We start from the raw sequence: 144,179 nt of genomic DNA, 5'->3' as shown, positions 1-144,179 counted from the left end.
GAGACTAGACAGCATGAAGCTTCAGCTGGGACATTAGTGAGGTGCAAATTGCATGGTGGTGGCTGCAGGGCAAGAGGAAAATTGCAGGTCGGAGCCTGGAGAGAGAGAGAAATAGCAGGGTGGTATTTTGGGGCCTGGCAACAGCGGCCACTGGGCATGCTCATTGTTGCCTGAAAACACACATACAACGACACCCACTTTTTATTGAAGTACAATATACAAACAGGAAAGTGTCGGATTGGGAAGCTCAGTGAACTTCTATAACCCTGGTAGATAACCTGCCTCCTGGTCAAGAAGGAGAACACCCCCTTCTGTCCCCTTCTAGTCACTCGCTGCCCCAAGGGGAGCTGCTGTTCCCATTCAGCCTTGTCTTTTAAATGGAAGCCAGGGGCAACCGAGGAGGAGACAATGTGGTGGAGCTGGTCCAGATTCTTCCCACAGATCTACTGCTGCAGGCCCAGCCTGGCAGCTTGCTGCAAACTAGCGAGCTCAGCAGCCCCTCTGGATCTTGATGGGGTCAGGCTGGGAGAGGAAGAGTAGGCAGAGCTTCGAGAAGAGGAGGCCTGAAGACCACAGGTGCAGCAAAGGAGGAGACAAGAATGCAGGCTGGTCCCCACCCCTGCCTGCCTGGCTGTGGACCCAGTCTCTGCCTGGCCCACGGCTGAGGAAGGTAAGATGCCAGTCTCCTCACGGCATCCAGGTTCTTAGAGGTACTTGACAGCACCAGCATTCACATAGGGCTTCTTCTGTTTCTTTTTTGTTGTTTTTGTGGGTTTTCTCTCATTGTGGGCTCTCTGAGTTGCCTTACCAGGGTCAGCCATCCCGGGGAGGCTTGACGTCCTTTCGCTCACTGGCTTCCTGTCAGCGAAATCAGGCCCCTATGGTGGGCAGCTTCCACACTGATTCTTGTGGCCTGAAGTCATGGCTGGTTTTGCTGGTTTTTCCACCTGGCAGCAGTGGACTGTAGTTAGACACAGTTTCTGAATAGAACCAAGCATGTTTTAAATAGGTTCTATGTTCTGGCTCTGAGTTTTGGCTCAGCGTCCCTCTGGCATATAGCACTCTTTGTGCTTGAGTAGGAGTTTATACTTCTGAGAGACAAACCCATTTCAATCTGGTCATCCAAAATAACAGCTAGATTCTTTTTTTTATATTTTCAGTGGTGTGGTGAAGACGCCCTTACACTCTCAGGGAGGAGATCTGTTGCAATGCTTACTGCATCCTTGGCTTGGGGAAAGGAGTCTCTTTGTCTCTCTTGGCTCTCCTCCAGAATCTTCTCAGTGCACTGCAGTTCAGCTTCCCTGGCCTCACCATACTTCTCTTCTTGCTCAGGCCACCTGGAACTTCTCAGAAATCAAGTCCAGTGAAGACTTTCCAGTCCTAATCCTAAATTTGCTTGATGTATGGTTGACCTCTTTGACTACCATGACATTCTCTTCTACTTCCATGCCCCCAGGTTTTTCTCCTGCATCTCAAGTTACTCCAGTTCCATCTCTGTGTTAATATCCTCTCCTCCTTCTCTTGTTGCTACTGTGCTTTCCTAAGGTGTTGTCTTCAGTTCTTTCCAACTCTGCATCCTTTTCCTGAGTAATCTTGCATACCCGCCTGACTTCAGCGTTAGATCTAGATCTCCATCCAGATTTGTTTCCTTAAAGCTCCAGGCTGACCATTGGCCTCTCCATGAATCCTCTATAAACATTGATAGCAATTGCTCTCAGCTCTGGCTGCACATTAGAATCATGGTTGCTTTTAAAACAATACCCATATGTGAACTTTACCACTTCAGCTATTGATTTAGTTGATCTGACTGAGACCTACATGTGACAGTTTTAAAATCTCCCCAGGTGGGCACCTGGGTGGCTCAGTGGATTAAAGCCTCTCTGGTTATGATCACAGGGTCCTCCACAGGATGGAGCCCCACATCAGGATCTCTGCTCAGCAGGGAGCCTGCCTCCCACTTTCTCTCTGCCTGCCTCTCTGCCTACTTGTGATCTCTGTCTGTCAAATAAATAAATAAAATCTTTAAAATAAGATAAAATAAAATCTCCCCAGGTAAGTCTGGTGAGACCTCAGAAATTAGGACATGGAGGTATAAGGCACATACATGTAGATAGCTGGAGTGCCATGGACAAGAATGCTTTTGCATCTCCACACTGGGCCTTCCTCCAGGAAAAGAAATCACATCTCTGACCCTTAGACTTTTTCAAACATCTTTATAGGAATTGACAGATGAATCTGTGGTCTCACTGAGAATTATCAGTGATCCCTGGACTCTAGATTTAAAAAAACAAAAAACAAAAAACTGAGACTGAAAGGAATGACTCAGAAGACTAGTTCTCCACCCTTTCACCCCTTTCCCAACTCAAAACTTTCTGTGACCCTGCTTGAATTCTGGGGCAGGTTTTGGTGTTTGTAAGGCCTCAAGTTCAGTTTGCCATTCTGCCCATGCTCTGAGGACTGCAGAATGGCCAGCAAGACATGAGCAGAGGGACTCAGGGGGAGACATGTTCCTAGGAGTAGTACCAGAAACCACTAGAGAAGACAGGATAACCCTGAGCCTCATCCAGTTTCCCTATCGAAATAGGGGTAGCGATTTTCACTGTTGGAGAAAGTGTGAAAGCAAGTAAGAGATAGTGAGGATGCTAAAATACTACCATTTGTATTCTAATGTAATCCAGAATGAAAGTGTATGTGCAGGAAGCAACGTTAGAGACAATTCTGCTGAAACACTGTATTTTACGGGAGAGGAAACTGAGCCAGTGGTTAAGGGATTTTCCCAGGTTAATGCTGCCAGCCAGGTGTTAGGTTTCCTAATACAGTGCTCATTTCCCTCCAGACTTCGCTAGGGGTCCATACTGCACCCATCTGGCTGGGTTTGACTCTTTGCACATCATCTTTCCAAACGGAGCCCAGGGTCATTTGAGGACCTACATTTTCCAAAGAACACCAAAGCTATTCTTGGCCTCTTCTCCCCATCCTACTTCCCTCTCTACTTGACTAGAGAGTCAAGTCCTGAATATAGGTGGCAAATGCCCAATGGCCTTCCTTCCTCTGCCTGCTATGACCTAGGTTATCTCCCCAGTGGGGTAAAATTTTGGGGGTGTGGAGGGGATGTTAAAGTCAGACAGGACTCGGCCTAAAGAGGCTCAATACCTGCTGTCTGGCCGCGGTAGATAGCGTCGGGTGGGGGGGGGGGGGGGGTGAGAGTAACCTGTGTTTGACTCTGGCCTGTCCTTGGACCAGATATATAGATCCCTTTCTAAGCCTCAGCTTTCTTACCTATGATATGGACATCATCATGGTCTCTACCTTGTGGGGTTGTTGTGAGAATTTAATGAGACAGTTTCCCTAAAGCAGCAGTCCTCACATAGAATTGCACACTGGAACTACCCAGGGAGCTTAAAACACACAGATACACATTGACGGCAGGGTCCTACTCCTAGTAATTGTTAATTAATTGCTCCAGGCATCTGGATTTTTAAAATTCCCCAAAGCGATTCCAACTGTGCAGCCAAAAAGATTGCTTGTAAAGCGCTCATTGTAGCACTGAGCAGGTGGTCAGCACTCAGATAACTGGCTCCTCATATGAGTACAAAAATGAATCTCCCTTCCCTATAAGACCTTCTTCCTTTTGCATTTTCCAGGACGGCTCTTCCTCCCTGCCCCTATTCCCACTTCTGTCCAGAAATCCCATCCTGGGTTTTCCTGAAACACTGGGCTCATGACTTCTGGCTCTGCGAGGTCACTAGGGAAGTGAAAGGCGTTCTGATGTCAGATGACAGTCCACAGATGCATTCCAGGCACTCCCTGGCTGCGTCTACCGATTAAAGCTGTTTAACCTCCCAGTGCCTTCTCCTATAAAATCGGGGAAACTGTCATGTATTATGTTCCTAGAGTGGCTGGGCATTCCGCTGAGCGGTTAAAGACAGGGTCTTCTCTAAGTGGGATAACTTCTCTTGAAAAGTATTAGCTGTGAGGAGGAAATGGGACAAAGCCCGTAGACAAAAAGCCTCGAGACAGACAGGAATAGTGGTCTCTCAGACCGTTCTCTCCCTGCCGATCCGCATGCAGGTCGCTTCCCCTAGTACCTTGCAGACATGGGGGAGGCCTGGGAAGGCACAGGCGATTCTCCCGGCTGGCTTTACCGAGTCGCAAACAGTCTCTAAACCGCCCTCTCCTGGCCCATTTCTCGGCCCTCTCTTGGCACCCCAGCGTTCGAGGGCCGCCCTCTGACTTGAGTTCGAATCTGCAGCCGGGACAGCGCGCGCTGCGGAGAAGTTCCCCGGGCTCTGAGGGCTTGCGGCGTCGTGCACCTACCCGGGGTGCGCGCGGCGTGTCAACCAGAGGCTCCCTCCGAAGCTCCCGGGGCCGCGTGGTGTGGCGGGAGCGCGCTCGGGTTCGGGAGGGAGGCGCGGGCTGAGTGCCTCGCGCGCGCAGAGGTGTTGGGGCACCCACCCGTGAGCAAGGCTCAGGGGGCGCCCGGCGTGCGGTCTGCAGGCCCCTGAGCTCTTCCCTGAGTCTAACAGGCCAGGTCCCCTTGCCTCCGCGTCTCGCGCTCAGCACGGTCGCGCCGGGATCCAGGCGGACGGCCCTTTCTCGAGGTTCCTCAGCTGTGCCTCTGAGGAAACAGACTGCCGCCCAGGCCGCGGAGAATCTGGCGGCGCAAGATATAGCTCCTTGCGCGGCGGGCCACACCGCCCAGGGCCCTGGCTCCGGCGCGAAGCCCTGAGGCCACGCTTTCGGTCCTTGGCCCGGCAGGCGCGGCGGCTTCTAGCGCGTTCACTGCGCTTGGCGCTGGGCTGGGGCCCGCCGTCCCGGCTCGCTGGCACTTGGGTTCCAATCTCCGCCTTGCCGTTCGTGGCCACGAGGGCTGGGACAGACTACGTGATCTCTGTGTGTCCCAATTCCTCATCCGTAAAATGGGGCTACCGTTCCCACCCCACGTGGGAGGTTGAGAGGAATAAATGAATGAATGTAAAATACCGCAGTGCCCGGCGCATGATTAACCCTGGATAAGTATTTGATATTCCTAATCAAGTAGGGATTATAATCCACGTCGCTCTATTCAATATATGCAGCGTTGCTGTATTAAGTGAGATGACGTGGGTAAGTTGCCTGTATTAAGTAAGCGGCGGAGGAATGACCTGTATTAGTATTACTGTTACTCCCAGGGAATTGGGTTTTTCTTCTTCTTTTTAAAATTTAAATTTCTTGGACTCCTCACGTGTTCATCTGGGGTTAAGAACTGTGCTACTTGGCGCTACAGGCTCAATATGAAATGGCCCCTGAATTCGTGCCCAGTTGTCATTTCCTTGGGTGTTTTGTGAAAAGGGCTCGTTAACGTTGCCAGGCCAGCGCCGCGCTTTTGTTTGCAAGAGGGCAGTGAGTAAATTATATCCCGAGCTTAGTAAAGCAAGAAATAAACACATTCACAGTAGGACTCTTCGGATGAACTATTTTATTTCTCTTTTGTGTTTGTGCTTGGTCGTTGATGGTCTGCTGCAGACTAATGCGATGCTGATGTGTCTTAATATTAATGGTTTGGAGCTGAAGACAGCCGTTCTCCTCACGCTGTCCGGCCAGCCCCGGTGGGGTTGGGAGCCACCACGAGGCCCAAGCTAGGACAAGGGAAGATTCTTTTTGTCGCTTTCTCCCTCTTGCCCACTACCTCCCGTCTCTGTTCTTGGGGAAACGTGTTCCGGATGGCCAGTGAATTTAAACATCTCTGATTCTGTCATCACAATTTTCTGCCTGACCGAAAAGTGGCCGTGCCCTCCTGCTCTGGGGTGCCCCCTTCTGCGTCGGTTGGGAGTATTTAACCCTTTCTAAAGGAAGGTTGCCTGGGCCAAACACCTGCCTTCCAAGCCACCATTGCACTCCCTCACCCAGGGCACCTGCTGTGAAATGTTAAAGGCTCGCCTTTAACACTTCACAGGTAAAAACCAGCCTTGGAGGGGGGATGAGGTCCAAATCGGGGACTCCACACTTCCTTCCTTCTTGGTGCGATGCTGGTCCGACAGAACACAGGCGGTGAAGTCGGTGACACCGGGGGAAAAAAAAAATCGCCAGCCTCTACCTGTGCAGTTGGATAGGAGGTGTCTGTCCCTAGCATACTTCTATATTCACTGGGGACTTTGTGCCCAGGCCCAGAACCCTCCTCCCCAGGGCTTCAGTGCAGCGCCCCCCACCAGGATATGAATTAGAGAAGGAGCAGCATCAGGACCGGGTCCCTGCACCCTAGGTTGTATAGAGAAGTTCTGGGGATAGAGGGGTGCTGAGGAGAGAGAGACGTGGACAGAGAGAGAGACACTCATGGGTGAGCTCGAGACAGAGCCAAGTTTCTACCTTTTAAAGGAAGACGCAGGAGCCGGCCTCACCGGAAAGACAAACTTAAAGGCAAAATTAAGCGTCATCCGGGCAACTTTCAGGAAGGGGGTCCTCGGGCAAGGAAGCCGGTGCGAGACAGAGAGTGAGTTCCGAGAATCCGGCGCACGCGAGGTTGTTTGGGGGCGCTGGATTGCCCCACGCCCAGACGCGCTGTTGTTTATAAACTCGTTGCGCCAGCGAGGACACGGTCCGTGTTGGACGCCTTTCCCGGAATGGAAGGGCAAACAAACCAATCTTTGGCAACGCTCAGCCTCCCCATGGCATTCCGGTACAAGACGGTTTTCGATGTAAATGAATTTCGTAAATGCCTCAGCAAGGACTCTGTTTATTTGTTTTGTTGTAGGAAGGTTAGCAAAAGCACCAGAGCCGTTCTTCCGGCTTCTCTTTGATTCTGTCTCAGATTTACGGGTTTTTTACTCCGCTTGCTATGGCCGCCCGGGCCACCCGCCCGCCTGCCCTTCCCTCCCTCCCTCCCTCGGACAGGGCAAAGCGAACACCAGGCCCCGGTCACCGTCGAGGCTCAGAGGAAGACGATTGCAGGATTTATCAGCCCCCTCCCCAGGACCTCAGATTTCATCTTTCTTTCCTCCCTGCATGTTCAGTTTGTTTTCTCAAGACCTAAGCAATTTTTAATGTACTCTATACTTCCCGCTTAATCCTCATCGTTTATTGTATAATTATAGTTTCAAAGTGATTATGTAATTAAAATCATGTTTCGTTGCAGCAGGACTTCAAAAGGGCGGCAGACCCCCGCTCTGGCATTATTTTCTGGTGATGTAATAATTTCCCTGTGATATTTAAAATAAACACATTAGTTCAAGAATTCTAAACATGTCTCAAAGTATATAGTAGGCTTGATTGGCACGAGGCTGGGTTGTAAAGAAATGGTAAAACCTATCACTAGTTTAATATATTTCTATGCTCCCATGCAGGGTAAATTATAGGATAATGGGGCGCAGGCGATGGTAAGCTCTGTTTATATAATCCATTTCTTCACACGAGTTCCCATTGCTTTCCCTTCCCTTTGCTGTATGTGGTGGTTCTCTGATCCCCTGACCTCAGCCATGTGTTTTCACTTTTTCTTCTGATCTCAATTCCATGACCAGCGGGGAATAAAATACAAATTGAATAGTAACCATTCACAGGCCGCTCCTTTCAAACTGTTGTTAAAACCTCTTTGTCTTCTCTAGCGGCTGATAGATAAATGTGTTGTATTTCGCCTTTTTTCCCCCTCCTTCCTCTTTTTTCCACCCTTGGTCAAGGAAAAAATAACCCTCCTCAGCCCAATTATGCTCTTTAAAAATTAAAACCCACACCTCCTTTCAGACCCTCTCCCGCGCGTCCTGCTTTCCCCGGTTGGCCCATTGGTTAAGGCGGCGTTGGAGACGCTCAGGATTCACCACGTGGAATAAAGAAGCGGCGGGAGCTGAGCGCGGCTGGGGGAAGGCGCGGTGCCCCCGTGTGAGGTCCAGGCCTTTGTCCCGCCGCCTGAAGGTTCATTTAGCATCGAACCTGTATAGCCTCTGATCTCTTAGCGGAGCTCCCAGAATCGGCTCCAAGGACTGGGGGCCGCCCCTCTAGCAACCGGAGGTGGGTCGGGGTTGAAGGGGCCCGGCAGAGGGCAGTTACAGTGGTCGGGAAAATAAACCTCCTCCTTCGCCCGCCTTTTTCTTTTCAGGTCAAACCTGCTTCGAGGGCGAGGTGGACAAGAGCTGTAGAACAGCTTTTCTCCCACATGGGAAACAATGGCTCCCGATTGCTGGGCCTTGTCTGTCCCGGATCTCTCTCGCTTCTACCTCCTCGGCTTCTTTTCGGGAACGTGAAGGCAAAAGACAAAAATTGCAGAAACGTCTAGCCCGAAGCCTGCCCTGGTCTTCCATCAGAGCTGCTTCAGGGTCAAGCGGCACGGCCGCGTCTTTGTTACTCCGCCGCAAGCGCCTGGGGGCGACGGGGGCAGGATAGAGCCCGACTGTGGGCATGGGACCCATTACTCCCGCATCTCCAAACTGCCAAGTGCTCCTCGCTCAGGGCTGTTCTAAGCGAGCTAACGCGGCCCTTCCCGGGAGGCAAGAGCGCCACCGCAGGGTGGCTCGGCGCGCACCGCGCCTTAGGCGCACGTCTCTGCGGCGGGGCTTGGCTGGCCGAGCGCGGTGGGCCCGGCTGGGCGCCTAGCGGCTGAGGGTAAGCTCGGAGCCGCCCGCGCCGCCAGGCTGCTCGCGGCGCCCGGGTAGAGTTTCCCGGGCGCCGCAAACCGACCCGAAATCCACGAGGCCGCTTGACAGCGCTTTTCGGCGTCGGCCCGCGTACCTGTAAGCTGAGCCCCGCTCACATGCTTCACATTAAACCTCCGTGCCCGGTGCCTTTTCTCTTTTTTTCCTCCGAAAGAGTTCTTATAAACTTCCCTTCGTTTATTTAGCCTGGTTTTCATTGCTCCAGTTTTGCATGGGTTGCCTTTGTTTAGTTTATTAACCCACGGGGTTACTTTAACTAAACATTTGGGCTGAATACTTCGGGGTTGAATTTCAACGTTTTCTAACGAAATTACCGAGTTTTTTGAAGCCGCACAGAGAACGCTGTGTTGAGTTTATTAGTCAATTTAACAGACTATAAGGGAGGAGAAAAAAATGAATTTAGGACAGCCCGGGTTCGTACCCACGGGGCGGAAGCAGCTCGCGAACCCTCGGGGTTGGGGCTTCAATAGCTCTAACAGTGCACGGGGACGGTGGGGGCGCGCTTCCCGCTCCCGTAAAGCGTGCGTCCCGGGGCCCCGAGACCTCCTCGGCCCCGCGGGCCGGGCTCCCCGAGGAGCGCGCCCCAAGGTGGCCGCGCTGCTATCGATTTTCTCTGGCTCCGGGCCTCGCCGGAACCACCCGCACTCGAGGAACTGGGGACAACAGAAGGGACAGTCCCTGACTCAGGGCTGCGCGTCCCCCCAGGAGTCGCTCGGTGGCTTTCTCCAGGTTCTCATCCAACTGTTGAGCTTTCACTAGGAGCGGCGGGTGAGCTCTGCGGCCCCCCTAGTGAGGGTCACGGCGGGGGGTGTTGTGGTGGAATCTGCTAGAAATACTGTAGACGAGTGGGCAACCGTCCCAAGTATGGATGTCAGACCTATCCCCCGGTCAGGGTGCATCCCCTCAGGCCACCTGGGGACTTTGGGAGTTTGGTTCCAAGTTCTGGAAGACCTGGGGGAACCAGGGGAGCTGTACACATGGGGAGCGCCCTATCCTCTGTAAAGCAGCAGTTTGGGGGCGGAACTTTTCCATCCACCATCCCCTTGACCTAAGTGAGCAAAGATGCGAAGAGGGAGGTCCTGACGCTGCTTTCCAGGTCTGTCCAAACTGGGGCGAGGGCAGGGACCTCTCCGTGCCAGCACTTTTTTTTCTTACCCAGTTACCTCCCCCTCTTCTCACTCTCTCATCCTCTGCCACATTTTGGTACAGCGATGCGATGCCCAGCTAAGAAGTGGCCTGGCTGAAACGTCCTTGACCCCTGGCTTCTGAGATGAAATTGAGACCTTTACTTCTTTCGGAAGGTAATGAAGTGGGAGCCCAAATATAGAAACAACAACAACAACAAACTTCATCTAGGACAAAGGAAGGGATGGAACACTGAGATTCCTTAACTGGTACAGCAGGCTAGTGGAAAAACAACAAACAAACAGCCCCGCTCCTCTCAAAAAACCATGAAAGGTAGGGTTTCTTTTACTACAGCATACAGCCATGAGGCCCTGGGTCCCAACATTTTCAAATCGAATTATGGTAGGTGATACTCCAGGAAGTTCAAAATTCAAAAGATACCCGAAGGTATAAGAGGCAAAGTCTCTAAGGGCTCTGGGTCTCCCAGTTGGCCTCCCTGGAGGCAGCCACTTGTTAGCCGGTTCTTGTGAAGTATCCTGGAGAAAACTACAGGCGAGTTGGAAAAGGCCTACCCACTTCTTTTCTGGCTCTGCTTCCCCACTCTGGCACTCCCTGTGCACTTCTGATGCTCAAAGTCTCTAAGAAGGCCACCCACCTGGGAAGGTGTTACTTGCCACTTCCCCTTTCCTGGCCCTGTTGAACACATGTGCCTTGAATTGTACTAGTCTGCCATACTCCTAATTTACTTCTCTCTCCTGCACACAAAGGAGAAGCCCTCGTCATCCTTCCCTGCTATTCTCCAAGTCCTGGCTTTACCTCTTCTGTAGCATGATTTTGGCTTTTTTTTTCCCCCCATTTCTCTTTCACTCTTCCAGGACAGTTCCTTGCTCTAGCTTAGAGCCTGGGGACAGCCTGCCAGCCCGCCTCCTGTTCTTCCACAGCTTTCCTCCAACCCACCCTACACACACCACCACATGTCATCATCTAAGGCTGACCTCCATGTCCTAATGTCTGATGAAATGCCTCCCTGGCTTCCCATTGCCACTACATCACCAGGCTGCAGAACGCTTCGAGAACGGGAACGCATCAGATCCATTGCAGATAATCATGTCCTCAGCTTGGCTGGCTGAGACCCCAGCTCTCCTCACAGCCTTTTCCTGAGAGCATTTGACCTACCGTTTCTCAGCAGCCAGATCTCTCCAGCTCTCCTGTCCCCAGATCTTTTCTCAAACCTAATACTGGGTAGACCCTTGTTCCACCTTCACTGATCAAAATCCTTCAAGGCCTTGTTCAAAAACTGCTCACTCTCCAGCCATTTGCAACCATTCCCTCCCTTGAGCCTCAAAGTAATTTGTTTTGATACAACCTACATAGATGTGTTTCTTTTTTAAAAGATTATTTATTTATTTATTTATTTATGAGAATGAGATCCAGAGTGAGAGCACAGAGAAAAGAGGGAGAGTGATAAACAGGCTCCATGCTGAGCTCAGAGCCTGACTCAATGCTCTATCCCATGACCCTGAAATCCTGACCTGAGCTGGAAGCAAGAGTCAGACGCCTGATGTCAGAGCCACCCTGATGTCTCTCTTTATGTAGATGTGTTTAATAGTCATTTGGATGTTTGTCATATTTCCTCTCCTAGGTTATAGACTGTTAATTCCTAGCACATACAAAGCAATTCTTTTTTTTTTTTTAATTAATGATACCCCCTCACTCTTCCTTCTCTTTCTTCCCCCCTCAGCAAAAAGAAGAAAGGAGGGAAATTGCAATAAACATTAAAAATACTTTTCTCTTTCTTAAACACCAGTTAATATTAACTAGATTATCTTATTAAAGTAAATCTCACTGAGGTATGACTTATTTCCAAAGCTAACCCCTCTAGAATACATATGTATTTTAAGAGAGCATATTCCCTTGTTATTCTGGTGAATCTCCACTTAGGGAGGTCGAGTGGGCCACTCTGGGCCATTGTTTGTCACAGAAGAACAGAGGATGATAACTTCAGGCTCCAATTCTGAAGGGCTGTGGATGGTGAGGATGGTCTCACATAAGAATGTATAAATATTGTAACTGAACTTCTGGGTTAAGATGGCTAGCTAGATTTAATTTCACAAATGTTCCTCCTCATGCTTTCTGCTCTTCAGAGGTAGGAAAGCAGACTCCCGGAAGCAGAAGGGGAATATCTCCCAAGTCTACTGCATCTTTTTGGTCACTTGTCCTCAGATTCCTGTTAGCATCCCTCCTACTGGTCTGAGCCAGTAGGGTGCCAGGGAGAGGGGAAAGAAGCTTTAGTCTCCCTTTCTCCCTTCTCCAAAGGCTCCATCAGGAATCCTGAAATAGAATGTAATAGAAGGAAAAGTGTGTTGGTTATGCCCATGCATCCTTATGCCCCAACCTCCTGCCCCTCGGCCAGATTGCTGTCCTTAAGCTCCTTTCAGAGCTACCACTTGTCTGAGTAGTTTTAATGCCGGACAATCCTGCTTTGTACGGAGATCTATGACATATCCCTTCTTCCACCTCTACCCCCTTCACGGTAGGGGGCATGGCAAAGGGTAATTCATTATTCAAGAGGTATTTGCTGCCCACCCCTTACTCTGCCAACCAAGCAGGTGCTGTGGCTACCATGGTGAACAGGATAGACAAAGACCTGCTCTTGTGGGGCTTACCTTCGTATTGGAGGGACTACAGCAAATGGATTCGGGGCTTAACCCCATGGTATCCAGTCTCAGCTGATGGAGAGAACACTGAGGTGGGAGTCAACCTCAGGTTCCTTGAGTCCATCTGTGCTCTTTAAGTCTCTAGAATGATTAGCTCAACCTCACAGATCAGTTTCTCACTTCTAGACTTGGAAGGCTTTGTGAAATTGACAAAATCAATAGACATTTGAACCCTCTAGATGCAAAGTATTCACATGATCGGATCTGGAAGTTTAATTGTGATTATAAAAAGAAATCTGATCGGTTCTGTGTAATAGCAAAAACAGACACACACTCCTCTCTCCCACTCCCCACCCCCATGAAAAAAAACAAACACCCTGGAAAGAATCTGAAGTTAAAATAAAAAGCAGCTGGCAATAGGCCCATCGTGTGTGATGATAATTAGACAAATGTTTTCCAAGTATGGGATGATCTTGTGAAGACAATGGTGAGGAGGAGGGGAAAATCTCAGGAAAGGGAATTTAATAAAGCAGTGATTTCTGCCTGCCTGCAAAGAGTTTAAGTGGCACAGGGTGTCACACAATCTCTAATTTGGTACCTTTTATTTTGTTTTCATGCATCCTGGGAAACACGTCTTCAGCTGAGAGAGTGAAGAAAAACTTGAGGCTTTGGTTTACAAAAATTAAAGCTATGACTAGGCTTTGGATCAGCGTTGTGTCCCAGGCCTGGAAAGCCTCATCCTTCATTGTCTCAAACCTTTCCTGCCCTGAGGAAAAAGAGCTAAGAGTCTTAAGCTAAAGCAGCTCTTCTGCCATCTGGGGCTCTGACTCTGTTGACCCTCTCCCAAATTATCATAATCCCGAGTCTGGAATGGATATAGATCTGGTGTGGGTGATGGCAGTTGCCTTCTGCTTCTGGGTGGCTTGAGATCTTCTGTGTGGGCCTGGGAGGAGGCCAGGGGCTGCAGCAGAGGGCACACAGGTACCATCAGCAACCTGGCCAGCTCTGTGTGAGGTTTGGGCCTCTCTCTTTCCCTATCCCCATCTCCCAACCAAATCTTACTCTTTAGAAATTATATGAGACATTTATACCTTGGTATGAATAATAAGGTACTATGTGAACTCACCTAGGGTTATTTACATGTCGAGCTTGCGCTTTGATTGTAGAAAAAAATGATTTATGCCCATTAAAAGGATTTCAAGTATGTGAATGTGTGGAGGAGGCTTTTGTTGAGAAAGGAAGAAGAAATAAGAAACTACAAGGCCAGATCATCCAGCTTTGAGGAAAAAACGTGGTGGAATCCCTTCGATCTGAGCAAGAGAGGTAGCAGTGTAGAAAGCACGTGGATTAGAGGCAGAAGAAAGATAAATGTTAGAGAGTTTACTTTCCTTTAATAAATGGACCCATCTGCTCTGTGTTTCAAAGGGAGGAGGAACAGATCGCCTAAAATTTCTATAGCATTTATCCTGAACCCTCAGAGTCTCTGACCTCTCCCCTTTTGTCCGCCCTGATTCTATCATAGGTTTGTCTTGTGCCTTGTGTGAAGGCTGGTGGCTGCTCTGTTTGGAACCAGTCTTGGAAATGCTTGCCAATTCAGGCAATTGCAAAGCATGTTAGATGCGCACAGCATATATTATGTCCCTAGTTGATGGGCTTTGGTATTTATTGGTTTGCTTCCAGGGAAACTAAAAAGCAGGGTTTTTAAAAAATATATATATATATATATTTAATTAATTTTTTTATTAACATATAATATATTATTTGTTTCAGGGGTACAGGTCTGTGAATCACCAGTCTTACACAATTCACAGTGCTCACCATAGCACATACCCTCCCCAATGTCCATCACCCACCACGCTATCCCTCACCCACCCCCTCTAGCAGCCCTCAGTTTGTTTCCTTATGGTTTGTCTCCCTCCCTGGTCCCACCTTGTTTCATTTTTCCCTCCCTTCTCCCCACGAACCCCTTCCCCACCTCTCAAATTCCTCACGTCAGAGAGATCATATGATAATTGTCTTTCTCTGATTGACTTATTTCGCTTACCATAATACCCTCTAGTTCCATCCACGTCACTGAAAATGGCAAGATTTCATTTAAGAATCAGGTTTTAATTTTAAAGGAAGATTTAAAAAAAAATAACCATTTTCTGATACAAAAACATACATATGCTGTGCAAAAAATGCAAACAAATACAGAAAAGTATAAAGAAGTAAAACAAACAAACCAACTCAAAATCTGACCTGAAGGAAGCATTGTTAACAATTAGGAGGACCGTCTCCTAAAGTAACTTTCTGTGCACGTAAAGTAAATACTTATAGCTTGATATCTACAACTTAACCTAAGTCAAATAGGCCACGTGAGCTCCTCCTCCCTGGAACAGGGTCTGCACATCTTTTTGTTTCTATGTCAATACATGTAGATGAGTACCACTTTTCTTTTTCTTTCTTTTTTCTTTTTGATGTTCAACATCAACACAAATAAGTGCACAAATCTTATGTCTATAGCGCACAAATTTCACAAAGTGAGCATGCCTAAGCCTATAGCCAGATCAAGAAACAGAACGTCTTCAAACTCTCTTGCCCCCTCCTAGTCACCACTCTTTTCCAAGAGAACCACTGTCCTGATCGCCTGGGATTAGCTATGCCTCCTTTGAATGTCATATAAACTGTATCGTTCAGTGTGATTCTTTCTTTCAGCTTTAATTCAGCATTATATTTGCGAGATTCATCCATATCATGGTGTTTATTGCTTAACCTATCCTCGAGGTTATATGGTATTCTATTGAATGCCTGTAACCACACTCTGCCTACCCAATCTACTTTTAAAAAGATTTTATTTATTTATTTGAGAGAGAGAGAGAGATAGAAAGAAGGGAGAGGGGCAAAAGGGGAAGGGGGTAGGAAAAGAGACAAGCAGACTCTGCATCAGAGCCTGGAGCCCAGAGCCCTGAGCCCCCGTCTGACATGGGGGGGGCTCAGTCCCATGACTCTGAGATCATGACCCAAGTGGAAACCAAGAGTTGGCTGCTTATCTGACTGAGCCACCCAGGAGCCCCCACCAGTCTACTTTTGATAGACATTTGGGTAGTTTCTGGTCTGGGAAACTATGAGTTATGAATTATATAACTATGAATTACATAATTATGAATGGGGCTGCTGTGAACATTCTTCTGCATGTTCTGGGGTGGATATATATACGCATGCTTGTTGGCTCTGTGCAGAGAAGTGGGATCGCTGGCTTGTGGGTAAACATATGTTCCACTTTAGTAGATATTGCTGGATGTGTTATCATATTTAATGGTGAGGCCACGTAGGATTCCATTGTATTCATGCATCACATTTGCTTGTTCATGTAACCAGACTCATATTGGTGGCCATTTACTCTGTTTACAAGTTTTTCTATTACAAATTATAAAGGGACAGAATCAGTGGGAGGTTGGGAGGTGAACTGCTCTCTCCCTGCTTAAATTAGGGCTCAGACCTATCCAAGTTTGTGTAGCTTAGATGATTTTTCACCTGTCATGACATTGTTCTTGCAAGAAAGAATAATTAGCCTTTGTCATTCTCAGTGCAGTAATTTTCATGATTATGAAGAAGAAAACCAAGTTAGGAGTCAACCTCCAGAATTAGAAACATCACTCTAGTCTCTAATTCTGTTCATCTGTGGAGACATGAGTGTAATCTCATCTCCATCTGTACTCTTTTCTCCAAGGTGCTGACAGTGACCTCCCAGCTTGAATCTTCATTATTACCTGTGCAAAACCTTGGTAAGGTGATCACTGAGCTTCATGATGCAAATTCCTATCAATGACATGCAATTTAAAATTTTTAGATTTTTTTATAAATGCTAATTCATTCACATACTTCAAGAACCAAAACAACACAGAAAAGTATGCATTGCAAAGTCTTGTTCCCATTCTGTGCCTCGCTACCTTGTTCCCCACTTCACCTGCCTCAGTATGTAACCACTTTTATTAGCCTATTCTCTATCTCTCTAGTGTTCATGCAAATCTAAGTATATTCTTCTTTATCTCATCCTTTTTATGCAAAAGGTAGCATGTGATTTGCACTGCTCTGCACCTGCCTTTTTGATTTAACTCTATATTCTGGAGCCTCCTCTATATCAGAGCACAGGGGCAACAAGGATTGGCTGATGTGTTAGGGAAGACATCACACAGCAGCTACAGGGCAGAGAACCTAAAGACATTTGAGCACACACTTGCTACTTTTTAGTTTTTCCCTTCATTAATGTTTTTCAGTTTTCATGTGCACACAGTCTTACTAAAAGCTGGGCCAACCTTCCTCAAAGAAAGGAAAAAGGAACACTTTAGCTGTTTCTTCTTACTTTGATCCAGAAAAATGCTTTTGGGGGCACATTTTCTTACACTGGCTTGAGCTAATCATCCACAGTTGATCATGACAAAGAGGGTTTATGCCTGCTTTTGGCTTCTTGAGTTACACTCCAGACTCACATCTTCATACCACCCCACCTCCCTGAGCTCCTGACCGACATGCTCCAATGTGAGCTGGACATTGCCACCTGACATTTCCACCTGAGCGCCTCGTCTGTGTCTGACACACATCCAGGCTCTGCGACGCAGTGTAGTTGAGGAGATGAGGACATTCCTGATCTCCTGGAACTCACACTGTAGTTGGAGAGACGTAGACCATAAACAAATAAGCAAACAAGAAGACTTCAGGTAACGCTGAGTGCCTTATGAAAACAAAACATGTAGGGGTGCCTGGGTGGCTCAGTGGGTTAAGCCACCGCCTTTGGCTTGGGTCATGATCTCAGGGTCCTGGGATTAAGCCCCACATTGGGCTCTTTGCTCGGTGGGAGCCTGCATCTCTCTCTGGCTGCCTCTCTGCCTACTTGTGATCTTTCTCTGTCAAATAAATAAATAAAGTCTTAAAAAAAAAAAGTGAGGAAGGGACAAGAGACAGGTCATTTCAGGTGTGACATCAGGTCAGGAGGGTCTTTTTGAAGAGGTGACGTCCAAACTAAGCCTGCCATGGGAGGAGAGGAATCAGGGAGAAGAATATTTCAGAAAGAGTCGTCTTCCATTTGAATAGGTGAGATGAGGGTGACGTGGTTTAGAGAAAAACAAAGTGGGTATGGCTGGAGATAATGAGCTTGTAGGGAGTAAAATTTATCATCTTTCCTTCCAACTTAACTCGACCCTGACATTTCTCTGACCCTCTTAATGTTGACACGAGTCTCCCAGAAGTCCTGTCAGGAACCCTTGCAGCCCCACACCCAGTTAATCACAAAGCCTCTACACCAGTCCTTTCCTATTTCCGCTGCCACCACCATATGCCAGCCTCTACTGCCACCTACTCCTGTGAGGTTCCCCTGAATTTTAAAAAGAAATAAACCATCAAAGCTATTGGAGAGAATGACTGTTTGACAGCAATTAGGCCCAAAGGTTTTGTTTTTGTTTTCACTGCTTTTACATGGTTGTGACCTAGGCAAAACAAAACAAAACAGAACAACCTAAATAATCTCAAGTAATCACTTTGGGACTTTGTGTGTTTTGTTTGGTGGCAGATTGTTTTAATGGAGCGAGGACTGAAAGAGAAGGACAGACAGGGAGTAGGAAGCCCCCAGCCCTTCTAAGGTGAAAAGGACACATTTGGCATCAAGTTGGGAACCTAGGCTTGCATCCCCTGTATCTTCCTGGTTGGCTCTTTGTGAGTATTCTGCAGCAAATGAATTGAAGGCAAGAAAATTGAGTGGTTTTTTTTTTTTACATGATTTTTCTCATGCTATTAGCAATTTCTTATACTTGGTGGGCACTTGGTGGAGGTTTGCTGATTAGATTTTGCTTGTTTGTTCAGTAAATATTTTGCTGAGCACCTACTGTATGTGAAGAAGTCTCTGTTCCAAAGGTCGGCAATACACCAGTGCATGAGACAGACAAAAGGTGCTGTTCTCAGAAGCTTCCTTCATAGCGGAGCTTACATTTTTTAGAACTATTAGGAGTAGTTTTAGTTCACTCCTTTCATAAGGGGATGATCCTAGGGAAGTATTTTCTTTACTTCAGTTTTCTTATCTATCGAAAAGTTTGATTAAGGCCTTTGGAGGCCACTGATCTAACTCCAGACTCACACCTTATCAGCCACATGTCCTTGTTACTTTCTTTGAGCATTGTTTTTCTCATCTGAAAAATAGACATAATAATGCCTCATTAAAGGTATTGTGAGTAGTAGATAAATTGCACACATATAGTACTGATATACACTGAGTGCTTAATAAATGGCCACCCTTATTATTATGTGTCCTATGGACACAATAAGTATGTATAAAGTACGGTTTCTGTCCCACTGGGGCTCAATATCTCCTCAGGAGGCCAAACTAAAATGCAAGAAATAATCACTAGCAGTACCCGAGAGGATATAATTAAGTGGTTCAGTAAATTGTAGGGTGTTCACTATAAATGCCATAGGAATTCACAGGAGGAAAAGATGGATTTGGGCTGGTGGAGGGTTGGACTGATCCCTGGCTTTGCAGGAGAGGCATAAGGGAGGACTCACAGGGTCAGGCCCCAGGCCCGAGGACAAGGCAAGAGAGACCAAGAAGCTGGCTAGATGGGAGGGTAGAGTCCAGTCATAAGGGGTGTGGAAAGGCGGGCTATGGAATTTAGACTTGGTATGTAAAGAGAAAAAACGGACCAGCCTTAGAAACCCCACTCAGGTCAGTCTAGGTCAAGAGAGGAGAGGCAAATGAATCCTCCTCTCCATCGGAGTCCTCACCTTGAGGAGGGAAGACTGGTTGGGGGGAGGAATGGGGGTGATGGGAGGCTCTTAATTAGGGCTGGTGTGGAGAGATGTGAGACTCTTGACAACTGCCCACCACACCAGTCGGGGATTAAGTTGTGAAAAGCACTTCAAAATAAGCAGTTTATTGTTGTTGGTGTTTGAAATAGGGTCCACGCCCGGCATGGAGCCCAATGAGGACCTTGAACTCATGACCCTGAGATCGAGACTTAAGTTGAAATCAAGAGTTGGACACTTAACTGAGCTACCCAGGTGCCCCAGCAGTTCAGTTTCTAATGTTAATTTCAGGGTATAATGTAACCTACAAGTTTTAGCCCAGGAGGATGGCATGTACTATTTGGTTTGCCAGCTAGGGACAGGATGTTATGACAGTTTTGGGCAGGGGCATTCAGAGAACAACTGCAGCCTTTTGCGCCTCTTTCCCACCTCTCTGCTACCTTTCTCAGGGAGCTGATGGTGGTGGTGGGGCTTAGGATGGTGACACTGCTTCTGTACTTAAGGGCCAAGTTCATGGTTTGGCCAGAGGATTCTTTGCTCTCTCTGCTTCCTACTCCCTCCTTCACAAGACATATAATCAGGCATGCCCAGCAGTCAAAAGGATCCTTTAAACTTAGCCTTATTTAAGTCAAGAGAGCTCAAAGTATTTCATACACGTAACTCAGTAGCCTTCTTCTAAGCCTAGGAGGGGGTAGGTCACAAAATGAGGCCAGACAATCTGAGAGGGTTGGTTTTATAATAACAGCTGGGAACCTGAGTGGAAAAGCATCGATATATAATAATCCAATTAAGGTATCGGAGTTGGGAAGTCGTGTTCCTGCTTTTCAGATTAAAAAATGAAAGCAGAGAGCAATCAGATAATCTGGATTTGCAATCAGATAATCAGAAAATCCGGCCAAGGGAAAGGCCAGCCCGAGAAGCAGATCGCTGAAATCCTCCAACACATCCTACTACCTGGCTACAGTCTGAGCCAGCTAGGCTGATGAAATAGGTAGGGTGATGAAATCAATCTAATGATTTGGTGGTGGTGGTAAATACATACAATATGAAATTTACCATCCTAACCACTTTCAGTTGTACAGTTTGGCACACTACGTATATTCACTTTGTACAAGCAATCTCCAAAATTCTTTGGATCTGGCAACATGGAAACTCTGTACCCAATTAAACCACAGCTCCCTATTGCCCCCTCCCTGCAGCCCCTGGCAACCAGAATCCCACTTTTTGTTTCTATGAATTTGATCACTCTAGGTATCTCATCCAAGTGTACCCAAACAGTATTAATCTTTTTGTGGCTGGCTTATTTCATTTTGCAGAATGTCCTCAAGTCTCATCCAGAATGTCCTTTGTAAAGGCTGAATAATATTCCTTTGTATGTATTTGCCATATTTGGTTTGCTCATTCAGATATCAATGGACTTCATTTCTTTTTAAGGCAACTATCTTTTTATTCAATGTTTTCTGTAGGCTACGTTTTCACATGGTTAAAGACTCAAACTGTATAAAAGAGTAAATGGTGAGAGTCTCACTCTTGTCCCCAGCCACCTAGCTCCTTTCCTTAAAAGCCACCAGTGCAAATCCTTTCTTCGAGATCTTCCAACATTGTTTATACATATACGTGCTAATGGTAGCACCTAAACACACTGTTCTGCAACTTACTTTTTTGACTTGACAGCATTTCTTGAAGATATTTACATACATGGAAAGAATACAAACACATGCATACAACAGCACACGCACCTGGTATTGGCATAAATGTGGATAGCTGAATGAGAGAAGGGGACTAGGACCCTGACAGTCCCTTATGGTCGTGCACACAGTAGGAGCTTCTTAGGTATTCCTAGGGCATCTGACTCAGTCTTCCTAACCACTCTGCTGGCAATTATGCTGCCTAGTCTGTCTTCAAAATTCAAGAGAGGCAAAGGAACTTTGTCGAGGTGACAGAGCTACTCGAGAGGAGGGGTCTGGTTTTAAAGTTGGTGCCATGCCGCAGCAACTTCTTGCTACATATGTCTCCAAAGGCAAGGGAAACAAAGGCAAAAATGAACTCTTGGGACCTCGTCAAGATAAAAAGCTTTTGCACAGCAAGGAAATAGTCAACAAAACTAAAATATAACTGACAGAATGGATGAAGATATTTGCAAATGACATATCAGATAAAGGGCTAGTATTCAAAATCAATAAAGAATTTAGCAAACTCAACACCCAAAGAACAAATAGTCCAAACAAGAAACGGGCGGAAGACATGAACAGACATTTCTGCAAAGAAGACATCCAAATGGCCAACAGACACATGCAAAAATGCTCCACATCACTTGGCATCAGGGAAATACAAATCAAAACCATAGTGAGATACCACCTCACACCAGTGAGAATGGCTAAAATTAACCAGTCAGGAAATGATAGGTGTTGGCGAGGATGCAGAGAAAGGGGAACCCTCCTAACTGTTGGTGGGAATGCAAGCTGGTGCAGCCACTCTGGAAAACATTATGGAGCTTCCTCAAAAGGCTGGAAATTGGTATGACCCAGCAATTGTGCTACTGGGTATTTAGCCCAAAGATACAAATGTAGTAATCTGAAGGGGCACCTGCACCTGAATGTTCATAGCAGCAATGTCCACAATAGCCAAACTATGGAAGGAGCCCAGATGTCCATCGACAGATGAATGGATAATGAAGATGTGGTACATACACACACACACAATGGAATACCACTCAGCCATCAAAAAATGAGCCTGGTGATGGGTATTAAGGAGGGCACCTATTGCATGGAGCACTGGGTGTGGTACATAAACAATGAATCTTGGAACACTGAAAAAAAATTTTTAAAAAAGCATTCAAGCTCACTATTTTAATCCTGGAGATATATTCAGTTATATAATCTTCACAGTAACCCTGTACAAAAGGTGCTATTTTTATAACCTTTCTGTGAAGAAAAATGGAGGCACAACATGGTTAAGGAAGTTGTTCAGTCACCCAGCGGTAGGGCCCAGATTCAAAACTATGCACTTTGCCTTCAGAGTCTATGCTCTTAACCATTCTGAATGGAATGGAAGCCCTGTAGAGGCCACAGCCCCATGTACTCGCCATCACCCAGGGGCCCCAGCACACTGTCGGAATCTCGCATCACCCCAATACAACAGTAGGACGGCTGCGTCAGAACCACCTTCCAACCAGTTCCAGTTAGAACCCCTTATGGGTTTCATGGTCCAGGCCACTTTGAGGTGCAGACCCTATCTGTCTTCTCCTCACCATCTTCCCCTTTGTGCCACAGGAATTTTCCTTCTGCAGCGAGGGAAGATGAGCCTCGGGCTCTTTCTCTGAGGGACTGTTGGTGCTTCAGCTTGCTCTCCAGGAAAGATGTGCTCGGAGCTGTGCAAATCCACATCATCTGCCTCTGGAAGTGGTCACCACCCGGAGGGTGACCAAGCAGACAGGTTTTCCCAGGGTCCAAGTTATCCTGGGGTGGGTGTGGGGGTGGTGGGCCAGGGAACTATTCCCATAGCCTTGGGCGGGGGTGGGGAAGCAGGAATTTAGCTTCACAAACAGATGGGGATTTACACAGTAAATGACTGCCCTTTCACTCACTTGGGTTTCTGAGGAAGGAGGTTAAGGAAGAGAGAGGCAAACAAGAGATGGACCTCCTGAGGCAACATGAATTAAGCCTTGGGTAAAAGAAGAAGCTTCTGCCCAGCTCCTTCTCCCAAGACATTTGGGCTTTGATTTGTATCAAGTCAGAGACTAGTGCTGGGAGTGTTGTTGTTGTATTAAGATTTTATTTATTTATTTGAGAGAGAGAGAGAGAGAATGAAGGGAGAGAGAGCTCCCTACTGAGCAGAGATCCTGATGTGGGGCTCGATCCCAGGTCTGATCCTGAGACCAGGAGCAGAGCTGAAGGAGGATGCTTAACTGACTGAGCCACGTAGGCAGCTGCTGGGAGTGTTTTAACTCTCACGTGGAAGCAGGTCATGGCATTCTACTGTCATGAAGGCGAAAACCAGCCCTGAACACTGCACCGAGCACACTGAACTTCTCATTTAGCCACTTAATGCTGGGGCTGGCCCAGTCACTCCTGCACACCCCAGTTCTCTCAGAATTGAGTCAGGGCAATTTATGCCATGTTAGAAGTAAAGAGGCTGCTTTTAGTTATCACTCTGTTGGCCTCCTGCGGGGTGGCCAGCTGGTGGAACGCCCGGGTGGGCTGCTCAAGTTTTCGCACTGATTTGCAAAGGCTCCCACTGATCCAAATGTCATAGCTGGTCTGGAATTCGAAGTTGAAATTCCTGGATTCGGGTCAACTCTCTTGTGCAAACCAAACCTGATGACAGTCTCCACAGAATGAGTAAGTATGAGCTCTGATTCTAAAATGACATGACAGGTCTTCAAACAAAGAAATCAGAACTCACATAGCTGCAATGGTCACCTGTGAGGTCGACACTGACATTTTTCTTGCTCAGAACCATTTCGGACTCTTTCTCTGCCAACTCCAGAATGTACAGTACGTTCTTTTTGCAAGCCTGAGAAGTACCAAAGGCTTGTTTTTCTGAAGGTGAGCTTAAATGTTGGAAAATGTCAAAAGTAATCCAGAGCCAAGTTTGGTGAGTCAGGCCAGTAATCAAGGTGGGTAATACTGTTTGATATTTGAAGCCAAAAGGCATAATTATGAAGTCATGTGTCTAATGTCCTTCCTGGACTAACCCTGAAGACCTCTGAAAAGAAGAAGATGAGCTGTTTTCAGCTGTCACAGCTTCCCACGTTACTGATACCAACCTTGGAGGGCCATTGTTTACTTGGCTAACTAGGTTGTGAATTACTTATATTTCTTCTTTTTTTAAATCAATCTTCTTAGTTGAAATCATACGCATTTATATAAAAACTCCTCCTCTTAAATAACCATATGATTTTTTGTTGGCATATAAGCTTATTACCTAGCGCTGTTTTTCCTGTATTTATCATAAGCCATTAATTTATTTCAATAGCCCCTACCATTGCTCCTGAGTTTTTCTTGGCAGCAGTCCAGTTCCTGAATGTACTGCCGAGCAAGGAGCAAGTAGTTTATCATAACAAGGGGCTGGGATTATTGTTGAGAAAAGCAGAGGGAGGTCACATCTGCACCGCTGCTCAGGCCAACTGAGGTGCAGACGAGAAGATGGAATTTGCTTTGGGCTTCTTTTCTGTCTAGTGCAGGCTTTCAGGGCTGTCACCCTGTGCTGCTCCATTCACGGTTGTTTCCTGAGTCCTCGCCTGGGCCTGCTGTTAGGCTGGGCACCTCAGAAGTTTTAACCAGAAGGGGAACTAGGCTGTCACCCTCAAGGGAAGGGGAAGAAAAGGCAAGTGCCATGAAGGAGCTGCGTAAGATGCCACAGCGTTATCTGAAGGGAGAGATCCGACAGGGGAGATGGTTGAAGGGGCCTGAAGGAAGTGACTTGTGAGACCCAGCTGGCAGGGGCGGAATCCCTGCCCCCCCTGCCCTTCCTCTGGGAGGGAGAGCTCAGCACCCCCCACCCTCCCCGCCAAGCCCTGACAGCTGGGCCAGGTCTGCGTCTGGGATTACCGCATTAGGTGAGAAGTTAATCACAAACATGAATCAGCCTTGTTGCTTCCTTCTCCGCTGGGCTCCTGAGCTCTTCAGGGGGCGGGGGGGGGGGGGGTGTTGTGGGCAGGGCTCCTGGCTGTATGTGCAGGAAGTCACACTGGGGGGAAACAGGAAGCCAGCCGGTTCTCACCAGGGCCCAGCCATTACCTGTGTCTGAGATTCCGGGGGGATTGACGACGCTCTGGAGGGCAAGAATCCCCTCGGCATGGCTGCCAGGAAGGACTGATTCATGACCCAGCTGACTTACTCAGTTCCACCCAGACTGTGCTCACCGGGCACTCTTACATTTTGAGCCTCCCACCCCACGCCAGCTCTGCAGTTCTGCCCGGACTGCACTACACCTAGGTCAGAAACCTTTTTAGCTTGGGGTGCTGTTCTTTCTATTTTCTCCCAGGCCCGGTGGTCAGTTTATAGAGAAAACCCACTTCTGGTCCAAACCAGCAGGACCGGGTTAAGCCCAGGGTTTCTGCCAAAAGCACCTCCCTCCCCAACCCACTTTAGGAATGTCCCACACCCTCAGGGACCCGACGTTCCCTCACATTCTTACTGCTTCAGCCCTAGACACCCCTCTTACAGCCCGAGATTGGTAGGGTGGTTGTCACTATGAAGACTGGTGACAGCGTCAGTGTCCTTTGTCTGAAACCCTCTGGCCCTCTGTTTATAGATTTGATAAATGCCGCTGGTGGTTGTCTCCATGCTGACCCCACAGGGCAGTCATTTAGTGAATGCTATGCTTGGCTCAGAGTCATGCCATCACGAAATATTTTCCTTCCTTCTGAATTCTGTTTGCAAAACTCTCTGTGGCCAGCAGGTCTTTACAAAGAAAAGGCTTCCATGTCATCAGAGGGAAGTTCTCCTCACCAGAATCTTAATAAATCTCAGTAGGTAGCTCGGACTGCGAAATATTTCATTTCTTTGTTTCTTTCATTTAAAAGACATTAAAATTACTGCATACACATAATTAATCAGAAATATTTAGCGACTTTGACTTCATAGGTCATTACATGAGCCTACAAGCGTTCAAGAAATTCTGTTTAGCTCTGAGTTTGAGTGTCCCATCTATTTATGTAGCAAAAGGAGTCTGTTTCTTTCTTTCTTCCGCCCCAAGCAAGTTTCATCTGGGAAACTAGGCACTAGGGAGTGCTAGAACCAACAGGGTTTCCCACTATTAAAACCTAAAGCAAATCAGTCTCACCACTGGCATAAAAATGAAAGTGGGTTTTGGCAGTTTGATCCAGAAAGGAGAACTTGCAAAGGGGGTGGGATGGTCCAGAATACAGAGAGATGGACTGATCAAGATGGATTGGGGGAGGACTGAGAAGGAAGGGGAGGAGCATGCGGGAATGCGGGAAAGGCATGAAAAGCATTTGCGGAGCTGCTCTTCCTTCCCATGAGTTGAGTGGCCTCAGGAAAGGGTCAAGATAATGTGTGTGACCAGATACTGGTGTGTCCTTTCAGTCTGGACAAACATACACCAGGGGTTATGCACACACCACACCCTCAAAGTCAAAGTCACTTGTTATCAACAAAGCCCACACTCACATCTTTACAAAGGCAGAAAGATCACACATAGACACCCATGCACACCCTCACCTGAGACATGAATAAACAAGCACGCTGTCCAAAGCTGTCACCTCCATCTATAACAGACCATAGGGGTCTCCCCCTCAGGCTTCTTCCAGTGTCTTTCAGAGCAAATTGTTTTCTCTTCTCTGATCTCTGTTTTGACTTTCAACACTATTGAACACATTAGCAGACCAGCTCAGGCTGGTTTGCCAAGCTGTGGGGTTGTCATCCTTTGATGGAGAAGGGGCTTGGTGGCCAGGAGAGCTAATGGAGTGGGTACGGAGATTGGGTGGGGGATTTGGGGGATCAGCCCATACTTGTGAAAGTCTTGACCTCATGAGCCTAAGGCCAACCTCAGGAACCCAATCCAGGAAGTTCCCCCTGGAAGCTGGCCCCCTTGTGCTGTAGTTGCCTCCATCTCAGCGCTGGGCAAGCTGGCTTGGGCACACTTGGTAATGATGTTGGATGGAGCGGTCATATGGTTATGAGAGTTTCCAGCTTCCAGATGAGACTTGAGAAGAGGCCCCTGGGAAACTGAGGTCATGCTAGATTCTTCAAAAACCCTGTGGCTTGGCCAACTTCTAACCCAAATTCTTCTTATTCCTGCCCACTTGAGAGCCCCCAGAAGGGTCCCCAGAATGAAGCCTGCCTCACGGACAGTGAGTGATTTCATATTTTTCAACAGCTGAGGAATTCCAGCCAAGATGTAACTGTCTTTCCAGGTAAATTAACGAGATTTTTTTTTGGAAATGTATCAGTGTTCCATCATAATGATTCAAGGGAAACAATTAGTCTTTTAATTGTGAAGGATGGTTTTTAAAAATAGTAATGGACATTTCCTTTCAGAAAATAGAAGTAACATTTAGGAATTTTTTAGCCAGTTTTCCAAACACTTCCCACTTATTCACCTGGTCTTTAGATGTAAAGTACACATTTAAGTGCCCTCATTTACAACAAACTAGATACACAGACGCCCCCCTCCTGCCCCCCTCGAAGGATTGGTGGCGTAGTGAGCCAACACATCTTGAAGATTTATATTTAAGGAAATGTCTGAGTGGGGTAAATGGTATGCTGTACACAGCCTGCCACAGCTTTTATCATCATTCTGCCCATCCAGGAACTGGTCAGTAATGGGAGAGGAGCAGCATTCCACATGTGGGGAATCAGAGGCCTTTGCAGAGAAGCCAAAGTGCTTATCCACCAAGGTAGTGATCTGGTGCCAGTAACTGAAAGGAGACCTCAGCCCTGAAAAAATGTTGCAGAATATTTGGTACAAAAGGGAATTGCTAATGGGCCTATCACCCGCAGCAGACCCAGCACTTTTTCAGATGCACGAGATGCAACCTGAATAGCGCAGAGCTCCATCAGCATCCAAAATTTACAACCCAATCAATCCGTTCCATGTGTTTCTGCAATTGGAAGAGATGTTTTGTGTGTTTCAATGTAGAAAAAGAGAGCTCAAAGACACAGGAAAGAGGATGAGCAATGGCGAAAAATTCATGAAGAGGCAGGAAGCTAGAATCAAGAACAAGCACAGGGACTGGTCATAAACAACGGGAAGGCGGCTTGTTTGACTGTCCCACGAGGGGAGCTGGAAAGCAAAGGCCAGCTGCCAGTGAGCTGGTAGATCTGGAAGGAGTAGAGGATTTGGAGGCTGTACGCCATCACATCCACTTCTGTGTGCAGGCAAGAGTTCTAGATTCCCTGAGTGTTTTTGTAAGTGCAGAACTAGGACGTCGCAAGGGGGAAAGGACAATGGTGAGCTGTCCGGGTCCTGAAAGGAGCAGGGTTATAGGACAAATTCCTTATATTTGAATATTGAGGGCTTTGGGGGGTTGTTTTTTTGTTTTTATTTTCTCAACTTTTGACTTTGGAGTGCTTAGAGTTAATCAGAGAAGCTGAAACCCGTTCTGGGTATGTCATCTCATGGATTGCCCGGAGAAGACAGGTTGAGCAGATTCCGGGGAAAGAGCCCCCAGTCCAGGGAAGTCTCTAGGGTCTGTGAGGAGCAATCAGCCTGGGTCTGGGTGTAATGCCTCATGCTCAGTCAGGAAAGATGCCAGGGGGAGCTGCTGCCTAACACATACTGTGTCCTACCGCAAACATCCCTTCAGTGTGAGTATGCAAATGACGCCCTTCCTCTATCAGTTTCAGAATGAAATGGAATATACCCAGTTTGTTTCAAATGAGAGCTCCTTGCACTTGGGGTTTATTTTTACACTGCTTCTCACAGACCTGGCCCTGAGCAGTCACATAATAAAAACTCACCAAATGAATAAATGAATCTGCCTAACTCAGTTAAGTTCTTGTAGAGTAGAAATGGGTAAATAACTTGGAAATGACTGGAAGTTCATTGATTCAGTCCTTTGAGATTAAAGGGTTAATTTCATGTTTAAATTAAGGACTTTAAACCCTTAACTCCATCACACATGACCTGTTAACGTCTTGCTTACATAGCCTTTCAGATAGTTTTTTCTATGCATATATGCTTTTCTTCTTCCCGTTATACAGGAATAGAATCGAACAGCACATTTTATCCTGTGAACTGCTGTTTTTCTCTTAGCAGTACATGGTAGACATTCTTTTCCAACGTCCGTAGTTTTTTTAGTTTTCAGTACTAGGTAGTGATAGTGGATGATGTGGGTAGTGTCAGACCACACTACCCAAGTTGAGTATGTGATACTAAGAGAAGGGGAACTCTGGGAGACGTGCATTTAAAGGGCAGGAAGAAGAAGTAGGACTCATAAGGCACTGGAGAGTGGGCCAACAAAAGGAGGAAAAAGCATGAAGAAATAGATCACAGAAGTAAAGAAGGAGAAAATTTCAAAGAAGAGGGAGAGGCCAGAGGCCCATATGCTGCTGAGAGATTTCAGAAATCAAGGGTTAGCAAAAGGGAAGTTACTCATTTGATCCTTTCCCACTGCCTCAGTTCCCTCATGTTATGAAATGAGGATAGAGATTCTTGCTCTACCAGCTGGACAAGAGCATTCCTTGTGATGGTGTGAAGTTTGTGCTTTGAAAGAGTATTCATTAGAATTGCATTTCACAGCATTTAAGAGAAATCAAAATACAAGGTCTTAACCAAATGGATTTTATTTTATTTAGTTGAGAGTTTATTTTTGAGGCAAGCAGTCAAGAGCTGTTACAAATGTTCAAGGTAGATATATCAAGGACCTGTAGACCTTTGGCTGCTTATCCACCACTCTTGGTTTGAGGGCTTCATCCTCATGGTTGCAAGGTGGCTGCTTTGCCTCCAGCTATCATTCTAAGAAGAGGACATGCAGCTTTCCGATGATATTATCTGTCTGTCTGTGTTAATCAGAAGCCCCATCCTGTTGACTTCACTTACAGGTCATTAGCTACAACAGGGTCACATGGCTGCTCCAGGGTGTGGGGGAGACTGGAAATGTGAGTATTTTCACCTGAGCACATTGCCAACCATTTCTTTGGCAAGAAAAGAAAACATGGGTACTGGGGGAAGCAACAAGCAGTATCTTCTGTGGGGTGATTATGTGAGAAAGGTTAGGCTTGAACATAACAGCATGGAGCCCTCTTAGATTTATTACTTTTCTTTGTGAGAGACAAAAATATTAAAGCAATCCATTTGATTCTAATTCTAACGGGAAGTAAAGAATAAATCATCCTTAGCTCAGGGCTAGTTTTCCCTCATAAAGCAGGGGCCGTTAGAGGGATCCATGTCCCCTAAACCTCTGTGTTCCAGCCCTTTTGGTTTTACTGACAGGCCCCTCATATTTCTTAAAATTAAATTCCACCTTGCAAAAGTAGTTGGAAAAATCTGAACACAGCAAGTGGCTGGGAGACCCGAGGGGCTTTATTGGGCGAGCTGCCTGGGGCCTGCGTGGCTGAATTTTTCTCTCCTGATGACAGACATGCCCAAAACCTGTTTAATCTCCAAAGCTCTGCGGAGGTGGGCAGAGTTTCGGCTCCCGGCGGAGGGAGAGACCCCATCACAGGCCACAGCACGTTCTGCAGGAGGGCAGCTGCCACTTCTCCGAGGTAAAAAGAGAAGCTGAACTGCTGAAGCAGAGAAGTTTTCCGACTTTCCTTTCCTGCTAGAGCAGCTCTGTTCTCTCCGAGAACCCCTCACCAGGGTCAGGCTTTCTCTCCTTCCCCGGGGGGGTGGCTGTTCTCCAACCAGCGAGCTGCTCTGAGAAGGGGCCTGTGAGGCAACGTGTAGGTGCTAGGATGGCTCTGCTCTCCCCGCAAGCCCGGGCCCTGTTTCTGCCCCGTTTCCCCGCCCGCACTCTGCGGGAATAATGCGGCTGCTGGCGGACCGGACCAGCGTCTGCCAGACGCCCACGGCTCGTGGAGAGGAGCAAGTGCTTTCTGGGACTGGGCCCCACGCAAGGGTAGCCGAGCAGGGCTCCGTCAGTGCGCCAGACCCAGGCTGCGGGAAGCAGAACCGGATTATTGGAAGAGGACCGTGTGTGCCCGCCCGTGGTTGGACACCAGCAAGAGACAGAGTCGCTTAGCGGGGATCTTCATTCCCCTGCGGCCTTCCCTGCCCCTGCCTGGCACCCTCCAGCTGGAGATGAAGGATGGCTCTGGGGAAACTCCATTCTGTAATTCATTTAAGCGGGATCAGCAGAACTCCTGCCCTGGAAGATTCGGACCAGAGCACCAGGCGTTGGGAATCTCCATGGGGTCTCGCAGGTCCACGGGAGACAGGAAAGAAAGACCAGGCGTCAGGCAATGTGGGATGCAGCCAGCCGGCTCTAACACCAAAAAGCCACCAGACCTGAGTAAGTGACTTCATCTTGGTCTCTCATCTGGGAAGTGATTTGTGTTTTGTAGGGCCCTGAGGACTGCAAAGGTTTTTAGAGTTTCCAGACATTTGATTTAAATTGCATTAAATTTTCCCCCAGTCATATTCCCTCATATATATATATATATATATATATATATATGAACAGGTATTCATATATACATATATATTTATATATATATATATATATATATATATATACAGAGGCATATGTGACTCTATCCACCTAACTTCATTTTGAATAGGTATTCATATATATATATATATATATATGACACAATCAAATATGACTGCCAAATTTTAACCCACTAAGGATAGCCCATGTGTTCATTATAATGCCTTACAAGCACCTCTTCGTGGGTATACCTTGGAATCTGTCTTGCCCTCTGTGTAATGGAAGAATATCCTGAGGTTGCAAGGAAAGTTATCTTAAACACACACACACACACACACACACACACACAAACAAAAACCACTGGGTGATGGACATTGGGGAGGGTATGTGCTATGGTGAGTGATGTGAATTGTGTTAAGACTGATGATTCACAGACCTGTACCCCTGAAACAAATAATACATTATAGGTTAATAAAAAACAAACAAACAAACAACTGTTACCATGTGTAACTACTTATCTGAATGAAGGTTTTTTTTTTCTTCTCAATATTGTGCCACCAACTAGTCCAGGTGTAGACTGGATACAGAGGCACATGTGACTCTATCCACCTAACTTCATTTTGAGGATTATTATACTTGTTGAATAACCTGTAATTTAACTTCTTTTTAACTTCAAAATGCATTCGTCTGAATAAAATGCTGCTCTTATTTTCTGTGTAGGTATTCTAATATGGTTAGTTTACTAAACAGTTTGAAGATCATTAGAGCAGGGGCTCCTGGGTGACTTAGTCCATTGAGCATCTGCCTTTGGCTCAGGTAATGATCCCAGGGTCCAGGGATCAAGTCCCACATCGGCCTCCCTGCTTTTGGCAGGAGCCTATTTCTCCTTCTCCTCCCTGCTTGTACTTTTTCTCACTGTCTTTGTCACTATTGCTCCCTCTCTGTCAAATAAATAAAAAAATCTTAAAAAAAAATCATTAGAACAGAGATTGCAGAAAGGGCCTATTGCTTTCTGAGTTTTGGTGACTGAGTACCCAGCTGTGAGTAAGGCGGTCACCAGGACAGGGTCCTGCAGGACACAGGCAGCAGTGGGTAGAAGAGGTTGGGGAGCTGCTAGGTAATGAAATCCTGCACATATCAAAAGCTCAATAACTATTTGCTCACTGGCAGAGAGCCAAGCCTTGGAAGGGGAAGTTCTAGATTGCTGGAGATTCAGGAGGCTACAAAGATTCTTTGGGCACAGGCAAAGACGAGACTGTGGCCTAGACAGGCAGTGAGCATTACCCTGGTTGCTGAAAAGGGCTTATGGGGTAGAGGGTGCAAGGTGTTGAAAGAACAGAAACTTTGGGACTTTTCGAAGAGAAACCTCCCAGTGGGTAAAGCTTGGTCCTTAATCCTTGCCGTTGGTCTTAGAAAATCGTCTGTGTAGGACTTCAGGCCGACTTCCTGTCTGTTCGGCTTGGAAAACCCAGCTGCCTACTGCCAGAGTATTTGATTCCCCTGCCCTGGGAACTGCAGAGAGCACAAACAATCCCCTGTCACTGCCCCTTCATTCCCAGAGCAGGCAGTTGTTTTCATACTGTATAGGAATGATCTGGAGAACTTGTCAACCTCCGGATTTCTGCTTCTTCCCTCACTCAGAGATTCTGATTTAAGCCTGAGAATTTTCATTTCTCCCAAGCTTTCAAGGAGGACAAATACTGCTGATCCCTGACCAGCACCAAGTAGCACTGGTCTAAATATTAATGAGACACTCACTACCTCCTCAGCGTCTTCAGGGGGCCACAGAAGACGAAAAAGAAGGCTTCTTTCATCATCATGATCAGCTGGAGGCTTAAAGAGAAATCTTCAGTTGGGATCCACAGAGCTTGGAGGAGAGAAATCACAGGGACATGGAGAAATATGGCAGGGTCCTGGCCTTTGACCTATATTCCATATAGTTGTCTCTTCCAGAGAACAAAATGAAGGTAAAAAGTAAAGTCAGGTCAAGAGCAAACTCTTGCAAAATGAGCATAACAAGTGAGAGAGAAAGCACCAGTGCTTGCAAAGCGTTTTCAAGGCTGGGGCTAACAGGCCATGGTCATCTGAGCAGCGTGATGAGGCACTTTCTTGGAAGTTCTATTGAGAGGAGAAGCATTCAAGAGACGCCAAGGGCGGGGTGATTGGGTGGTTCAGTGGGTTAGGCCATTGCCTTCGTCTCAGGTCATGATCTCAGGGTCCTGGGATGCAGTAGCACATCAGGCTGTCTGCTCAGCAGGGAGTCTGCTTCCCTCTTTCTCTCTCTGCCTGCATCTCTGCCTACTTGTGATCTCTGCCAAATAAATAAATAAAATCTTAAAAAAAAAAAAAAAAAAAGATTCCAAAGTCAAATCTCACCCACTGGTTGCAAAGAGAGCCAGGATTTGTCTAGTCACAGACCGCTGGCTCCCTCCATTTTCTTTATACTTCCCTTATTGTTCCCACAGTGAATACGTTTCTCTGGCCAAAGAGTTTTGCCATGATGTCCCCCCTGTCCCCATCATTGGTTTAAAAAGGTATGTTAAGGGCGTAACGGGATTACAGAAGCAGCTACTATCCCTTTGATAGAGCAGCTGAGGAGGAAAAGGCTCAGAAAAGATCTTTTGCCAACAGGGTGGTGAGTGTAGCTCTGTCATTTTCAAATTTGCTTCTAAAGTCCCATACTCAACTTTTTGAAAGAGACAAACAAATGTCCTACAGTAAAGGGTGCTGTGTGTTGTGGCTACAGTTGGGGAAATCATATGACTCATTTGTATGAACTTATTAAAGTATTTTCTTTCTCTTGTAATGTAGCCGTAAGTGTTAATTAAAGCATCAAAGTCTATGTATTTGGACCTATAAAATTTTCATAACCAGCCAAAGCAAAAGGAAAAACTATTGGGCATTTGGAACTTTAAAAATGCATTTTTGAAGTTGACCCTATTGGAATTGAATATTTTTTTTTCTTTAGCAAAGCTGGACTCCAAAAAGGAAAACAAAGACTTAGACCTAAACCAAATTGCTTTTAAGAATTATCCTGTGGCAGGGTGCTTGGGTGGCTCAGTGAGTTAAAGCCTCTGCCTTCCGCTCAGACCGAGCCCCACATCAGGCTCTCTGCTCCACGGGGAGCCTGCTTCCTCCTCTCTCTCTCTGCCTGCCTCTCTGCCTACTTGTGATCTCTGTCTGTCAAATAAATAAATAATTAAGAAAAAAAAAAGAATAATTATCCTGTGGCAAGGTTATTTATTTTACTTGGAAGAACCAACCTAGAAAGTATTTGCAGAGTGACCCATATTTACATACGGTAGAGATAGTACTCAATTTTAAAAAAAAGATAGCACAAAACTCTTGTAAAATCAATGTTAGGAACTAAGAATACATTTTCTTGTAGAAAAAAAATGGTTATACCTAGTGGAAAAAATGCTAGGATGGGCACACATAAGGCTAGACAGCCCGTGAGGAAGCTGAAAAATGGGCCAAAGGATAATCACTTGGTTTATAGAGACTGACCTTATGAACAGGGACTATGGGGACAAGAGACTAGCAGAGAAAAGTGACACTTCCACCTCTGCTGATGCCTGAGTGTTGGAAATCGGATGTTTTATTTCTTCAAATAAATCTATTTTTCTTGAGTATCCTGTATGCCACACAGCATGCTGGGTGAAGGGATTTAATGAATAAGACTGATAGATCCCTACCCTTGGGAACAAATATTTTCATGGGCAAGATAGATGATATTATAAAGCATTACAGGTGGGAGCTTCTGAAATCATTGGAGCACCTGACTCAGACTTGAGGTATGAAGGAAGGCTTCCCAGAAGAGTGAACTCTAACATGAGACCTCAAGGACGAATAAACGGTCAGCTAAATGAAGGGCTCAGAGGGTCAAGGGGGAAAGGGGGCTCAATAACTAGAGGAATCTGTGTGGACAGAGTCCCCAGGACATGAGACATCAGGCTGGCAGCAGTAGGAGGATAATGTGGTGGGTTCCATTTTGGAAATATTGACTAACAGATCTGTGAGATGTCAGTTGTCCTGTAGACAGCTGGTTAGGAGCATGCAGTTCAGGAGGGTGGCCTGGGCTGAGAGTACAGACATGGGAGTCATCTGCCTCTGGATACTGAGAGGGGAGCCAGTTGTCCAGGAAGAATAGGACCAAAGAAGCCAAGAAAAAGATCCAGGAAAACAGGAAAAGGTTACCAGGGTCAAGGGCTTTAGAAAGGTCACATAAGCCACGAGCAAAAGTTTCCGGTGCATTTCATCATGATATCACCAGTGATTTGGATAAGAGCAGTTTCATCGTGGGGAGGTGCATTGTGGGGAGGTGAGCAGAAGAGCAGTGAAGAGGAGAGGAAAGAGTAGAAGGTAAGGGCATAGAAGGAAGAAGTGCAAACAACTCTTTCCCAAAGTCTGAGATGGGGGCAAAGCTGCAGTGGGTGGTGGGTTTAAGGAGAGTACTTTTTGTTTGTTTAGATGGCGCAACAGATGAAATGAGCCAGTGAAGGAAGAGGTTGAAGATGCTGAGACAGCGGGAAGGAGCTAGAGTGAGGTCTCCTGGGAAGGCAGTGGAGGTGAAATCCAGCAGGCAGAGGACCTAGTCCCAGATGGAAGGATGGCGGAAGAGGTGGGTACTTCAGGGGACTGCGCGGGGCAGGGGGTGAGAATGCGGGAGGAGCTGTGGAACTGCTGAGGGAAAGCAAAATGGAAGGAGGAGGCTGGTTTTGAGGTTTGAGGAAAAGGGGAGTCTCTTCAAATCCCTTTGGTGTCTCTTTCCCCAGCCCCCTGGGGTCAGAGTGCCCACCTGTTGCCTTTATCTACAAGCTTTGTCCTTCCATCCTTACCTGTCCCTTAGCTCCCTTTACGGATCATCATTTCAGCTTCTCAGTCTGGCTTACGAGGTGTCAGAGGGAAGCAATTGGATTTAACAAATTTATGTTCAAGTCGGAATGACAGACGGCTCATAACCCTATTTGAGGCATTTGCAGTTCTGTAGAAAGGATCTTGTTCACCTAAATAAACCTCATATTCAAGGGTTTTTGAATAGAGGAATAAATGCAGTGAATGGTTTTAGGCAGCGGGCCAGGATAACTATCTGGAGTCTGCTTCCAAAGGTACCTTTTATCGGCAAAGCAATCTCAAGGACAAATGCCAAGGAAACAGAAAAGTCTGTGGAGGAGACTTTGTGCAGACATCTTCTGGATGTGGACGGAACAAGATGCCCGGAGCACGTTTTTGCCTGCTCTCCCAGCTCGACCTCTTCCAGGCACTGGAATGTCCCAGAGTCTGGAGATTGTGGCTCCAGAAACAACCAATCCAGTGAAAGCTGGCGAGCATGGTGAGCCTGGCTTCCACACAGCATAGCAGCTCCCACCGCGTTAGGTGGCACACATAAGGTATAAAACAATGTGCTGGTGAGAGTTAGAATTGACCTCCCAGACGGTGCCCAGAGAGGACCATGGTAGCAGTTTGCAATAGGTCAGCGTGAAAGTGCCCTTTATTTCATCCGTCTGTTACTGCAGCCTCTTACATTGGAACTATTCAAATGTGTTAGGCCTGAGAAGTCTTTTTACCTATCTGTGAGCTGTATTCAAAAAGGCTCCCTGTTCGTTGGGCCCCAGGGGTGCATTAACACACATAAAATCTCTACTTTTAAGAACCCTGACGTCTCTTAGCTTATGTGCTCAGATGTGGAGTTAAAGATCTTTGCGGTGTGAATCAGAAACCAGTTTTTAAAAATTGTTTTGTGTGTGTGTGTATGTGTGTATGTGTGTGTGTGTAGGGAAAACATGCTCATTGTAGGGAGCCTGGAAAACACAAAAAATTCCCAAACACAAAATGAAAGTTATCTATGGTTCCGGGTCCCAGGGATCATCACAGGAGCCTCTTTTAATCTGTTTCATTTTAGTCTTTTACATCTTTGTGTCTGTCTTTCTGTGTCTCCGTGTCTCTCTCTGGCACCCTTTCTCCTTCATTAGGGATTGTATCTCTATATAATTGTGTATCCTGCCTTTCACTTAACTAAATCAGGAAATGTAAAAGCAGTAACAGAATGTCTTTATTTCCACATTTTCTCCTTGATTTCTGTCTGCCTCTTTCCCTGCCCCTTTGCCAGTATGTCTTTATTTTGGAGTATTTCCATTTTTATCAAAGTTGAATTCAAAATGTAAAACAGTTTATGCTTTCTGAGTTTTATTTCCTCCCTACACTTGTTAAAATAGACCAGTAAAAAGAACAGTTTTCCAGATTATGATAGATCCCCCTCCAACTATATAACTGGTCCAATTTAGAGTCTTAGGATAATGATCTGCCACCATATGTGGGTTATAACTTGAGGTTTGCGTAAAAATGTGTCTTGGATTAAGTGACTTTGCCGCAATACCGGCTCACTGGCTTGTTTCGAGGAGGTTAAATATGCCTGACTTTTGTCTGATGCAGCCAGTGGCGCTTTCTGATGAAGGCAAATAAAACAACTAGTCAGGGCCACGACTTCAGGTGTGGTCTCCTCCCAGCGGAGGTGTGCTTTGTGCTCAAGAAGATTTTCTACAAGAGAGGCATAATGATTTGGAAAGCAATTATCTTATTTAAGGCTACACTTGTCTGGGGAGCTGAGGTCAGCCACAAAGCCATTGGAAAAAAGGAGTTGTCTGCCGTAGAAAGCAGTTTCTTTGGGGGGAAGGTCAGTTTGAACAACTTTGCTTTTGAATCGAGTGACCTCCCGAGACCACAAGCCCATGTAGATTAAACACAGAGCAAACCTCAGGACAGGACCGCCCCTTTCCCTTCTGATCACTCCCATTTCTAAACAAAAACAAAAACAGGAATACTTTTGGCTGAGCTTTCCAAAGCCAATGCCCTCCCCCCAAAACAGTAACTGTCTATTACTGCTTCTGCTTGGATTATTTTCATTTGGGTTGTGTTTCTCTGACCGAAGGCCAGACCCTTATCTTTGTGTATTTGTTAAAGTGCCATGTCTACTTACCAGTCTTCAGAAATTGCCGACAAAACCAGGAATGCAACAGACACTGAAAATTCAAACCTTGCAATTTTTCTGAACTGATAGTCTGCCCAAGAACCAGAATGGAGTATTTTTATAAGGCTATCTTGAAATATCCTAATTTCAAGAAACTAAGTCTACATCAGCTGAGTACAAAACAGTTGGCAGGTGCTCACATGGTTTGTTGTGATGCCATGTTAAGGAGCTGTTCTTCTTTGGTCAGTAGAGAAAGGAGCATGTACTTTCTGGCAAGTGAGCCTCACAACCATTTCATGACAATGGTGGCTGAGTTTAGACTTCAGGCCTCCCTCTGCCCTTTTTGGTGCCAACCTCCTAGAGATCCAGAAGTTCCTTGGGCATGACGCTTCTCATCTTGTGACATGTATCTGGCTATGCTCAACTTGCAGAATTTAAGAGCCGCAGAAAAGAGAGCCCATCATTAGAGACACACAGAACTGTGAATGTTTGCGCTCAGTGGAGAGGTGCTGTTAAGCCCAGGGAGCACAGTGGAAACAACCTGAAGGCAAAGTGGTCAGAGCAGTCTTCCTCCCTCCTCCCCTTCTCTTCCTTCTTTTCTTTTTTTTTCCCTTCTGTTCTTTCTTTTTTCTTTCCTTCCCTCCCTTCCCCTTTCATTGTTGGGATGGGGTATAAAATATGGGATCTATCAACTCTCTCTTTCTTAGAAATTTATTTTCTCGTTCTTTAAAAATAGTTGTATGAGATAGCCTCTATTATTTAATAATATCCTTGTGAACTAAAAGATGTAAGTGCTGTATAAAGTCAGCCAATTATGCTGAATGAGCGTGGCTATCTGTATTGTGTTTGTCATTAGTCTGAAAAGAAGGGACTTTAAAATTGATATTTTAGGGGCACCTGGGTGGCTCAGTGGGTTAAAGCCTCTGCCTTCGGCTCAGGTCATGATCTCGGGGTCCTGGGATCGAGTCCCGCATCGGGCTCTCTGCTCAGCAGGGAGCCTGCTTCCCCCTCTCTCTCTGCCTGCCTCTCTGCCTACTTGTGATTTCTGTCTGTCAAATAAATAAATTTTTAAAAAATCTTTAAAATTGATATTTTAGAAAGTATTTGAGTGCATTTGTGTGGCGTTGTGTTTATTCAATAACATTTATTTAGTAAAAACAAAAACAAAAACTTTCCTTCCCTTCTTTCTTTTTTGAGTCTCTTTCTCTCTCCTTTCTTCCCACTGGTCTGAACTTTGTAACAAATTGTCTCCTCCTCACTTTGACAATAGACACGGCTTCAAAAAGGCAGCTATAATGTGCAAAGAACTTTTGAGATCTCAATGTCCTGAACTTTTTTCCTCAATCCAGCGTGGGAAGTAATTCATGTACGAAGTCGGGGTTGGGCAGCAGAACAGACCTGGAAGGGATTTGTGCCTAAGCATCCCCTCTTCCAGAGCGCAGTGGTGACCTCAGAGTCTACAGGGAAGCAACAAGCCTTGGAAACCTCCTTGCTAGCTGGCAGCTTTTGGGTGGCTTATGCCATGAGAGTGCTCAGCCAGGCCCGGCTAAGGCACCATGAGGCCAGGAAACTTATAGCTGGAAGAAGTGTATTGACTTTAATGACCCAGGCAGGGGCAGAGGTCACTGCTGCGGAACTCTAAAACGAAATCATGTCACATGGACCATGGCTGTCTTTCTCTTTTAAAAAAGCCCTGGAAAATTATAGGCAGAGCCAGAATATACACTTTAAAACTTTATTCTTCATTTTAGGCGTCAGTAACTGAAATATTTGACAATGTACAAACCCCACACAAATTCAGGTTTGGAAACTTAACAGTTAAGCTTTCCTCACAGATTTTGTTCCAAAAGTGCACTATCGAGGAAAGGCAGTTAAAATATACGTTTTCAAACAATTGTTACTACTATAAGAGGATTTTTTATGAGAACATTGTTTAATATAGTCACATTTCATTTCTAAAAATAGACAAATGACAAAATGATTCACAGATGTTGATTTATGAGGAAAATAGTGAACTGTATAAACTGTGATGTATATGAAGGAAGGGTAGAGGCTCTCATTAAACGCCATTCCATAAAAAGCACCTCCTCCTGTCAGAGATGGCAGGAAATTCCAAGTCCTGGCTGGACCCCCAGCACGTGGGTGTAGCTGGCACATGGCCCTGTGGGCGAGGACCGCAACTGATGACACAGGTGTCCCATGTAATGCTCTCTGACTGGACTGAGTCCAGGTGAGGGCAGATTTTCTTCACTGACAAGTCAGAATCACCTGGAATGCTCTTTAAAAACAGATCCCTGGGCCTTGCCCCGAGAAACTCAGCTTCAGTTTGGAGCCCTCTGACCTGCATCTGTTGCCTATGTTCCAAGTCCTTCTGCTGCAGGAGGAGCACGAACCACAGTTTGAAAACCACTCGCCTGAGAGATCCCAGGAAAGTCATTTCCCCAGTCTCAGAGCTGTGCCTACAATTGACAACTGGGGTTCATCTGGTGCTTCCAGTGGTTTTTATTAATACCTGAGGGAGTCTTTAATACACACACTTTGGGGAGCCACAAAAGGAGTCGTTAGAAATGGCCAAACCCACGTTATGGATTGAGTCTGTAAACTGTTCACTCGACAGTTAACTTAAGTGTAATTAACTAATCAGATGGTTTGGAAATACACCTTCTCTATGCTGTGTTGTATTGTCCTGCTGTCAACAGACTCACTGCCCCTCCTGACTCAGCCCCACCCTAGAGGCTGTACCTGGGAGATGGGACTTCCTGCCCCACTCTGGGCAGCTCTTTGCCCTCGGGGACTTGTTTTGGCCCGTGACTGTGTGGGTGGAAGTCTGGTGCCCTTGGGAGCAGAACCATTAAAAGCCATGGTGTGGTTCAGCCCTCTGTCTTCCCTCTGCCAGGCGAGCAGCCCCTGCCACATAGAACTGTTCCTCTAGTCTGTACCTGAGCGGGGAAAGACAGGGGAGCTACAGCACGACCTGCACAGAATCAGTACGTTCCAGGAGTGAGAAATCCCTCCCTTCCTCACCCCGGGCTGCCTTAAGCCCTAGAGACCTGGGGGTGTTCAGGACTGCAGCCTAACTCAGCAAAACCAGCCACGGATCAGTAATGCGGCTGCTCATTAGTACCGATGAAATACTAAGCTGGCTGCGGCAAAGGGAAAGGCCTTGGTCCTGAGTCCGTCCACAGTTTTCTCTGGTCATCTAAATTCTTTGTGTTCCACACCAGCGTGTGTTTCCTTTGAATGGCATTCTTCGTATTAGCTGTAGGAAATTGTAAGGCGTCTTGTAAATGCTTAAAGTTCAGGGTGGAAATACCAAAACTTCATCAGCTCTATCTCTGTAAGTTAATTCCTAATTGCAAAGAACCCAGGAAATCTGGAAGTTCCCTCCACTTCCAAACTATTTGGCCGAGTGGCCTGCCACTGGTTCTGACAAGCAGGACCACAGTCTGTGCATGGGGCCGCAAAGCTTCCTGTGCTGACTCTCTGCGCCAAACATGCTGGGTCCGTCTTAATGTCTCCAGGGAGCTATGGCAATGAGAGATGGTGTTTACTTGCCTTTACTTTGTGGTGAGAGAAAAAAATTTTCCACTTGAGACCAGGATTTTAGAGCTCCAGTATGGGCTTCACAAGATTTCCTGTATAACATTATCAAATATCTCTGTGGAAATGGGGGTTTTGTTGTGTAACCATTTCATGTCTCCTCTGTGTTGAGCCAGTGTCCTTAGTCGTTGTCAGAACACAGCTCTGAGTTCAGGAGGGTGCTCTGTGGCTAGCTCACCCAACACTTTCCAGATGTCACATCCCATCTTTGCTTCAGGGGTACTGGTAGTGAGGAACCTTCTTTTCTGGTAATCACATGGAGATTTTACCAGATCAACTTCCAAATTTTCTCTGCTGTGTTAGGCTAACACCCTGGGGCTAGTTTAAGCCAACACAAAGGAATTTACTCAAAGATTGTTGGTTGGTAGGTTGACCTTAGAAAGGCCTGGTAGCAGGAATTAGAGAATGGGTGGGGGGGGGGGTCAGCCCAAATTCTCACTCTCCAGATCTCTCTCCAAGGGTCCGTGGTCTCCACCTTTCCCTGCTCCTCAGCCCCGGTGATGGGGCTCGAGCTCCAGAGTCCACATGTTCTAGTTCCAGCCTCCAGCACAGGAGGGACCTTCCCACTTAGTCTCACATCCCACAATTACCTATTCTTTGCTCTTGGTGCTTGGGATATGTGAGGGGGTGAAGAAGATGCCTGTTGGGGTTAGATGGGAGCTGGAATCATGTTACCTGCATTTGGTCGTCAGGGGTCCAGCACTCTCACAGAGGCCTCTGTAAGAAGAGTCATTGTCAGCAGGACAGACACCCCAGAAGGTGACACATGTATAGCTAAAAAGAAAATGCCAAATGGGAAAAATCCTACCTTTTGAGTTCGCACACGTGGGCATGATCTCAGAAGATACTTGTCATTCACGTTCCAGCCATGCACTGCAAGCTTTATGCCTTCGCTTTCTTGTTAGTTCTCTTTACCCAGGGCCAGGCTGATGAGTCATGCTCTGAAGTTCATTTCACAGAAAAACAAAAGCAAAAACAAGCAAACAAAATAATCAGGGGCAATAAAAGAAAGGAGTTCGATGAAGTCAGCGTTGCTTGGGCGCCACTCCTAAGAATTCTTTGGAAACCAATAGTTTCCTGAAACATGGTCAAATGACCACCAGAGTTCACTTCTGGAATGAATTAATTGTTTTCTCACAGCATCTCTCCAAGCCGTCTCAAAGCTACACTCTTTTTGTGACACGTTCTCTTCAGGCTTTGTTTCCAAGGAGAAGTAGAAATAGATGGCACCATGGGCCGCTGTTCAAAATCTTAACTTCTCCTTCTGGCCATGCAGTAGGCCTCCGTTGGAAGTTTATAAAGCTATGGTGCGAAGGGCTGTTTTATAACTGAAAATATGTATTTGGCTTTGACGTTGGTAGAGTGAAAACAATCAGACCCAGGATTGGAGAGGAGCTACTCCAGCCCTACTGTGGAGACAGGGCAGCCAAGAGGCAAAGCAGAACCAGGAGTGAGAATAGAAATGAGGTATTGACCTGACACAGCCTCAGAATTTGCCAAGAAAATCCTGGAGACTCATTTCACTGGAACATATGGTGACTTCATCACATAAAGGGCAGTTCCATTTAGAGAAAGAAGAAAACGGTTGCAAGCGTTAAATTAGTCCAGTGAAGAGTAAGGACTGCGGACCCCCACCCCATCCCCACAGACAAACATTAACCCAGCAATACCCCAATACCCTTTTGAGGCATACGAGCCTCAGAATGTACTTCACAGAGCATAAGATGAATGGTCTCTAGGGAAGGGAGGAAGAAATTCAGGCAAAGAAGATCACCCAAGCAAAGACCGGGAGACAAAAAGTGGCACAGATTGTTTGAGGAGGGCTGTGTGTTGTGTCTGGCTCAGACTGTAAGGTAGGGAGTAGGAGGGACGAGGCTGCAGAGGCAGACAGTGTTGCTTTAAGAAACTTGACTTTATTCCACAGGTCTGGGAAATCAATGAATGGCCTGATTTGGGTTTGGCTGTTGTTGGGAGACAGTCCCCCCCTGAGTTTCTCACTTTGTTTTTTTGCATGTATTGCGAGTTAAGTACTAATTGTCCTTTTGTTCTGGATTATTCTTTGAAGGATGTTTGTTCCAAGGATCCTAGGTTCCAAAGCATCTTTGGAAGATGGAGAGTGACTCTCTTTGGAGAAAAGGGCAGGCAGCTTTGCTTATAGCCGGCTGTAATAGTTAGCTTTCTGAAGTTTGGGGTTTCTCAGGTGAGGCAGAATCCCGCTATGGATGTGGCATCTGCCTGGGTCACTCTTTGTTGCCCCTGTGGTTCTCAGGGAAGCAAGGGGAACTATGGGGTCAAGCTGCTTGCTATGCTGGAGTTATTATGTCCTTTGTCTCTGACCCAGGAATCTTGTGTATTCTGTCAACATCCATGAAATTGCTAGAATCCAAACCAACTTGTTGGCTCTCAAGTAGGATAAATTCTGGAACCTTCATGATTCTTCACAGCTGTATGTTAGTCCAATAGTCCAGAGGCTGTGGCAGTGAACCAGGTGAGAGAGAAATTCCTTAACTAGGGCTGTGAAAGTAAGTATGGAGAGGAGGCCCTATATTCCAGAAGTATTTAGAAAGCAAAACCACTAGGACTTCTGATGGTTTGGATTGGAAGAGTTGATGAAAGAGAATGGCCATGGGTGATGTCAGCCTCTTTTTTTTGTTTTCTTTTTAAGATTTTATTTATTTATTTGACAGAGATCACAAGTAGGCAGAGAGGCAGGTAGAGAGAGGGGGGGAAAGCAGGCTCCCTGCTGAGCAGAGAGCCCGATACGGGACTTGATCTCAGGACCCTGAGATCATGACCTAAGCTGAAGGCAGAGGATTTAACCCACTGAACCATCCAGGCACCCTGATGATGTCAGCTTCTAGCTGGGGTGTTAGAGTCACTGCTGAAGATTCTGACGAAGAGTTAGGGAAAGATTCTGGGTTCTACTCCCAAAGTAGAATGAAGAGTTCGGTTTTATACAGGTTGCCTTTGAAGTGCTCGTGAGACCTTTAAGAGGGGATGGCCAGAAGACACCTTGATGGTGTGTGTCTGAAACTCAGGGGGAAATACCAGGTCTGGACAAGATTTGGGAGGCCTCAGGATGGCAGTGGCATGGTAGCCAGCCTCTGAGTTGGCTCCTAATGATACCTGTCTCCGAGTATTTTCTCCTGTGTAGTTCTTCCTTCATGGTATCAGAAGTAGTCTGTATCATCAGTAGAACACCCCAGAAGTGACAGGGTATGACTGCCAACCTTAGGTCGTAGAAGACACTACGGTTTATGTCCTGGTTACCCTCTTGATCATTTGCAAGAGAGGAAATAGGCTGCCACGTATGAGGACTGCATAGAGAGATCCATGTGAATGAGCTACTGTGGAAGCAGATCCTTCAGCTCCAGGGGAGACTTCAGAAAACAGCAACTCTGTCTCAATTGTAGTCTCCATGAGAGATCTGGAACCTGAACCACACAGTTAAGCCAGTCTCAGATTCCCAACTCTTAGAAAGCAACTATGTGAGATGATAAATGCTTGCTGTTTGAAGCTGTTAAATTTGGGGGCAATTTGTGACACCACGATAGAAGATTAATACAAGTGGTAACTGAAGTTGTGAGCTCATTCAGCACTCTTCACACTCAGCAGGTGAAGAGTGCCTGGCTTCATAGAGCAAATAATGCCAACAGGCTGAAACTCTCTCCATCTCCTCCTCCATCATTCCGACCTCTAAACGTTTTAGCTCTGCACCATGCTTACCTTCCCTCCAGGCTTGAAGAAGATTCACCTTTCTGGCTTGGCAGCAAAATAAAGGCTTTTCCACTCTACTCTGTGTGTTCACTTCCCAAGGCTTCCATCAAAAAGTACCACAGACTGGGGTGGCTTGAAACAACAGACATCTATTTTTTAATAGCTCTGGAGGCTAGAAGTCTACAATCAAGGTGTCAGCAGGGTTATCCTCTCTCTGAAGGATCGAGGGAAGGAAGAAGTCTCAGTCCTTCTTCTTGGCTGCAGTGTTTGCCAGCAATCCGTGATGCACCCGCCCTGTGTCCACTTTGTCTGCACCCCAGGCCCCCGCCTCTTTATACCTGCCTCTTCTCTTCTTAGAAGGACACCAGTATTGGATGAAGGGCTCACCTGACGTCAGGAGGATTTCATCTTAGTTGGTGTTTTGTTAAAGTCGGCCACAACCCTGCTCCCAAATAAGGTCACATTCTGAGCTTCCGGGGGCTGAGACTGGTTCGAGCTCTTGTCACCTGCCATCAGACCAAAGCCATGCTGTCCTCATTGGTCTCCCGCCCTCTCCCTGCCCCCACTCGATCCTCCCCACGCCTGCCAGAATCTTCTTACAACTCATCTGGCCTTGTTGCTTTTGTGCTTCAACCCCTCACTAGCTCATCTTTGCCTTCAGGATACAATCTAAAATGTTTCCATGGCCCTCAAGGGCTGTCGCTAGATTCTGACCCACCTCCATCCTTGGAGGCCTACCTCACACTCACCTACTAATCTCTTGTCCCTCCTACTTTTTAGCCTAATCTCCAGCCACAGGATTATACTGAGTTCTTTCATGCTGGGGGGCGGGGGGGGGGGGGTTCTGCCTCCTTCTCTCCTTCTTTCAAAACTTGCATCTTGAAAATGCGCCTCTCAGATGTCCCACTACAAAATAAAACTGTCTTTGTTTGCAGATAATATAACCTGTCTATGGGGAAAACCCCAAAGAATGGACAGAAACAGAAACAAACAAACCTTTCCAAAGCACAAACACGAGGTGAATATGTGAATCCTGTCTCTGATACTTCCTTGTTCACTCTCGGGCAGTCTTAGTAATGCCTCCTCTGGCCCTTCCATAGACTTGTACAGACCTATGTTCTAGCACTTTCCACACTGTGAGGTCATGACTCACTGACCTGTTAGCAGCCCCCCACCCCCCCACACCCTGGTCTGCCAGGTCCTGCATGCAGGAGCATGTGTGACTCGTACCCCTCTCTGTCCACATACTCAGCACCTTTCCCAGTGTGTACAAACCCTGAATTGTTGGTTCACTGTTGTTGTGCATGAACAGAGGGTGTGTTACTCTTCCCAAAAGCCTCCTGGTGAAAATCTCATTTCACCTGCCATTTGCCAACAAAAGCTCTTTTTGCTAAAGGAAAGGAGAAATGCATATGATAGTCTCAAGAGGGTCATTTCTCATCCAAGAAACATAATTTTACTTCATAATTCAGGAACGTCAAAATCTATGCTCGAACCAACGGTGCTAGAACAATGCTTTTCTATCGGATATGTGTAATGATCTTAGAGACAGCCAGCAAACGATTCGAATTCAGCCCCCAAATGTGTATACGACCAACAGATGACATCACATCACATCTGGATTCTAATATCATCTCAGTCTTAATGTCAAAATGGTTTTTGATAGGATTTCATGCTGAATGGAAAATTGTTGCCAAGTGCCATACCAGAGGAATTGCCAAATGGCCTCAAGAAGAGAAATGTGCCAGAAATCACGAGTCCGTGTTGACGTGGAAGGAGCCTGAGTGGGGAGCCGGGGAGGGGCGCTGCAGTGGAATCCGTGGGAGCAGGTGGCGCAAGAAGGGCAACAGTGTGAGCGCAGTGTACAGCTTCCCCCACTGACCCTGCACTGCCTTCGGCTCCGAAGGGACCGATGTATCTGTTACACTCACAGAGGGCTTACCTTTGCAATCAGGGCCATACTGCTGGAGAGGACGAGCACGCTGGCACAGGGATCACCCTTGTCAGCGTCAGCTACTTTACAACTTCCCCACTCCATCTCCGCGGTAATTCTGGGCAAAAGTAGGACAAGTTTTGGGGCACCTGGGTGGCTCTGTCGTACAGTGTCTGACTCTTGATCTCAGTTCAGGTCTTGATCTCAGGATTGGGAGTTCAAGCCCTGTGTTGGGCTCCACACCCTACTTAAACAAACAAACCAAAAAAAAAGTAGGACAAGTTTGGCTCCTCCTTCCTAAATTACTCACTTTTGTCCTTTTTACCTAGAATTTTTTTTTTTTTTTACTATCTCCATGCAGTACTTAATAGACATAGAGGAAAATGAGCTTATCACTCAGTGAATGGATACTTTTTTAGAGCAATAGACTGAAACATATTTTTGTGAGACATAATCTTTTGCTCCACGTCAGGTCCACTTGAGCTGAACTCAGTGTGCTAGGTAGTGTGTCCTATGGGGCTGACTTAATCTCTCTAGGAACCACATTACCACTGGCACATAGCAACTGTTTACATGAATTTTTAGATGGATAAATTTTATTCACTTTTGCCTTATCTGCAACAAGCTTAAAAATTAAGACTTATTTTTGGGGCACCTGGCTCGCTCAGTCGGCAGAGCACGTGACTCTTGATCTCAGGGTCATGAGTTCAAGCCCCAAATTGGACCTAGAGCTTACTTAAAAAAAAAAAAAAAAAGAAAGAAAGAAAAAAAGAACTCATTTTTCATTTGCCAATTACATTATATCTGAGATATTTCCCCACACCAGTAGTTTATGAACACCCAGAGAATGGGAATTAATTTTATTTCCAAACACAAAGACAATAAGCCTGCTAAGCAAAATATGATTACTCCCTCCTCCCAAATATGAATTTTCATCCCTATTGTCTAACAGCTAAGGGTTTTTCAATTCCCATTGGTTGGATGGTCTATAGGACAATGCGTGCTTCTTGGTCTGTGTCCTTGAGAGTTAACTAAACCCTTTAAGTAGGGTTTAGACCTTGGGAGAAGGTCTAGACCTTGGGAGAAGATTTGACCCAATCTAAAAACTGATTGTAATGAAATAAATGAATTTTTGGACAGCATATTCTCTCTTAAAGCCCTAATCCACCACTTTAAAATTTAAAAGGACCTCACATTAAGAAGTCATGGGAGCTCCTTAGAACCCCATTTAAACTCTGTTAGCATCAATTAGGAGGGGTTATTAATGCGTCTCTACAACACTGATTTATTTAGAGAATATCATATGTTTGAGAGCTGCCTTGGCAAGGAACTCTGCTAAACATAGAGATACAAGCTCCATGCCCACTGGGCTCACATAAAAGTGGAAAAATACGCAATAGGGGTTTACCTCAGTGGGGTGAGGCTTGATATTTTCCAGATGGTGACACCACAAGTGAGTTCAATAGAAATATCTTTAGAAAAAGATGCTCGAATATTAAATAAGCAATGAATATACATCAAGCCCTGATCTGGGTCTCTTGACATCTGGGCTGGGAGTGTCTCTTGTCCCCAGCTGCAGATGGGGTGGTCTCCTCCAGCAGTGGGAGGCCCCACTACATTTCCCATTAGGAAGATTATTCTGGCAGCGTGAATCCTAGAATGGGCACATTGTCCACGAATAGATTCACAACTTTTCTTCGGGTGAGGAAGGGGAAAAGAGAAGAAAGCTGCAAAGGAGAGATTTTTCTCAGTTGCAGGGGTGAAATTGTATGCATCGAGTATGAAAGATTGGGCATTTCCCTCTGAATCTGGAGAAGGGTCAGTAAACCCTTCAGTCCGAAAGCAGAAAATGGAGTTGGTCAAGATGGTCCTGGTGAAATAGCTCAGAAACAAGCGGAACAAGACTCCAGAGAGTCATTGATAAGAGATGATCCAAAGGGACCATGAGTGGGCTCTTTGGGAAACAGGAACAGGCAACACGGCTGTGTTACATGTGGCTCTTTACAGGTCTATGTCCAGGAAAATCGAGGCGATGACCATAGTCTCACTGTGTTACCTACTGTGCCACTCTGTATGTGTGCCTGTGCACTGGCAGATGAGTTCAGGAGGCCCCAGAAGGGGAGGGAGAGGGGTGAGGGAGGAGTCCTTGGCCTCCAGCACTGCTTGCCCTGTGTCTACAGGATCTCCTTTCACTCTTATTAAGAAGGCATGAGGCCTTTCTTTTGGTTTTTGGCTAGAGTATGTAGAGTGTTCAAGATAAATGCGTACTTTCGAAATACTGGGTTTTGAAGTCAGGCACGCCAGTGGACAGTTTTAGAGTTGTGCGCACGTGCAGTGCTCTCAACCACTCCAGCCCAGTTCCCCTCAGGGGCAGTGCTAATGAAGCTTTAAGGCTCACCCATGTGAGAAAGAGCTAGAAATCTTCCAGATTCTTCATACCATCATTGATGGATTGACATTTAAAGACCTATTGAAATGTCCTTGAAACCCTGACCTCTAGCAGTATTTCCCAAGCTGCCTTTAAGATGAGAATTATCTGTGCTGCTCCTTACACCACTGATTGCTAGGCTCCAACCCCAATCTAGTGAAGCAGGATTTTCTGGAAAAGAGACATGGTTATCAACGCGTTTCACAAATGGTCCAGGTGACATTTATCATCTGAGTTCTCAACCCTGAGTGTCTTTTGAAAAGCGCCTGTGCCCAAATCCAGAGCTCCACTGGTGCTGCGGTTCCACTGTGGGCCCCGCAGCAATCCGGGTGGTTTCCTTGGGTGATTCTGGTCAGCAGTCCAGGACTACTTTGGGGCACAGCCTGCACCTTGGCTGCACTTGCAAGCTGAGGAGTCGGTTGCCCGTGTTGGACTCTGGGCCGAGTGGTGACTTGCTACCTGTGCAGCCCCAGGCAATTCATTTCACTTCCCCAGGCTTCTGTCCGTTTCCTCAACTCTACCAGAGGAGCCACAATGTGACTTCTCTCCTATGGTTATTTTGAGGATTAAGAGCTAATTGTGTAAAATATCTGGCACATGGTAAGCACTCCGTAGATTTTTAGCATTAATTATTAAGAACTGGGGACACAGGGGTGTCTGGGTGATGTAGCTGGTTCAGAGACTGACTCTTGGTCTGGCTCACATGGTGATCTCAGGGTTGTGAGATTGAGCCCCGCATCTGGTTCCATGCTCAGTGTGGAGTCTGCTGGAGTTTCTCCCTCCCTCTGCTCCTCCCCCTCCTCTAAAAATAAAAAAGGACATCTATTTTTTTTTAAAGATTTTATTTATTTATTTGAGAGGGGGGAGAGAGAGCGAGCATGAGAGGGGAGGTCAGAGGGAGAAGCAGACTCCCCATGGAGCTGGGAGCCTGATGTGGGACTCAATCCCAGGACTCCAGGATCATGACCTGAGCTGAAGTTAGTTGCTTAACCAACTGAGCCACCCAGGCACCCTAAAAAGAACATCTTAAAAAAAATGGGGACACAAAGATGGATAAGATTTGACCCCTGCACCCTCAGAGAGTTTGCTGTCTCTTGGGAGAAACAGACATATACCACAGGAGCAATATAAACAAAGCATGTTGAGCTCAGAAGGGATGGTGAGTTTCACTAGCTGAAGAAAGTAGTAATGGGAACATGCATGGAAGGTGACACTGGAAGAATGGGAACTATCAGCTTGGCTAAGAGGTTGGCAGATAGGCAATCCCAGTAGAGAGAGCAAGACAGGAGCAGAGGGCGTGCATGGTGTCTCAAGAGATGGTGTCTCAGCGTGGCTAGGCTTAATGTTCAGGAGATGAGCCTACAAGGCAGGTTGGGATTAAATTACGAAGTCTCATAAAGGCTGTATTGAGATTTTGTTCTTTTGTCAATGGGACCACTCACCAGAGGATTTTGGTTCAATGATGCAACAGGATCTCTGTTTTAGAACATAATCCTGACAGAAGAGAGGATGCAGAATGAGGGGATATCGGTGGTAAAATGAAGTCTGAAGTGAAAACTTCATTAATTCATTCAGTGAATATCTTTGAGTGCCTACTGATGCCAAATACTGGATGCTGGTCTACAGCAGCGAACAGAATAGAGTCTTGGCCCCCACAGTTAGAAGGTGGCTACAGTGGTCCAGATGTGTGATGGGGAGTCCTTGGGGGGAAAGTATTCCAGACAAGACTAATACATTGGAAAAGTAGGCCTCTCTGCCTACTTGTGATCTTTCTCTCTGTCAAATAAATAAATAAATAAAATCTTAAAAAATGTTTTTACTTATTTATGTGTTTGACACAGAGAGAGAGAGATCACCAGTTGGCAGAGAGGCAGGCAGGGGTGGGGGAGCAGGTCTCCTGCGGAGCAGAGAGCCCAGTGTGGGACTCGATCCCAGGATCCTGAGATCATGACCTGAGCAAAGGCAGAGGCTTAACCCACTGAACCACCCAGGCACCCTAAGATTGCACTATTTAAGTTTCTCTTAGTGTTTGTCACAAGTGCCCCCTCACACCTACCAGGATTAAATTCCACTCAGGTAAGAGCTTTACTGTTCAGCTCCTGGCTATATCCCTAGCACCTGGCACAGTGCCTAACCAGAGAAGGCTGTCAATAAATATTTCTTGAATAAATGAGCCTCTGTCTCAAGAGTCCCTATAAAGTTCCGCCATCACCTATCAGGAAGAGCAGAGGAGAGAGCCATGTTGGAATGATGCCACTCATGGCTTGGCAGAGACCATGCTGCGGGTGCCGAGCTCTGATCTTGGCAGAACATACTCACTGGCCCACAGAAGTTGCAAGTGAAAAAGACTATGCTATCAGAAATGTCAACCTGAAAGCGGGGCATTTGTAAGCCATAACAGATGGCAAAGCTCCTTATATATCCATTTCCTATACCTTGCCTATCTCCCATAATCATCCCTGTGTTGTCCCATGGACCCTTGAGTAATTTGGTGTGGCGCTGTAGGAGTAGGAACTGTTTAGTAGGCTGGACTTGACATTTGGTATATGGAGTTATCTTCAGCTAGAATCAGTTGGGCTGTAAGTGAGAGAAACCGACCTAAAAAGCTTAATAAACTGAACAAGCAATCTTACAGGAATTCAGTACTAGAAGACCAAGGTCATCTGGCCATAGGAGTCTAAATCAGGAAATGAAGAACTAGGCACCTCCCTCCTTCTGTCATGCCATGGCTCTGCTCTCCCTCTCCTCTGCACAGAGCAGCTTCTGCTGCTTCCTGTGGTTGACTACCTCATGACTTCTGGCATATGAACAAACTCCAGCTCTGACTCCCTATAACCTTTGGGTCATCACCATCCATCAACAGGCTGACTCAGTCTTTGTCACCAAATGCAAATGCTCTTGGGAGGAGGGTTGGCTCAGCTGGTCCATAAACTGACTCTCCATTGGGTCAGGTGTCTGTCATGGGTCCGATCATCTCAGACCAGATCCCTGAGTAAAAGAGGCAGCTGGGACTAGGAGTGCGGGCGGGGTTGCAGCAGTGGAGAGAGGGAAATGGACCAAATAAAACAAAGTTCTCTTGAATGTAACTCTTGTACCACTTCACCTCTAGTTGTACTGTTAAAAAACAGCCTCAGTGATGTGAGAAGAAAGTAAAAATAGCATTACCATCATTTAAGAACAGTTCCCAAATATTGCCCAGATTTAATAAATCCAGTGAGTCTTAGTTTAAAATAGTAACTGAAATTTATGATTCCACCACCCCTAATCCAAGCAAGTCTCATTTTAACCTTCTAAGACTTCTTTAAGACTATTTATCCTAAAATATCTTTAAACTCCCTGAATGACTCAAATGGAAACCTGCCAAGTCACATTTCATTTGCCTTAAATATCACATGAACTCTAAGTGATTTTTATGTTTGAATTTTAAAATGAAATATGTTGTGTTTTTTATGTTTGTTCAAAATGCATATAGATCCTGCAGTTTTGTGAAGTTAACCAAACCCCTAATGATTGAGTCTAGTGATGATTTTTTATAAAACTGTTTCTTAAAAACCACCTTCAAAAAGAAGGAAGTTGTGCATCAAGTTAGACCAGAAAGACACCACAGACACAGTTCAGGGGAGATCCAAAGCTGAAGGGTTTATAGTTTCTGCTTCCTTAATGATACAGCCACAGGAAAAATAAAGTTATTAAGAAGAAGGACTTTGGTGTGGAAGACTACACGATAAAATGTCAGTAAACTTTGCCTGACTTGAAATTAAACCCCCAGAGTATAGAGCAAGGTGGCTGTCTCAGCTCTCACGCACTTCCAGAAGCAGAACTGAGACAGAATGTCCAACAGCAATTGGCAGCTCACTCTCACCACTGATCAACTCCTGGAAACTCACCATCAATCACCATTCCACCACCTTGAAACAGATCTGATGAGTAAACCAATACTCAGGGAAGGAGGCAGTAATCAAAACAGAGAATAGCAAGGCTGGTGGAAACACGTTTTGAAGTTAAAGAGTGGAAATGTAAATCTCAGTGTTGATGCTTGCTGGTTGTATTTTTGGGAAGCACCTTGTACAAAGGAGATAATCAGTTAACTCAGTCATTACTACTATGAAACAGCAAACACAAATACAGGTCCATCGGGGTCCCAGCCTTGTTGATGTTAAAACCACTTGGGTAACAGTTTGTCGGGTTGTGGTGGCTGTCTGCCTGTGCCACACTTCTTTAGTCCCAGTCTGTGTCTTAAAAGCACAGCACCCCTCCTGCCTCTGAGTCTTCTTCACTCCCACCCAGTGAGCCCCTTCCTCCAAATGCCTTCCCACCTCCTTGTCTACCATCTTGTGAGGTTCAGTCCAAGCCACATATAGGCCAAACTTTATTTTATTTTTGCACTGTTCCAAGATTCATTGTTTATGCACCACACCCAGTGCTCCATGCAATACGTGCCCTCCTTAATACCCATCACCAGGCTCACTTAACCCCACACCCCCTCCTCTCCAAAACCCTCAGTTTGTTTCTCAGAGTCCACAGTCTCTTTTGGTTTGTCTCCCCCTCCGAGTTGCCCCAATTCACTTTCCTTTCCTTCTCCTAATGTCCTCCATGTTATTCCTTATGCTCCACAAGTAAGTGAAACCATATGATAATTAACTTTCTCTGCTTGACTTATTTCACTCAGCATAATCTCCTCCAGTCCTGTCCATGTTGATATAAAAGTTGGGTATTCATCCTGTCTGATGGAGGCATAATATTCCATTGTATATACGAACCATATCTTCTTTATCCATTTGTCTGCTGAAGGGCATCTTGGCTCTTTCTACAGTTTGGCGACTGTGGCCATTGCTGCTAAGAACATTGGGGTATCACTGGCTCTTCTTTTCTCTACATCTGTATCTTTGGGGTAAACACCCAGTAGTGCAATTGCAGGGTCATAGGGTAACTTTATTTTTAATTTCTTAAGGAATCTCCACACTGTTTTCCAAAGTGGCACCAACTTGCATTCCCACCAACAGTGTGAGAGGGTTCCCCTTTCTCCACATCTTCTCCAACACTTGTTCTTTACTGTCTTGTTAATTTTGGCCATTCTAACTGGTGTAAGGTGGTTTTGACTTCAATCTCCCTGATGGCTAATGACGATGAACACTTTTTCATGTGTCTGTTAGCCATTTGTATATCTTCTTTGAAGAAGTGTCTGTTCATGTCTTATGCCCATTTTTTGATGTGATTATCTGATTTTTTGGGGTGTTGAGTTTGAAGTGTTCTTTATAGATCTTGGATATCACCTTTTTTGTCTGTAGTGTCATTTGTGAATATCTTCTACCATTCTGCAGGTTGCCTCTTTATTTTGTTGATTGTTTCCTTTGCTGTGCAGAAGCTTTTGATCTTGATGAAGTCCCAAAAGTTCATTTTCACTTTTGTTTCCTTTGCCTATGGAGACATGTCTTGAAAGAAGTTGCTGTGGCCAGTGTCGAAGAAGTTACTGCCTATGTTCTGCTCTAGGATTTTTTTTTTTAAAGACTTTATTTATTTATTTGACAGATAGAGATCACGAGTAGGCAGACAGGCAGGCAGAGAGAGAGGAGGAAGCAGACTCCCCGCTGAGCAGAGAGCCCGATGTGGGGCTCGATCCCAGAACCCTGAGACCATGACCCCAGCCGAAGGCAGAGGCCTAATCCACTGAGCCACCCAGGCACCCCCTGGATTTTGATAGATTCCTGCCTCACGTTGAGATCTTTAGAATCCAGCTCTCCAAAAAGAGCCCAGATTTATAGAGTTTGCTGATTTCTATGGTGTACTCTCATCCAGGCTGATTTTAAGCTACCAAAGATTCAACAACTGACTAACAGAATTCTTGAATATTCTCTTTAAGTGTGGACTGTGCATAATGACCTCCTTTCAATGAGGACAGCATGGAAAGAGGGGAGAAAGAGTAACTTTACAGTGGGGGAATCTGACAAACACTGTCTCGGCAAGGTGCTCAAGATCAACACCAGCAGTGTTGGTGTTAACCAACACTGGTGATAACCAACATTGGTGATAACACATGTTGATTGTACGTACCCTTGACATAAGGTGATGAAAATGGCACGTTAACTCTGTGGTCTTCTTCCACAAAATGCAAAACTCCACTCTAATCATGAAAAAAAAACCTCACATAAATCTCAGTGGAAAAAATACCTGAATCAGTATTCCTCAAAATTGTCAAGGTCATCAAAACCAAGTAAAATTTCAGCAGCTGTTGTCAAGAGGCAGCTCAGTAGAAATGACCACAAAATGTAATGTGGTATCCTGGATGGGATCCTGGATTTGAAAAAAGGACATTAAGTACAAAGTAAAGAAATCTGAATAAGGTATGGACTTTAGTTGGTTATAATGTATCAACATTGATCCATTAATTTTAACAAATATATCATATGAATGTGAGACCTCAGTAACAGAGAAAATGGATGCAGAATATATGAGAACTCTGCATTCTCTTTGCATTTTTAAAATAAATTGACGACTGTTCTAAAATAAAAAGTTGATGAACAAATATTCCTAAATATTTTAACAGTTGGGTCTCAGAGGCTAGTTAGTATACCACTATATCCCCTGAGTTCATCTGAGCCTTGCATCTCACCGGAGAATGAGAGCCTGGGGAGCACAACACAAGCTTTCCTCAGCTGTGTGACCCCAGAGTTCCTTACAGCTGAGAGCACAGAGTATGAGCCTTAAGAGCTACAGCTGTAGTGTAGACTGCAGGACACCTGGGAGTAACTAACCAAGAACATTCAACTTAACTCTCTTCTTTTTTACATCTTCCCATCTGGATTCTGATCAAGTATTGGGTGCTGTGGCACATTGGAGCTAGTGATATACCTTCTAAATAGAATGCCCAGTGAAAGCCCAGCTCTGTTGCTTCCTTGCTGTGTGGTCTTCAGCAAGTAAAGCAATCTCTCTGAGCCTCAGTCTCTCTGTCCAGACAAGGGGAGTGGTACTGATATCTTCATCACAGGTTTTTAGGATGACTAAATAAATGAATCCATGGAAAGTGCTTAGAATTGTATTTGGTGTGTGGTACAGATTCTAGGAAAGTTGGCTCCTGTTTTTCCATTGCTGCCATCCATGCCCTTACTTGAGCTGAAAACGTTTTGCCCAAGCATAACCTGCTTTGAGCTCTTGGCTCAGCTTCAGCTCGGCTTTGCTCAAACCAACTCTTTTGTTGCTAACACTTGATTGACTTGATTGTCCTGACTTGTTCCCTGTTCAATCACTATATAGGCTCTGGGCATTCTCTTTTAGACATCTTTGAACCTGCGAACTGCCAACTTCCCTTCTATTTTGGTTTGAAATCACTATGCAGCGTGAACTGGTGAGAACTGTCACACAAACATGTCTCCGTTTACACATGAACTCAAATATTTAGATTCTGAAGGAAGTGTGACTTTTCCTTGCTGCCTCTCTTTGTAGCCACCTTGGAGGAGTGGGAGGGTGAAGAAACTTACAGAAGAAAGGAATCCCAAAGAAACAACGTTAGGAGCTGAGATGATCCAGAAATTCAATATATTTAGGACTCCCTTGTGAAAACACAAAAACAAAAATAAAAATGCCTCCCACTGCTTCAACATCTCTATTTCTCTGATGCCCCCCACCATTCTCTTTAAAAACAAATGGAAAAAGCCAAGTGTTGATGACAGTCGCTGGGGGGTTAGGGTATGTTCCAGTAAAGAAGAGGCAAGCTCTTTCACAGAAGATGAGCTCTGTCTTGACTGACAGGCCCTTAAAAACAAAAACCACAAGTTAACTCTGGTGTGTGTGTGTGTGTGTGTGTGTGTGTAGACACTCACAGATAGGTGGGAGGAGGGCTCCACAAGAGTCTGGATTTGATTTGCAGGATTATAAATTATCTCAAATGTTTTGAGAAAAGTTTTGAGGATTTGGTGGGTATTTGAGAATGAAAAGTCTTATTTGAGAGACATTTAAGGATTAAGCATTGGTTATTTGGGAAACATTTAGGGCAGACTGTCCCTAGCTACTTTCATGAGTCTTCTTTGTTTCTAGGAAAGTTTGAAGTCCTTTAGAAGAGGAACTTGCTCCTGAGATTCAGGAGTGGTGATGAGTGTGGTCTTAACTGTAAAGAAATGACAAGTGAAAAAAAAAATCTCAAATGCTGCGTGAAATTCTTGAACTAGATGACCATATCATCCACTCTAAAATTTGAATATTCTGTATGTTGTACACATATTTTAAAACAGCATACTACCTTTTGGACTATGTGGGACAATTTTCTTCTTTAAAATTTTTTTTAATTTAATAAATGTGACTGGTATTTCATTTTAGTCTTCTTAGCTTACTAAGGGGCTATACATCTTTTTGTGTGTGTATTTCCTGTCCTGTGAATTGTTTGTTCATGTTGTTTTTTTCACATACATATTTTGGAGTTTCAAGGGTTTCCCCCCCCCCCTTATCAATTCCTAAATCCCCCTTTTCTTATTATGGAATACTTTAGACTTAAGGAAAAGATATACTTAGAACTCCTTTATAAACTTCTCAGATCCCACTTCTCACCCCTTCTTTGATTTGAGAGTTAACCACTTACAGTTGCTATATAGCTTTTGTTTCCACATTTTAATATTCTGAGTCTTTGGTCATCACACACACACATACAGTGTTGCTACTGTAAGTATATATATACACACACACACATATATATATGTATATTAAAGGTTTTATTTATTTATTTGACAGACAAAAATCACAAGTAGGCAGAGAGGCAGGCAGGGAGAGAGGAAGCAGGCTCCCTGCTGAGCAGAGTCTGATGTGGGACTCTAATCCAGGACCCTGAGATCATGACCTGAGCTGAAGGCAGAGGCTTTAACCCACTGAGCTACCCAAGCGCCTCTGTAAGTTTTTATATTTTATTTGAGTGATAATATACTAAACTTAGCATTCTGCAAATGACTCCTTTTAAACTCAGTGTTATATTGCTAGATTTATCCATTTTTTGATGAACTGTGAGATACAGCTCATTCATTTTAGTGGCCAAATTGAATTCTACTATATGAATATACAAATTATGTTTTTCATCTGAGGAACCCTTTATATGATTATATATATTAACCCTATTTCTGGTTGGTGTGTGTGTGCATGCAAACACACGTGCATACACTATCAGTGAATATTTCCATGTCTCCTTATTTTAATTATTTTTATTTATGCTGAAGTGTAAACTTTCTTATAGAGTTAAATCTGTTGATTTTTCTTTCTAATTTCTTCCATTCCTTCAAAGCATGCACTGTGTTTACCCTTTCAAAAACCTAAGACATATTTATCTTTTCTTATACTTTTTCTGTGATTTTTCTTTCTTTTTCATTTAATTTTCTGGTTTCACTTAAAACTAGGGGGTAAAGTTTGGTGGGAACACATACCTAAATTCCCCCAAATATAATAACCTGTTTATTAAATTTTATAGTTCTTTGGTTATTACTTTTTATAACATATTACATTTTTATTTACTATAAGATTTATTTTGGGACATTCTATCTAATTGATATCTGTATTTAGTATTACTTAGTATTTGGATCTTATTTTATTACTGTTTTAAAATATATTTTCAGAGCTGACAGCCCCATTTGTTCCTCTTTCTCAAAATAGTCTTTGATATTCTTATCCATTTATATTTATTATAAATTCTATTAAAATTTCAGTTTGCAAAAAAAATTGTGTTGGTTTTATTTCACTGGGATCAAGTTAAAACTAACCATCAATTTTGGGACAAGTGAAATTTCCTCTGTTTTACTCTTTACTCCAAGGAGGTTTCTAATTAGTTCCTTTGTCTTTTCTTCTTAGATAGTCATCTACCAAAAATGTCATTTGACTGATGAAATATTTATTCATTCAATTTTAATCACTTTTTATAAGCCAGAATTTCCAAAATGGTATTAATGTTACTGAGGACAGCTCTGTTCTGGATGTACCTATGGACATGTCTGATACATCTTTGCATGAGTTTGGATAATGACCTAAGAATGTATCCTTCTCTTCTGTGTCCTTTAATGTTTTTATATGAACTGTTATTAAGTTGATCATATTCTTTATTAGTGACTCTTATTAACATACATTTATGTCACTATATTTAATATAATTCTCTAAACTATAATGTCCTTGAATTTTTAGATAAATATATTTTGGTGTTTTTTTTTTAAGATTTAATTTATTTATTTGACACAGAGAGAGAGAGATCACAAGTAGGCAGAAAGGCAGGCAGACAAAGAGGGGGAAGAAGGCTCCCCATAGAGCAGAGAACCTGATGTGGGGCTCGATCCTAGGACCCTGAGATCATGATCTGGACAGAAGGCAGAGGCTTAACGCACTGAGCCACCCAGGCACACCTATTTTATGTGTTCTTTTTGTAGTCAACATATAATGTTCAATTCTGTTTCCCAAATTCTTCCATTTTCAAAATATATAGATTTTCTGTCTCTTTCTATTTATTGGGTTTGGTACCAGTATTGTGTTTGCTTTATCAAATAATCTGGGTAGCCTTGCATGCATGTGGAAGGACATCCATCAGTGTGACAATGTGGCTTCCTTCTGCCAGAGTGACTTATCTTATTGGTGAATTTGGGGTAGAGCAGGAACCTGCCTCCTGCCCTCCACTTGGGAGCCAGCCTGCCCACAGAGAACATGCTTTCTCATCTACAACTCTTGGCCACAGATTTTATGGGGCAAGTTCCATGTGGGGAGCATATGGTAATCCACTGCTACCTGTGGAAAGGATGTGGGTGAGTCCAAGTCTAGGGTTTATTTCTGAAAGATCTAAGCCACATCCTTGCTAATAAATGCTGTAATTTTTATTTCCATGTGTTTAGTTTCCTTGCCTATCTCTTCATTCTGACTTTTAGTGGGAAAGGAGTGTGTTAGATCCAGCCCATTCAAACCCCAATAGTCCAACATATGTTTAGAAGAAATTCTAAAATGAGAATAAAATGAATGAAGGAAAAATAAGATTCAAAAGATAATGGATGGTGATGGTTGCACAATTCTGTGAATATGCTAAAACCTTTGAAGTGTACACTTTAAATTTGTGAATTTTATGGTATGCAAATTATATTTCAATAAAGGTGGTTTTTAAAAAAATATAACAGCTGAAAATTTTTCACAAGTAATGTAAGTCACTAATTTTTCAGAAGGTACAGTATAAATCAACATGAAGGCATCCCCAAACATGTCATAATGAAAGAGAAATCCTTAAGACTTAGAAAAGATATTGGGCTGCCTGGGTGGCTCAGTTGTTGAGTGTCTGCCTTCGGCTCGGGTCATGATTCCAGGGTCCTGGGATCGAGCCCCGCATCGGGCTTCCTGATCGATTCAGGGCCTGCTTATCCCTCTCTACTCCCCCTGCTTGTATTCTTTCTCTGGCTGTCTCTCTCTGTCAAATAAATAAATAAAATATTTTTTAAAAAAAGAAAAGAAAAGAAATTAAAAGCTACCAGAAAGAAAAAGAGATAATCTAAAAAACGAATGGCAATTAGGTTAGGGACTTCTCAACAGAAGCCAGAAGACAGTAGAATAATACCTGCTAGATGCTGACAAGTAGAATTCTGTACCCAGCTAAACTCTTGGGTCAAAAGTGAAGGGGGAAATAAAGACCTTCTTATCCCCTCTTACCTTTCCATCTCATTCACTGTAGCACTCTGAATTCAGCAAACCCTCTGACCTAACAGGACTTCCATTCTATTCATCTGGGCACCTCTTTCCCAACCTCTCATACCCTGCTTTCTTCTCTCTCCATCTTACCCACCTAAATTCCTCTATGACTTGGCAAAACCATGATCCCAGATCAACTTTTCACCTTCTCTGATCCTACGGAAGGGAGACACAGCAAATCTGACTGGCCATTTTAAATTCAAGACCACAAACCTCAAGTGGATCCTTGATGTTCCCTGGCAGACATACTATATTTTTTATCTCTTATTTTCATATTCGACCATTTTATACCCTTTGTTCTCAAATTCTCAACACCTCTTCCCACCACTCAGTGATGATCTTGCTTTCCACTTCACTGTGAAAACTGAAGCAGTCAGGGGAGAATTTGCAGATTCCTAACACTACCTTTGCCCTCCTCACAGTCTGAGTCCATATTCTCTCTTCTTACCTTTTACTATTCATAACCCAGCCTGGTGTCTATCCAAAGTCAATCTCTCCACCTGAGAAATAGGTATTATTTCTTCTTGCTTACCTAAGGCTAGTAAGGGACATCTCACCAGCAACAACTCTTTCTCTCTCTCACTACCGGATCATTTTCATTAGCATATAAACATGTGGTTTGTACCTTCTATCTTGAAAGAAACTTTCTTTTGACCCTACTTCCCCCATCAGCTCTACCTAGTTTCTCTGCTCATCTTTTGGCAAAATTCCTCAATGGCACTGCCTACGTTCATGTCAGTTCCTTTCCTTCCATGCTCTTTGAATTGCAGACTTTCATCAGTTTTTCATCTGCACCACTCCACTGAAAAGGACCTCTTTGGATCCTCCAAATGACTAATTTCAACATATTTGCATTCCATCTCTCTGCAGCATTTAAACACAGTTGATCACTCCCTCCTGCTTGATACCATTTCTTTACTTCGCTTCTGGGATGCTCCCCTCTCTCATTTACCTCCTACGTCCCTGTTCCTTCCTCAGTCTCCTTAGCTGGTTCTTCCTGTTCTCCTTGACTTCTCAGTATTGGAGCAACACTAGTGCTCAGCTCTTCCTCCCCTTCTCTTCTCTGTCTATACTTATTCCTTCTCTATTCTCACTTAGTTATGTGGCTTTACATGCCATCAATATTCAGCTGTTGATAAATGTCTATTTCCAGACCATATGCCTCCCCTCTGCCCCAGACTCACAGATTCAACTGCCTAATAGACATCTCCACTTGGATATCCAGTGAAAACCTCAAACTTAACATGTCAAAAACTGAAATTCTGACCTCCCCCCACCAACTTATTCCACTCTGGTCTTCCCTATCTCAATTGAAAGCAGTGTCATCATTTGGTAGCTCAACCCTAAAACCCTGTAGTCTGAAATTCTTTTCTCCCTATGTTTCACATCAAAGTCCATCAAGAAATTCCATTGGCTGTACCTCAAAATAGATCTAACATCTGACCTCTTATCATTACTCAGACTGCTACCACCCAGCTCTGAGTTTCTGTGTGTCACTGGAACTCCTGTAATAGCCTCCTGCCTGGTCTTCCTTCATCATCCTTACCCTTCTGCAGTCCAGAAATTCTTTAAAAAGTAGGTCAGGCCATGTGTTTCCTCCATTCAAACCTCCACAGGCCCTCCCCCATACCTCACTTTCCAACATACTATCTCCTTTCCTTCTTTATGTTTTTTTTTTTTTTTCCTTTTTAATTGTCTCTCCACTACAATGTGACCTCCATGAAGGCAGGGATTTTTGCCATTTTTCATCTGTTTTGTTTACTGTTAAGAGTGCCTGAAACATAGAAAGCGCTCAATAGAGATATATTTTTAAAGTTTTATTTTTTGTGAATAACCTCTACACTCAACATGGGGCTGAAACTCACAACCCTGAGATCAAGAATCACATGTTTTACCAATTGAGCCAGCCAGGCGCCCCTACTCAATAAATAATTGTGGATTCGAATGGAATGTGTTTAGTATAACCAGTACCAAAACTAGACAACAGAGTGAAAAGGGGAAGTATGAGTCTCAGCAGAATAAAAAATTTAAATAAAATTTTAACATTGAAGTAGATTAAGATGACAAAAACCATGTGTACCTTAGCTAGACAATATAAGCTAAGAGAAAGAAAGAAAGGAAAGAAAAGAAAAAAAAGGAAAGAAAAGAAAAGAACAAAGCGAGCTACAGATTAGCCAGCTACTAGCCACACAGGGCCAAAGATTCTATGGCAGTGTAATCAAAAAGTCATAACTGAATTTTGCATACTACAGGGCTCATAGCCCATTAACTATGAAAGAAGCAGAAAAACGAATCAAGGGACCAGTTTATTCTCCAGGAAGCCAGCAGACCAAATGGGTGCCAATTTGGCACCAAGTTTTGTTTTAACTTGGGCAGACTCAGGGGCAGGCTTCTACTTGGGGTCTTAGCAAAGCTAGAATGGGAAGGAAAAGTAAACAGGAAGGGGAGGCATGGGTGGGGAGCTATTAACCTAGAGGCCTGATGCAATGCAGAATTCTAGTGAACTTTAGGCAGCAGCTGGTATGCCACGGGGTCCAATCCAGTGTGGGGTGTGGACAGAGTCATGCAGTCAGCTCTTCCAGTGACCAGCTTATTCCCAGCAGGGCCCCAACCACGGCCCAAGGTATAAGAACAGGATCCTGTTCTCAGGGCTCCTGGCAGGAACCAGGCAGGGTGTCAAACCAACCAAATGGGTGGAAGGCAAGACTCCAGTCCAGGGGTTTGGGAGGCGCTGTAGGTGACCGGGATGAAGATGACGATGGCCAAGAAGTCTAGCTGTGGAAAGTGACCAATATAGTGTGGTATATGGAAGATATTGGAGGTGGGAAGGAGAGGACAGGGAACACAGCTTTACATATCCGGCACTTGTTTTTTAATATCTTGTTTTTTTCAAGGGGAGATGTCTCTCTAGCTCCTATAAAACTTTTACAGTCCCTACCTAAGTTTTGCATTCCCCACTGCACCCTAGCTGGGCTCCTCAGAATACCCAATAAGCCTTTGTGATTTATAATTGGGCCCCGTTCTCTGAATAAAGAGACTTTCCACAGTGCAGAGTTTACATCCACACAGTTCTCCCAACACTTGCTTTCTTCCTTTGGGCAGCCCCAGATTGCCCCCAGGGCAGGACCGTGAGATTCACGGGACATCTGAACTCTGCCCAAACACTGTTTAACCCCACGGTTACCCCTCTGACTGCGCTGACCTTTGGGGTGGGGCGGAGGCAAGAAATCCAACCTTCCTTTACTCCTCGTTATCCCACCCTGTCACCTCCGTTTTCTACAAAACACATGTACTTTTGAAAGAAAAAAAAAGAAAGAAAGAAAGAAACGGTCTTTCATCTGGGATATGTTTTCTTTACCAGAGCAAGTGTGGGGGAGGGAGAGGGCGGGGAAAGGGGTACCAACGTGCCCAGCAGCAGGAGCACCTACAAAAACAATCCTCACTTGGTGAGGCACGGAGGGAAAATCTTACTAAGGAAAAGTGTCCTGCAACTCCGGGAAGGCTGGGCGGCTCACCATGGGCAGTCTCGGGCGGCGTAGGAGGGCGGAGGGATGAAGGGAAAAGAGATGGAGAGGGGGAAGGGCAGGAGGAGGGGGCGGGGGCGATCCGGAGCAATTCAATGGCGCTTTGATTTAACAACTCCAAGCCCTTTGAAAACATTTTGCCAAGAAAAGCTTGCCATCAACACGTATAATCTCTTATCAGAGGCCCCTGAAAGCCCGGGCCCTGGGGTTAATTCCCCCATCGCAATGAGTTTGAATCAGCTCTAAACCCGCAGTGACATGAAAGCGCCCGAGCTTCGGGCCGCACAGAACCCACTGCGATCCGCCGACCGGGGAGGATTACGGGGCCCGTTCCGCGGCGAGCTCGCCGGCGGGACGGGCAGGCTCAAAAGAAAAAGAATAATTAGGGATAATTGCTTGTGTCCAAACACAAGCATTAAGGCCCCCTGTTCCCCTTTGGGACTTTGTGAGCCAGAATGAAAGAGACACCCCCTGTTTTGACAGCTGGACCAGCGGCCTGGATCCGTGACCGAGGAGGGAAGCGCTCCCGGCTGCTGGGAACGCGGCCGAGCCGGGCCGCGGGTGGGCAGGCGACCGCCCGGGCGGAGCCCACGCACGGGGCCCCACTGTCGCGCTCAGCCCTCCCGGAGCTCGGGCAGGGAGGGGAGCGGGTTGTCTTCCCCGCAACTGCAACACCCGCGGCCTCGGAAGTGTGGTGCGCCCAGAAGGCCCGCGGCGGGCTTGCGGTGGCCCGAAGCACGCGCGCAGCGCCCCGCCGCGGGTTGGCGGGACCTGGGGCCCGAACGTGGCGCCCGGGCCGCCTGAGGTACCGAGGCAGCCGCACCGCCCGGTCGTTACTCTACTAAGTTTGCACACGGAGCTCCACGTGGTCTCTTGAGACCCACCACCGCTCACAAACGGGACTATGCCATCCCACCTCGCTTGGCATGGGGCGGCAGGAGCCGCATTTGGAGACACCCGAGTCCCCGGGGTGGTCCTTGCCACAACCGGCTGCGCCCTTAAAGCTGGGGCCCGTTTTAGGAGGCCTCTCTTTGTGGCTTGGAAGTAAAGAATGGAACGCAACCAGGGAAATGGGCTCAATGTATGCCCGTTGCATCAGGGCCCACAGTCCTGAGACTACCTTGATGTTGGGGTTTGGGGCCAGGGCTTTCCGGAGAGGAGACTGCATAGACCTCAGCCAACGACTTCCAGGGGCCGAACTTTCTAGAAGCTTGGCCAGTTTCTCCTGCGAAGTCCAGTAAACCGCAGTACCGAGAAGGCTAGGCCAAGCCTGGAGGGATCCTTGAAGGAGTGCGGTGGGTAATGGGGGGGGGGGGGGGGCAAAAGGTGGTTCCTGCCAGCACGATGCCAGCTCCTAAGGCGAGGGGAGGGGAGAGAGGGAGGTGGAGAAAGGAGAGAACCTGACGCAAATATGGTCTGTCTAGACCACCCTGAACACCTGGACCACCCAGGCCGAAGCTTCGAACTGCGTGGCCAACTGGCTAGAAAGTCCGGGAGCCGGCTGTGGATCTTCCAGAAAGCCTGTCTTACAGAGAACCACGAACTGGGGTCTTTCAGGGCAGCTGGCAGCTCTGCAGCCGCCGGAGTCCACACCCACGTCGCCCCCAGTTGCTCCGCCTGTGCTCCTGCTTCCAAATACGATCATATGTGGGACTGGGGGAAGAGTGGGGAAGCTGCGCTGCGGACACGCGGGCATGAGTGATTAATTAAAGGGAAACCACATCCGACAAGAAAAGAGTTTTCTGAAAGAAGCCGAGTCTGAGAGGAGCTCCCGACCCTGCAGCTGTGGCCCAGACAGATCCACCAGCTGCCAGGCCCTCCCCACGCAGCAGAGGACACGCGCTGGGGCCTGCTGCTCTAGATGAGAGGTTCTGGCTTGTGAAAACGGTGTGCCTTAAAACAAAACAAAACAAAACAAAGAACTCAAGGTTAGATGTTTTTCCGGTTAAGGCCTGTAACTGAGTGAAGTGGCTGGGGTGACCTCTGGGCTTCTCACTGGATCACTGTGGCCACCTGGGTTCTCTGCAGGGGCGTTAGACTTAGTACCCACCCCACAGGGATCAGCTAAACTCACTCCTGGTTCTGAGTCTATACAGCAGAAACCCAGTTTAGCAAGCCAAGCACAGCCAGTTTTGACTCTAGACATTACTGCAATGGAGACAAAGATTTTATATCAGTAAGTTTACTAGGCCAGCAAAACGCGGGCTTGCTCACATTTTTCTTTCCTTCCATCCCTACGATTTTGGGAAAATCCTATGAGAGCAACGTTTCTAACAGATAGAGAAAGAATGCTATTTGCTGAATATCTATTTTCATTATTTATTAAAATATCCTCGGCATGTTGAGGATTAAATACAAAATACAGCTTAAAACTGTAGGTACCTTTCTAAATTTTTCTAATTATAGGTTTCTGATAATTTCCTTGGCCAGAGGACAGTTGGGAAGATTCTAAACGAGGAAAAGTGTTGTGTTCCTTTGCCATATAAGGATGACTCCCCCTGCCCCCCCCCCCCCCCCGCCTCCTCCCCAGAAAGTCAGGAAATTTAAAAGCCTTAATTGCAAAGTACTGGGCCCTCTTCCTTGCATTGCAATGGTGAAGTTCTCTGAATCTGCAGACTCCATCACATTTTTTTTTTCCATGCGAGACCTCAGGTTTAGAGGCAATCAGTGCTTTATGTATTTGTTCTAGAAGTCGGTGCGTGTAATATTCTGATGACAGCAAGGGAGACCTTCCTGCTCCTTTCTGGTGATTCCGAAATCCTCCCTCTTCTCTCTCCGGCTGCTTAATCAGGCTGCCCTAAAGAGAAGCCTTTGGTTGAGGGTATTGTTTTGGTTTTGAGATTTAATACTGCTTACACTTTATTACACCACACTGGTTTCAACAACATATAAAAGCTATGATATTTAATATTCAGTTTCAGAACCTTGGCCAAAAGATGAGATTATTTGACGAAGAAACTACAACTGATGCTGAGGAAAATAAGAATTTCCGTCGAATCTACACTTCCTCGAAATTTTAACACTTTTGCTTAAGCGGCGGTGTGGGCGCGTTTCCCCGGTGGGCTCAAAATACGCGAGACAATCCGAGAAAGGAGGTGTGAAAATGACGTAATACGTCTGAGTTTCCGCGCCGCGTGAGTCAGCTCGGCGTTTCGGCGTTACTCGTTGGCTACGCCTTCAGGGCGCGCCCGGAGCGCGGTGCTGGGGGCGGGCGGTTGGGCCTGGCGGGCTGCGGCGAGGCGGGTGGTCGCCTCCGGGAGCGCGGGAGAACTTTAACCCGCCCAGTTCGGAGTTGAGAATTGCTAGCGCCCCTCCCCGGGCTTGAGAAGAGGGAGAGCAGGGAAGGACAGTGAAGGACTCGGTGCCTAACCTTGAGTTTTACGATACATTCATTTAGGGGTTCGAAACATACTAGTTTTGCTCCACAAGTCGCCGCCAGGGCGGCCACCGAACCCCTCCGACCCCCGTGGAGGCCAGCTAGTGCTACGTTGCGCGGAGTCCGCGTGGACGCGCCACTTGAACAGTGGGGACAATCCGCGTCATCACGAATGTCCTCCCGCTTAGGGCTTTTTTGGAAAGTCTCTCTCGAAGGTCTGAGTGGGGAGACCCGGGCGTAAAGGCCTCCAGCCAGGAGCCAGGGGTTCCCCCCACAACCACCCCTTGTGACCCCATGAGAGCGCTACGCTGACCAGTGCCCGGAGGTCTGTGAGCACCGCGTGGGAGGCCGCGTCCAGCAGTCTCGGTCTCCCAGCGCGGGTCAGGACCGGCTGCAGTTGCTCTTGTGCCTTACGAGTCGCGGCGAGAAGGGCGCAATGTCAAGATCGTTCTTCCAGCCGAGCCGGCGAGCCAGGGCCTGCTCCCGACTCCCGCTGGGGAGGCGCCGGGCCCAGCTCGCTTCAGGGCCCCGCTGAGGGCGCGTTTCTCGGGATTCGCGCCGCACGGTCGGCCTGGGGGTTGGGAGAGAGGGCAGCAAACAAGATCTTTCTCTGGATGGGAAGCTCCATTTCGCGGCAAAGCGGGTCGGGTAAACAGGTCGCGCGAACGTTCCATGGAACTGGAAGCCCCAGGGACATTGCTGGCAACCTCCTACGCCGACCAAACGGGGTGAGTTACAGTTTTAGAGCAAATCTCAAGTCTAGCGGTTTAGCTGATGAACTCAGCTTTTACTTTTAAGAAGCAAATAAAAATTCAGATGGAAAAGGCTAAAGGAGTCCCCCTCTTTCTCCAAAGAGCTGCGCACACCCGGTCCTTCACACTGCCTGGCACTACTACAGCGATGAAACGTTTCTTTTGTGGGTTAGGTTAGAATAAATATAAACCAAAGCTATAAAAAAAATTAGAGGTATTTTTGCCACTGCCCTTCTGCACATTTTATGTTTGTGGGTGGTATCTATCAGTCTGTACATAGAGGCATATATATATTTGCTAGAGTGCATACTGTGGGCTCAAATTTGCATTCTAAAACTCAGCAAAAATAGTTGTGGATCCCATCACATGTGCTATGCTTGAGCATGCTGGCCTTCCCAAAGACCAATTAAAACGCTGTTTTCTTTTATTTAGAATCTCCAAAACAGGAACAAACTGTGCTTTTAGATGAAGCTACTCTACATGTGAAAAAATGATGTGCATACTTGTATTCACAATGAGATGTTTAAAATTCATTTATTTCTCTAAGCTGACTCCAGGGTACTGGGGGTAGGGTTAGGTTTGTCTTCTTGCAGGGGCCTTTAGGCCAAGTCAGTTCTTGGCTCCTAGAGTAGTGCCTGATACTGTAAAACACTACATTTAGACAGATTTACACAGAACAGAAGCTTTACTCTCACTCTTCAAATTCCAGCAGAACAGCATAAGGGGTTTTCCTATGTTCCAGACAGCCTGACTGTTTTTCCAGGTTAAATGTTTGAGCCTTAGCCTATGGCAGCTCAACTAGAATCATGACATTATTGAGCACAGAAATGAGATGTTTTATCAGGTATATATGTGTGTGTGTGTGTCCACATTGTGGAACAAAGATATTTTTAAAGATACAGGTACAATAACCTTGATGAAACAGTATATATACATATATATATGTACATATATACATATATATATATACATATGTATATGATAAAACTTGGAAATGAGATATACGTGTAAGAAAGACATGTTTTATGTGTAGTCCTTCACTTGAAACTGTCTTCACACATTTTTTCCCCCTAAACAATATTTTTATGAAGGCAAGCAATGGGGAAAGATAGTATCAAGATTATTTTTCCAGACGCCTTCTGAGTGAAACTGATTTCTTTGCACTGAGGCAGGATTATTTTCCTCTAACTTGAAAGTAAGTGACTACTATTGACATTGGTAGAAAAGCCACTCAGAAAACTGCTTTCCCCCTTCTGCTAATGAAAAGTATATTGTATTTCAACCAAATGAACCCCAGAATTCTTTAACTGGACTGCCAGGTATATCACCATTAATTAATAGAATGTAAGTGCTATTTTGGGAGATGGGAAGCTCCTCTGGTAGGTCCTGGGTGTGCAGAGTTATGCTTATAACAACACAGATACACTTCAGGACACAAACTGTGAGGGAATATTCAAGTCAAATACATATGTACATTTTGCAAAAGCAAAAGATATTTGCATTATCAGAGTTAGAACAGAGACTAGACTAAAAATAATGCTCCCTACTGCTACATCAATTCATAGCTGGTAAGATCATTTAGAACTTTTCTTCCATATACATTTAGTTGCATGTGTATGAGGTTTGGTGCAACTATGACATGTACCTCCAAAGCATCCAAGAAACCTGAAATAGTTAAGTTAGCCCCTAGATCTCTCTTCCCTTACAGGTCTTGCTTATGGAGAATAGTGGAAAGTACAATGTTCTGAGTTAAACAAATATTTAATTTGCTCCATGTCCAAGGCAAATCAAATTTCAGGCCAACATATGGGCTCCAGCTTAGGGCTGGAGACAGTCCCCAGTTGGGCCGGGGGTGAATGATCTATGTGGTCATTGTCGGAGGTTTTTGCTGGGCTAAAAAGATTCTGGGTTATCTACCTTCCCAAGGAATGGGGAGAGACTTGAGTTCTTCATTCTAGGACCCATCTTGGGTTAAAGTTCCCTGAAGCAGGCCCAGAATGGTTGATGCGTATTTATTTATTTTTTAAAAAGATTTTATTTATTTATTTGACAGAGATGACAAGTAAGCAGAGAGGCAGACAGAGAAAGTGGGGGAAGCAGGCTCCCTGCTGAGCAGAGAGCCCAATGAGGGGGTTTGATCCCACAACCCTGGGATCATGACCTGAGCCGAAGGCAGAGGCTTTAACCCACTGAGCCACTCAGGTACCCCCGGTTGATGCATATTTAGAATTTAGCTTCTTATTTGTCTGACTGAGTTCCTTTAGGTCAGGCACAATGATTTTACTGAATTAGGGTTCCCCATACTTAGCACCGTGCCTGGACATGGTAAATACTTGATATGGATCAGGTAAGTCACTTCAATTTTTCAGTTCCTGGGAGAGAAGTTCTCCTTCATCAGGGTCTTTGGGTCTTTAGGGGCTTCCAGAACATCTAGATACATGCTTTGCTATCATAGCTATGAGCCACACGTGACCACGTGTGCTTGGAATGTGGCTCGTCCAATGGAGATATAGTGTAAGTGTAAAATACTTATTAGATTTTGAAGACTTAAGATGAAAAAAAAAAAAGAATACAAGGTATCTCATTAACAATTGTTGTATTGATTCTATAATGCTATAAAACTTTAGGTATATTGTGGTAATTAAAACAGAGTTGTGGTAGACTACTTTTAAGATGATTCCCAATAACCTATACATGTAATTCCCTCCCCAAGAATGTAAACTGGACATAACACGTCAATGCTAACAAATGAAAAATAGCAGGAATGATAGAATATAACTTCTAAGATGAGATTTCAAAATCTACAAAACACAGCTTCTATCTCGGATGCTCTTTCTCCCCTACGTTAGCTTGTTCCCTCTCTTCTGTTTAGAGCCCTCTCACCAATAATGGACATGCTGAAGATGCCAAATGGAGATGAGAGGCCCTGGAGGATGAGAAGTCACATGGAGGAGAACTGAGGCACGTCGGCCAATAGCCAGCACCAAAGGCTGGCCATGTGAGTAACACTTTTTGGAAACAGACCCTCTGGCCCCAGTCAGTGTAGCCCAGCCAATAGCATGACTGCCAACCCAGGAGTAACCCTAAGCCAGAAATGATCCAGCTAAATCACCGATGCACAGCAACTCTAAGATAGTAAATGTCTGTTTCAAGCTAAGTTTGGGAGTAACTTGTTATACAGCAATAAATAACCAATACACAATTGTGAAAATTAATTTCAGTTTTTACTTTTTACAGTGTGGCTCCCTAGGTGGCTTATTCGGTTGAGTGTCTGACTCTTGATTTTGGCTCAGGTCACAATCTCAGGGTTGTGAGATCAAGCCTGTGTGGAGCCTTAACATTCTGTCTCTCAGGGTGCCTGGGTGGCTCAGTGGGTTAAAGCCACTGCCTTCAGCTCAGGTCATGATCCCAGGGTCCTGGGATTGAGCCCCACATTGGGCTTTCTGCTCTGCGGGGAGCCTGCTTCCTCCTCTCTCTCTGTCTGCCTCTCTGCCTACTTGTGATCTCTGTCTGTCAAATAAATAAATTTAAAAAAAAAAAGATTCTGTCTCTCCTTCTCCCTCTGCCCCCCCCCATTAGTGCTCTCGTTTTCTCTCTTTCTCTCCCTCCCACTCTTTAAAAAAGCAATGTGACTACCAGAAAATTTTAAATAGCATGTGTGGCTCACATTGTATTTCTTTTGGACAACACTGGTCTCTGTGGCTCAGATGGGAGACAAGTGCTTTATGTTTAATTTAGGACTCTAGGGAGCTGGACTCTAATTTATGATCTAGAAAACCATGAACTATTTAGGTGTAAATCTTACAAAATATGTTAAAATCTATAACCCCTTAGCTAAACCAATTTGTGATATTTCCTTATTAAACAACTGTGGATTGAGAGTCAAGAGTTACTCTATTTCCAGAGTTTCTCTGTATCCAGAGAAACTACGTTAATGTCCCCTCCAGCTCTAATATTTTGATTCAGCAACTGCTCACTTCAGCATTTTCTTGCTACCAGGGAGCAATGGTGATGCTGGTGATTGCAAGTTCAGCATTTCTTGTGGTATCCAACCAACATCAGCCCTTCTACTCTTCTGAAATAGCAGAGTGTGGCAAGTGGATCAATATAAGTAGACAATTTGAGACAAAGGAGCAGTCTCCAGCACACCCCCTAATTGCTCCCACAGTCCTCTGCGCCCCTCCACAGCCTTTCCTGGAATCCTTACGTCTCTGGTCATCATCACTCCTGACTTCAACAACACAGAAAACTGTGTTTTCATTTAGGAGTTTTGTAGCTAAGCTGGGAGTTGGGAAGAAATGAAGAACTTAGCTTTCTATTTATTTGTATTTGCAGAACCACAGAGAGCCAAGGTGATAATTAGAAAAACATTTTAGAAAACTGTATTTTCTATTGGATTGTATTTTTCTAATACGGTGACAAGTTCTTATAAGTTTTCAATGGCTAAACATATCAATTTCCATCTTTTGACCAGACGGCCACTCATCTGAGTCTCTTTTGCTCTGACTCTACAGATAATTATGGAATAAGAGCACATTACAAAATGAACATCATCTTTTGTGCTTTTCTTCTACAGTTAAGTAAGAAATTCTCTCCTTCTGTCTTAAAGACACTTTATTTTGACAGCATGATTGCAGATATAATTAATACATAGCACTTCGAAGGGGAATGATTTCTGTAGTTACATTTTGACCAAAAGTAGATGGTCTTTTAAAAGGCTATCACTGATGGTTCCAGTCACTTAAAGGAGACCCCTGGTGAATGTTGTTGAAAATATTCCAACTTTGGATTTATTGGGTGATTAAGTAAAGGGCAAGTACTGGCTACACAGGCCATCATTCCATAAACAGTAGTGGATAGTGGCTGCTCTGAAATTTTGTATCAAAAAGCCTAACAGGTTACTAGTGTATAAATCAGCATTACTTTAGCAGCTGACAGGTATTGTTTTATTATATTCATTTCTATGGGGCCTTTAATTTCCAAATTTTTATAACACTATTTTCATGGATTTTAGATTTTCCTTTGGAGATGAATTTTAATCCTATGAGGGAATGGTAAAGTGATGTCACTGATACTGAGACAATTAAAAATCAGAGCTTTATGTTAAGTGATGATTTCAATTCTAGATTTTGGTTTTCAATTTTCTAAATCTACATAATTTTTTCCTAAAAAATTGTTAATGTTCTTCTAAGTACACAAAAGAAAATCAGCCATTTCAGATGATACCAAAGCTTTTCCAAGTTTTCAAAATAACGGGATTAGAATCGTGTGTGTGCTATTCTGTTTTCCATAGGCACCGACCCAGACATTGCTTCACAGAACTAAGCAAGTTGGCTTTCCAAAACATACTGAACAGATGCTTCTGATAACTTTCTGAAACAAGTCATGAACAGCACAGTATGTTAGAGTGGGCTTATTTAAATGAAGGTCTAGGAAGTGATGGTTCTTGTTTTTTCATTTTTATTCTCATTTTAAAGCCAATTTTCTGTTAACATTTAATATTAAGCAATATCCATCCAACTCTTGGAGAGTTTATATTTTTTCACATTTTCAGGCACAACATAAAATTTTTTTTTTTAAGTAAAGAAACCTATTACTTTACCAGAGAAATTCTATTACTTTCTTTAGGAAATGATGATTTACATTATAAGGGTTTAGAACCTGGAATTTTTTATCTTCTACTCTTAGAAATCAATCAAACCATTTTCAGGCCTTTGTCTCCTCTTTAATCCTCCTCCTTCTCAACCCTTCGACCTCCTTATCCACCCACTAAACCATCTCCCATCCTTCCCAAGCCACACACAATCTCGTTATTCTTCATTCTCTCTAACTCTCTCTCTGAGCCAGACCCTCTACCTTTGGTGATTGTGCATCTTGAGCAGACCTGTTCCAGTTCCTGAGCCTTAGCCTAATTCAGCCTCTGGTGAATAATCCTGTTCCTTCCCCCACCACCCCCAACCACATTCAGTGGCCTGATAGGATGCTCTCTTCCTCTCTACCTTGCCAGATGCCAAAGAGGACTCACAAGGAGCTTGCCAGACAGACCCAGCTTTAGCGAAGGAAAGTGCTTGCAAAGCAAGGAAAGGAAGAAGCAGTTCTTCTGAGGACTTAAATTAATGTTAAAAAGAAGGAAAAGAGTTGACAAGCAGTTTTCAGGGTATGCATGATGCTTCCAGTTGTCTTTCTGAAAGCCTTGCCTGCTGGTGCCCCAGTGGCCCCAAGGCACTCCCACATAATTTGCTGTTACTGGCCATGCAAATATTTTTTGAAATTGCAATTCAAACCCAGACTCACAAACAGGTGCCTTTGAGTGCAATCAGGATAAAATACACATGTGGCTATTATTCTCTTGCTTTGAAAAGGTGATGAAGGGCATAAGGGACTATCAGGTGAGGCCATCCCATCCTTGGGTAAATTGCCATGAGCCCCTGTGTGGATCCAGACCCTCCCTTTGTTTGAGATCCAGTATGTGATCCTGCAGATGACTGACAAGGGCAGACTTGTAACAACATTATTTCAGGAGGATAATAACCAGCCATCATAAATTCCTTTTTTAATAGTTTATTGCAGGTTGTAGGCTCTTAACCATGACTTTATTTTACAACACCAAAGAAAGTAGTAGTTCCTTTTTGCTGCTAGTCTCTAAAACCACTGTAAGACATTATAGTACCCTCAGAGAAAACCTGGCCTTTCATGAAATGAATCATAAATAGCTGAGTTAAGAGAACGACTGTTAAAGAGAAAAAGCGAGGAAGGAAAGAGAAATAGAAATATCTGTCTGAGATACAAAAGAAATGATCTGGGAGGTCCTTCCTATACAAATAAAATTGGAACCCAACTTTCATAGCCACACTTACTTAGTCTTACTTCCCTGGGTGATAAAGGAAACTGAACAAAGAAATCTCTAAAGGCTTTAACCATAACTATGTAGGAAAATGAAAATGAGTTAGGGAGTAGCTCATTCTGAGATTTGAACGAGGAGTGCCCGGTTCTGTTTCATTTTGTGTTCTATTGGGGGTACGCCATTTCATGGCTAATTCCTTGCAGTGAAAGAGAGACATTACAGTTTTCATTAAAAATCTCATGTTTTCTCAGGATTTTTACATCTTGACTTCAAGGCATGCTGCAAGAAGTCTTCACCACTGTGAGATCTTATAGTTTCAGACCACACAGCAGTACCTGTGCTATCAGTGGCCATCACGAAATAGAAAATAACTTTAAAGATATTGAATTAGAGGAGATAGTTTATAAGAGCATGTATATCTCTCTTTTTTTTCCTTTAAAAATCTTTTGGCTTTCTTTGGAAAAATATAGAAGAGAAGCCCTGAAGTATCTTTTTGAAAAACAATTCTTATGAAACACACATAGAGTTAAAGCCATGCAAGTCAGGTACATATGTGACTAATCGTATTTTTGATATATCTCTCTGCCTAATCATTAACTTGAAATGCCATATAAGAATTTGTAATCCACAGTAAATTATTTCACAGAAATAATTTAAGAGGGCTGCTAATGTGAAACATTCTAGTTTCCACCAGCAGTTTGCTGCCAAATGTTGTGGGAAAAAAAAGGAATCCCAGATATAAGTTGACATAAATTATAGTGAATATAAATCTCTAATGATCAAGTGGCAGTTAGAGATTATTGCATTTAGAAAATAGGGAAAAAACATATTATACACCATAAAGTCTTTCCAGGGTCCATTTTACATATTAGGAAACTGGATCTTTAAAAATCCTCTCAAAGCCTTTTAATTTCTTTGTTTAATGACCTAGACTCAGTGTTGTACTTTTCAAAATATATTGTAATAGTTGAGTTTTTTGAGCATAGGAAATAGAGGGGGAAATCATATTTTAATTACCAGAGAGACTGCCTAAGCTCTGTTTAAAATGTTAGAAAATTTTAGCTTTCAAACTAAAACCTTTCACTTTTTTCAAATGTTCTTCTCATAGTATCCTTTTTGCAGAAAAAAATCAGAATAACTCCAAATGATAATTATCCAAGTAATAGTTAAGAGAGGTTCCCCCCCCCTTTCAGATTCCTAGGTTTTCTGCAAAGCTGGAAACATTTGAGTGGAAATAATGTTCAGATTATAAAAAACAGCAGCACATGAGTGAAATCAGGCAGAATTGGCCTGACAGGGGGTCAGAAAAAAGAAACAGTGACATGCAGCCACTCAAATGGCAACATTATTCAGGTAGAAATCCATAATTAGCTGAATTTTATTGAGTTTAAAGGATTATATAAAGCACAGAAGGAAAATAGTAAGTCTGGTTGAGAAAATTAATGCCCTTTCCAAATCTTCATCCTTTCCTTCAAGATGTGACTCCAAAGAAAGACAATTACGTCAAAGAAGGTTAGAGGCCTAATTCTGAACATTGCCTTTTAAGCACATTCTAGAGACCTATTAGACATCATGTAAACTGTAGACAGCAGTGTTTCTACCACCCCAATACTAAACATCTGTACGCCAGCTTCTTGAGAGCAGAAATGGAGACATATGCATTTAACATATTCCAAGAGTATAGTCACAAGGGAAAATCTACCTTTCACCATATATGGCCATTGTGCAACTCTATCCAAGAACTCAATGTAGATATTTATGTAATATCTCCACTCCTTCTCCCTGCAGGTTGGCAGAGGTTTAAGGAAATTCTTTGGGGAGGCCCCTGCAAAGTCGGTCTTCTAAAATGTGAATGGTGTTGATGGAAAAATCTGAAGTGCTCTTTTGAGCATGAATTGGACTATAACCACGTGGGTATGTCAGAGAATTTCTTATCAATCTTTCTAAAAATATCAATAAGTATAAAACTTACAGTTGTGATGCTACTAGACATTTCATTTGTGGCAGAGTTTTTTGCTTGCTTTGTTTGCTCTTGGTAAGGTGTGATCTTGGCCCATTTGTTTGGGGAATATCTTACTATGCACTCGGATTCTAGTAATGGAAAAGAAGAGCTATGGGATAAGGTGAACACTGGGTGGCATTTTCTAAGTCAATTTAAGTGACTTTGGGAAATTTTCCCACATGACTAGCTTAACACCTTGCTGATTATTAAGGAGAGGAAATACAAATAAAGGGCAGAGCTTCAATAGTGGTATTCCAAAGGAGACAGAATGTTAGAAAGGACACAAATTTTTTCACAAGTGTAATTTGCTTAATTAAATCAGTATAAAATGAGCATGCTTGAGTACAGGGTATTTAATGAACATAGAGCAGGTGTGATAATGCAGTCATATAACTATGATATTTTACCACAGAACTTTATTATTTATTTTTAAAAGGTTTTATTAATGTATTTATTAAAGATTTTATTTATTTATTTGACAGAGAGAGAGATCACAAGTAGGTAGAGAGGCAGGCAGAGAGAGAGGGGGAAGCAGGCTCCCTGCTGAGCAGAGACCCCCCCCACTCCCCCAAGTGGGGCTCAATCCCAGGACCCTGAGATCATGACCTGAGCCAAAGGCAGATGCTTAACCGACCAGGCCTCCCATGCACCCTTAGTACAGAACTTTAATGGCACATCAGAAAGGCATGTCAGAAAGACTGAATTCTAATTCTACTTTGCTCTTTACTGGCTTTCTGACTGTGGCTAAGTTCCTCATCAGAAAGAAATGGAGATGATCATACTGTACATCCTTACCTCACAGTTCCTATGAACATCAAATAAGAGAACAAATACAAAATTGCTTTGAAAACTGTTAAACACTCAGAAGCACAAGATACTATTATTACCATATTCTCTACCACCCTGCAATAATAGAATGCCATTTTCATGTCACTGCTAATGGAGGACTCCCACTGGGTTTTCTTTTGAAAAATCAAAAGAAGGCCATTGCTGCTCCCTGGAAGGGGCCCTCGGAGTATGGAGGAAGGGCCCTGCTGGCTCAGTGAGCATCACTCACTGCTCTGGATGGACACTCTGTGTCCAGGGTGCTTTCCAGGAGGAGGGGCAGCATTCTTGTGCCCACAGAGAGAGCATGGCTCTGCAAATCGTCTTCTACCTGCCTGTCTCCCACATAGGTTAATATAAAAAATTCTCTCAAACTTCCGGCATCAGAATATATGTTCTGATGATAGAGAAGTTTCAAAATGCCATCGCTGCCTGGCCTAATCTCTCTTTATCCAACAGTAGTACATTTACTGCTTCTCTACTCTGCTCACCCTTCCTGCAAAATATATTATATATTATATATATAAAATGTGTTCAGTAAATTGCTTCCTAGTAGTGGTTTTAACCACAGGGTTCTAGGGGCGGAGTGGGGGAAGGCCTTAAAAATGTTAATTATCTGGAGCATAGAGCTTAACATTCTGGACTCCAAGATGGTATTTAAGCCTATTTAGATTTTCTCCAAATTCTTTAAGGCTAATGCAACTTCTGAATGTATCTAGTAATCTCTAATTATTTGTGGAAATGGTATATGTGAGAAGACCAGATTAAATCCACAGATAATCCCAAAATCTCATTTTAGCCAACAGTGTGGCTCTTTTCCCACCAAGCCCAGCACTCGAAGGACCATTAAGAAGAGCTGAGTGGAGTTTCAAGCTCCCTATTCTCCTGACCACCCTCTGATGGAGAAGTTAAGGAATCAGCCAAACTGCTGGAAAAGAAGCCAGGAGAAAGGAAACTGAAAAATCAGGAGCCTGGGCCATGGCCAAGGTAGAAAAGCAGATGCTGAGGAGCTGAAAGGCCCTGGAGCCTAGCATAAAGGAGCAACCCACAGAGCCACACCCTGGGAGCACTGGGTTTCCAGGAGTAAGGGCCGTGCTGTTTGGTGGTGCTGCCACACTCAGACCATGCTGTCTGCCCAGTGTGACCAGCTGTGTGTTCATCCAGGGTGAACAAGACAAAGCTATAATCAGAAACCTGCTTTCCTGGCTCAAAGTAAGAAGGACCAGGCAGTGGATTGATCCAAGTGCTCTCTCCTCACTTGAACAGAATTTGCTAACAGGATGAGGAAAGGAAGAGGAAACAAAGACTGTTTTTAGGACCATTTTGTAAATCCCACTGGCTTGCATTTTATTGGTTTCTCCTCTTGCTGCTTTCTGGTTTTTCTAATACAGTGGCTTATTAAGGTCATAACATTAATGTCTCACTATCTTTTTGAACCCAGGTGTAGTTTGTTTTTTAAGATTTTATTTATTTATTAGAGAGAGAAAAAGAGAGAGCAGTAGGAGGTGGAGGGGCAGAGGGAGATGGGTAGGGACAAGCTGACTACTCCTGGTGAGTGCAGAGCCTGAGAAGGGGCTCCATCCCAGGACACTGTAATCTTGACCTCAGCCAAGTCAGCCACTTAACTGCTTAACCCGAATGAACCACCCAGCCACCCCCTAGGTGTAATTTTAATGAACATAAAAGTTGTATGGTCTATATAAGGATTATCTGAAATTTCAAAATAAGTATCAGTGAAACAAATCAGTGCAAGTCATTTTAGAATAATGTTTTCTAGCAGATGAAACATTGTATGAAGTAGTTTAATGTCTACTAGGTAAAACACACACACACACACACACACACACACACACGCAGTTTGATTTTTGATAGCCTCATCTCCTTCCCCCTTTTCCTGGGCCATTTCCGTTTATGTTGGGTTCTCTCGCCATAACTTTTGGAGATTTTTGGTTCAGATGTGTCAGGAATTAAATTTGGAAGCAGGAAGAGGAGAAGTGGAGACAATTTGATGAAGGGAAGAGAGCCTGTTTACTGTAAAGTTTTGGGGTGGGATGATGGAAATCTGTGGAAGTCTGTACTATACTAAGAGATAAAAGACCAGCGTGGAGGAGCTACGGTTGGCAAAAACAGAACAAGGAGGGGTGACCAGTCAATTAGATGTGAAAAGCTGGCTCCTGAATTTCAACTCTGAACCACAGAGCTCAGGATTAGCATAACTGAGTCATGTTCAGAATTATGTCCCCTCGGCCCACGCCACCTCCGGGACTCGATATCGTCAACCCGAAAGTAATGCCCAGCGCCAGAGGCTGGGAGGGCGGATGTGGACCTTGGCAAAGAAGGCACGCAAGGACCTTCCCCACGGAGGCTACCGTGATTGCCCCTGGCTCTCGTCGGCTGCTGGGCCCCTCGGCCCGCACAGTTCTCCCGCTCCCGAGCGTCCCTCGCGCTGGCCGGGCAGCGGCCGGAAGGAGGGGTGCATCTAGAGCCGCTGCGGGGTATAGCCGGGTGTGTAGGCGCCTGACGGCGGGGGGTCTGGGGGTCTCGCGCCGAGCTCTCCCCGAGGGGCGGTTTCCGAGCTCCCCGCTCACCAGCGGCCCGGCAGCCGGAGCCCCCGCCTCCCCTCCTCCTCACCCGCGCGCCCCTGGCTCCTCCGCCACTGTTCTTAGTCCTTCTTTCCTGCCCCCCTGCGGCCATCGGGGGGAAAGCAGCGCGACCTCTCGGTCGTGGCTGCCAGGGCCGCCAGCACTGCCACTTCGGCAGTGGGTACCTGGGTCCTGCGTGGATGCGCTGCGCTTGGGTGGGAGGGAAGGGCTGCTCTTCGAGGGGGTACAGGGGTGATGCCGCACATGGGGCATGGGGCGATGTCCCATGCCGCGCCGGTGGGGAGGATGGCAGGGACACACTTTTCACAAGGCCAGGGCTGGCTGCTTCCCTACAATGACTTGATGAGCCTCTGAAGGGTGGGGACAGTTTCCAGTGTGGACGGAGAAGGAGGAGTGTGAGGGTTTCGCAGCCTGGGGTTTAAGGCCACGCGAGTAACTTGTAGCCACCACCTTTGCAGATCAGGGCTTAGGTGTTTACTGCATTTGAAGTCCCCCTTTGGCTGTCTGCTGGCCCAGAGGGAGTCACAAATGAGGTCCACATTCTGGTAATCGGTGGGTGCCCCCGCCTTTCACTTAGCTAATGCAGCCAGTGAGGTGATGGCTGCCAGAAAATGTTTCCTATCCAACATTTCTCTCACAAAGACAAATAATGATAATGATGATGAGTCTAAACATGGTGAACTTCCTGTCGGGGCTTCCCTTACCCACCCTGGTTCCTCACTTAGGAATAAGACTTGAGTAACAAAGATTAGTTGGAGACCTATTGTCCTTTGTAGGTCCCAGGTTTCTGCTCGTTCAGTATCCTGTGTCAGGTGAAATTATTCATGAGGCTCTGAACAGAGTTGATACGTCTTACTCCTTCCTCCTAGAAATTCCAAGTGGATTTAAATCACTCCCTGGTTGCTGCAGAGGGTCTGTGTTTTATGGGAGTTCTCTAGTGAGCTTTGAAGTATTTGCTTACCAAGTCTGTTTCTCAGCTTCCAGCTCCTGAATGAATTACCCAGCCCTTCTCTCTGCTGCCACTCCCCCTGCCCCCTCAAGTGTGAACTGTGGAGATGTTCTCTAGACAATAGCTTGGAATGTGAGCTCAGGGACTGATCAGTCAATTGCCAGTCCTGGGACACCCATTTGCTACATGCTTGACTGAGAGATTTCAAATGTCTTGTGGAACATGCAGGGAATGGGGGCCATTGGACCTTATTCTGTGCACAGATTTATCCCTTTCTCACAGGATCACTTAACTAGTTTCACCATTTAGTATCTCGAGCCTGTCGCCTTGTCAGGAAAATGGCCCTTAGCATACTTTACTCATACTCCTACTTTAGAGAGCGCATTAAAAGCCTCATGTTGAAAACATCTTGGAGCTTCTGTGAGGATTGCCACTTGCCAGAGGTTAGTGTTAATTGATGTCAGGCAGGTCTGTTGCAAAGACTGTAGACTTTTATTTATTTTTTGTTTGTATAAGGGCTAGAGAGGGTAAAGAGAAAATGGGCAGCTAAGGCCCTTAGGGGAGCCAGGCGGCATTTTGCATGACCTGCCAAGCTACTTTAAAAAGCACTGTCATCCAGCCTTTTGGAGGATTAGGATGGGACATGGCTAGGTTGTGTGTTTCAGGGTCTGTGCTTATTGTCCCTATGCTTAATGTGTCACTAAAATCACCATTTCTCTCATTCACACAATGTGTTCAAAAGGTAATTAAAGACTTCCAAGGAGGTTCATGAGCAGAGACGCCCCTGCTGGAGTGGAGATTGGTCACATTCTTATGTTTTACCTCACCAGGGGCCTCAGCTGCATAAGGATTCCTTGATTCTCCTGCTGGGCTTTCCCAGGAAAGGGCAAGGGCTTTGTGACACTCTTCTTATTTAGAGTTTTACCAGAACAACATCATCAACAACAACAAAAAGTAAAACAAACAAGAAATCAAATATACGAAAGCATAGACATCTGGCAAGTTTACAAAGCGCAGATTTCTTACCCTAAAATAATTAAAGCCTGTCAGACTTCGCTGATGCTGCCTCTGGCTGGGCTCATAGCTCCGGATTCCTTGTCACCCACATCACTGCTGATTCATCAGAGGAAGGAGTTCCTGCCACTCTGCTCCCTGGTCTTCTTCAGGGACCTCAGCTTGGCTGGACTCTCACTTTTGAGCATTTCCCAGTTCGGAGTTGAGGTTCCTCTCTGCACCTCTTGGCATTCCCAGGATTTTCCAGAGCGGCATGCAGGGAAGTTTGGGCCCTCACCTGTCACTCTCTACTTTCAGGCCCAGGCAGCAGGCCCCAGACCCACCCATCCAGAAGCCCGCCCACTTTGTATTCACCCCTCCCCTCCCCACCTCTCCCCAGCCAGCCAGCAAACGCTGAAAACCACCTGTTTTGTGTTTTGAAAGCCTGGAAACACCCCATCCTCCACCCTTACAGACCTCCCACTGCGTTCCAGTTTCCTGTCCAAACTCCAGATTTAAGTTCTCAACTCAACTGAAGAACATAAGAGCTTGCTGCATATTGAGGCCTTTCCTTCCTGGAGCAGAAATACAAAAAAAAAAAAAAACAAAAAACAAAAAACAAAAAAAAAACACACACAGGAGGAGTTGCCAAAGTTTCCCCTCTCAGGGGAAGAGTGGCCTTGTAAAGTTCAAGTCCTGACAGCCAGTTACAGGTCCTCAGACTTGTCAAGGTCATCTCTGCAGGCTACCATGTCACTGATTAGTCCCCTCAAATGTGCTAGAAACCATTTTACAAGCAAAAACTCTGCCTGTGCTATGGCATGTACTATGAAATCACAACCATCAATAAACAGATGCACATAGACACCCAGAGGAAATGATGGAAGCTCCTGACTGGCAGTTTTTGAATGTTCTGGTGATACTAATTTGTTCAGTGATGTTTTTAGCTTTCTGCCAGCATTTGCTACCAGCTAAGTGGGAGCAGGTGTCAAAGACTGGAGGAAAACTTTTGGAAGGTAAAAAGCTAAGAAGTGACAAAGCTGCCCCCATGTAGTAGGCGAATGGTGGCCATCCAAAAGTTATTTCTTCTTCCCCAGAACCTGTGAATGTGTTGCCTTGCATAGCAAAAGGGACTTTGCAGATGAGATTAAGTTAATGACCTTGAGATGGGGAGATGGCCCTCCGTGGACCAGTGAGATCACAAGTTTCTTTGATCTCAGAGCAGCCCAAAGTTTGGGCCCTCACCTGTCACTCTCTACTTTCAGGCCCAGGCAGCAGGCCCCAGACCTGCAGAGGTGCAGAGAGGAACCTCAACTCCAAACTGGGAAATGCTCAAAAGTGGGAGTCCAGCCAAGCTGAGGTCCCTGAAGAAGACCAGGGAGCAGAGTGGCAGGAACTCCTTCCTCTGATGAATCAGCAGTGATGTGGGTGACAAGGAATCCGGAGCTATGAGCCCAGCCAGAGGCAGCATCAGCGAAGTCTGACAGGGGGGAGGTAGGAACATCAGAGTCAGAGAAGTATTTAAGATACTGAACTGCTGGCTTTGAAGATGGAGAAAGAGGCCAAAAGAATGCTGAAAGCCCCTAGAAGATGGAAAAGGAAAGGAATGGGTCAGCCTCCAGAGCCTCCGGAAGAAATGCAACTCACCCACATGTTGATTTTAGTCCAGTGAACCCCGTTTCAGACTTCTGACTTCCAGAACCCTAAGACAATAAATTTGTATTATTTTAAGTCACTAAGTTCATGGTCATTTGTTACAATGACAACAGGAAATCAGTAGTCTCCATTAACTAATTGTTTATGTGACTTGTGAATAGAATCCTCTCTTCTGGATTTGATGGGAACACTCTGGTACAAGACAAAGACAGCATTTCCATTCATTTGTTTCAAGAGCTGTCATCTGTCATTAAATTATCACCAACCCTAAGCCAGGTCCTGTGCTTAGTCACTGATAAACTAGCAAGAACTTTTTGTGCACTTGGTATTGTTAGGCACTTGGTAAAACTGAGGCTTGGTGTAGTTCCCACACCAGTGCCTCCCGGTGGAGAGAAAGGATACACCTTCTACTTTAGCGAATTCCAGAGTCCTTGTTATCTCCTCCAACCCTTTTTCTGCCCCTCTAAGCCACTGTTCTTCATCCCCAGGCTGTTCTGTCTATAGGAACGCTCACTCTCACACTGTCAGAGAACCGCCTTTTTCTGCCATTGAAGGTGGCAAACTGCCATCAATACTGCTGCTTGGAAAGCTCCTTTCAGTTGCCAATATGGTTTGGGTTGAACCTCCAGCCAGGGGCATAATCAGACATTGTTCATGTGCAAACTGGACTTGGCTCTATCAGTTTACAGGATAACGTCCATTTTCAAAGTCCCAGAGTGGGGAGATTGAGTAGATTGGGTAGTCCTCTTTCCTGACATGACCTTGGCCGTGCCACCAGCTTTATAAGCCCCACACATACTTGCAAGGGGTGAGGAGGGCACCAGCGAGTGACCTGGCTGATGGACACTTGGTCTGGGTTCAGTGACTCTCAGCCTGACTGCATTCAAATAACCTCAGAAGCTAGAGAAACCTGTCAATGCCAGGTACTGCCCCAGGCAATTAAACCGTACTGTGTATGGTGGGGCCTGGGCATCAAGGTACAGGTCCACTCTAACGTGCAGTCAGGATCACTGAAGGATCCCTACCCAGTTGGGTTTTATCCCTTGCCAGAGCCTGCTGTCACTGTGAGGATTTCTCTGGGTGCATCTGCTCTGTGAAGCCTGTAACCATGGTTGGTGTCTGAGCCCAAGGGCGGCTGTCAGGAGAGCAGGTAGACCCACATTCGTAGCACACTGCTTGGCTGTGAAAGCATATTAGGTCTCTGCCTGGGAAGATGCTTTTTAGGGTGACCAGATATCTCCATTTGCCCAGGACTTTAGGGGAGATGGGGTGTTCCAGACATGAGACTTTAAGTCCTAAAAACAGGCAAGTTTCAGGGATTTTGAAAGCGAACTGGAAGTTTGAAGTCCACAGGAGCAAACTCTCATGGTTGGGCGGTATGTTCCGGCATCAGAGGAAGGGTGTGTCTATGTGTGTGTGCGTGCCAAAGTGTGTGTGCACACGTGTGCATGTGTGGAAGTCTGTGAATATCACATGGGTGTGTGTGAGGAATTTGCCCATTAGTGTATGAGTGCAAGTACATGAGAGCACGTGTGTGCATGTAGATAGAAGTGTGACTGAGTGTGTATGGACATGTGTATGAGTGAGAGTGTAGGCATTCTGGGGACAGGGGGCCTCACCAACCCACAGTCGCCCACTATAGTGGCTTCTAAAACATCTGAGCATGGGCCAAGGCAGCTGGCCCTGAGTCCTGCCAGAGAGCAGCTTAGAAAAAAATTTGCCCTGAGTGGTTCAGTGAGCTCAGGGGTAGAAATTGTACATTTATTTTGCTCTATGACAGTATAATTAGCTTTTCCTCTTGTGAGGAATGAAAGGGCAGTGTGCTTTCTGACAGCTCTGGGAGCTGCCTTCCTGCCTGGATAAATCTAGTATCCCCCGATATTGCTACACCTGTTTAAACAAGGAACAAAATAGATATTTATTTGAAGTTCAAGAGGCCATGTGAGCCATGGCCTAAATATAGGCCTGGATATAATTATAAAGATACTTAATTCTTTGTTCTGAAAGACTTTTGCAGCCTGCTGTTCTCGCAGAGGCTCTTGCCGTTTCCTTGAACACGTCCTTCTCAGAACAAGTAAAGGCAGGGGTGAGGAAGTCCAGTGGAAGGTAGGGTGCCAGTCTGGGGGAGCAAGGGAGAAATGATTCCCAGACCCTGTTGACCATCAGAACTATCAGGGAAGAGGCTGGGTAGAGATGTCGATCTCTGTGTTCTCTCCTAGAGATTCTTTCCTTGGGCTTGGAATGGAGGACAGGAATCTGTATGTTTAAAGCTTCCCATGTGATTCTGATGATTACCCAAGTTTGGAAACCTCTGACCTAAGGCACTGGGGTGGGGGACTCTTTCCTGTGAAGAATTTCTGGGACTAGATCAGGAGTACTAATAATTGCCATTTCCTGGACATCCTTCACAAGCAGGCATGCATCTTCATTCCCATTTTGCAGATGAGGCAATTGAGTTCTTTCCTTCATTTCTGTGCTGTACACCAGAGCCCTTCAGGGCAGGAGTTCATTCTGTGCTTTAGGTCATAGGCACTTTGAGACTTTGATGAAAGCAGTTCTCTTTACAAAGCAAAACTGCACATGCACAGAAGATTTTGCCCAGTTTTGGAGGGTTCCAGGGAAACTCCTGTGCTCTTAACCTCTGGTTAAGAATGTCCATCCTATGCAAGCACTTTGGAAAACAGTGTGGAGGTTCCTCAAAAAACTGAAAATAGAGGGGCGCCTGGGTGGCTCAGTTGGTTAAGCTCAGGTCATGGTCTCGGGGTCCTGGGATCGAGTCCCGCGTCGGGCTCTCTGCTCAGCAGGGAGCCTGCTTCCTCCTCCCTCTCTCTGCCTGCCTCTCTGCCTGCTTGGTGATCTCCCTCTGTCAAATAAATAAATAAAATCTTAAAAAAAATGAAAATAGAGCTACCCTATGACCCAGCGATTGCACTACTGGGTATATATCCTAAAGATACAAACGTGGTGCTCCGAAGGGGCACGTGCACCCGAATGTTTATAACAGCAATGTCCACAATAGCCAAACTATGGAAAGAACCTAGATGTCCATCAACAGATGAATGGATAAAGAAGAAGTGGTGTGTATATACAAAGGAATACTATGCAGCCATCAAAAGAAATGAAATCTTGCCATTTGCGATGACGTGGATGGAACTAGAGGGTATTATTAGTGAAATAAGTCAATTGGAGAAAGACAACTATCATATAATCTCCCTGATATGAGGAAGTTGAGATGCAATGTGGGGAGTTTGGGGGGTAGGAAAAGAAAAAAATGAAAGAAGATGGGATCGGGAGGGAGACAAACCATAAAAGACTCAATCTCAAAAAACAGACTGAGGGTTGCTGGGGGAAGGGGGACGGGAGAGGTTGGTGGGGTTATGGACATTGGGGAGGGTATGTGCTATGATGAGTGCTGTGAAATGTGTAAACCTGGCGATTCACAGACCTGTACCCCTGGGGATGAAAATACATTATATGTTTACTAAAAAACAAACAAACAACAACAACAAAAAAGAATGTCCATCCTAAAGGACATCCCCTAAGGGAAGTCCACAGACAGGCACGATGAGCTTCATCCTCAGCAGGCTGAGTGAAGGCTTATGGGGTACTGTGGGACTTACGGTATTTCAGGGCACCTGGAGGGAAGCCATGGACCCAAGAACTGAGCATGAAACACAGGCTCTGCTTCCAGTTTAGTTGAAAAGACATGACTGTGCAGAGGTTCAAGGTAATATATTCCAAGCCCACTCAAGGGGTGCCCCTGAGCGCAGGGAGGTGAGACTGTGCACTGTAGCAAGGCTAAAAGGTGAGGAGGTGAGACTTTGGGGGAACCTGGTGTGAGCTCGCCGGAAGAAGCAGGAAGAAGTCTTGGCAGGGGGAGCTTAGTGATGCTTTGGGGGAGGAGGGGAGAAAGCCATACCAAGGCAGAAACAAAGAAAAACAAGCCATTAAAACAAAACAAAACAAAAAAATGATTCTGTGTGTTAAAAAATGACTCTCTTCCCTGCCATTCCCCACCCAAAAAAAAAGGGAGGAAGAAAGGAGGATAAGAGAAAAAGAGAAAGAAATGTTCAACAGAGTGATAGCATTTGTGAACATTTAAAAATGTTACACTGAACAATTAAACTACTTTAACACAAAATATAATGCTAGATAATTATGTCTTACAATTACAGAAAAATATAATTACAGAATAATTACATCATTTACCTAAAACACATTATATGGTTCCCCACAGATAATGTGGCCCAGTAACAGGAGACCTATGGTAGTTACATGGGAACCTGTGTTAGTTTGTCTCTGAGACTCTACGCATAGCCTCATTTGAAGATTATGGTCGGAAGTCTAAATCTGAAGCTCTTTGTGAAAATGAAGTTTGAGCCAAAGGCACTCCTGCCAGGTAACAGACAATGACACAGTGTGCCTAAGGGTCTGTGCAGGGTAGAGTTGGGGAAATGGGTATGTCTGGATCCATTGGAGAAGGCTCTGAGGCCCCACTGTGTTTCCTCCTTTTCCCTGTAGGGGGAGCTGCTGCAATTTTGAGGGAAGGTGGAGTCCCAGTAGGGCAGAGGGAGAGGACTCAGGGTGTGGGAGAAGCTGGAGCCAGGCAGCAAGTGCAAAGAGGCAGATGCAAGGAGGAGAGCCCGGACAAGGGCCAGGGAAGGGCAGATTCCAAGAAAGCAGGGTCATCTTCCCCTTGAGGCCTGGGGAAGAGAGAGGACGTAGAGAGGAGCTCTGATTTTGCCACAGGGTGACTGGAAAATGATGGCTCCACAGACAGAACCGGAATTCACAGGGCCTGAAATGTGAACACAAGTTCTGGCGGGAGGCAGGGAGGCTCACCCCCCAGGTTATCTCATTGGTGCCTCCCCCAGTAAGAGTATCCTGATACTTCCTTAAAACACAAATGCTGCAGGCAAGGTCCCCTGCTGGCCTGGTACTATGTTTCCTGAAGGGTGCCCAGATTCTGAGGAGCACTGCTTTTCTAACTAGGGAGGGCCCTCTGTCTGCTCATAAGGTGAGATTTGGGTTCTTTAAATAGACAAGGCCTTTTAGCAACTGCAGGGCAAGATGCCTTGCAGATATTTGCAGAAAATTGTAATGACAATTAAACATATAAAAATGAACAGTAAAAAACAAACCAAGAGTGAATCTGTAGTTATGTGGAGGCAAAAATAGATGTGCAGGCCCAGAAGGGCTTCTACTCTTTGGTAGTAGCAGGGATTAACAGTGAAATATGCTTAAGAGAAAGGAGAAGTGTGGAGTTAACTGTCTATTTCCCACAGCGGTTCAGTTCCATACAGGGAACTATGAGTTTCAGAAATGCTCATTGCCACTGTCTGGGATAGTGAAATGATTTCTTAGACAAAGTAGTTTCCTGCTTCTGAATGCAATTTCTTTGCATAACAATGAGCTTACTGAACCCACCCAGAAATCATTACAAGATTTTTTTTAGCCCATTTTTAAAAATGATTGGAAACATGTGGAGAATCTGATTTCCCATGTTTAGACAAAGCTACATATGACCCCTTTTAAAGAATAATTGCAACATAAAGATACATTTAGCTCTATTCTCATTTGAAAGAACTCCTTGCAGGGATGTGTGACTAGTTCTAGACACTAAAATGTGAAATGTCTCCCCTCGCCAGATACTGAATCTGCTGATCCCATGATCTTGGACTTCCTGGCTTTCAGGCTGTAAGAAACAAATATTTGTTGCTGGTAACCCACCAAGTTTAAGGTAATTTTGTTATAGCAGCCAAAACAGACTCAGACAATGGATGTTTGTGTCATTTCTAGTTTCCAGGGCTGTGGCTGACACCCTTTCAGTATCTCTTTGTGCTCATGCATGAGAGATTCTTCAGAGTACATAACAAGAAGTGGAATTACTGGGTCACAGAGGATATCGATTTTCAGAACTGCTTGGTATTGCCAAATGATTCTTAAAGAGGCTGTACAAGGTATACTGAAGGCAGCTATTTTTAGAGCTTACATTTTACTCTCATATCTTTGCCCTGGGTCCTCAATGCAGACAATGTTATGCATTCACCTTTAGAAATCTTCTAAACTAACCACTCTTATCGTACATAGTTGCGTGTTATGACACTTTAAAGATTTTTTAAAAAGACATATTCATTGCAAAAAATTAAAACAGTTCATAAAAGCGTTCATAAAAGGTAATAATCACCTGATATCCTAGCACTCAAAGAAAACCACTATTGCCATTTTGATGAATATCTTTCCAAACATTTCTGGTGCAAATGGATATGTGTGCAAAGTTGCATAAATGGAATCTGGCAGGCTAGTTTATTCCCTGCCTTTTTATTCAACAGTCAATTATGAACACCTTGAGATAGTTGTCCAAATCTGCAAAACTCCTTGATTTCTTCTGGCTTGGAGTGGCTTTGAAGTTAGAAGATGAGGGGAGGGGAAGTGAGGAGAGAGGGCTAATAGTGGCAAAGGGCTTGGTACATGTTCCCTCTGATTTCCTCATCCCAACCATCCCGGGAGGCAGGTGCTACCACCGAGCCTACAGATGGGGGAATTAAGGTCATAGCAACAGAAGCAACAGACTCAAAATTCAGTAAGTTCTCCCCCCTCATCGCACTGCATCTACTCCCCCTGTTCACCCCTCCTCCTCTCCCATGGGGCTTCCTCAGTCCCTTACAGATGCAAAGGGTGAAAGACACTGGAAGACCCAGAAGATGGGAGGCCCACGTCTCACCAAAACCTTGGTGAAGCCCACAGGGGAGAGAATACAAAAAGCTTCCCTCACTGAGGTAAACATCTGCTTTCCCTCTTCTTACCTCAGAAAAGACGGCAGCAGTGTATTCCTGAAGGCCCTCTGAGGGGCATTAATCTGGAAGCATCTCAGAGGAGAGGGCAAAGGGCCATTTCTTGGCTGGGTGGAAGCAGCCAGATCCTGAGAAAGGGTTTGAACCAATCCCAGACTTGCAAGGGGTAGGAGGGTCAAGGAACACAGGAAGGCAGAGATCAGGGTAGCTAGTGGTTTGCCAAGTCTGCGTAAGTCCCTCTCTGAGCTGCCAGGCATGCCTGGAAGACCTGTGGTGAGGAGCTGGGGTCAGCCGTGGCTTCATGTAGCCGAAGGAGCAACAGTAAAGAGGGAAACCACCGGGGCCCAAGGACATGGCCTCCCTTCCCACCCCTGCCATTGGGTAGCACGACATAAGCCCACATTTCTAGTAGGTTCCCAGGATTGGGGGAGGGAACACCCTAATCTTTGGGATGCTAAATTTTGTTTTGGAGAAATAAAGGAAAGTGTCATTCCTTGAATTGGCTATTGTGGCCTCAAATGCCGGGCTGATGATACTGGTATGCAACCCATACGGTCACCCAGAGCCCTGCCCTTGGTTTAATGCTCTGCCATCACCATCTTAAAACTCTTGGTAAATTTTTGAAGAAGGAGCCCCACACTTCCATTTTGCAGTCATGCAAATTACATAGCGGGTCCTGTGAAAATGCATGTCTGCTGTATGCCGATAGGGCAGACATTCCGAAAGTTTTCTATATTTAGGAGAAATCCTCACTGAGAACAGGAGCAGTTATGAGAATGCTAACTACTGACCAAAGCCACTGTGGGGTTGCCTAGATACATCTCTCCCATGAAAACAGGGTTAAATATAAAGGGAATATGTGTCATGATGACACTAAATATGAAAACCATGGTGGTACACAGAAAGGGGTGGCCACGATGAAAGCAAAGCTGCTGGGGGTGGAAGCGGGGAGGTGTTTTCTTGTGGGTTTCGGTGTTGAAGTCTCGAAAGTGCCGGTGAGCCCTGACATATGCGTCTCCAGAGCCCCGGTCTGCTCCCAGGAATGAGTGCTCACCCAGCGCTGACAGCTCCCAGGAATGCTGACGGTTTGGGGCATTTCTCGCTGCAGAGACCCCACTTGTTTTTAGGCCTGAAATTTGCACAGAACTTCAGAAGTTATACATCAATCTAGAGTCTTTGTATATATTTGGAACTGAATAATCTACTTTTGAAGCTGTCAGATCGTGATGTCTATGATGTTTTTCACTTGGTTTCCAGGTTCTTGGGGGCTTAAATGACTGCTTTATGGAAAGAGGATGCTTTTTTCCAAGGTTCCAAAATTCGCACTGCTCTAGTTGGAAGCTCCCAGAAGCCCCCTGCAGGTGGTTAGGTGTTTGTTGGTACTGGACAAAAATATCCCCTGGAGATGAGAGGTCTGGTGTGACAGGTGTGACCAGGGGTCAGGAGCCCGGGGTGCAGCACCCCTGGGATGCAGACTCCCACCTGCCTCCACGTGTTCACTCTCCCTCACTGCAGGGCACGTTCTCTGTAATTAGCACAGGACAGCTGCCTCCAGTTCCCAAAGGTAGCCTTAACCACCCACCGCAGTGTATCAGGCACAGACTGAGTGCTAGGTTCAGGTGCTCACCATGTTCTGGGTGCAGCTCTAAGCCTCTCTCATGGGTGATTCTGTTTAACTCTCAGAACTGCCCAGCGAAGCAGGCGCTCTTATTACCTCCTTTCAACCGATAAGAGAAACAAGACACTGAGAGGCCAGAGAAACTGACGCAAGCTAGCAAGTGTTGGAGCTAGAATTCAAAGACAGGCTGAGCTGGTCAGTGGGATCTCAAGGTCGCTTACCCAGTGGGTGGGGAGAAAGAGGAGGCTAATTACAATAAGGATCCCAGAGCAAAGGTGCAAGCTGACATCCAGGATCTCTCCTGGCTGTTTGGACAAGAGAGAGACCACAGGGTTGAGCCTCATGGGGGAGATGGTGATGCCTAGCAGGCAGGGAAGCAGGGCACCCTGCACCTCTCAGACATTGACCGTGGACAGGCTCCACCCTCGTGATGCCCAAGCCAGGCCAGGCTAATAGGTTTGCAGTGAGTGACTTGGGACCGTTCTGAGCATTGCCCAGTGCAGCTCACCCAAAGGCCCTGAGGCAGCCTCTACAGCAGAAGGTACTGTCACCTGAAAAAAAGATCAGGTTCAGTGAAAGATCTGGTCCCCCAGAAACTTGGAAGCCAAGATGAGCCTTGCTCTGCTTTGTGCCCTAAGGGTGGAATATAAGGCAGGTGGGAAGAGTCTGCCCTAGGTACTTGAAACAGCTGTCAGAGCTCAACAGAGGTGGTCACATTCAGTGTAAGAATAGGAGTGTGTGGGTGAACCTCTGTAAATGCCAGGGAGGTAGGTCAAAAACAATATTGGCAATTTGGTTTGTTAATTCTAATCCAATCCAGCCAGGAGCTGACTGCCCACTGTGGCCGGGGAGGGTAGGTGAACTCAGTGAACCAGTTAATGCAGGGAGCAGGGGCAGCCAGCATGGGGAAGACAGACACACTGGATTACAAAAGAGGACAGTTGGGACAGTTGTGTGAGACATTCAAGAGAGCCCTTGAGCCTGTAGGAAGGAACTTGTTGCGGCTGCAGCATTTCCATGAGCAGAAGCTGGAGGTCAGTGTCCTGTGAATATTGTTCAGACTCTTGGGAATGAGGGTTACACTTACACACAGGCAGAAGTGACCAGGCTGGCAGCATCAGCTAAGCGTCACTGCCGCCCATGGTTCTAGGTGGTCAGGGGAGGCTTCATGGAGGGAGTGAGTCTTGAGCTAATCCTTCAAGAAGGAGCAACAGTAAGGGGTGGGAATTAAAAACATGTGCAGAGAAGGGGAGACTATGAGAGATGGAGAGACCTAAACTTCTAAAGGTATTTTATATTCTTTATTTTTTAAAAGATTGTATTTATTTATTTCACAGAGACACAGTGAGTGATCGCACAAGCAGGGGTTGCTGCAGGCAGAGGGAGAAGCAGGCTCCCCACTGAGCAGGGAACCTGATGCAGGCTGATCCCATGATCTGGGATCATGACTTGAGCCGAAAGCAGATGTTTAACCAGCTGAGCCACCCAGGTGCCCACTAAAGGTATTGTAAAATAGAGAAAGTCACAAATTAGTATGGATACCATGATTCCTTTTTTGTTAAAAACATGTATGAATAGGGGCGCCTGGGGGGTGCAGTCAGTTAAGCATCCAGTTCAATTTCAGCTTGGGTCATGATCTCAGGGTTCTAGGATCGAGCCCCACATAGAGCTCCTTGTTCAGTGGGGAGTTTGCTTGTCTCTGTCTCCCTCTGGCCCTTCCCCTGCTGTTCTCTCTTTCTCTCTCAAATAAATACATAAATCTTTTAAAAAGTATGAATATATACATCTGCATATAGGTAGTCATAAATAATAAAATAATGACATATGGAAGATTATTTATTAAAATCTTAACTATGCTGTCATTATTGGGTAGTTTTTACTTCTTTTTGCTTATCTGTATTTTCTAATTCTTCTACAATAAGCATTTGTTACTCGTGTAAGTTATGGAATACAGGCTACCCTAAGTCCTATCAATATAGTAATGCTTCACGTAGGAAGCTACTACCTGACTGTAAGCTGGAATTCATCTAAGGTATTACTGGAATAAGAAGATTTCTTTAATTCCTAGTGAATATAACATAATGGTTTATGAACATGCACTCTATAGGTTTGATTCTGTCTCCACATCTTGCTAGCTGGTGAAATAGAATGATGATAGTACCTACCTCTGAGGCTCTTTTTGAACTCAATAAATGTTATTATTAGCTTCTCTCTCACCTGCCTTCCACATACCCAGACCCTTACATGAACAGCCCTCTCAACCATCACCATGAAGGTGGTGTAGACCCACAAGGGCTTCTCAAAATTGAATATGTATGTGAATGATCAGAAGATCTTGTTTAAATGAGCGTTCTGGGGATGCCTGGGTGGCTCAGTTGGTTAAGCGGCTGCCTTCGGCTTAGGTCATGATCCCAGCGTCCTGGGATTGAGTCCCGCATCGGGCTCATTGCTCAGCAGGAAGCCTGCTTCTGCCTCTGCCTCTGCCTCTGCCTGCCACTCTGTCTGCCTGTGCTCACTCTCTCTGACCAAATAAATAAATAAATAAATGAGGGTTCTGACTCAGGAGGTCTGGGCCTAAGAGTCTCCATTTCTAACAACCTCAAGGTAATGTCATGCTGCCAATCCATGGACCACACTATGAGACAAGAAGGTAAGGGTGAGTTAATGTCTTTATACAATATCCAGAAACAAAAGTGCCCTTAAATATATTCAGATGTTACCTGTCAAAGGGTTCTCTTTTCCCTTGGACAGCACTCTGTCCTGTCCATAAGTAAATTTAAACACTTCTTCTGTGTGCTGGGTTCTGGGAAATCGAGGCATCTGTTACAAGACTGGGCCCTGCCCTTAAGGAGCTTGCATTCAACACCAAGCTGTGAAAAGAACTTATCCCCAGCTAAGCAAGGGCTCTAGACGGTGAGTGAATGAAAGCAGGACCCCAGGGTCTGCTTTAAATGCTTCAGAGAACTCAAGTCCAAATACCTCCTTTGAAACATTGAGGATTAACACATGCTCCGGATATGGGATCGCAAGAATAAGTCTTAGCAGTTAACGGATGAGTCATGTCTCTCTACATAAATATATGCTCCCAGAGGGTCTGTGAGGTTGTGGTGTATTGTTTTCATAGTTGCAAGTCCTCCCATTCCTGGTTGAATGGAAGAACCAGGGGTTGAGATATGGAAGTCATCTGGAACATAAATACATAGGCTTGTGGCACTACCACGTCATTGTATCCATTGTGGAAGGAACATGTTTGTCTCATTTGGCTGCATTTTGTGGGGCTTTCAGCTCCCACTGTATTCCATTTGAAGATTATTATTTACTATGGAAACAGTGATGTCAAGTTGATGTGGGTGGAACTCTGACCATGAAGAAACACAAAATAGTTCATCACACAGGGTGCAAGTTATTATTAGACTTAGCAGTTGCCAGTTTGGGCAGGCACTCCTGCCCCCGTGTTTGCAGGGAGCAGGCGGGCAGGCTGTGGAGTAGCACACTTGGGGGAAAGTGTCCATTTTCAAAGGCATGGGCATCTTGGAATAAAGCTATCAGCCCTGTTGAAACAGGACTTGGTCTGCCAACAGGAGCAATAGGAACGGAGAGGTGATTTAATGGGGGCCTGTGGACATAAGTGATCCACTGTGTGAAGATTTTCTTGAGTGATGATTGTCCTAGGAAGCCAGAACTCTCTTCTACGTGAGGAATTTCTATCAGGTGCGGACCCTTTGGAAGGAGAACTCCTGGATAATGGAGCTCTCTGGGAGTACTTGAAGCCAAGCAGGCCTGAGGTGGGCATGAACTGCTGTGAGAAGCCATGGGGCCAGAAGAGGGCCATAGGCCTAGCTCATAGGGGCAGGGGTTGCAAATAAGATTTCCCAGTAAATCAGTCATTTTTATCAGGTGCTAATTATGTTCCAGACATTATATCCTTTGGTTCTCTCAATAAGCCGTGTATTTGACCTGAATTCTAGTGTTGCTTCCATCTCACAGATATGGAAACCGAGACTAAGGGAAGGCAAGAACTCACCAAAGGTCTTAACAGAGTGATGAAATGAGACAATGAAGTCATTCTGACTCCAGAACCTACTTTTAAAAACACTACTCCATGTCCTTAAAGAAAAAGATGGAGCCAGGACCTCAGAGTTTACTGTATTCTACTCAAAGAGTTTGGTTATCACTAGATCCATGAAACACACCCCATGGTCTGGAGACATGGCCCCCAACCGGGGGTGGGTGTGACCAGGTTCCCTCCGCCGGTTTTCCCTGGTTGAAGGCAATGAAATCTTGGACTGGAGCCTGTGAGAGAATACCATTGCCTTACTTTACAAAGCTCCTATGGTGGCTCCAGGCACATGCTAAGCAACACAAGAGGCCCAGACTGTTCCACTCAACCGATAAAGGGGACAGAAGTATGGCAATTTTCATAGAAATACTCAAAGTTACTCAGCCAGTAAGAAGCCAAATCCTGGGACTATGGGAGTCAGCCCTTGACTGTTCTGCTCTTTGCATGCGGTCCCAAGACCTGGTGACTGTGGGTGAGTTCGAGGGCCACCAAGGTCCCAGAGTGCCTGCTGATCCAGCAGGACAGTGTAGGAGTCCCCTTTCACAAGGCCAAATGGAGATGGAGGCCGGGAGAGGGCTCAGCCAGATTTACAGCTATTTAACACTTCATCTGTTGGGACATACTCTACTTCTCAGCGCCCAGAGCTACCTTCTCACGTGGTTTGTCCCCGCATTATTCCCCTATACACATGTTCTCTGAAGCACTGCTGAGTGTTTCCCTTGTGCCAGACATGGGGCCTTTGGGTGGCAGAGAGGGGTCAGTGGGGCCGTCTGACCTAAGGCCCCAGCTCTAGAAAGAGGTTCCCAAGGAGGAGGCTACATCCCCAGGGCTGATTTCACCCACAGACTCTAGCCTCTAAGTCTTTGTGTAGGAATTGAAAAGTCAAAGAGGAAAATGAAAAGAAAAAGATTCTCAGACAACATAAACAAAAAAGCTCTGTGTAGAGGCTCATAGAAAACCAGTCCTCTGTTTCTAATGGTATCTGGGTCTGATAGGGAAGGGGCCTCAACACACACACTCAAGGCTATGGCATAAGTCTGGGCAGGTTATCCCCAGTATAGCTGCAGGGGACACCATTCACATCAAAGTATACGTGAGTCAGACCATTGGTTTTCTTAAACTTGGTTGCACATTGGAATCACTTGGGTGACTTTAAATATTGTTGACATCTTGTTCCCTCCTCTAGAGATTCTGATTTAATTGGTCTGAGATGCAGTGTTGGCTCTGGGATTTTTCAAGCTGTTCAGGTAGCTCTAATATGTGGCCATGTTTGAGAACCACTGAATTAGACTATGCTGTGAATGGTGTCCACTGGGGGATGTGTGGTATACAATGTCTTAGCCTGTCAAATTGGCCCTGCCCATACACATATGTCATCTTCAATGACCTGAACTTGCTAGTAGGGGAGATCACAGATTAAATACATACTTCTCTGCCTCTTGAGTCAGTTTCCCTGAGGTTGAAGAGAGTGTAGGTACTGACCTCTGAGCCTTTGAAGGCTCTCTTATACTTCCTGCATCCTTCTGAAGGATGAAGGAGAGGCAGGGGTCTAATCCTGCTGAAAATGGGGAGTTTGTCAAGCTGGGTTTTGGAAGCTGCCGGTCTGTCACTCTACCCAGGGGAAGCATGCTGTTTTGATCTCCTGGCTGAGTGATTTAGGCCCTCAGAAGAATCTGGCTTGTTTCCCCTGATGCCTAGGTTATAAATCAGCCACGGTTAGCAGCTGCATTTTACTCTGTCAGACCACAAGGGAACTGTAGTAGTTTTTACTGAATTAGAAACTTAATTGCACTAAATATAGCTCTGATGCCCCAAAGAAGTTATGGCAGCTCCCAAAGGTGTCTGGCTTCCTATATTCTCCCCCCTCTCTCCCCACCCTGAACTCAGAGAACCAGTTAAACTCTGAGCAATTCAAATCATTAAATCCCAGCTTCTGGAATGAATGTACTTTGTTTTGAATATGTCAGTATCATTAAATCCTGCCATGTGAATTTAATGTCACTGTTTCCCTAACAACTAATGTCCTTCACATGTGAAGATGGAGGACATGGAAAATCCCACAAAAACCTAGAGAAATGAGACAAGTATGTGACACAGCAAGTTCTTGGTGTCATGGTACAGTCCAAACCTTGCCTGTTTTATGAGTTAGATGCTCTGTAACTCATTGATGCTTCCCGCTGATGAGTGCATCTGTTGTTCTAAAATTACAAGGCAAGCTTCTTGGGCTAAAACCTTACATCTGGCATGTGTATTTAGATTTGGCATTTCAAAGTTAGTATTTTTGGTTCAGCAGAGGGATTCAAAACAAATATTTTCTGCAAAGTTCCACATTCTTGAGTGGATAGTTGAATCTAGCCTGAGTGAGAGAGGAAGGACCAAGTATGGAAGAGGCCGCTAGCTGCTACCCAGCATCCATTCTACTCTCTTCCCTTTGCAATAGAACAGCAGGAACAAAAACAACCCTGTTTCCCAGAATGCCTTGAGCTTGGTGAAGCCACAGGACCAAACTGGTTGGTGAGGCAGAAGTGGAAGTAGAACATGGAGCTTCCAGGGAAGGCTTTCTTTAGGAGAATCTAATCAGATGTGAGGTTTGTCCTTTTTTCATTTCTTTTTCTTTTCTTTTCCTTCTGCCTTCTATAATGGGGACATAATGCCAAGCTTCCACAGTCACTTGGGACCATGAGATGACTTTGAAGAAGAAAGCAAGGTAACGAATAAAAACAGTGGGAAGATCGGCATCCGAACCACCAATGGTAGGGATAAGCCCTGTCCTATCTACATCTGGGCTTTTATATGGAAGAGAGAAATAAACTTCTCCTGTTTGAGTTGCTGTTATTCGGGGTTTTTAGTGACATGAAAACAAATCAAATTCCAACTGATGGATCATGATAGTGTAAAATTAATGGAAAAATAATTTCTCTAATGATGTTAGCATATTTTGGCCTATACCCCCAATTCTAGAGTGAACAGCATTATTTGAGGAACCATATGTAACTATTTCTTGCACTCAGCAAGGTGAAGCAACTTGCCTGAAGTCACCTAGCTAATAAGTGGCATCACACCCAGGATTGTATTTGACCCTGCTTTCCCTGTCAGGGCAGCATGTCTTACTAATCACAACTCTGCAGACGTTATAGTTCTTGATCAACAGTGTCACCATGTCTGGTCCCTAACAGGCTGTGCAGTGGTCAGGTCTAGCCTGAGTCCACCACGAACCCAAGGAGTCTGAGGGAAACCTGGTTACTCTGGAGATGCCCCCCCTTCTGGAATGCGCCAACCTTCATGAGCAAGTCCTTTGTACATTTCTCCTTCATCCCGTCCTCACTTGTGATGCTCCCAGAAAATGGTTATAGACTATAGAACAGGAGGGAGGAGACTGCTCTAGGGTTCCACAAGAAGTTACATTTGCTTAAAAGATTTTAGCAACAGGTGATCCCATGGACAAGGTTTGTTGACCTTCTGCAGCTGTACGTTCAGATCAGGCTGGTTACTGGAGTGATGGTGTAGCATGAGACGGCCCGCAGTAACTGACATGGCTGGTCATGGGAATGCGATCTGTCAACCTATCAGCGTTAAGGAGAGGGGAGGGCAAGCCTCTTTGTTTATTTGGGCCATTCTGGTTCAGTGAGTGTGGGTGACAATGAAATTTGCTCAAGAGAATTTTAAGGCCTGCCCCAGAAATACCAATTAAGGGACAAGCTGTCCACTTCTCTCTCTACACTGAGAATAGTTGGTTATCTCACTGTGGGGCCCACAGCAGAGCCGTGAGGGCCGTGTTAGTTCCTGGGGTGAGGCGGCTCCCTCCATGGACCCCGAGGGCTCTGAGTGTACATAGACCCAGTGCTTGGCTCTCTGTCTACCAATAGCATGAGCCTCCTGAATGTTTGCTGATAAAGACTTGAATGAATTTCTGAGTGCCTGTAATGCTAACCCTGAGAAATGTTTTCTCAATATCATACCTTGATACAATGGTTGGCATGGGAGTGAAACCCAGTCTTAAAAACACATAAATAGTTATATAATCCATATAAAGATGGGCCCTTTGTGGCTAATCTTAGCACACTCTCACACTTAAAGAAATAATTTGCTTTCCCTACATGTAACAGAAAAGTCAAAATAATGGTGGCTTAAACAAGATTCAAAACTTTTCTTCTCTTCCGTTTAAAAGAAGTCTTAGAGTATACAACCAGCATCACAGTCATTGAGGACTCAACATTTTCTGTCTTTCTGCTCCATCTTTATAAGTAGCTTCTATTCTTAGGGTCGCCTTGCTCTCTGAGCTGGCTTCTAGGTGTTCTGTGACTATATACAAGTTGTAGTCTTTCAGAATGAGGAAAAGCAAGAAGTTAAAAAAGGAATTCCCCTAGCTATCTATTTTCCAGGGAGTCTTTCTGGAAGTCTCGTCCCCAAATTTCTGCTTACATCCTGTTGGACAGAACTTCATTACATGCTCAAACTTAGCGGCAAAGGAGGCTAGAAAACGTGGTATTTTAGGTAGTATCATTGCCCTTGCTTCTTATCTGTCCCTAATCATATAGACCAGCTGTTCTCAACAGTTTGTCTCTTGGAAATCACTTATACCCTTGAAATATATTGAGGAACCAAAGAATTTTTGTTTATGGGACATCTATTAGTACTTACCATATTAGAAATTAAAACCCCAAAAAGATTAAATATTTATTTGTTTAAGCATTAAAAAAATTACATTATTTATATTAAATCATCACATTGTACAGCTTAAAATCTTACCATTTTACTTATCTGTTATACCTCAATAATGCTGAAAAAATTTTAGAAAGCACTAAGATCTTCAAAAAAGTTAAAACATAAAAATAAAAATTACAGGGGCGCCTTGGATGGCTCAGTTGGTTAAGTGTCTGCCTTTGACTCAGGGCATGATCCCAGCAGGGAGTCTGCTTCTCCCTCTCCCTGTGCCCCGCCCCCTGCTCCTTCTCTGTCTCTCTCAAATAAATAAGTAAAATCTTTTAAAAAATAAAATAAAATAAAAATTTCAGGGGCACCTGGCTGGCTCAGTTGGAAGAGCATGCAACTCTTGCTTCATCTTAGAATTGTGAGTTCAAGCCCTATGTTGTGTGTGGAGATGACTTAAATAAACAAAGTAACTTTAAAAAAATAGAGAAAGGAAAAAACAAATAAAAATTACAATTATATACCCTTTACATATTAAATACCATATTATTTCCTATATGGAAAAAAAGGTTAGAAGAGTGGTATTTCTTTCTAATTTTTAATTTTTTGAAAAATATCCAAGAACACAGCCAGATTCTCATATCTGCTTCCCCATTGAATCTGTTGCAATGCGTTGTTTTGGTTGCATTATATGAAGAGAATCTGGTTTCACACAGATGTATAAGTTGGAAAATATAGAAGTTTTTTTAAAGATTTTCAGATAATCGTAGGTATTATTCTTCGATACTACATCAAAACTCACATGGAAGTTTCTTAAAGGCTAGTTGCAGTGTGGAATCTGAAATCATATCAATGAATATTTAGTACTCTAGTACATGAAAACCCATTGGTCCATCTAGCATGTTGAACGCATGTTGTACAGGGGCATGATTTTGAAACATCATCTAGTACTCATGTGGAAAATATTTGTTCACTGTGTTATATGGTCCTTTTGAATGTTGGCGCATCTTGTTATATATTTTTTAAAAATCACATTTTTAAGAAGTTGTCAAGCTCATGACGATAGAAGTTTTTGAGAAATTCTCATTTTCCCTTGAAAGGTTGAATGTTACTGTGGGCCACAAATGCTGTCAGTTGCTTCTCTTGAAGTGACAGACTCACTTTGTTCAGGTTTGAAAAGATGTCAGCTGAATACACAAGTCTAAGTAGCCATGGGGTGCCTCCTGCCATAGGCCTTTGAGAACCACAGAGGAAGCTGGGAGGTCCGTCTGGGCGTCAGCGGAGCACCTGGACCAGAAAGGTGACCCCCGAGGGTGAGTACCTGTGGCCTCCGAGGGGCCACATGAGATGCAGACACACCCTAGTCTAAACCTGTTCTCTTTGGAGCTTTGCAGAGAGAGCTTTTGTTTTCCCTTCATAGTCTATTTGCCCTCTGAAAAATTCCAAACATGTTTTCCTGGCTCCTGTTCAGACTGTTGAGGGATCAGAGCATCCTTCCTGGCTGAAGTGGGATCAGGCCAGCCTCAGAGGCCCAGAAGGAAGCTGGGGAGCGGGGAGGCAGGGACCGGGAGGGAAAGGGCTGAGGGTGGCTGCTGCAGGCACTGATGTCCTTGCAGGCCCATCCAGAGAGGAAAGAGGAGAAAAATGGTGCACAGTTAGTCCTGTAGCTCCTTCCAATGAGGAGTCAGGTAACTTAGGTTGCTCTCTATTTCACCTCCGAAGGTACAAAGGTAAATGAATGGCTGCTGGGGTGAGCAGGTTTTCAAGGTGTGACCGTGGAGGCTGAGTTGAGAAAATGATCAAAGAAAGAACCTGTGGAATCTGACTCATGACTCTGTGCTGAGGCTATGTTGACATTGGTCTGTGTTTACCTAACATTGAACAGGAGCCCACAGAGGACTTCAGTGACAACATGGATGTGTGAAAACTCTTTCACACACATGGTGAGTGATGGACAGTGAGTACTCGGTTCTGTCCCCGGAGCCCTTATGTGTGTGTGTCCATGTAAAAGTGTGGTTCATATTACAAGGTAGTTGTGTCCAAACATCTGTATACACACTGAATTTGCATCTTTGTGTCTTGTGTGTTTATCTGTGGGATATATAAGCAGCGGTGACAATGAACATTATTACCTCGGGACTGAAGAAGATGATGTTAACAGTAAAAACACATGGAGAGAGATCATCTCCTTCTCTTCTTTTTCTATTCCTTCTTTTTTTTTTTTAAATTAAGATTTTATTTATTTATTTGACAGAGAAACAGCGAGAGAGGGAACACAAGCAAGGGGAGTGGGAGAGGGAGAAGCAGGCTTCCCACTGAGTAGAGAGCCCAATGCAGAGCTCAGTCCCAGGACTCCAGGATCATGACCCAAGCTGAAGGCAGCCGCTTAACGACTGAACCACCCAGGCACCCCTCTTCTTCCTCTATTCTAAAAATAATTTTTTGAACAGGTTGTAAATGAACATGGTAAAAAAAATTCATTAATTAGCATGGACTAAAGTGAAAAATGAGTCTCCCACGCTAGCATCAGAAATGATCATTCTCAGTTCTTAAATATTTATCGAGAAACATATATATTAAAAAAGTGTACACACACACATTCCTTTTTAAAATTTATTTCTTTAAGCTAATAAATGTGAGGATTCTAACAGGAAGATCACTGACTTCTTACATAAGCTTCATTTTCAGTCCCTTGTGTATCATCAGACCCCAGCACACATAGTTGTGTCTATGATTTACACAAGTGTAAGTTTTGTGCTAGAGGACAAATTCTTTCTTTCAGAGAAATCTTCTGGCACCTAGAAAACTGATTTCCTTCCCAGTTCATCTGGTTATTAATCTTCTTAAAAGCTCACGACAAATAAAATTCCTGTATCTGAGACCTTTGAGGTATCCCAGAGGCAGGTGAGAATCATTCCCATGGAGTTGTCTTCACTTTCTGATTTGTCATCAATTCTTAAGAGCAATCCAGGAAAGGTTTATTTAGTACAGCTCTCTGTTGATTTTATAACCAACTGCTGACTGCTTGGGACATAAAACTCTTGATGATTTACAGGTAGTAAATGGGCAAGAAATCCATAAATCACATTCTATAAGAGAGTATAAGTGAACACATACGCACACACACATTTATACTAACCACCTTCAAAGGAGAAGTTGTAGGCATGTCCAGAAAATACATTCATTTTTAGGGGTGCCTGGATGGCTCAGTGGGTTAAAGCCTCTGCCTTCAGCTCAGGTCATGATCCCAGAGTCCTGGGATCAAGCCCCGCATCGGGCTTTCTGCTTGGCGGGGAGCCTGCTTCCTCCTCTCTGTCTGCCTGCCTCTCTGCCTACTTGTGATCTCTGTCTGTCAAATAAATAAACAAAATCTTAAAAAAAAAAAAAAGAAAAAGAAAATACATTCATTTTTAGTTTGAGGAGAATAGGGAACTCATTGGTGAGAGGTCTCCAATCAACCTCTGTGAATTCGATTGTACCAGGTAATATTTTAATGTTCATTTACCCATCATTTACTTACTTATTTATTGTAAAGCTGTAGTTACTTATTTTAGAGAGAGAGAGAGAGCAAGCAAGGGGAGGGGCAGAGGGAGAGAGAGAGAGAACCCTAAGGAGACTTCCTGCTGAGAGTGGAGCCCAACGTGGGGCTCCATCCCAGGACCCTGAGCTCACGACCTGAACCAAAATCAGGAGTTGGAGGCTTAACCAACTGAGCCACCCAGAGCCCCTGCCTAATTCTTAAGAGACTCTGTTCTCACTTCTGAAATGTTCAAAGGAGTTTTTATGATTTCTAGAGGTAAGAACTTTTTTCTCCTACCAAGTCAGAAATGCTAAAGGTTGTCAGAGTTTTGAGATACACTTGACACTATTCTGCAACAGATATTTCTCAATTAAACATTCACTTGAAGATCTCTTTTTGTTTTCATGTATTTATTTCTTCTAGGCCCATGTTTAGGATCATTCCTAGTAATGTGCTAAAATCAGGAAAAACAAGTTTCTAATTCCAGAGAAGTCCTAGAGTTTCAGGGAACTGACAGAGGAGGAGAAACAAAGTGAAGAATCCTGAAAAACATTTTTGTCTGGAAAGTGAAATTTAATAAATACGAATAGGCTACCATGAATAATTTGCCAACTGTCTGCCTCCCAAAAGATGGTATAGCATAACTAGAAATTTAGGATGCATTTAACAAAAGCTAATCTCATTTGATCCTGATTCGAGCAAAATGAAGAGCTAAAAATAAAATAGAGTAAAGTGGGATAAGTTAAACACTAACTAGATATTTGATGACATTAAGTGTAAATTTTTTAGACATAATAATGGTGTGATTTTTTTTGAGCCTTTACCTTTTTTCTTTCTTTCTTTTTTAATTATGTCTGGTTAGCCAGCGTATAGTACATAATTAGTTTCTGATGTAGTGCTCGATGGTTCATTAGTTGCGTATAACTCCAGTGCTCATCACCACACATGCCCTCCTTACTACCCGTTACCCTGTTAGCTTTACCTTTTAAAGATATACAATGAAATATTTTAGGATGACATGATTACCTTTTTAAAAATCCAGTTGGGTGCTACAAATATCAATCATTATGTGGTACTACTGAAACTAACAAAATGTTGGACATCAATTATACCTCCATTCAAAAAAAGAAAAAGGAAACTGTTAAAAAAAATAAAATAGGGTGCCTGGGTGGCTCAGTGGGTTAAGCCTCTGTCTTCGGCTCAGGTCATGATTCCAGGGTCCTGAGATCTCCCCCCACGTTGGGCTATCTGCTCAGTGGGGAGCCTGCTTCCTCCTCTCTCTCTGCCTGCCTCTCTGCCTACTTGTAATCTCTGTCTGTCAAATAAATAAATAAAATCTTAAAAAAATAAAATAAAAAGATGAAAAACCCTGGAAAAAATAAAAGTGCAGTTGGGGGATTGTGGATGGGGTCTAAATGAAATAGGATGGGCCATGAGTTGAGGTTGGTGGTGGCCACAAAGGGTTTGATGCACTGTTTTCTCTACTCTTGTATTTGTTTGAAAATTTTCATAATGAGGAAAACACCAGAACAGCTAATTGCTCTAGAGTGCTCCTGAATTATCTATTTGATAGATAATTTCTTTATTTCACATTTGTTGTTCGACAGGAGCCAGGTGCTGGCTGTGTGGAGGAGCCTGCGTGGGGCCAAATGGTATGAGTTGCAGATAGCGCCCTGGTGACCTTGACAAGGACAGCCACTACTGAGAACCAGGCAGGAAACTCTCTTTGTCGGTAAGAAGTCTACACCTCGGTTCCTATGAGGATCTTCTGTTTTGGGGGAGCAACACCAGCCACCAGGGGGACATGGGGCTTCAGCCAGCTCTGCTCCAGGGATCCAACAGTCAACAAAACCAGTGAGGCACCCCAGAGGTCGGAAGCTGAAAACAGATACCCACAGCCAGTTCTTCACAAACAAGAGGTTTTATTTTTATACTGTACCCCCACCCTCTGCCAAATAAGTGGGGAGAGCTCTGAAAGGGCAGATTTTGTAGTCGAGAGCCACTGAGGGCAAGTGAAGCTGAGATTCATGCCTGGCATAGGGGAGCAAAGGAAGAAGGACTGAGGTGTCTGGGGAGTGCCCCACCTGTGCTAGATACCTCCCAGAGTTCTGAAGGAGGGAGTGAACCCAGACCCACACTGCACAGGGGATCTGTCCTTCTGTGGGCCCAAGGGCAGAAAGAAGACATCCTAAGAGCTTTGCGAAAGTATCTTCCCCTTGGTGGCTGGGCCTCACCTCACAGGCCTCAATAATTCCTGTCCTACCCTGTCAGGATGGTCAGCTATCATCCATCTCTCCAGCCAAAAGACCCAGCCCTAGTCAGCTCCTAGAAGATGTTTCCAGACAATATTTCATTCTTAAGGAGCCTGTCTCTTTTGATTAACAAGACCTTTTAGTTTTCTTCTGAATTCTATATAAATAGCCAGAACATGTGCTCCACTAAAGGCAAGGGTGGGGAAGGGTGTTCCCTGGTGCCCTGGTCTCTTGGGTCTGAGCTTTGCCAGCAAGGTCACTATTACCCCCAGATGACTCTGGGTCTTGGCCAAACCAGCAAGTGTTCAGATCACAGCTCCCTTCCCATTTAGGCTGTTCAGTAGCTTTCCATTTGCTCTCCAGACACAACCTAAAAGGTTCAACGAGGCTGACCCCTTGGGTTCCGGCCTGGGCACTGAACCTTTGAGCATGTGCCCGAAACCTGGGCCACTTCCCCCACTGATAATCTCAGGGTGGATAACATAGCCAGGACCAGACAGACTTTAACCCACTGTCCCAGGGATGCAGTCCTCTATACTGCAAGAAAGAATGCTAAAAGGCAGACTTCTGGCAGACAAACTGGAAACCTGTCAGGAATATGTCCTTGCTGGTCAGAGAGACCAAGGAAGGACCTGGGGTTGGGATCCAAAAGCCATGCAGTGAGCTTACCATCATGCTGGTGCCCGCCACCCCAAATAAAGACAGAGAGCGTGTTGTCCAGAAGCCAGAGAGCAAGGGGGTGGATTGTCGGGTAGCAGAAGGCATCTCTGTTTGAGTGCGGCTGCAGTGGGACTGTCAGTTTCCACAGCCTGCAAGATGCCCCCTGACACCAGAGGGGTTGCCAGCCATCTTCCTCCTTCTCTTTGACTGGGTATCAGCCGCTGTTCCTGCAGCTCCCAGCACAGTCCTCAGACGTCAAGATACACCAGTCGCATGGCTATCCAGTGTGAACAGCACTCCCTGGGGTTATGCAAGTCAAGGGCCTTGACTACATTTCCTCAAGCAGGCCCCCATGACCCTCCTGAAGAGTCCAAATCCCACTTGAAGCTACAGGACCCTTTTTGGATGTTGGAGAGTAACTGGTCAGATCTCTCCACCCCCTGCCCTCCAGACAAGAAGATCTATAAGGGCAGAGCAGAAGCTGTGCTCTCTGGTGGTTGAGTGTTTCACTTCTATATCTCCACTTGATTGCCCATGTTTGGCCACAGAGGAGATACTCAATAAATGTTGAATGAATGAACACATTCTCATCCCTCCACTCCTGCCCCCGACCATTGCAGGCCTGCCCCCCACCCTGAGCTCCTGAAGCTCTGAGTCCATTTGGGAGGCATCAGTTATCTCTATGTTAGCCCTTTTTCTCTCTTAGGAACAGTTGGTGCTGAATCATTCTGCCTGGAGATAAAGACTCCCCAAGGCCACTTCCCTGCATGTGGGACTTCCAGAATGCCTGGGAGAAATCGTCAGTCCTGCCTGCCCAACTGCCACATGTGGACACATCTTTTTACTGTTTGAGCTTTCCTTGATGCTCATTATAACCCAAATCCAGGATCTAAAGCTGTGGGCTGAGTGAGGATGAGCAGGGAAAGGGGGTCAGGGAGGCAGGCATGCAGGGTATCATGGCCAGTGGGTATGCTGCTGGTGATGCATGGCTGTGTCCCTGTCCCCACACTTCCTCCCCAGAACCAATGGCCCTCAGCTAGGAATCCAGCATTTCGTGAATATTGCTTCTGTAAACGGAATCCTCTTTTTCCATCCCCTTCTATCATCACACATCAAAATGAATTCTCATATAGAAAGGTTCTATTCCTAAGATAAAATACAAATCACAACAATAATGTATCAAGTATATTTTAATCATATCTTTGGAAAACTAGATGTTTTTGGTAAAAATTTATTAAAATCACTCCTTATATACACATAGTACCAAAATTTTAAGGTATTGCTAAATCCTGTCTTCCTTTGGGATGAGTGTCCCTTATCTCAAGTGACAGGAAAATAAAGAAAATATTTTCTTTTAAAACCCGACAGTTGTAACTGTCTCTTCTTAAATCTTTGATCTCTTGTGGTTGTTTATTATATAGTTCAGATTCAGGAAGATTAAGAGCACCAACTTCTTTTATAAAGAAGGCAAGCTTGTCTTGACCATAAGGGTTGTTTCCATGATTCATGATTTTCCAGGTACTGACATGAGGCTCTATTTTGTCTAATTCAGCAGAACTCATAGACAGGTGCTTAGAGAGGTCCCCATGTTCTGTTGGTCACTGGGCCCAATTAGCTCTTTTCCAACACAGATCCCAGCCTAGTGGGCAAACCAGGTTTTAGCCTTGCTAAAGAGTCACTGTGACCCAGTGATAACTTAAGGATTTATTGACACCGCTGTCCCATCATATTTATTTTGTATGGTTTTTAGTTTATTTTGTAGCCAGCTATCTAATCCCTTTTTATTTTTTTTTTAATTTTTATTTATTTATTTGACAGATCACAAGTAGGCAGAGAGGCAGGCAGAGAAAGAGAGGAGGAAGCAGGCTTCTTGCTGAGCAGAGAGCCTGATGTAGGGCTTGATTTCAGGACCTTGGGATCATGACCTGAGCCGAAGGCAGAGGCTTAACCCACTGAGCCACCCAGGTGCCCCTATCTAATACCTTTTTTAAATGGAGATATTATTTTATTTTATTCCACTAAAAAAATTTTGCAGCCTTTAAGATACCCAGAGTCCTCAAGGGACACCGGATGGCAACCATGTTGTTTGGGAATCTGCAAACCCTCTTGGGGGGCTGAGAACAGGTGCTAGAAAATCTCCAGTGAAGCCTATTTTCTCTTCCCTGCTCCCTGCCCACCCCCCTTCTCACTGCCCTGGAAACTCCCAGTGTCACAATAGCAGTGATTTTCCCTTTGGCTGTTGGAATTAAAATTGAGACACCAGGGCCTTCCTGTAGAAAAGGGGTGGGTTGTGGACCAAGTGAAATTTCTGCTCATGTCCATATGCAGGGAATATCCAGCTGTACCAGGAGGAAATTTCCTCCACCCCCACCTAATTTTTACCCATCTCAGATGTTTTCCTTCCTGTTTCCCCTCCTGCCCCACTCCCACTCCACCCCCCCTCGATTGGTATCTGTCAGGCTGGTTGCGCTGCCACAACACCTGACACCTCATTTGTCAGCAACAATGGCTTGAATGCTGTTCCTTTGGCATTATAGTCTAGTGAGGGAGGGAGTATATTTCCTCATAAGGGGGAGGAGAGAAGCAGGCAGACACCTCATCTCCCAGCTGTGTCTCTTCTAGCTGGTCAGCATCAGGGCTGGATCTGAAATGGGAGCGGAAAACACAGACCCATTACAGTCCACACCGCCTCTCTTGGAACCAGCGCCACCATTTTGGCAACACACTACACAGAAGCTTGCCTTCTCCCAGCCCTTACCTTACACACCAACAAAGCCATGGGCCACAACTGTGACAGTTGGAAGAGGTGTATCCCCACTCCACACAACATACCTGTCATTTCCACCGGCCACAAAGGAAGGGTATTCTGGGTCACCAACAAAAGCAGCGTTCTCTGAAGGATAGATGGTGTAGTACTGAGGAGGGCTTGGCGTGGCGGTCACCACCCCTCCAGGTGGTATGAGACCACAGGGGTTCACCACTGGCTGCAGGTAGGTGGTGTTCATCCCCAGGGGTTCTTGAGAACCATAAGGAGGAGGGATATACTGTACCACAGTGGCCCCATGGAAGGTGATGGGTTGGTTGATACCAGTGAAAACAAATGATTGTCCTCCTGCCGTCTGCTCCGAGTCCAGGATCCTTTCCTCACTTTCCTTGCATGCCTGGCAGGACAGCATTTTGAACTTGCACACGGCAATCAGGATGAATGTCACCCCGACTGACAACAGGATAGGTCCAAGGAGCTGGGTCCATTCAAAGTGGGAGACACCTTGGTATTTGATCCAGCCCATGACGGTGAACGTGATCCCCACCAGTCCCAAGAAGATGCCTGAGAAGAGCAAGGTGGCCCCCGCCTTGTCGTCATCGGACACCTGGATGTCAGCGGTGCTGGGTGTGTAGGGAGTGACGGAAAACACATTGAGAGGGAAGTCCTCCAAGCGACTGCTGCCTTGCTCCATCGTCTGCCCGTGATCACCCCGCTTCCTGGAGGGGAAAGGGAATGTGAGGGCTCCTAAGAGCTGAGAAGAGCAATCCCAGGCTCCGATCAGTTATGGAAGAACTTTGGGCCTTTGTGGTTAACAGAGTATAACACGCAGAAGCCTGAACTTTGTTTCAAAGAATAAAGGTCTGAGAAATGAAGCTTGAAGTTTTCTCATACACTGTCAACAATTGGAGGTTTCTCTTTTACGATTCAGTGACAAGCTCTCTCTCATTCACATTCATTCACTCATTCAAAAGCTACTTGAGCCTGTACTCATATGCTGGGAGGTGCTTTCCTAGATGCTAAAAAGCACTCTTCCAAGGCCTTTACCAAAACCAGGACTATAGAGATGGCCAAACTACCTCCAGGGCCTCTGGTGGGCCTGGGGCCCTTGATGTACCCATTACATGCTCAGACATCTCATCCACTTTTCCTGCTGAGTCAGCTCATGCAAGTAAATAGACACGCATTTCATGACTCTGTGTGCATCCTTCCCACATCAGGATCTTGAGCTGGGATGACACTTAACTTCCCACGCCTCTCACTGAGCTCTGAGGCACAGCTGTCTTCTGACCAGCCCGTGTGCCTTTTGCTTTCAGATGTGGGGAAAAGCTCCAGCTTTGGGTGAGGAAGGACACCCTAGGAAACTAACCACATCACTGGCAAAGGTCAAAAAAGCATCAGGTATGAGCTGGCGTCTAGGGGACACTTGTTTCACACCCTCCCTCCATGGGGGCAGCACAGCCCTCGGTCTCCAAGGTGAAGTCAGCAGCTATGTTTTCAAGGCTGATGTGTTTTTGCAACCAAACCCAAGCTAACTGAGGGAAGAAAGCTTCACCTTCAATGACATTATCTGGCATTCATAACTACAGAATTGCAAAGCAGCCCCATGCATTCTTTCTTCTGCAGAATAGTAACTGTAGCCCTTTTTTCCTTTCCTGCACAGGTCTTAACCAAACAGATGTCTTTCTTCGGTGGTTAAATATTATATTATCTTTCTTTGCCAATGTTGAGCAGAAGGTCCAGGAAAACAGTTTCCCTCTTGCCCGAGGCAGGGCTTCCCAAACTTTCCCAATGATAAAGATCATCAGGGCTACTTGTTTAAAGGGCAAAATCTGAGTTCCTTACTCAGACCAGCAGAACCAAAATTTCCAAGGGCATCTAAGAGCCCCAAGTGACTTTTCTCATCAGAATCTTTGTAAACCTTACTGCAAGTGCTCCTGGGAGACTTTGTTGGGGGAGAATTTTGGTGGGGACTTTGTTCCCCACCAAAAATGCCTCCCCCCCGCTATAAGATAAGGCCTGTAGTCTCTAACTTCATTTCAAGATGGGAAAGCAAGCAGGTGACCCTCTTGGGTATCTTCCCAAATGTGTCCCCAAGCAGCCAGTGTGGAGTGGTGCTGTAGTAGGAGTGGTCTGCCCTTTTCCCCACTGAGCTAGACCAAAGATCTAGGGAAGCCAGCTTTTCTCTTTAATCATTAAAATTTTGCTCAGCTAGACAAACCATAAGTGACTCTTAATCTCGCAAAACAAACTGAGGGTTGCTGGGGGGAGGAGGGTTGGAAGAGGGGGGTGGGGTTATAGACATTGGGGAGGGTATGTGCTATGGTGAGTGCTGTGAAGTGTGTAAACCTGGTGATTCGCAGACCTGTACCCATGGGGATAAAAATACAGTATATGTTTATAAAAAATAAAAATAAATAAAGATTAAAAAGAAAAAATAATAACACACACAAAATTTTGCTCAGCTAGCCTGACATTCTTTTCATGCTCTTAATCCCTGAGCTAACCGCTGAAATAGACCCTGGAATTTAGACAAAGCTAGGCTCTCAAAATTCTTCTCAATCTACTCAGTTTATGTTTCTCATATGTCTTTAGCTACATCCTCTTGCAGTTGAGAGAATGACTGGGAACACTCAGAGAGCTGAGCTGAGAGATCACATTTATGAAAATACCCCATAAACGCAAAACTGGAATGACTTTCAGAGCAGACAATTCAGGAAATTCTCTAGTAAATTTTCAAGGTCACCTTGATTTAGCCTCTCATTCCAAAAATTTCAAACTCTGTATGTATGATAAATAGCAATTTAAAAAAGCCTAACAAACCAAATTCAATAGCATATTAAAAGAATTATATGTTATTATATGCTATTACAAACAGGGATTTATTCTTGGAATACAAGGATGGTTCAACATTTAAAAATTAATACATCACATCATCAGAATGAAGGAGGGGGAAAAAACTCTATGTATTTATCTCAATTGATATAAAAAAGTGATAAGGATTTTTTTTTTTTTTAGAATTATTTATTTGAGAGAGAGAGAAAAAAAGAGAGTATACATGAGTGGGGTGAGGTGCAGAAGGAGAAAGTCCCAGGCCGACTCCCCGCTGAGCACCGAGCCTGACTTGAGGCTCGATCCCAGGCCCCATGAGATCTCCACCTGAGCTGAAATCACAAGTCAGAACCTCAACCAACTAAGTTACCCGAATCCCCCAAAAGTGTTAAGGATTATTGAACACTTATGATGGACCAGGCATGATTCTAGGTATTCAGTATACATGGCATCATTTCATCCTTTCAACAACCAGGTTATAGTCAATCACGAAAACTATGTTGAGCTTCAAGTCCTGGAGTCATGTTCAGGTTTGACCATGGCAACCTCACAGCAGCTGGGCCCTGGACACCCACAAGACCAAAAGAACATCTGACTCTGCTTTTCTCTCTAAAGTCATTTTGATTTCTCTCTTTATTGTTTAGATCTTATTTAACTAATGATGTGTTTAATAAAATTCTTACACATACATCATTTCCACACATAGATAACTTCTAGAATTATGTAGTATAAGTATTACATTTCAAATTTAGTAGATTGCATATTATTTCAACCATTAATGTATGTCAGCATGGAGAGAAATTTTTAAAACAATAAAATTATTTTAGTATGAAAAACAAAAAGAAAATGATGCTGATAATTAAGCTGCAAACCATCCTTAGATATTCTGCTTTCGCTAAGACTCTACTACGTACATTTTTCCTTTGCTAGGTGTCTCGATGTTCAGCTCTGGTACCAGTGGCACTGGAGAGAGATTGCAAGGTATGAGCAAGGAGAAAGAAATTACTATGTCGTATTTTGCTTGTTCTTACTGTCATTGTCATTCCAGGAGAATTCATCATCTTGGCAGTAACAGTTCAAATTTCCAGGGGATTCCCCCCAACACACCCAGACCAGCCTCACTGGCCCCTTCAGAAATACCAGAAATATCATATTGTGTATTTGCAAGTTGCCAAGAGAGTAAATCTTAAAAGATCGCATGACAAAAAAAAAAAAAAAAAGAGAGAGAGAGAGAGAAAAATCCTGTAACTATGTATGATGATGGATAAATATTAGATCATTATGTTGTTCACATGAAACTAATATCACATATGTTAATTTTTTAAAAATGACCAGCACCAGCAAGATAGTGCTTCCTCCCTGTAGGTTTTGGGGTTTTGTCTACGAGATCACCAATTTATTAGAAAAGGATGTAACTCAGGGGCGGGCAGATGGAGTTTCCATGCTCTCTCAAACCACACCACTCTCACCACCACTTCATGTGCTCACAACCCTGGATGTCCTCCGAATCCATCCTTTTGGGTCTTATGGAGTCTTCCCAGAGTTTCTTGGCTCAAGATCCTCTAATGTCAGCACTCACCAAGTGGCATTTTCTAATCAGAAAGCTGGGCCCCACCTTAATGGAAATATACTTACCAGATATTTTGGATTTAATGTGTTAATTTGTACAACTGAAAGTAGTTTTAAAGGTATACATGATGGGTTGACTGAAACTTGGACTCTCTAGTGGTCTATATTCAATGAGACTGAAATACCAGAGTTTCTGTGGTAAAACAGAGGAACTCAAAGACATGAAGAGATAGAGAGGTGGGGGTGAATTTTTCATGACTGATTGGCCCACCTATTTCTCACCTCTTGATTCCTTCACTAACACATTGACAAATACCCCAGTGTGAAGAACACTAGCTACCTTGAAAAGCTTTCTGATGGCTATCTTCTATAGGCCAGGTATGAGGTCAAGAGATTTTACCAGTGAGGTAGGCTCCTTGATTTTAATGGGGATGACGTGCAAATTTCAGACTAGTAGAGGCCAAGTTGAAAGCACTTAATAAGCAGAGACAAGATGAGTGCATTTATTGTAATGGGCAATAGAAATAAAGGATTGCCAGAATATTTTGACCTGTAAGAATCTGTGGTTATGGCAAATAACCACAATTCCTAGTGTCTCTAGGAATGAAATGTATGAGCATCCTACAAAAATGTTACAAGATTTATAGAACAGGAAAAAATCCAGATCTGGAGTCCAAAATCCTGACTCGTGTTATCATCACAGAGAGTCAAGGCTTCTTAGCAAGTTTTCATACTTAAGTTGCTCAGAGACCTGGAGCTCTGTAACAGAAGAGGAAACTAGGTTCCCTCCCCCTGAAAAAGAACTCTGCAACACTGCCTCAAGGATATTCTTTTTTTTTTTTTAAGATTTTATTTATTTATTTGACAGAGATCACAAGTAGGCAGAGAGGCAGGCAGAGAGAGAGGGGGAAGCAGGCTCCCTGCCAAGCAGAGAGCCTGATGCGGAGCTCAATCCCAGGACCCTGAGATCATGACCCGAGCCAAAGGCAGAGGCTTAACTGAGCCACCCAGGCACCCCGCTTAGTTAATTCTTGATCAGAAATGCTTCAGTCCAAAAGCAAATGTTGTACTGTTGACTGCTCTATGAATTATTATTATTTTTATTCATTGAAGAAATATCCTACAGTAGAAAGGGTCAAATTTTATATAAAATGAATGAGTCAATTACTCACCATAAAGATAAAGGGTTCACAAAGTTGACTTAGTCAACAAATACTTTCTGAGTTTCAATGCTAAATATTCTTGAGCAACAACTGCAAGGGGAAACTGGATGTTTTTCTTGTACATGATGTCACTATAACAAAATTAAATTTAAAAATTGAAAGAGGAGACTTACCTGATCACAGAGACTATAAACCATTCGAGTCAGTTCATTCACACTGATAAAAATTTTGCAGAGAGTAGAGAAAGAATTGGTTCTTACAAATTGATGAAGGAAAAAAACATCCTCTGCCAGAATGATCACTGCAATACCTCGTGTCGGCAGCTACGATGATTTGCTCCGGCTAAGATCTCCACCTAGAACACCAGCTACAATTGAGTCACCACTGGATTAAATTTATACACAATCATTCTTCAAGATTCATCTGCCTTCTTTACAGGCCAAATAGGTGAGTTCAACAGGAATGTGAGAGGTATCATCACCTCTGCTCCTGCACCTTTGTCTTAGATGGTGACATTCATTTCTGCCATTCCCCCAAGAAAGTGGCATTACTTTTGTATTTCTTTCATAATAAGGAAGAACTTCTACTTGACACTTCCTCACTCCATAGGTTAGAGAGTCAATTGGGGGTTTGCCAGTTGCCACATATTTTGTGTTCAAGAACTAGTGAAATAAACGTGGATTAGACTCATGTAGACTTATAGACCCTATTGTCACCTTTTTCTTTTAAACAAGACAAAACTCCATGTATCACCTGACCATCAAAAGCCCCCCTCACCACTTTTGGACCACAGTGGCATTTTGGGTCCCTAGAAATGAGTGTCTGTTCAGAGTCAAGGTATATCAATTCCCAAGAAGTAAGGGCAAATGGCTGTAGGTCCTTGAGGGGGTAGTTGGAGGACAACTTAAGGAATATCCTTGATGGGGCGCCTGGGTGGCTCAGTAGGTTAAGCCTCTGTCTTCCACTCAGGTCATGATCTCAGAGTCCTGGGATCAAGCCCCACATCGGGCTCTCTGCTCAGCGGGGAGCCTGCTTCTCCCTCTCCCTCAGCCTACTGCTCCCCCTGCTTGTGCGCGCTCTCTCTCTCAACGACTTCCGTTTAAGAAAATGCAGAGGCAGTTTATTTGGGGGTGGTGTTCTCAATGAAGGCAATGGCTTCTGGAGACATTTCAGGACCCCCATCCTATTGCAGATTTCTGTGTCCATTGTTATGTGACCACCTGGGCATGTCCTCACAGACAACATTATAAACCGAAGCTGTCCCCTCTGGGCTCCATGTGCTCTGCCCCTCCCTCTGTCTCCACTTGCAGCAGACATGGGGCTAAATGAATCAGAGACAAAATGACTTTCTTTAAGATATAGGTCCAATGAAGTGGAGGTGAACCATGAGAGACTATGACTCTGAAAAACAATCTGAGGGGAATGAAGTGGTGGGGGGGTGGGAGGTTGGGGTACCAGGTGGTGGGTATTATAGAGGGCACGGATTGCATGGAGCACTGGGTGTGGTGTAAAAATAATGAATACTGTTATGCTGAAAATAAATAAATTTAATTATTAAAAAAATAAATGCAGCCACTGGGGGGAAAAAAAAAGATATAGGTCCAATGACAAATGAAAACTAGTCAACTAAAACTAAGTGCTTTGAATAAGCAACAAGGTTGCTGAACAGGTCATTTAGCAGATCCGTTATTTGAGAAATTAACCCAGATTCATGACCCTGTTATGTATCTTTTCATAAGAGCTCTCTCTTTTCCATGAGGCTGACTCTTTCAACCTAAACTTTTCCCAGCCACATCTAGGGAACAGAGCCACCTCCTTCCAAAGCAGTCTTGACACTGACCTTGCGGGAAATTCCAGGCAATGTTTTATTTGCTGGTTTGATTGAGGTCTCTAATTACAATGGACTTTGCTTCTTAACACTTTGTATAGATACTTTCAGAGTTTTTTTCCCCCCTTACAACAAGCTTACACATTTTATGGATTTGAAATCACATTAATCTTTATTAGTCTTTAACTCTCTTTTTGCCTAGTGGCTCATGTCATCCTTCCCAAATCCATACAGTTTATTTTTAGTATTCTCGCAAAAACGACTGCTTGGGGGCAATTACAGCTGGGAATTTCTGAAACATGATATTTCAAGATAGTAAACAGAGATCAAGGATTAAGCTCATTTTTTGCCACAATAATAATATCCTTAATCTGAATAGGAATCCAGGGTAAACAATTTTTAAAATTTGGTAATGCACTGTTGTGGCAAGAGTGTCAGAAAAGAGACCTCTTTAAACTGACTGGTGAGGTGTGCCTAGGTGGCTCAGTAGGTTAAGCGCTCAACTCTTAATTTCAAATCAGGTCATGATCTGAGGGTCATGAGATTGAGCCCTGAGCCAGGCTCCCCACTGGTGGAGTCTGCTTGAGACTCTCTCTCTGCCTCTTCCTCTGCCCCTCCCCCTGCTTGTGCTCTTTCTCTCTCAAACAAATAAATAAATGAAATCTTTAAATTGACTAGTGAGTACATCACTTGGTACAGCATTTTGAGGGGGGAGGAGAGCAATTTGGTAATATCTATTAAAATTTAAAATCCACATACGATTGAAGAAGATGCAAGTATTTTCTTCTCAGAATGTAACCTACATACATACTTTATACAAAAGAGTGTCTTCACAGACACTCTTTCCGTGTGATTTCTCCCATCTTGCTGCCTGGCTTTCAAGAGGGAGTGTTCTAAGAGTGAGCATTCCATGTGTCTCAGGTGGAAGGTGCAAGGATCTTGTGACCTAACTTTGGAAGCCCCAGAATGTCATTCCTATTTCATTCCATTGCTCAAGCAGGCTACTAAGCCAACACAGACACAAAACAAACCAAATTAGGCTCTTCTCTATGGGAAGAGGGTTGAGGTCACAGTGCAGAAGAGCCTATGGGATGGGAAATAATATTGCCATCCTCTGGAAATACAATCTGCCACAGAGAGATACTGACTTTTTCACTGTCTAGTCTACGATCCTTCTTGAGCTTTTGTCCACGTGGACGTCCAAGTGTGTTTCAAGATTTTAGACCAACTGCATTTGGATACTCATTCAGTTATGTTTCGTTAATAACCTCATCCTTCTTCACAGGCAAGTTCTCCAGGGGACTCACAGGGCAATGCTGTCACAGTCGTCAATGATATCAAGTTCTAAATTTTCCTGGGCTTCCTTTCACATTTTTATGGTTTGTCAGACTTACCCATCATACTTCCTGTTTTTAACCACCAGCCCACATTCTCAGTTAAAAATTATAATTTTGAAATGATTATAGTTCGAAGAAATCAATGAAAAGTGATGCTAAAACCACAAAAACAGCTCTCAGAGGTTATCAGAGAACTATTGTGGGAAGTGAAACTAAGCATGGTCACGCATTTGTTAACAAAACATCTGATTGAACACATTGTGGGTGGGAAGGAAATTGCTTTGTGGGAGCCCATGTGTGTGTGTGTGTGTGTGAGAGAGAGAGAGAGAGAGAGAGAGAGAGAGATCCAATGCCTGGAACCTCACCCTTGATAGATGAACCTGCACTTAAATGTCAGGTGTCTACAAATCAGTGGGAGGTGAGTATTTGGGAGGAATCTCAGTTTGAAGAATTCTCTACTGCTGACCTGTTTTATTTACTCGAATTACAGCTGGGACAGCAGGTAGTTCTATTCCTCTTTTACAATAAAAAGACACAGTGGTTGGATCATAGCTGTATGGTGGTCGTGCAGAAAATCAAAACCATCCCCATGTATTTTACTTTGTTACAAGAAGAATAAGAATATTTGGAGGGTGGGACAGTTGCCCTGTGGATTCTGTACATTTATCCCATCCTGTTGCGGGTGCTTCCTAATACCCACGTGAGGAACGGTACCTCAGTTTTACGGATGATTAATCCCAGCAACAGGCAAGTATGTTATCTGACAGACCAGCGGTGTGGGAAGACGATCTGCTTTCCTCAACTGTTTTTAAACAGCTCTTCCGTGAAGGGCGCGCACCTGCTGATGAGGGATCGCTCTGTGTTCCTCGGCCAGGCAGCGTTGGCTGAGGGTCGCTGGGGCAGACCGTTCCTAGGATGGTTTCTCAGACAACTTTCACACTGCTTTTTCTGACTGAACTGAATGCTACCTTGATGGGGCTGGAATTTTAGGTGGCAGCCACTGAGTTTTTCACCAGGCAGGAAGGGAGGGCCCCCAAGGGCCCAGCTGCTGGCCTGAGGATCTGCTGAATGGGGGAGGCCTGCCTCCCGCCTGCTGTAGCTCCTTTCTAAATTCAGGAATTTATGGACTTGTGTATACCACCAGAGGAAGTTGTGGGCTTGTAAGGCCCCATGTGATTCAATTACACTCACCTTTTTTTAGGTCACCTGTGCCATAACATAACACAAATACAGAAATGATACCACATTCCCAGGTTCAGGTTCATAAGGAGTATGGCATTCCTGGGTGGGTGGGGTGGGGTGGGGGATTTTTTTTATTATTTTTTTTTAAATCCTGACTATTTCTGGTTCTGCTGCTGGGAGTCAGAGAGAGGTATTTAAGAACAAGTGACTGAAATAAGAATGATACAGCAGGGGATGTAAGGCTTCATTAGCACTGCTAAGTATGTTTAAGTAACAATTGCAGTGGGTCTTATGGTCCCCTAGGTGTCCAAACTGTCCAATGCAGTGGTTCTCACAGTGTGGGCACAGGACCATCGGCATCGGCATCATCTGGGACCTTGTCAGGAATGCATATTGGAGGTCTCACCCCAGGCCTACTTAAGAAGGCACTCAGGGGGTGTGGTTCCCTAGATCTGTGTTTTAAACCAGGTGATTCTGATACTACTCAATTGAGAACTGTTTCTCTAAAACAAGTTCCCAGATTGTTTCTTTCTTTCTCTCTCTCTCTCCTTCCTTCCTTCCTTCCTTTCCATTGTGTGTGTGTATGTGTGTGTGTGTGTGTGTGTGTGTAAATCAGGCTATCTCTAAGCTGACTTCCACGTCCAACAGTCTGTGATTCTTGATTATCACTAAAATGATTCCAGTGTATAAACCAAAGGCACATGTATACATCATCGTGTGTGTGTGTGTGGACGCCCATACATGGGCGGTGGTTGAGAGCACGAACTCTGGAGGTTCCTCTGTAACCAGATCCTGGCTCCACTAATCACTGGTGTGTCGCTGGGCCAGCTGTGTAGATCCTCTGAAGTCAGTTTGCTCATTTATTTATTTATTTTTTAAAAGATTTTATTCATTTATTTGATAGAAAGATCACAAGTAGGCAGAGAGGCAGGCAGAGAGAGAGAGAGGTGGAAGCAGGCTCCCTGCTGAGCAGAGAGCCCAATTCGGGGCTCGATCCCAGGACCCTGGGATCATGACCTGAGCCAAAGGCAGAGGCTTAACCCACTGAGCCACCCAGGCATCCCAGTTTGCTCATTTATATAAGAAGCAAACAGCAGTACCTCCTTCAGAAGGGTACGAGGACCCAGTGAGATCATAGCCTAGTAGGCTGCGTGGCTGTCGGATGTGTGATTCTTCCATCACGCTTGCTGCATTTCTTTTTTTTTTTTTTTAAGATTTTATTTATTTATTTGACAGAGAGAGATCACAGTAGACAGAGAGGCAGGCAGAGAGAGAGAGGAGGAAGCAGGCCCCCGCTGAGCAGAGAGCCCAATGCGGGACTCGATCCCAGGACCCCGAGATCATGACCCGAGCCGAAGGCAGCGGCTTTATCCATTGAGCCACCCAGGCGCCCCTTGCTGCATTTCTTTGAGCTTTCCCCTTGGGTACTTGAGGAACTGGGTCCCTAGCAAGGTTGGAGCCCCAGACTCTACATATCCGGAGACCCCAAAACCATGGCCTGAGTGTGTGGGCTTAGCTGCTACTAGGCCTGAAGGTGGACCTTCTCAGATTCCTAGGGTCAGTTTAAGCCTTACCCTGGCAGAGGGAGGCACGTAGGTAGAGTGCGTATGTAATTCTATGACTGCGTCGATCTCCTTCTCTGGGCAGCTTAAAAAACACCAAGAGGAAATGACATACCGATGTGAGATCGGCTGAAAAGGGGAGAAAGAGGCTGGAGACAGCGGGCCTTTGTGATCTCTGAAAGTCTGTTTTATGTTTGTTCATTTTTGTTTTTTAATGCTCTTGTGGCTTGTTCTGCCCCCTCCAAGGAGCAGAAGGAGTTAAGGTCTGGGTTAGAGGCAAGATGCATCTGTGTGTAAAGTTTAGGGGAGGGAGGGTGTCATATGGAGAGACACGAAATACCCCTGCACACCTTGTCGCCCCCTGACTTCACAGACCCCAGCAGCTGAGCTGCGAGGGGTCTTGCCAGAGCTTCCTAAGAAGCCTGAATGGAGACAAAGCCCTTGTTGAGCCAGAAATGGGGAGAGAGGGGTGGCCCGACAGCCAGGTCTGCTTCCTCTGAGGGGGAGCTGCGTGCTGCTCAGCCTTCTGGATCGTTCTCAGCACACTGATGTGGGAGGGAAGGCAGAGGCCACCCAGTGTGAGTTGCTGCTGCCTGAAATGGAGCTCGTTCTCCCACGCGGAGGCAGGCAGTGACTTGAGAGGCTGCTCCCCGCAGCTGCTCCCCACCTGCAGCCTGTTTCCAGGCACCACATGGCTCCTTTGGCCTCAATGCCACCAAGAGAGTGGCTTAGCCTGGGAGACACCGCTCTGCTCAAAGCCACCAAGAACCACAGGAGTGCTCAGGACGGGTTGCTGGCTGGGGGCCTGTGCAGCCCTGGGAAGATGAGTCCGAGCTTGCAGTTATGAGCTCTCTTCAAGGCTGATCTCCAGTTGAGGTCCTAAGCAGCTGCCATATGTCCACCAGCTTTCTGCGGGAGACGAGCCTCCTCCCCTCACACCCCGCCCTGTGAGAGCTCCTGGGGCTGCAGATTTGCAAGGTACTGGGAAGACTCACCATTCAGAGTGAGAGGCCCAAAGGCATGCTCACAATTGCTTCAGCCGTCCCACACTTCATGTATTCCCCAGGAATGTGCTCTATGAATTAATTCATGTGGTCCCCTTCATGCAAGCCAAGGTTGAACAATTTGGGGGGCAACTAAATATACTTTCTTTTCCCCTCTGTTGCTCTAGAGAACCCATCAATAATTTGATTCCAGTTAGCTGGAATGCCAGAAAACAGAACATTCTGCAATATGAAACAATGTTAATAAAATGTCGCGGTGGAAGGACCCTTGGAGACCAATATCCAACATCCTGAAGATATTTCTTAAATGGAGCGGAGTAAAAAAGGAGTAAAATGAAGTATATAACACAATGTAACCTATGAAAATTAAAAATCCATACACAAGCGCCCCCTGGGTGGCTCAGTCGGTTAAGCACCTTGCCATTGGGTCGGGTCATGATCCCGGGGTCCTGGGATTGAGCCCCAGGTTGGCCTCCCTGCTAAGAGGAGCACCTGCTTCTCCCTCTTCCTCTGCCCCATCCTCCCTGCTTGTGCTCTATCTCAAATAAATAAAATCTTTTCAAAACACCCGTATACAGAACAAAACTACGCCCTATTGAATGAAAAATATTGTTCACATTGATATGGTCGCCTCTTGGGAGAAAAAAACATTAGTGCTGGGAATGGAGAAAGCAGGGAAAGGGGAATTAGGAGTGGAGGGAATAGGAAGGGGAAGGGAAGGGGGAGAGGGAACAGAGAGCTGAGGGGAAAACTAGTAATCAGGATGACAGCAAACCATGTCTCAAGGAGTAGGAGTCACTCTACCCTTTAGAACAAAGTTCAAACACAAAAGGTAAAAGAGGAAGCAAGCTGTGGTGTAGTTCCTTCACTTTACACTTGGAGAAACCAAGGCTAGAAAGATTAATTCTTTGGCTCTGAGGTTTCATTGCCATCAGCGGCAGAAGCCTGGTATTTTGACTCCAACTTCACCACTCTTTCTACTATGTCAAACTGCCACACATGTATTTATAATATGTTGATCCCTACCCTTTTAATGAGTAATTCATTGAGTTATAGTTTTAACTAGAGAGGTTGATCATTGCTGGTCTAACTCATAGGTTCTCCTCAGAGAAGCTACCCCACACTCCCGAAAGATAGTAGCTTTGCTGGACACCAGCTGACCCAGCCCTCCTCCTCCTGTGGAGGGCATCTGCTCTAAGGGCAGCCTCTCCCAGACACGGGGAAGGGTGCCCAACCAAGCTGGTTTGCTCCGGACCGAGGGGATTCCCAGGAGGCAAGACTTTCAGTGCGCACACAGGAAAAGTCCTGAGCCAACTGGGACAAGTTGTTCATCCCACCCGGAAGGGACTTAGGACCTGTGTGCAATCCGGTTCTCAGAAACTGGGAGATGGAGGCCGTTGCCTGAAATAGAAGCGCCGTGGTCTAGAAAGATGGCAAGGAGGGTTGAAGAGCTGCTGTATTGATCACATGTAAGCGAAATTTACAAGTAGAAACTAGGAGCAAGTAGAGGACATTGATTATATTTTAGGAAAGCTGACTTTCAGTAGCTTCTTCCTTAAAAACCACCATGGCTAATTGCAGATCCTTGTGGAGACTTTTTCCAGATGCTTCTGTTTGCTGTTGCTGCTGCTTATGGTTTTGTTGCCAAGGAAAGGGCCACAGCAGACTCTTCTCTTCTGTATTAAAGCTTATTCTCTCCAAATCATGATGCTTATCTTCCAAATTAAAAAGAAGTGAGTAATATCCAGCACATTCAGAAATCTCTAAGTTGGGAAATCCCAGAGCGACTCTTAATGGACTCCCACCTCTCCTCTTGGAGCTCATGAGGCTCTTAATCAGCCAAAGCTGAGGTGGCAGATTGTTTTTCCCAAAGGGAGCTATGACAACATGTCCCATTTCTCACCCTCTTCTGAATTCTTACTTTGACACCCCGGAGCTACTGTGAATGTCGCTGCTAATGGCTTACAGCTGATCCCAGTCCAGAGACTTGCCCTTCGCCAGGGGGAGCCTTCTATCCCAGAGGATTAAGCCCAACACCAAGAGGACCCCCAGCCAATCCCCAAAAGCCAAGCTGACATGGGGACATAAGGCCAGTCAGGCTGACGTTGGTCTCCAGCTGAGGACACATCCTTGCTTAGCATTCCCACAACCTTGCCCTCCTCTCTCCTTTTCTCCTGAAAGTACTTCCCTCACGTATTGCATGGATAAGTATCTCCCACTCCAGGCTGTATCTGGAGGTCCCAACCAGGGACAGACTTCTCCTGGGGAAAGGAACATTTGTGGATGATTGATTGAAATCTATGAGTCATTTGTGTGATTGTGATTTTTTTGTGCTAGAAAAAGTGCCTTCTTTTTAGTAATGTGCTATACTGGTATTGGCTTCCAGACTTCTCAATGCATAAGCATTCATTCATTCACTGAGACTTTCATTTAATAGCATTTATTGGCCACCCATGATATGCATAGAGTATGGAATAAGACCTGTTTTATTTTTAAAGATTTTATTTTTTAATACATTTGAGAGAAAGAGCATGTGAGCAAGGGGAGGGGCAGAAGGGGAAGGAGAGGGAGAGAGAGAGAATCTCAAGCAGACTCGTGCTGTGTGCAGAGCCCCACTCCAAGCTTGATCACAGGACCCTGAGATCACGACCTGAGCCAAAACCAACAGTTGGACGCTGAGCCACTGAGCCAGCCAGGCGCCCCCTGACCTGGTTTTCACCTGGTTAAGGAATGTATATTGTAGTAGTGTCACCAAAAACTCTAAGATAGAATAAAATATAAACTACAACAAAGTAGTAATCTACATCTAGAACGTAGAGAAAGCAGTGACTGATATTGACTTAGAAAATAAGGGAAGAAAGACACATGAGGAGGGAGCATTTCAACAGAGCCTCCGAAGGGGGTAGCATTTTGGTAGCTAGAGGGTGCAAGGAAGGACATTCCAAAAACGGGACCACCATGTAAAAGGCACCCATTCCTGGGGAGACATGCTGTGTTTTCTGACGTTCCTGAGAAGCAGTCTGCCTCCCACTGTAAATGTGCTTATCTCTGTTCTGTTCAATATGTGTTGAATGGATTTTTTGGTATGTGCCCTAGAGGGCAATATTATTTCTCTTATTTGTTTATTTCTGGAAGGAAGTCCTATGACAGCCCCAAGAGAGCAACATCACTAGGTATTACTTACAGCAGCCACCACAGGGATTTCCTAACCTTACGTGGTGACAGGAACCACAAGAGCCCTTGGCTGGCCATTTTAGCCTTAAGTCAGCACCATCTTTGGACAGGAGAAGCCCAGTCCGATGCCTCCTCTGAAGCATCCCTCCAGGTCATGACCACCTCTGAGCCCCCAAACCAAATCTCCATGGCTGTGTTATCTGCCTTTGACCCTGTCAGCTGCACCCCCAGAGAGCTGGCTCACTACCACAGTGCACTCACAGCCTCCCTCCAGAACCATTTGCCCCAGGGATAGAGCCTCTTTTATTCAGATTTACATAAGTATGGGTACTGTGATGGTGCTGCACAAAGGTGGTCAATTAATGTTTATAAAATAAACTTTGATCTACCTGCTAGACTAGTCTCTTCCCAATGAGAAGGGATCTCAATCAAGATAGAAGTGTTGTTAAAAAAAGAAGTGTTGTTGGGACGCCTGGGTGGCTCAGTTGGTTGAGCAGCTGCCTTCGGCTCAGGTCATGATCCCGGCATCCTGGGATCGAGTCCCACATCGGGCTCCTTGCTCGGCGGGGAGCCTGCTTCTCCCTCTGCCTCTGCCTGCCATTCTGTCGGCCTGTGCTCGCTCTCTCCCCCTCTCTCTCTGATAAATAAATAAAATCTTAAAAAAAAAAAAAAAAAAAAAAGAAGTGTTGTTAAAGCAGGTGAACAGGACCAAAGGAAACGTGTTGGCTCTAATGGCTACAAGCCCTGTGACTTTTCCCTAGCCACGCAAGGAAGCAACAGCAAGAAACTGAATAGACCCTAAAGGAGGTTATTATCCTATGAAAGTCAGCAATTCACCCAGAGGAACACTCCTAGTCTGCTTTGCCACAGAGGGGTTTGCATGCCTGGGTGACCTAACTATCCATCTCTCTGGTGAGTTTTCACAGGATCTTCCTTTGTATCTTTCTCTATTTTGCTACTTTTTCTATGTCTTTCAATCACTTTGAGGCTTGATTTTATTCATCATCTTAGACTCCCCATGTCTCTCTCTATTCTCACCTTTTCCTTCTGACTTTCTTCCTGAATTAACTGGGATTAGGAGTACACCAGGATCTATAGCCACACATAATATGAGGTTTAGGTTTTCTGTTCTTTTGTTTTTATTGAGGTATAATTGGCGTACAGCATTGTATGAGTTTCAGGCATACAGCATAATGATTCAACATTTGCAAAAGGATCGCCACAATAAATGTACTTCGTATCCATCACCATACATAGTTACACATTTTTGTTCCCTGATGGGAACTTTCAAGATTTAGTCTTGTAACTTTCAAATAAGCACTACAGTGTAATTAACTGTAGTGGCTCAGTTTTAAAGCCGTGCAAGTACCGTGCATAGTGGAGAAACTAGCTGGGTGTTACTGGTATTCCCCCCACTCCCTTGCTTCCCCTTCGTCTCAGGAAAGTCTCTTCTTGCTAAGCCTCTTTCCACATGGGTTATGATCTTATCCCCTGCCTTAACTTTCCCGTCTCCCTGTCCTAGCCTCCCCACTCAGGTCTGCAGACACTCAGACCCTCTCCTTCCTTCCTTCCTTCACAGCCATCACACTATTGCACCAGATTTCTTGAAAAATTGTTAACACGCCGTGCCTCGGTTCCACACTCCTGTGCAATCCCTAAGCTGTGCACCCCCCCATACCCCTCCATCCCTGCCTCCCACCCAAGGAAAATTACTCTGGCCCTGACCCTCAAACCAATAGTGCAGACTGATCCAGTGAACTTTCTACAGAGTGCTTAATTTCAGGGAGGGGACCACGCACCTGCATCCTTCAGGTCATCATTGCCCTCACCTGTGAAGGCGCAGACTTCCTCTCTCTCTCTCTCTCTCTCTGTCTCTCTCTCTCTCTCTTCCCCTGAGACTCTGCTCTCCTCCCCTCACTGGCTCATCCCCCTACTTGTGAAAGGTCTGCTGCTTTCCTGAGGACGGGCTCCTGGCTTCCGGATTGCTTACCTTCCCTCCTCATCTCCAGGACCTCCCTTACCAAAGCCCTGGGCAGTGTCTCAGTGTATCACTGAGCCTGGGGTCTGAAGGGAGGCATTTTCATGCACAAATGTAACCTTTTGTAAGATGTGTGTAGCCTCCTATAAGGTGCTCCTGTTTTTTACCTGGTTTTCACCATTTAGCAAATAGGGCCACCTGGGCCTCGTTGCTTCCTGGGCCTTGGCTCTGAGGCTTTGGGATTGGCCCACAGAACTCAGCTGGGAAGCGCCCTGTGCAGGCTCAGAGAAGGTTCAACCGTGGTGGGGGGCATGGGGGTAGCTAGTTAACCATTCACCTCCCTCCTACTGGGGGCATTGGCGGGGTGGCCCCAGCCCCAGTGCTCCTGACGCATGTTTGGAGCCCGTCCCTGCACCCACGTGGCCACGGAAGCCAGAAGCCCGCAGTGGCAACCCGGACTTCTCAACGTGCCTTATTGCTGGGATTCTGTTCACAAGCACTTAGAAGAACTCCAAGAAAATCATGTCTTCTTAAGTGTCTTGTTCTAAGAAGAATGTGCGGATTTGAGAGTGAGCCATAACACCTTAACATGAGCTTTTTCCCCCCTAATTATTGTCATCATCATCATCATCATTATTATTATTATTATGGAATGTTGGTGGGAAATGTTGAAAAGTCAGGAAAGTTGAAAGTACAGTGAAAAGCTATAATCCTCCATCTTCTCCAACAACTATGAATATCTGCCAGCCTTGTTTCATCTCTCTGTATCTGTGTGCATGTGTTTTTAACAATTCTGCGTATTACTCAGTGATCACCATGGTAAGGATAGTCGCCATCTGTCCCCATACAACCTTACTACAATATTATTGACACTGTTCCCTCTGCTGTACTTTTCATCTCTGTGACTTACTTATTTTATAACCAGAAGTTTGTACCTCTTAATCCCCATTACCTGCTTCACCCATCCCCCCACCACCTCCCTTCTGGCAACCACCATTTTGCTCTTTGTATTTATTACTCTGTTCCTGTTTTTTTGTTTTTGTTTTATTTGGGGTCCATGTATAAGTGAAATCATATGGTATTTGCCTTTTTCTGTCTGACTGCTTTCACTTAGCATGATGCCCTCTAAATCCATTCATGTTGCAAATGACAAGATTTCATCCTGCCTTATTTTTCTTAAAGATTTTATTTATTTATCTGACAGAGATCACAAGTAGGCAGAGAGGCAGGCAGAGAGAGAGGAGGAAGCAGGCTCCCCGCTGAGCAGAGAGCCCGATGCGGGGCTCAATCCCAGGACCCTGAGATCATGACCTGAGCCGAAGGATTCAGTAAGGCTTTCTACACTGGTTGATCAAAAACTCAAGCATCTCCCATCTCTGCATGAGCTCGAAACAGCTCTTATGTTTACAGTAACATGGTAGCCTTTCTTTCAAGTTTGTGACATCTCCCCCCATACATGTAGAACTTAGTATTTAGCCAAAGACTCAGAGGGAATCCCACGGCCTGGAACTCTTTCTCTGGTTAATTTCTTCCTCAGAAATATTCTGCTATGGAAATTCCAGCTGCCCCAACTCGAATCACCTGTCTTGTCAGCTCTGTGAGACCTCTGTATTCTGTTTGGGTCCCCCTGCCTGGGTTGGGAGATGCAGATGCCTCTAGTCGAAAGCCTGGGTGACTGTAGGCTTACCTTGTTTGTTTCCTTTCTCTCAAAAAGTCCAGCCCTGTGCTGCCAATTTTTTCATGTCTGTAAACAATTATTTAATGTTTTATCCAGGGTTCTAATGGTGTATGGCTGAATGGCTAGCCAGTACCATTTACTCTGTCATTGATGAAGGAGAAAAGTCACCAGTCTCTTAATTAAGAACAGAGGTCAGCAAACTTTTTCTGAAAGAGCAGGATAGTAAATACTGTAGTTTGCAGGACACACTGTTTCTGTTGCACTCACTCAGCTATGTCATCATAGCACAAAAGCAGCCACCCACGATACGTAAGCTAATAAGCATGACAGCGTTCTAGTAAAATTTTATTTACAAAAATAGACAACTGACTTGCAGGTCATGGTTTGGCAGCCTTTGATCTAGAACAGTCTCTCTGCCTATTTCCCCCTTGTCGTAGATTCTTTCAAGAGTCACCCCAAGTCATCTTCTGAATCCCCCAAATTCTGGGTTCAAGTACTTATTTTCTGAAGATACTGTGTAATACATTCCTTCATCTCCTGTGTTTTCTGTGAGCTGGTAGGTAGGACAAGAAGCTTTATAAGAGTGACGTTTGGTATTTGGGGGCAAGAATTTTGTCTTAGGTAATGCTGGGAATATTAGCTTTTGACAAAGCAGCATCAAAGTCAGTGCAGTTGTGTTTCATTCATTGATGAATTCGGTCACTCAGCCATCTACCATCCTTCCATTGAGGATCTGTGGTGCACTCCCTCTTCGAGGTGCAGTGCTGAGTGTCCTGACACGCCCAGCGATGTTGTCCAATCTGCTGGCAGGACTGCTAAGGGGCAGAAAAGCACAGTGCTAAAAAGCCAGCCCCTTGCTCTGTCTTCCTGGCCCACTGTCAGAGGGCTACCTTGACCTGAGGTAATTGTAGAAGTCCAGATTCATCAGCTCCTCAGACCCAATGAGATAGAAAGAACCTCTTGGTGAGATCCAGAAATCCAAATCCATACCCAATTCCGTTGTTAAAGGAGGTCAAAGGAGGGGCGCCTGGGTGGCTCAGTGGGTTAGTCTCTGCCTTCGGCTCAGGTCGTGATCCCTGGGTCCTGAGATCGAGCCCTGCATCGGGCTCTCTGCTCAGCGGGAAGCCTGCTTCCCCTTCTCTCACTCTGCCTGCCTCTCTGCCTACTTGTGATCTCTGCCTGTCAAATAAATAAATAAAAATCTTTAATTAAAAAAAATAAATAAAAGGAGGCCAAAGGGAAGCAGATGTGATGAAGGTCACCTCGTCAGGGGGGAAGCTCTTCACCTGGAAGGAGGCTGCATTTCCTGACTTCCCACTGGGTCTACCAAGAAAGGAAGACATGTCTTGCAGCCCAGGGGTCAGGCAGCCCTCCAGTTAGAGGAGAAAAGGCTCTTGGTCTCAAGGACTGTGATGATTTAAAAATATGTCCACAGTTCTTTGAGACTCCTTTGTTCAAAAGGTAGAAGTTGATGCTTCTCTCCTTGAGTGTGGGCCGGCCCTAGTGGCTTGCTTCTAGCAGACAGAATGGGGCAGAAGTGATGATGTTTGCCCTCAAGACTAGATCCTGAAAAGCACTGCAGCTTCCTCCTGTCTTTCTCTGAGATCCCTCGCTCTGCAGGAAGCCAGGCGTCATGCTGTGCAGCCCTGTGCAGTCCTTGAGGAGAGGAACTGAGGTCTCCTGCCAGCAGCTGGCATCACTTGCCAACCCTCTCCTCCACCCCCTGCATCTCCAGCTGAGGCAGCCAGCTTGAAAATGACACTGCGCAGGGCCCCGCATGCTTTTCTGTTTGACACATGTGTCTTCTCAACCGGCTGCTGACCTCACAGTGAAATTCCCAGGCAGAAACCTACTCCAGGCCTCCAAGGAATCGAGACTTGGAACGTCCACCCCACCCCCGGGTGAACTATGTTTGGAGATGACGCTATTGCCCCTTCCTTCCCCACAGAGCACTCTTTGGAGGCTTCTTTCTGAATGGAAGGCAGCTGGGCGGCCCCTCTTCTGGCAGGGGAACAGCTTTTCTCAGTGCCGAGCCAGCAGCACGTATGGGTATCAATACTGGCACCTTTATTTCATTAACACCCTGTTCTAACAAAGCCAGCTGACTGACTATGATTTTGGAAAAATAATAAGACAGCGCACTGATGCCAAAATACTGCAGTCAATTCAGTAGGGCCTGTGGAAAAAAAGTTAAAATGTAAGGACTCACCAACACCTCCTGGTTTAGAGTGAGTCTGGGAAGGAGGGAGCGAAGTACAGTGTTCTGGGGACACCCCCCCCCCCGCCCCAGATGGTCTGAGTTTGCGTTTGACATCTCTCCTCAAGGTAAGAGTGAAAAGTGACTTTGCTTGCCTCCACAGAAATTGGAGTTGATTTGTGTTTTTAATTAGATGACAACTGAGGAAATAATGTGCAAAATATATAAACAGTTCACTGAAAAAAAGATTCAAAAGGCTCCTAATATTTGAAAAGAATCCCAGTTCACTCATTAAAAAAATATAAATGAAAACTGCCCTAGGCTAGGATCTCTCTTATCAGACGGGCAAAAATCCAGAAGTTGGATTTGGGTAACACCTCTGTTGTTGAAGTGGTAAGGAAATAGGCACTTGTGTCTTTTGTCAGTTAGAGCGTGAGAGGCACCCCCCCCCCCTGCCCTCTGAGGAACAGTTGGCATCATCTCTCCCAATCACACCCATGTTTCTCTGTTAAAGTGGCCGTGTCACGCAGAGCTTGCTCTGAACCTAGACCTTGTCTAATCAAAAACAACAGAAGCACAAGGGTATTCACTGGGGTATTAGTTATAATATTAAAAGATTAGAAACACACCTAAAGATCCATAATTAGAGGAAGGACTGAGCACATGGTATAGTCACACTATGGGGTACTATGTAGCTATACCAAAAAATGAGAACAGTCTCTACCTATGGAGTCATTGTCAGTAGATAGTATTAGATGAAAAAAGCAAGGAGCAGAGTAGCATGTATTTGTGTGTGCGCCTGCGTACATAAACACAGGCCTATAAAATTAGCAGTGTTGTATCCCATGTATCAGTATATATGTTGCAATGCATATTAGTGTTCATATATAAAATACATTATATATACATTATATGTAATGTATATACTATACATTATATAGAAAAGTACATTATAAAATATAAGAATCAAAAAGGAAACACCAGGGGGATACAACTGAAACTAATAAGAGGAATGATGACTTAGAGGGGTAGGTGGGACAGGGGAGAGGAGTAAAGATGGAACCACCCTTTATGTACACTTCTTAATATAGCATATATTTTTTAAAGATTTTATTTATTTATTTGAGAGAGAGACGGCAAGAGAGAACATGAGCGAGGAGAAGGTCAGAGGAAGAAGCAGACTCCCCATGGAGCTGGGAGCCCGATGTGGGACTCGATCTTGGGACTCCAGGATCGTGACCTGAGCCGAAGGCAGTCCAACCAACTGAGCCACCGAGGCGCCCCAATATAGCATATGTTTTATGTGTTCAAAAATAAAGTTAAATTGAGGCACCTGGGTGGCTCAGTGGGTTGGGATCCAACTCTTGATTTCTTTGGCTCAGGTCATGATCTCAGGGTTGTGGGATTAAGCCCCATGTCAGGCTCCACATTCAGTGGGGAGCCTGTTTGGGATTCTCTCTCTGCCTCTCCCTCTGCCCCTCCCCTTGCTCATGCTCTCACTCTCAGTCTCTCTGTCAAATAGTAAATCTTTAAAAAAATTTAATTTAAAAGCAAAATTAACCTAATATTAAATATAAATGGGGATAAATGACCCTAATTGTATGTCACATTAGTAATACAAAGAAAAATAATTATTTAAGTGACTTCGAATTTTCTACTTTAAGTTTACATTTGGGCTTAATGAAATATATCTTAAGGATTTAAAAAAACTTCAAAACTCTTTTCCTTTTCTCACTAATTTTATTAGTAGTAATATTGAATTATGATTCAAAGGGAAAAAGAATCCCAAAGTCAGTGGCCTACTATGGAAAAAAAGAGACTGTTTTAGACTTACAGACTCCAGTTTGAGCTCCTTTCCAGAGCTGAAGGGCACCCCAGAAACAGCCCAGCATGGGAACAGAGCAGTGACCTGCCTGTGGTCACATCTAACTGGGCATTATGAGCCCTTTGCAGTGCACAGCCACGAAGGACACAGGTCTGGTGAAAGCCATCAGGCTCTGCCAGACAGCACCCATGGGGCCTGTAGTAACTTGTCACTTCTCACAGAGTGGCAGGGAGGAGACGGCCTGTCACCTGTTGGAGCTGGGCTTCAACTCCAGCACTGCAGGTTCCCCAGAGAGAGCAGCAGTGGGAGGGCGTTCAGCTCCTAGCAACTTTACTGCCTGAGCACCACGAAGTGGGAGGAAAGCTTGAGAGCCTGAGGATGAGAATCCAGGAGGTGAGTGAGTGCCTACAGGCCTTTAAATAAGTGCCCTTCGAGTGGTTGAGCACGCGAGAATGTGGTGGCTCATTTACCCCCACCAACCTACCTTACCCACCTTCTAGCCCCTTCAGGCCCAAGCAGCTTCCAGAAAGCAGATGGAGCAGTGAACTTCTAGCACTGACCCCATCTCAGCCCCCCCACCCCCACCCCGCAGCAGACAGGGGCACTCCCCCAAGTGAGGTGAGGGACAGATACCCTTTTCAAACAATCACATGTGTCACCCAGCTGAAATCTGCCCCCTTCCCCACAAAGCCTTTTTCACCTGGGAAAGCTGCATCCAAGCCTCTCCTTTGCTCCTGTTGGGGCACTCGGGTTGGTGGCAGCCAACTCCAAGAATCCAAGGTATGCCAGATCCCAGGAGGGCTCGTGGCATGTAGACAGACCATGCCTGGCTCCCCACCAAGGGTCAGAGGATGCCTCACCCCTATGGCCCACCTACCACCCCTGCAGTGTGCTTCCCAACTTCTCTCTCCTTTGGAGAAGTTCCTACACCAGAAGCGCAAGGATCAGGTTTTCCTACATCCAGGGCGGTAGCAGGAGGAGCCTAGCCCACCCCTCTGACTGGGGGAGCTCTCCTAACTGAACCATTGGAGGCTGAGAGGCACTGAGAGGAAGGAAGTCTCATACTATTCTCATACTGTTACCCATTTGGACATTTTCAAGCATTTTCCATTTCAACCTGAAGAATGTTTTCTTCTGCTCCACCTTGTCAGGACAAACATCACTGATGCTCCCAGCAGTCCTGACTTCTCCCAACACAAAGAAACATGCCTTCCCGAATACATGAGTCCAAAGTCCCCCAGTCTGGAAATTCGGAAGGACCCCCCATATGAAAGAGGCAAGGGCCTCTGAATTGGTTTCCCCATGCCTCTGGGGTTGTCTCAAGCATCCCTGATGGAGTCGCCAGGAAGGCTCAACTGACAAGACTGTGAGAAGCCCGCATCCACACTGGGGTGCTGACGGCAAACCCACATTCTTTCCTTTTAGGACCCTTAGCATGGGCTGGGTTGTGTGAAGTCCTAGAAGTCACATGGGGCTCATAATCCCAGATAAATCAGCCAACATGGTGTGGCCTCTGCCATTTCTATTGTCTCAACAGGCAGTGTTTCCCAGGTTCCCAGATGAGAAGCACTACCCTCCTGGAGATGCGGATTTATTGGCCCAGTCTGCAATGGAACTCAGGATATTAACTTTTTCAACAGTTAATTCTGGTTCTTATCATTGTGGGACCTCATAGATCCCTCCAGACTACTGTCTGTCTTCTGCCCACCTGAGGCCACCTTCTGAGGTTCACTTCCTATCTTTAGACTCATTCCTTTCCTATGACTTGCCCTGGAATGGTGTCTCCCTTCCAGGGCCACCCACCACCTGCCTGACCTCATTCCTCTGCAAAGCAACCATATCAAAGGCCAACAGACACATCACAGCAGGATGTCCCACAGGCCTCTCCCTACCCTACTGCCACCTCTCAGGTGGAAACTGGATGACCACATACTTGCTTCTTCCTCAGCTATCATACTCTGGAAACATGATTCCCTTGGCCCCGTTGTGTTCCTCCTAAGCTTGTAAACTAAAGGAAGAACAAAGGGACTTTGCCTAGTCCAACATTAGCTTTCATTTCAGTAGAATTGGTTGATTGGGTTAGTCCACTTAACTGACCCCAGGAGAGGACAAAGAATTCACAAGAACAGGTTGTCGTGGCATGGAGGCAGTGTGGCCACACAGTGTGTCTGGCGTGGGTGGTCCCACCTGACCTCACAGAGCTCCTCACGGTTCTCCACAAGGTGGGTATCATGCATCCCAATACCACAGGAAGGGACTCAGGCACAAGATTTTCTATGCCACTGATGAGAATGTTTCGGTCTCCAAAAACCAAGTAACACATGTGGGAAGATATCCAATATGCTTAGTCACTAGAGAAATGGAAATGAAAACCAGAATGAGACACCATTTTATGCTAACTAGGATCGCTATAGTAATAATGATAATGGAGATCCTGGTGGTGGTGGTGACGGTGATGGTGGTGATGGTGATGGTGGTGATGGTGATGGTGATGATAGTTCATTGGAACTCTCATACACGGCCAGGGGGAGTGGAAAAAGGTACGACCTCTGGGGGCAACAGTTTTCATTTCCTCAAAAACTTAAAATTAGCATATTCCAGCAATTCCATTCCTACATATGTAACTAAAAGAATTAGAACAGGCGCTCTAATGGATGCTTGTACACGAATGTCTGTAGCTGCACTTCTCGTAATAACAAAAAGTGGCCACAACCCAGATATCCACCAATGGGTCGATGAGTAAACTATGGCTTATCCATACAATGCAGTATCCCTCCGCTCTAAAAAGCAATGAAGTATCGATACATTTTGTGATGTGGATGAATTTCAAAAAACACCATGAAATACCTGGAAAAGGTAAATCTACAGAGACAGAACAGATTGGTGGTTGCCAAGGGGTAAGGGGAGGGAGGCAATCAAGAATGACTGTTTAATGGGTTTTCTTTTGGGGGAATGAAAATATTTTGGAATCAGAGGAAGTGGTCATACAATGTTATGAATGTACCCAATGCCACTGAATTGTTCACCTTGAAATAGTTCGTTTTATTTATATAAATTTTGCTTCAGTTAAAAAAAATGTTGGGGTGCCTGGGTGGCTCAGTTGTGGGGCATCTGCCTTCAGCTCAGGTCATGATCCCAAGGTCCTGGGGTGGAGACCTGCATCAGGCTCCCTGCTCAAAGGAAAGCCTGCTTCTCTCTCTCCCTCTCTCCCTGCCTGTGTTCCCTCTCTTGCTGTCTCTCTGTCATAAAGTAAATAAAAATCTTAAAAATAAATAAATAAATAAATAAATAAAAATAAATGTTAACACATATGAACGAAAAATTGAGTGACTGTCCACTGGGTGAGTTTTCGGAAGCTGTCAACGTTTGCCAGAACCTTGACAGGCATAGGATGCATCTTCCATGGCCAAATGATTTGCCCCAGATCTGCCATCTGTGACTTCAGTCTGGCAGTAGACTTCCTCACCCTTGGGGACCTCTCACAATGCCCCAGGTTCTCCAGGCTCCATCTTGCTGAGCACTGTGGAGACTGACAGAGGTTGAATAGGCTTCCCTAACCAGAAGGTCAGACTTAGACCTGAGACTTTCTAACTGGATTTTATTTATTTATTTCTTTTTAGGATTTTTAATTTGTTTATCTGACAAAGAGATAGGGACAGAATGCACACGTAGGCAGAGTGGCAGGCTGTGGGAGAGAGAGAAACAGGATTTCTGCTGAGCAGGGAGCCCGATGTGGGGCTCCATCCCAGGACCCTGGGATCATGACCTGAGCTGAAGACAGCCGCTTAACCAACTGAGCCACCCAGGAGCCCTCTAACTGCACTTTAATTTTATTAGCATACAAAGATAAAATACTCAGTTACAACCTCAGCTCTGAGCCATTGAAAGATCTTGGTTATTGAGGAGAAATCCTATGTGTTTAAAACTAAATCAGTCTACCTAGAAATGTCAGCTTATCATTTTAAACAAATAAAAGTAAGAGTAAGTGGTAATAATCCACCCTTGTTCTAATTTTAAAATGTGAATAATTAACTTTCCAGGAAAAAAAGCAGCAGAATTTTAAGAGCAGTTCAATTCAATAAATGTCCAATTCAGAGAGAGAGAGAGAGAGCAGTGCTGTTGGTACAGACTGTTTCCCATGATTTATGGTGGTGGCCATTCCCATGAAATCAGTCATGACTTTGGTGAAACTAGTGGAGCATTAACGCCCTTAAGTTCTGCTTTTAGGCAATTAACTGCTGGGTAATTATAGGGGCTATGGCTTATGTAAAGGCATAAAATGTGCACATTTTTGCTACATCAAATTGTGTTATCAACCACGCTGTTACTATAGATTTTCATTTTCTCAAAGTCAGTTTCTCACAGGTAGAACTGCTAACACTTAGTGGTTATTTCTGGTTTCTATCTAGAATTAAATACTTACCATGCTGCCCAACTCTTTGGTTCATCAGTAGCCTCATAAGACTAAAAGTCCGTGGGCCACGCAGTCGGACCAGCACGTTGTAACAGAAAGGCATTACCTTCCCGGACCTCTCCAGGGGAACTGAGTTATCCCGGGAGCCCAAGAAATCTCTTTTCTGACATTGTCACTTCACTGTAAGGAGGCTTCCAGATATGAGTGAGCTGAAAATGCCCCAGTGTAAAAGGCCTCGTTGCCTTCTTACAAAATGAAAGAAAGAAAGGGGAATGTGAGAGGAGGAAGAAGGAAGAGAGGGAGAGGGAAGAAAAGAAGAGGAAGAAGAAATAATAAAGAAATGAGAGTAATCTTGTTTCTCTGCCCAAAAGCAGGTAACACTGGAAACAGAACCTGGTTAACCACGAACAACGGCCTCTGGTCAGCCTTTGAGCAGCACAGGATAATAACTTCCAGAACCCTGCATGGGTTCAAAACTCAGCCTCACCATTTAGAAGCGCTGTGACCTGGAATAAGTTAAGTAGCCTCTCAGAGCCTTTGTTTCTTCACCCACCACTTCGAATGTAGCAGGTCTCAGTGAGAGAACCGACTATGGGTGGGCTGGAGGCACATGATGTCTCCTGTGGTCCAGAGCACGCTTGATCCAGAACATTCGCTACTGATGTGGATGCTGCAATGCCAGGGGAGTCAGAACAGAGCCGGTGCCGTCGCATTTTTTTTTTTTATTAAAAAACAAATTAAATAAAATAGTGATCGATTTATAGAAAATGGAACCGGAGTCCACAGTTCATGGTGGGGAAGGCTCAGAAGATGGAGATGACATTGCGGTTACCACCATTTCTTTTTCTTCATATCTGGGAGGCAGTTCAGAGAAGAGATGTGGAGTGATTGAGATCTCAGAGGACACAGCAGTCCCAGAAATGGTGTATATAGATTCACGATCTCTCTCGGGGGCCGTGCCTTGGCCCTCAGGAGTTGAAGTCCTTCTAAAAAGGAGGGAGAACAGAAAGGGAAGAGAGGGGGACAGTAACACACCATAAATATGAGGTTCTTTTCAAATGTTGGATTACATGTGTTTAGGAGTATTTAGAAATTACTAAGGAGTAATTTCTTCCCTATTCTGTTTCTTACAGATATGCCTTGATTCCCTTCCTTCTTTAGAGCCAACTGTCACATTAAGAGAGTCTGACCCCATTGCTGTTTCCCTTGTCATCGAGAAGACATGACGAGGTAAGAATGTGTCATTGCTGTCCAGAAAGCATCCACGTGTGCAGAGTTACTATTCTCTACCTTTCTGTCTTTGGAGACAGCTCACATAAGGGAAACAAACTTACACAAAGAGAAAATTAAATCATAATCCAAAAACGTGAAGGGAGGCAAGAAAGCATACTGGTTCCCGGCGTGGGCTCGAGCAAAGGGCAGACCTGCCTCTGAATTGCCACTCTGCTGCTTTCCAGCTGTGTGATCCTGAGTTATCTCACCTCACTGAGCCTTGGTCTCCTCATCTGTAAAACGATGAGTGCCTTCTCAGCTACCCAGGAGAATTACACGAGAGAATGTGAGCAAAGCCAGGCTGTGGCACTCAGAAATCACAGTAGCAGCACGTAGGACTTTGTTTTAAGTTAACAGACATTTATTTAGGGCTCAGGCAAGCTCATCATTGGAGAAAAGAATACAAAAATTCACTAACAGAATTACGCAAATGTCCAGGACCTTATCTCCCCTTCCTCCAGGCAGGACAATTCCTAAATCCATCTCTGGATCTCTGGCCCACCACCCCGTCAACTTCAGATTGAGAGCAGAAGCCCAGCTTGGTCGGGTCGGCGTCACCCAAGTACCTCCATGAGATACTGAAACCCTCTGCACCTGCTGGAGGTCCCCTAGGACGGCCAGGTCTCCCCTAATCTAAAGTGGCAAAGCCTAACAGAGCAAGGGCCCTCCCAAGTCCTGCTCCGGTGCTCAGTCTGGCTAATAATGGGTTAAACATTTGGTGGATCATCCCTGCCAGTGGGAAGAGGCCTGGAGGAGGCTTCCTATCTAACCACTTTTGTAATTTTTAATGTACGTGCCACCCAGCATTTCTGAAAGGTCCTCTTAACGTTAAGGCAATAGTTCTGACATCATGTCGGCAAAAAAGATACTCATGCTCACATGTTTATTCCCGTACCACAGCCTTAAAGCTAATTTGGCCTGAGTTCAGGCACAGGCCTGAGAAAGTTAAACATGCCTACCCTTGACGTTCAAATGCAAAGCCTTACCCATAGTTAAAAATACTGTAATACGAAGGTGGATTTTCGCTGGGAAGCAAACCATTAGCCCCAGGACTCGGAGTTACTGTAGAAGCTGAAGACTCGGGAAAGTAAGGTGGTGGCGGGGGTGGGAATATTATCACGGCGTCACCTAAGGAAACACAATATTTCATTGAAGACAGATGAGTAATAAATGCAAGCCCATTAGCAGGAGTAAAATAAATTAATGACGTATCTTGCCCATGAATACAAAAGGTCAAACCACCTATGCTAACTCCAGAATTTAAAAGTGGGCCTATCAAATTCACAGAGAGGGAGCATGGAGGTTGCCAGGGGCTGGGGCGAGGCAGGAGGGGGGATTCGAGTGAGTGTTTAATGGGGGCAGTTTCTCTTTGATGATGACAAACCCCTAGAACTTGAGAGCAGTGATGGTTGCAGAACACGCCAAATGTACTTAATGTCACTCTCTGCTTAAAAATGCTTAAAATGTTAAGTTTTATGTTACGTATATCATACCACAGTTTTTTCGAACAGTGCGCCAATATTTTCCTACAGTCTGAGCTCAAGCACTTGCTTTCTTGGGATGCCTCCTGCTGCACAGCTTCTCTCCTTCGCAACTTGAAATTCTGAATCGCCGACCATTAGCAGTTCGATAAAGTGCCTGTTCCTTACATGGAGTTTCAGCCTCTGAGCAAAGGACAGGTGAGGGGACAGCGGATGTCTCTGTTACCGTGGTACCTGTGGTATATGCTCTTCTGGAGGCTTTTCTCTCCCAACATTTCACTCAAGCTTTACAAAAGGAAGTCACACTCCAAAATAAGCTTTTTTTTTTTTTTCCCCCTTTTCCTTTTTGCATTTCTGTTGCTGCTGTTCTCTCCAGAACACAGCCCACATTTTGGGGAGGAGAAAGAGATATCAGATACAAGCTCTCATTTGGACTCCAATTCCAATACCAAACACACCACATGAGCTGCCTAGAACATTCTAGACTTGTGGTAGCACCCCACTCCATAGCAGTTTGAGGGTAGCCTTTGAGGAACTGGCAGCACCAAAGGACAAGGCAGGGAGAATGAAGGAGAGGACTTTAAGTCATAGCAGTGAGGCAGGCCATGTGTCCTGGCAGCGGGCATGAGCAGGCGTGTGACCCTCGGCTAGGTAAGCAGCCATCTGTCAATGACCAACTCAGTGTGGCCCTGAGTGAGTGATTTAACCCCCACAGGCCTCAACTGTCACAACTAGGGACTTGCAGGCCAGCCGTAACTGTACCTGCCTCAGAGAACAGGCAGGAGGACGTCAAGCCTGGTGGTTACAACAGTGCTGGTAAGGGACCCATGAAGGTGCTTTCTGCATAAGCCACAGCCAGCCAGGGGCTTGGATTTGCATGTGCACATGTGGGAGGAAACCCTCCAGCTGGCAGCCCCTCTCCTGGCTGCCTCAGTGGCTCCCATGAAGATGTGTTAACCCTTTCTCTCCTGCAAGCGCATGGCAGTGAAGGTTTAAGACAGACATTGCTCACCTAAACTTGATAACGTCTACTGTTTATCTTGGGCTTCTTGTTTAATTTTTTTCACAGGTCTGGCTAGGTTAGAGGAAGTAAGGTTGACTGTTTACTTTAATTACAGTGTAGAACAAAGGAGCTGGGAATAAGCCTCCAGAGCAGGCCAGTCACCTGTCCAATGCAAACAAGGAAGTGCTCAGGGTCACCACCTGTCTGGGAGGCTTGTCCAAGCCTCTGCCCATCAGTCCCGCCCTCCCAAGCCTTGCGACCTGCTCTCCCTAAAAGCAGTCCCATCCCCCCTCAGTTGCCCATTCACTATATCCTGAAGGACTCGATGTCCTATGAGTTGACAGCAGACATCCCTCAAGGGAGAGCTATCTTGTATTCCTGCCTGGGTGCCCAGGATCCTGCACCGGGTGGGCCCAGGGTGGTGACAGCACATGTCTGGGGAAGAGGGGCTTCCAATCTAGGAACAACTGAATTCTGGGACTTCACCAAGAACTGCCTCTCATGATCCCAATCCCTTGTAAGGCAGAACTGACCGTTGATAGACAATGTCTCAATTCTTATCAATTAGGCTAAAAGGCACGTTTCCTGAAAATTTCAATCCTATCCCATAATATCAAAGGAAAGAACAATAAGGAGTTAGGCTGCCAGACTTTCACAGGTTCGATGGAACTTAAAGGGTTAAGCGGAAGAGATTTTAGGATGGAGGATAGAGTCCCAACATCAGGATGAGCACTCTCCTCCCCAACCCGGGAGTCACTATGTCCTAACACCAACCGCCCTGCTTTCTGCTGCCACCCAATTCCAGCCATCAGGAGGGAGGCTGGGCCCCAGAGGTCCCCTGATAGGACACCCAAATGACACACGTTGAAATGCTCCCAACTATGCGGAACACTATAAGCGTCAAAAAAGTATACTTACTTGTCCCCACTGTGTTCCGCAAAAGGACTGAACACACCTATAACACAGGGCAAGCCCTTTGGTCAGGTAACAGCTAACCCACAGCACTTGGGGAAGGATGAAACCAGCAGGAACAGAGTTACAGCCACCTGCCCAAGGCCCTCCCGGGGCTCTGTGGGGACTGGAGTCGATGCGTGCCCTTGCCTGGGTTTGAGGCCTGGCTCTGCCCTTGCTAGTCTGTGCTCTCCCTGTGCCTCAGTTTCTTCACCCTCATATGGAGATACTAAGAGAATCTCATTGGGTTGTCGCAGGTGTGAACAACTTGGACAGAGCAGGCCCTTGTAGGGCATTGCATGGGTATCTGGCCCTGGAATGAGCCCTG

The 144,179-nt window shown here is 45.2% G+C and overlaps 2 protein-coding genes and 1 long non-coding RNA gene across 9 annotated transcripts in view; 1 reads left to right on the top strand and 2 right to left on the bottom strand.

The window, feature by feature from the left end:
• Positions 1–68,211: 68,211 nt before the first annotated feature.
• On the top strand, positions 68,212–110,507 carry LOC131832341 (uncharacterized). 3 transcript variants are annotated; one of them, XR_009354001.1, is made up of 8 exons: positions 68,212–69,187; positions 72,084–72,209; positions 89,321–89,482; positions 90,732–100,262; positions 103,376–103,518; positions 104,091–104,148; positions 107,333–107,457; positions 109,344–110,507. It is a non-coding gene; the product is annotated as an uncharacterized LOC131832341 (long non-coding RNA). The 3 variants fall into 3 exon arrangements; XR_009354000.1 differs by having other exon boundaries at positions 107,333–110,507; XR_009354002.1 differs by lacking the exon at positions 89,321–89,482 and having other exon boundaries at positions 68,222–69,187; positions 100,214–100,262; positions 107,333–110,507.
• TMEM174 (transmembrane protein 174) lies at positions 109,812–112,208 on the bottom strand. Its single transcript, XM_059175222.1, has 2 exons — positions 111,470–112,208; positions 109,812–111,281 (listed from the first exon to the last, which is right to left on the bottom strand). Exons 1-2 carry the CDS (start codon positions 112,093–112,095, stop codon positions 111,176–111,178), a joined length of 732 nt encoding a protein of 243 aa, XP_059031205.1. The 5' UTR covers positions 112,096–112,208; the 3' UTR covers positions 109,812–111,175.
• Positions 112,209–139,841: 27,633 nt separating this feature from the next.
• The window catches only part of TMEM171 (transmembrane protein 171), a 9,325-nt gene continuing 4,987 nt past the window's right edge, over positions 139,842–144,179 (bottom strand). For 3 of the 5 annotated variants that reach the window (XM_059175218.1, XM_059175219.1, XM_059175220.1), the window contains exons 3-4: positions 141,403–141,544; positions 139,842–140,130 (exon numbers count right to left, since the gene is read on the bottom strand). In XM_059175218.1, coding sequence (XP_059031201.1) covers positions 139,932–140,130; positions 141,403–141,544 — 341 coding nt within the window. In that variant the 3' untranslated portion in view covers positions 139,842–139,931. Of the gene's footprint in view, positions 140,131–140,334; positions 140,474–141,402; positions 141,545–141,909; positions 142,081–144,179 lie in introns of those variants that run through there. The other 2 variants (XR_009353998.1, XM_059175221.1) reach the window with 2 other exon arrangements.

This window comes from Mustela lutreola, chromosome 5 (genome assembly GCF_030435805.1).
Source record: "Mustela lutreola isolate mMusLut2 chromosome 5, mMusLut2.pri, whole genome shotgun sequence".
In the NCBI taxonomy this organism is placed as follows: Eukaryota; Metazoa; Chordata; class Mammalia; order Carnivora; family Mustelidae; genus Mustela; species Mustela lutreola.
This window is presented reverse-complemented; position numbering and strand designations above follow the sequence as displayed.

Coding starts and splice junctions, on each gene's coding strand:
- TMEM174 (XM_059175222.1), bottom strand. CDS start 112,095: ATGGAGCAAGGCAGCAGTCGCTTGGAGGACTTCCCTCTCAATGTGTTT. Junction 111,282..111,469: donor GTGGCCGGTGGAAATGACAG/GTATGTTGTGTG, acceptor CTCCCATTTCAG/ATCCAGCCCTGATGCTGACC.